At 33.4% G+C, this 144,179-nt stretch overlaps 3 protein-coding genes across 3 annotated transcripts; 2 read left to right on the top strand and 1 right to left on the bottom strand.

Annotated features, from left to right (window-relative positions):
* Nucleotides 1–6,095: 6,095 nt before the first annotated feature.
* LOC126880896 (uncharacterized) lies at nt 6,096–10,435 on the bottom strand. The gene is made up of 3 exons (XM_050644971.1): nt 10,330–10,435; nt 9,854–10,246; nt 6,096–6,376 (listed from the first exon to the last, which is right to left on the bottom strand). The coding sequence occupies exons 1-3, from the start codon at nt 10,433–10,435 to the stop codon at nt 6,096–6,098; spliced, it is 780 nt and encodes a 259-aa protein (XP_050500928.1).
* Nucleotides 10,436–41,036: 30,601 nt separating this feature from the next.
* LOC126880337 (uncharacterized) lies at nt 41,037–104,572 on the top strand. Its single transcript, XM_050644139.1, has 5 exons — nt 41,037–41,482; nt 70,602–70,698; nt 87,516–87,617; nt 92,939–93,094; nt 104,438–104,572. The coding sequence occupies exons 1-5, from the start codon at nt 41,088–41,090 to the stop codon at nt 104,492–104,494; spliced, it is 807 nt and encodes a 268-aa protein (XP_050500096.1). The 5' UTR covers nt 41,037–41,087; the 3' UTR covers nt 104,495–104,572.
* Nucleotides 104,573–129,484: 24,912 nt separating this feature from the next.
* On the top strand, nt 129,485–131,419 carry LOC126880895 (uncharacterized). Its single transcript, XM_050644969.1, has one exon. It carries the CDS (start codon nt 129,485–129,487, stop codon nt 131,417–131,419), a length of 1,935 nt encoding a protein of 644 aa, XP_050500926.1.
* Nucleotides 131,420–144,179: the final 12,760 nt, after the last annotated feature.

The following is a 144,179-nucleotide window of genomic DNA, read 5'->3' as shown; positions in this document are numbered from 1 at the left end:
TTTTTTGCACAGAGCTTTGATCCCAATAATTGTGGATCGCTCGTTATCAAATATATAGGGCTTTTCATCGATTGTCATTTGTTTCGAGCTTCTGTCATATGTTGTATAATCTGTGTATAATATTAATATACACGGATTATACGACTTATGACAGAAGCTCGAAACAAATGACTGTGAATGAAAAGTCCTATTGTATTGGTATTGGCAAATGGCAAGGTATTGTTTATCCTTGTTTAACTTATTGTGGTTTTTATGGACAAGTGGCTTAATTTTGCGATACCTACTAGTTTCTGTGAGTAACAAAGAGAACTAGTATAAAAAGTAATTAGGGAATAATTTCGTGCATGAGAAAAGATAGAGTAGAAGAACTATATCTGTTTGCTGTAAAAATTCGCACATGTAAATGTACAGAAGCACATTTTTTTTGTACATTTATGCATGGACGAACATACATCTCCTTCTGCTTTTTGTGTTATAAGTCTAGTACAAGCCTTTTCAAAGAATACCAGGTCAATATACAATTTAGTGGTCGTTTGCCAAAAGCAAATATGTCCATTTTTGGTACTTTTTAGGAGAGCAAATTCTAATTTCCACGACGGCCATAAAATTACAGTTTTTTCTTATATGTGAACTCATATAAATAGCTGTATAAACAGTAAACATAAAGCCAAATATGATAATTGTAAAACTGTGATTTTATGGACATCGTGTACATTTGAATTTGCTCTTCTGAAAAATATCGAAAGTGGACATATCAGCTTTTGGCAAACGGCCACTCAAATAAATACTTACCTTACGAATCCATATATTAAACTTAAAGTAGATTCACCCAGGACAAGATAACCAACGAGACCGTATTACGAAGAGTGCGGAAAGAAAGAGAGGTGATGTATACCATTAAAAGGAGAAAGTTAGAATATTTTGGACACATAAGGAGAAACGGAACTAAATACAGATTACTGAAGGTAATCCTTCAAGGTAGATTATTCGGAAAGCGAGGAATTGGGAGAAGAAGAATATCATGGTTAAAGAACCCGAGGAAATGGTTCTCCACAACAACAACTAATCTATTTAAAGCATCAGTTAATAAAATTATTATTATAGCCAGAATAATCGCCAATATTCGAAACGAATAGGCACTAAAAGAAGAAGAAGATTCACCTAAAAACTGTTTAGAAATTGTTAAACTTCTAATTGCTTGTCCGTATAAAAAAATCCAACCTCCCTCTAAAAAAATGAATATATAGAGACAGTAGTTTAGCTTACGTTAATCATACAAACATGAAGCTTGGCGTACAACTCCAGATCTAAACCGTAAAAATCTGCATCATATCAGCATCACATAACAATAAAAAAAACTAAGGTAGGTGAATATGAATGACATTGTTTAAAGTATCTCTCTTCAATCCTGACCCCCCGGGGGAGTGTAGTGGTCGGCGTGATTAGGGGTCGCCAAGACAAGAAGTAATTTTAGATTTCAAGACAAGACAAGAAATTTTATATCAATACCAAGATTTCTTGTCAAGAAAACAGGAAATCTTGAAATATCTTGACTACCTAATAATAAAAACTAGATTATATTTTAAATACCAAAGGACATCGCACACATCTTATGGAAAATATAGTGTCACTCAAATTCAATAAAATTTATACGATTAGATTCGTTTTAATATAACGGTCAATTCTTATCATTGCGCCAACTCTTAATTATGATTAATTACGGCGCAAATTGCAATTAAAGTTTATCGAAATCACATTTTTGGAGTCCATAAAATGTTAGTTTACAATCATTATTGCTCTGAGTGCTATTCATAACAGCTTAAATCCCGCTGGGCCTAAGCGGATTAGTGAAACTAATCCGCTGATTTATGGAGTACCGAAAATCTGGGTATTTTAAAATATTTTTTCTCTCTCTAACTTATGTACCTACCCATTTGATTTCAGATTTATTTATATCAATTTCTGCTCTTATTTTTGAAAATAGAGAGTTGGCGCAATGATAAGATTTGATCGTTAATATAAAACGAATCTATTGGTATAAATTTTATTGAATTTGAGTGACATTATATTTTCCATAAGATGTGTGCGATATCCTTTAGCACATTTTTAAATCGGAATTGATAAACCATGAATTAAGGCAGATAACACTTCTTATGGAGTCAACGCCTAGCTGATTTCTTGGCTTTGTTATTGTTAAAGTTGCTCTTGAAAATAGCATTTCCGCAGGTACAGATGTTGCTGGCGTTCCGAGAAAATCCGTAGCCATTTTCGATAATGACGGGTAGATATTTTCGTGTCTTCTCCACCAATCAAGTATGTATATTCTCAGAATCTTGTGACCTAAGCTCATTTAAGTATTTTTCAATTTAATACTTCTATTCCGGTAGGTGTGAGTTGACGAAATTAATTAAAAATAATAAAAATAATTTAACGACGAACAGTAAAATATTTATTTATTTTGGTAACAAAAAGGTGTTTTGCTTAGATCTCGGATTGTTAGCGAGAGGGTCGATTGTTAGCGAGAGTGCGGGCATGTCCGCGTGGTTCGCATGCTGTGAAGAGACTGTAAGAAAGCCACAGACGCTAATCTATTTGTGTTTCTACCCTCTGACCAGATGGGCAATAAATTATTTAGATCTGGCGTATAAAAACAGAAACACTTCTGCAGTTTTAAAACGAATGCATGTCCAAAGTGAGTTGTTGACATAATGGTCTGATATGGTAATTATTTTATGGGGAATTCAGTTTGTTAAACTGAACACACCAAAAACATATGGTTAGGGATGCATTTCGTTTCGTCAAACCGTGTCTTTCTTAGCATCTGGTTTGTATATTAACTGTGACTTTTATATGACCCATATTATTTCGTTTTGAGATAAATTATTAAACTTAAAATTAACAAAAATAGTAATTAAAGCGTATCGCTATATACCCCCCTCCGAGAGAATAAGACGATAGATAATAATAATATTATACATAGAATGAAAATTGAAAATAACAGGAAATAAAACAACGCAATGTTTATACGAGGAGAAAGAAAAATCACTGAATTCACTGTTAACCTACACTTTCTTGATAACTTCCGGTAAATCTTGCCTTTCTCTTAGGTCTGCTGTTTGTTTTGTTGGATACTGTAATTTTTTCTGGTTCGTGATGGGTACTTTCGTGAAGCTCGTACGCTGGCTTCAATCTGTCTATGGTAATTGTTGTTTCTTTTCGATTTACACGGACGACAAAAGTCTTGTCACCTCGTTTGACTACAGGAAAAGGACCGTGATATGGGTTTTCTAAGCTGCTTTTGATTGTATCACGGCAGATAAACACGTGAGAAGTGGTTTTCATGTCTTTGAGAATGAAGGTGCTTTTGGATCCATGATGCGACAGTTGCGTAGGACGGAGGTTATCGAAATGGTTTCGAAGCGTTTTTAGGTACATGTGAGCACTGTCGTCGGTGTTTCTTTGCGACGAAAATAATTGTTCACCTGGAAAACACAATGGATCTCCGTACACGAGTTCGGCGGCTGAAGTACCTAAATCTTCTCTCCACGCTGCTCGTACGCCCAGTAACACTGAAGGTAGGCTTTCGGTCCATCGGATGTTTTCATGACATCGAATTGCTGCTTTTAACTGTCGGTGAATGAAACCTTTCTACCATACCATTTGCTTGAGGATGATAGGCGGTTGTCCTTAAATGGGTAGTTCCTGTTAATTTGCAGATTGATTTGAAAAGATGCGATTCGAATTGTCGGCCTTGATCTGTTATGATGCGCTTGGGAGTGCCGAAACGAGCTATCCAACCAGAAAAAAATGTTCTGGCTACTGTGTCTGCTTCTTGATTAGGCATCGGGAAAGCTTCTGGCCAACGTGTGAAACGGTCGACACATGTTAGACAGTATCTGTTTCCTTCTGAAACCGGCATCACTATAATGTCTATGTGGACATGTTCGAATCGGCTGGAAGGTGGTCGAAAACTTCCAGTAGGTGAAACAATGTGGAGCGATATTTTCGATTTTTGGCACTGTATACATGCTCGAGTCCATTTCCTCACATCTGCTTTAATGGATGTCCAAACATATCGCTGTGTGATCATCTTCACAGAACTGTTGATTCCGGAATGTGCTAGGTTATGCATGGTGCGAAACATTGCCATTCGAAGTGGTTTCGGTACAAATGGTCTGGCTGTAGATGTTGATATGTCACAGTCCAAACTCACGTTTTGTTCGGAAAAGCATATTTTCTTCATTTGCAGTGATGTTTTCTCACTTAAAAAAGTTTGCAGTTTTGGATCAGTTTCTTATGCGAGAGCTAAGTCCATGATGTCGAAATCTTTCTTGATGCTATCAAATCGAGATAGTGCGTCTGCCACAACATTTGTTAATCCAGAAATGTGCTGAATGTTAGTGCAAAACTGTCCTATATAGTCTAAATATCTAAACTGTCTAGAACTACATTTATCTAGCTTCTGAGTAAAGGCGAAGGTGATTGGTATCTGGTCTGTGTATATCGTTATATCCTTCCCTTCGATCATATTATGTCTGAAGTGTTTTATGGCTAGATATATAGCTAATAGTTCTCTGTCGTATGCACTATATTTCTTTTGGCTAGGTGAGAATTTCTTAGAAAAGAAAGTTAAAGGTTTCATACCTGTATCCGGTTTTTGTTGTAGTACAGCTCCAGCACAAAAATCAGAAGCGTCACAAGTGATGGAGATATTAACATCGTTTACAGGGTGGCTCAGTACAGCAGCGTTAGCTAAACTGTTTTTGCAGTCGTCAAAGGCTTGGATTCGCTGTGGTGTCCATTCGATTGGTGCTTTTCCTTTGACATTACCTTTTAGGGCATCATGTAGTGGTGCTTGTAGCTCAGCTACATTGGGTATGAACCTTCGGTAGAAGTTTAACATACCTAGAAATCTGCGTAGGTTTTTCACTGTTTTTGGCTGAGTGAAATTTTGTACAGCTGCTACTTTTTCTTGTGGAGGTGTGAGTCCTCCATCTGATTGTGTATCACAAAAACGTAATCTCGTTATTGCCGAATTGACACTGCTGGGTTTATCACAACGCCGAACTGCTTGAGCTTTTTGAAAATTTTTTCCAAATGCGACATATGCTGCTCTTCGGATTCTGATGCAATGAGAATGTCGTCGATGTAGGCGTAGGCGAAGTCTAGACCACGTAAAATCTCATCTACGAATCGATGGAAGGTCTGTCCTGCGTTTCGTAAACCAAAAGGCATATATAAATACTCGTACAGTCCAAACGGTCTGGTAACGGCGGTCTTTGGTATGTCTTCGGTGGCTACTGGTATCTGGTTGTATGCTCTAACTAAATCTATTGTAGAGAAGATTGTCTTACCAGCTAGCGACTGACAGAAATCCTCGATGTGCGGAATTGGATATCGATCTGGAACTGTTCTTTGGTTAAGACGTCGATAATCTCCGCAGGGTCTCCATTCCTCACCTTTCTTCGGAATCATATGCAGTGGAGTAAACCAGTTACTTTTTGATGGTCTTATGATGCCTAGCCGTAGAAGATTTTCAAACTCCTTTTTAGCCCATTGCAGTTTGTCAGGTGCTAATCGTCAAGGCTTCGAAAAAACGGGTGGACCTGGTGTTGTATCGATGGGGTGCTTGGTTTGATGCTGAATGTCTTTCACGATACCGGCGGGTCGCGTGATTTCCGGAAATCGTAGCAACAGTTCATGGTAACGCGACACTTCCGCGATAGTCTTTATGCTGCCCTCGAAACCGTTCGAAGGGTCGTCGTACTGTCTACTAAGCACTGGTTGGCAATGTCCACTAGGAGAGCGAAATGGGAAAGAAAATCAGCTCCAATGATAGGCTTTGAAATGTCTGCCACTACGAATCGCCACGTAAAATAACGCCGTAGTCCGATGTTTAAAGTCAAATTCACATAACCGTATGTCGCGATTTTAGTGTCATTGGCCGCGTATAGTTCGGATGAAGTCTTTTCGCGTGCACCTTGTACATATTTCCGCGGAAAAACGCATAGGTCGGCACCGGTGTCGATTAAAAATTGTTTTTTAGTATCATAGTCTGTTACGGCGAGACTTTGGGCTTGGATCGGATGCCGCACTTACCGACTGCCCGCGATGTTTCCATGATGCTTGCACGGAGGAGAGCACTTTTGAGCCTGGTCACCAAAACGGTAGTGATACCAACAAATGTCACTATTACGTTCCCTGCTGTAGCTTCTGTCTCTAGGATAAGGTCTGCCTCTTGAGTTGCTGCGGTTACGACGGTATGTGTTAGTTTGTGCTTGAGCCTGCGACAAACTAGCTAGCTGAATTTTCATTTCAGCTAATTCGGCTGTCAATTTATCGATGGTACTTTCGCGCGATGGACGAGCCATACAGTCTGTAGTCGACACCCCGAAGTATGAGCGGGAATACAAGGTGTATCAATACTCATACGCTTATGAAACGCACCTGGCGGATCATAAGGGCCTTGACATTTTGCTCTTTTTCAACTTGTCTTGAGTGAAATGTCTTTAATCTTTCCTATCAGCTCTCTTGGCTAATTCTTGTTTCTTCCGACCCCGAATGGCGATTAGGTTTCCGAAGGCAGACAGGTTCACCGAAAGATTTCCGGTAGAAGCAATCCCCCAGTTACTGACCAACGGCTTCGGGCGGATGAGTTGGTAAGTGGTAGGGCACCCTTTTGTCCTGAGGTTGTGAAATCGGCCCGGAAGGCGGATGAACCAAATATTTGGTCAACGGTATAAGGATGGGGAAGCACAAGTAGGGCAAACACCCCATTAATGATCCAGAGCGATACGCCCTAGTCAATCAATCATGGTAATGCTCAACACTAAAATAAATTCCGGAGTAAGTCCCCGATAGGTTCTCCGAAGAGGACAGTTTTGAGTTCACCACAAGATAATAAATTGAAGTGCAGAAAGAATATCAAGATCTGTACATGGAATGTCCTTATATAAAGCAGGAAAAATCCATAATACTATACAGGAGATGAAGAGAATGCATATTGAAATCATGGAAATAGCAGAAATGAGATGGCCAGATTCTGGGGAAATACAAGTGGAAAATCACAAGGTATACTACTCGGGAAAAAGTGATGGATCACATGAATATGGAGTCGGATTTATCGTATCACCCAAAGTTGCCAAATGCGTTACTAACTTTACGCCAATATCAGAGAGAGTGATGTTACTACAAGTACAAGCCAACCCCGTCAATATAAATATTATCCAAGTTTATGCTCCCACTGCAGACAAAGAAGAGGAAGAAGCTATTGAGTTTTATGAGAATATCAACAGAATTATACAGAAAATTCCACGACAGGAAGTTCTTATCATTATGGGAGACTTTAATGCCAAGATTAGAGCTGGAGATTAGACGCAGTACATCGGCGCACATGGACTTGGAGTCAGAAAAGACAGAGGAGACCTCCTAGAAAAATTTGCAGAAGACTCAGAACTCGTTGACACTAACACATTCTTCCAATTACCACCTCGAAAGCTGTACACATGGAAATCCCCTCAAGACAAACCCGGGAGAATTATTTAAAATCAAATAGATTACATTTTAGCAAACAAAAGATTCCGAAGCAGCTTTACATCTGTCAAGACTTATCCTGGAGCAGACTTAGAGGCGGACCACGTTCCACTGGTGGGAATATTTCGCGTCAAACTCAAAATAGTGCAGAAAAAGAAATCACAATCCTACGACCTACGTATGCTAAAAGACCCTGACACAAAAATGAGGGTCCAAGCCACGTTAAACGAGCAAGTTACTGCAATTAGACACGCATCGAACGAAGAACAAATGATCAAACAGATGACCGAAATAGTTCAAAATGTAAAGGATAGACACTTAAAGGCAGATAAATTAACCAAGAAGAAATCATGGATGACAGATGAGATCCTGAAACTAATGGACGAAAGAAGAAATGCCAAAAATGACCCCGACACATACAAAACAATCAATATATCAATAAGAAGGAAAATTAGAGAAGCGAAAGCAAAAGAAGCAATGGAGAGATGCCAAGAAATTGAGATTCTACAATCAAAGTACGATAGTCACAATGTACATAGGAAAGTTAAAGAACTCACAGGTGGACTAAGACGGAAACAGAGAGGAAATCTATCTGATTCTGATGGAAATATCATATTAGATAAACAGAGTAAAATTAGAACGTGGAAAGAATATCTAGAAAAACTATTTGAAGACCAAAGAGATAACACCTTTGAGCTAGAAGAAGGGGTAAATGATGGGCCAAGAATATTACAGCAGGAAGTTTATTCTGCCATAACACAGCTAAAGGATGGCAAAGCAGCAGGTCCCGATAATTATACAAGCAGAAGTACTCAAACTGATGGACAACGAATCAATAGCAATAATCACAAAGATATTCAACAACATATACAACTCTGGACAAATACCAACAGAATGGCTGAAGTCTGAGTTTATTGCACTTCCAAAGAAACCAGGAGCCAAAAAGTGCGAAGAATACCGTACGGTAAGCCTGATGAGTCATCTCCTAAAATTGTTCCTAAAGGTAATCCATACGAGAATTTTCAAGCTATGTGAAAGTCAAATTTCGCCCAACCAGTTCGGGTTCATAAACGCTCTTGGTACGAGAGAGGCTTTGTTTTCAATACAAGTCTTATTCCAGAGATGAAGATACGTAAATTACGACGTATACGCATGTCTGGTAGATACGAGAAGGCGTTTGATCGAGTACAACACGCCAAGATGATGCAAATACTAAAAGAAGCAGGAATTAACAACCAAGATCTGAAAATAATTAGAAACCTTTACTGGAATCAGACTGCAAACCTCAGAGTTGACGGTGAACTCACCGAATATGTCAAAATCATGCGTGGAGTGAGGCAAGGCTGCATTTTGTCCCTCCTAATTTTCAATCTTAACTCTGAAAGAATATTTATCGAAGCTTTGCACGAAACTGAAAATGGTATTCTCCTAAACGGGTACCGGCTAAATAATATCAGGTATGCAGATGACACCATAGTATTTGCGGACAACCTAGAAGACCTACAAGTCCTCATGGACAAAATCACGTATTACAGTCAACAATATGGACTCAATATAAACGTAAAGAAAACAAAGCTTATGATCGTCAGCAAGAAAAAGATATACAAACTAAAAGGGAAGTTCACTAGGTTGGCTGTATACCATATAGTTAAAAAACTCTAACAAGAAGTAAAACCACTTCTATGTATTTAATATTCAAATATACCAATTTACATAGAAGTGGTTTTACTTCTTGTTAGAGTTTTTTAAAAAGATATACCTTGGCACCATAATAAATGAAGAATGGACCAACAACCAAGAAATAAGAGCGCGCATCGGAAAAGCTAGATCAATCTTCAACCGAATGGGGGCGTTTTTCAAGAGCCACAACCTTTCTCTTGGTATAAAAGTAAGAATGCTGAGATGTTACGTCTTCTCTGTCCTTTTTTATGGTGTTGAATCATGGACCTTGAACGAGAATATGTGCCGAAAATTGGAAGGATTTAAGATGTGGCTATACCGTAGAATTCTTAAAATCCCATGGGATGATCGGGTCACAAATGAGGAGGTTCTTAGAAGAATGGGGAAGAATCGAGAAGTACTGACCACCATCAAATCTAGAAAGTTGGAATACTTTGGACACATTATGCGGGGTGAATCCAGATATGCCCTCCTACAAGCCATCCTGCAAGGAAAAATATTTGGAAAGCGAGGTCCAGGAAGAAGAAGAACATCCTGGTTAAAGAACCTCAGAACCTGGTTCAACCCAACATCTGTGCAGCTTTTCCGCGTTGCTGCAGATAAAGTGAAGATTGCCATGATGATCGCCAACATTCGTCACGGATAGGCACATCAAGAAGACTTTCGCGCGCGTTGGAAGCTTCTGAAATATGGACGCTAGGAGTTATAGCTTCGGAGATTGTGTCAGCTAGCTCGGCAACTGCGTCCAAACTAGCTATAGCTTGAGTAGCTAGGATAGCCTGTGTAGACGATGGCAGTCTACCTAACCACAGAGATCTTACAATATTATCTGGTACTGTTGTGCCTGCTAAATACTGTAAATGTCGTAAGAATTGGGAAGGTCTTCGATCGCCTAATTCTTCGTGCTCAAGTAGTATCTTAATTTTTTGTTGCTGTGATGCACTAAGTCTCTTAATTAACTCTGACTTTAATTTTACATACCTCTCTGTAGCTGGTGGTGACACAATGATGTCCCTAACTTCTGATATGTAAGCTGTTTCGAGATTAGCAACTATGTAGTTAAATTTTGTGGCGTCACTTGTTATGTTTGCCAGTGTAAATTGATTTTCCACTTGCAGGAACCAAATTTCAGGATCGTTGGGTCAAAACGGTGGGATTTTAACTGAAATCCGATCAACTGAAGCACTGAAGCACTGTTGTTGGCACTGGTACTGTCCGTCATTTTCGATGCTCACTGTATTTAAAAACCGGCAAAAGTATATTATTAGCACTAATTTGTTAAATTTTCGCGGCGTTTTAAATGTTCTCGGGGTCACCAATATTTCGGTAGGTGTGAGTTGACGGAATTAATTAAAAATAATAAAAATAAGTTAACGACGAACAGTAAAATATTTATTTTTTTGGTAACAAAAAGGTGTTTTGCTTAGATCTCGGAAGAGGGTCGATTGTTAGCGAGAGAGCTGGCGTGTCCGCGTGGTTCGCATGCTGTGAAGAGACTGTAAGAAAGCCACAGACGCTAATCTGTTTGTGTTTCTACCCTCTGACCAGATGGGCAATAAATTATTTAGATCTGGCGTATAAAAACAGAAACACTTCTGCAGTTTTAAAACGAATGCATGTCCAAAATGAGTTGTTGACATAATGGTCTGATATAGTAATTAATTTATGGGGAATTCAGTTTGTTAAACTGAACACACCAAAAACATATGGTTAGGGATGCATTTCGTTTCGTAAAACCTTGTCTTTCTTAGCATTTGGTTTGTATATTAACTGTGACTTTTATATGACCCATATTATTTCGTTTTGAGAAAAATTATTAAAATTAAAATTAACAAAAATAGTAATTAAAGCATATCGCTATACTTTCAAGATTGTAAGTTATCATTATCAGCTTTCTTAAATAGGTAAGTAATATCTAAATCAAATTCGTTATCTTCTTTTTTCAGACTAAGTATTGGCTCTGGTATTGGATTCTATAGATCATTCTGGGATTTATTAAAGTAGTTAGCTTTAAATATTTGTTAGAATTTTTGTACTGCCTCTGATTATAGAAGCTTTTCCCAAGATGAAGATGAAAATGCCTCTACTTTATGGCGAGGATTTAAAATAACAACAATACAGTATATCCAATTAGTTTTGTTTTAGTGTTTCAGTATTTTATCCGTCGCAGTTTGAATGCAGTAAATTAATTGCTCATCGGTAGCGTCTCTATTAATTTTACTATATTTATATGACCCATATTATTTCGTTTTGAGAAAAATTATTAAAATTAAAATTAGCAAAAATAGTAATTAAAGCATATCGCTATACTTTCAAGATTGTAAGTTATCATTATCAGCTTTCTTAAATAGGTAAGTAATATCTAAATCAAATTCGTTATCTTCTTTTTTCAGACTAAGTAGTGGCTCTGGTATTGGATTCTATAGATCATTCTGGGATTTATTAAAGTAGTTAGCTTTAAATATTTGTTCAAATTTTTGTACTGCCTCTGATTATAGAAGCTTTTCCCAAGATGAAGATGAAAATGCCTCTACTTTATGGCGAGAATTTAAAATAGCAACAATATAGTATATCCAATTAGTTTTGTTTTAGTGTTTCAGTATTTTATCCCTCGCAGCTTGAATGCAGTATAGTTATTTTCCTAACAAATGCAGAAAGTCATTCTTTTCCGCACGCGACTGCAGTTTGCCGAACGACGCGAAGCGGGAGTTGCATAATTTTTAAGTTATGTATTCGCAGAAAACCGTCCGAAAAGGTGACATTTTGCAATAAAAATGGCAAATTTTGAACTACGAATAACTCCAAAGGTATTGAGTTGTCAACAAAAAATTATAGAAGAGTTTTTGCTTAGAATTAGTCCCTCTACCCACTTCAGTGGCTATTTTGACAAAAAAATTTTCCACCCCCTGAGAAAGATTGGGAACCATCCCCAATAAAAAAGCGCACATCGGCATAGGAGATAAGTAGAGTCTATTCCCAAAATTTCCTTAAAAATCCATGCAATAGGATAGATTTCGGAGGTAATATCGGAGGTTTTTGTTCTCATTGACTGGCGTATATTCACCATTCCAATATTTCCGTTTCCTAATGAAACATTCTATTATTGGAATGTTTTTACGCAAAGAAACAAAAATGGATTTTTTTTTAAATATAGACGGTAAAAGTCCGTAAAAACAGCAGTTAAAATTCGAATATCTATAGAAGTCGGCTAGTCATTATTTTTTTTTTTTGTTAAAATTGTTGTAATCATTTTTCATTTAAGACTCTCTAAAGCCGACCACTCACGGCATTGCGGCGTCGGCGTCGTTAAATTTTGTCGAATTCGACTAATTGGTAAAAGTTTTGATCGTCTGTGACCGTGCATCCAACAAAATCATTAAAATTTTACCACAGAGAGACTGGCCTGTCTGCTGCAGTACCGTGAGTGGCCGGCTTAAGTTAAAGGGCCTAGCCGGGTAAGATGAAGAAAAGTGCCCCCAATCCATATAGGTCACCGTTTAGCATATATAGTGAAACTCACTTTCTGAAATTTTTAGCCCCCTAGGTGGTCATGCAACCCACCTAGAGCCTAATTAGGGTTTTTAGGTTTTTATTTTTTATTTCAGCCGCATCGAGAACTAGCGAAAAACTTTAAATAAAAAATTTGTAAGTTTTAAGATCTGTCCGAAATTTTTTTTTAATTTTTGGCGGGAAATTTAAATTTTAGAACGATTTTAAAATTTTAAATGAGTATAAAAAATAACTAAGACATTCGTTTTACGAAAAAAATATATAACGTGTATTTTTGCATAATTTTTCACCCTGAATTTTTTCAAATTTTTAAAATTGGTAAAACGCACCTTTAAAAATAAGAAACCGCATTTTTTCGGTTCTTTTTTTCGTTTTTTGATACAATTTTATACATGTTTTTCAAAAAAGGTAACACCGTCACTAGAATAGGTAAAACACTGAAAAATAATTACAGTTTGTTTAATAAAAATTTTTTGTAACGTCATCCATTTTCAAGATACAGGGCGTTGAAGAAAACAAAATTTCACACATTTTTTACGATTTTGCCGAAACTACTGGCAATATTGTAATAAAACTTGGCGGGTTTTAAGAGGTAGTTGTTGTGCATGTTTTGACATACGATTAAGGATTTGATATTCATCATTGGCGCGCATGGGGGTAATGGTCTGAACTTTTCAAAAAAAGAAGATAGTACGCCACTGACATATTTCAAATCAACAATCATTTTTGAATTTCCCGTTCAATTTGCGATAAAAAAACTATCTTCTCATTTTTTCATACGACGCGCCGTTTTGCTGCAAAAAATAAAATATCTTAACGCTTCCAAAGTATTCGAATTAGTTTTTATAATGGATGTACGAGTTTATGTAGATGTAGAAACTAGGTACAGTGGAACCCCGATAAGTCGGCTCCCGATAACCCGGAAGTCCGGCTAACCCGGACCGTTTTTCATCAGATAAACATTTTAATTTTCAGTACATATTTTGTATTTTGACAACGACACCCGATCTGGGCGTCGAAATGTTAATAAAATTATTTTTTCAATTTAATTGTGGCGTATTTCCCATCAAAATAGTTAATTATCAGATAAACAATTCAACAATAAAAATGTATGTATGTAATATAATATTTGAGAGATAATGTGTATTTGTTTAATTTGAACTGTACGATAACAAAAATGACTCATGGCACACGCCGGCAGAAACAACAGGCCCCTGTCTGTAGTATTCCTTTATTTTTTATTTCAAACTGCGTTAGCATTGTTTAAGAAAGACCATTTAAAAAATTATTTTTTAATCAACGGTCTTGGTTTTCACTGTTCTTAATACATAATAACAAAACATCGTTCCGATTGTGACTGTATGAATACAGTATTGTATTGTTCGCTTCCGTTTGCTTAGGTTTGTGTTTGCGTGTTTTAAGTAATTTACATGTGTAGGTACTGTGCATATTTATATATATTTCATGTTATTTCAATTCTAACGGAGTTTATCAATTTTTACCATATTCTTCGGCTAACCCGGATTTTCGATATCCCGGATCGGCCGCGGTCCCGATTAATCCGAGTTATCGAGGTTCCACTGTACTACATAGAAGTTCGAATACTTTGTAAGGGTAAGATGTTTTATTTTTTGAATAAAAATGGCTCGTCGTATGAAAAAATAGGAAGATAGATTTTTTGTCACAAACTGAACAAGGAATTCAAAAACGATTTTTAATTTGAAATATGTCAGTGGCGTACTATCTTATTTCTTTAGAAAGTTCAGACCATTACCCCTATGCGCCCCAATGATAAATATAAAATTCTTAGTTGTATATCAAAAAATGCACAACATCTACCTCTTAAAACTCGCCAAATTGTATTACAATGGTGCTAGTAGTTTCGGCAAAATCATAAAAAATGTGTAAAATTTTGTTTTCTTCAACGCCCTGTATCTTGAAAATGGATGGCATTACAAAAAATTTTTATTAGACAAACCCCAATTATTTTTCAGTTTTTTACCTATTGTAGTGACGGTGTTACCTTTTTTGAAAAAATGTATAAAATTGTATCAAAAAACGAAAAAAAAAACCGAAAAAATGCGGTTTTTTATGTTTAAAGGTGCGTTTCACCAATTTTAAAAAAATTAAAAAAATTCAGGGTGAAACATTATGCAAAAATACATGTTATATATTTTTTTCGTGAAAACGAATGTCTTAGTTATTTTTTTATACTCATTAAAATTTTAAAATCGTTCTAAAATTTATATTTCCCGCCAAAAAAAAAATTTCGGACTGAACTTTTTAAAGCTTACAACTTTTTTATTTAGTTTTTCGCTAGTTCTCGATGCGGCTGAGATAAAAAATAAAAACCTAAAGACCCTAATTAGGCTCTAGGTGGGTAACATGACCAGTTAGGGGGCTAAAAATTTCAGAAAGTGAGTTTCACTATATATGCTAAACGGCGACCTATATGGAATTCGAATCGAGTTGGTGGCACTTTTCATCATCTTACCTCTCTAGGCCCTTTGATCCATCTGTTCGGACTTTTAACTTTGATTTAAAATGGCAACAGTGGCAACACCGCGCGTGCCTCAAAGACAAACTCGGAATCAGAATTCGGAAACGATGAGTCAGTAAGTAAGATACGAGTAGTCAAGTAAGAAGTAACATGTACGCGAACCCAGAGTGTATTTGTAACTATTTAATTCAATACAAGTAATTAATACAGTCCACAGTGTCTCTTTCAATATTTCCATTGTACCAGCGACGGGAAGCCAGTAGATTCCAAACACCTTCATCTATTTATATAATTTTCAATACAATTAAAATAAATATTTTTTGGAAGTTCACATTTATATACGACGTTATTTATTTATATAAATTTTTTCTACAACTGTGTTAAAAATGCAATTTGTAGCACTCCATACAAGCGTTAAAAATACTACTTTAAGGCATTAGTTCTTTAAAATTTTTATGGCACTGCAGTTCGTATTGACCGTACAGGCAATTTTGATGTAATGTCAAAAAAATATAAAAATAGAATGTCAATCAAGTTCAAGTAAAAGTTTTTGTAGATATTGTCCTGTAATTACGTTTGTAGAAAAAATATTGTATGATATGAGTGTTAAAAAGTACATTTTTAAGGCACTCATGTGAATTGCAGAACTCGCTTCGCTCATTCTGCAAACTTTCACGTGCGTGCCTTAAACGTGTACTTTTAACACTTATATCATAAATAACTATTACTTTACAAATTCTCGCTTATAACTAACTCAAATAAAAGAGCGCTTTGCTTAAATAGGGAATAGGTCCTGTAGGTACTAGAAATGTCTACCCACCTATAGGCCTGATGAACATTCTGGAGAGATCTTCGCTCATAGCGCGGTCGCTTCTCTGACGTCACGCCTACTGTTCCGGGCGCGAATTTACAAAACCTATACCATTTCAGTCATAGCAGCGACTGAATTCGAATAGGATTTGTATGCAGAATATTAGTTACATATCCTATACCATTTCAGTCATGACAGCGACTGAATTCGAATAGGGTTTGCATGCAGAATATTAGTTACATATCCTATACTGTTTCAGTCATGCAAGTAAAACTAATCAAATATTTACTTAGTGCATTTATTGTTATATCATAAAATTTAGATATGTTTTGAAAATTAAAATTAATAATATATATTTCGATAATATTAAAAATTAAAAACAAATGAGTAATTACTAATGTACGAATATATGTATACAGTATGTCCCTGTAAGTTGGAACGATATGGAAAACAGGTCGATTTTTATTTTTAAATTATAATTTTTTCGGCATATATTTCATAGGTACTAGTGACGTCGTCCATCTGAGCGTGATAACGTAATCGATGATTTTTTTTTAATAGGAATATGGGTCGTGTGGCACCTCATTTGAAAGTGTGTTTAATTCTCTATTCAGTAATATAAACACAAATATCATTATTTATACAGGGTGGCCAAAAAAACAATTTTTGAATTATATTGATTGACGAAAAAAGAAGAATGTATGCAATTTACTTCAATCAAAATACTTTCTATCGCTGTCAGAAAATAGAAAAAACTGTTTATTTGGCAAATAAACATTGGTTTTTTGCTTAAATTAAATGTTCAAACTGCCAAGAGTTACGTGGGAGGCTGTTTGTGATTTAATTTAAGCAAGGCGGAATGTTTATTTGTGAAATAAACATTTTTTTCTCTATTTATTGATAGCAGTAAAATGTATTTTGAGTTAAATAAATTACATACATTCTTCTTTTTTGCGTCAATTAATTTAATTAAAAAATATTTTTTTGGTCACCTTATATTGGTATACATAATGATATTATTGTTTATATTACTGAACAGAGAATTGAACACACTTTCAAATTAGTTGCCACACGATCCCTATTCCCATTTAACAAAATCATCTATTACGTTATAACGCTTAGATGAATGACGTCACTAGTATGAAATATATGCCAAAAAATTGTAATTTAAAAATAAAATCGACCTGTTTCGGGATTTTTTTCCCAAGTCGTCCATTTTAGATAAAATGAATTTATTCCATAACTTAGCCCCTCTCTGTATAAAGATACTTTACTCTTGACAGAAATTCATATTTTTTGACATCTCTCATATACTATTAATAAAACTTAATATCAGATGATTGCATCTTCGGTTTTAGACCATGCAGAACTTTTTATGAAGAATATCTTTTTTGCGTAAAATCGTTAATAAAAATTTTTTCCATATGGTTCCAACTTACAGGGACATACTGTATATATTCATACATTAGTAATTATTCATTTGTTTTTAATTTTTAATATTATCCAAATATATACTATTCATTTTAATTTTCAAAACATATCTAAATTTTATGATAAATAAATCCACTTAGTAAATATTTGATTAGTTTTACGTACATGACTGAAACAGTATAGATATTTGCTCAATAATAATCAAAAATTTCGTTTGCAAATCCTACACCACTACAGTTAATTTCTAGACCGAAATAGTATAGGATATGTAACTAATATTCTGCATACAAACCCTATTCGAATTCAGTCGCTGGCATGACTGAAATGGTATAGGTTTTGTAAATTCGCGTTCCGGACGGTTGGAATTCGCTAGCCGTGGGGACCGTTTATTGCGCCGCGCGCCGATTCGAAACTCTTTCGTTACAATAATTCAGTTCTAGAATTTGAAATAATTCAGTTTTACTTATTTGTACGATGAGTAACCTTCCACCTTAAAGTGTAGGAAGTGACTGATGCATTGCGAAATATAGGCCTGGATCCCGCGTACCAAAAAAAGTTTTTTATATAAAAGTAAGCTGAAAATTTGTTAATAGCTTAACGGTGTCTAGTCGGAGAAACTTTTATATACGGGAACACTGGAACAGGGGAAGTTTTAATTGTGGAACGTGATTTTAATTGTGGACAAATTACAAGTAGTCAATTTCTTACAATGTATTGTTATGTATAATTAGTATTTATTTGATTAATTATTTAATTAACGCAAATCATACATAAAAAATTAAGAAAAATCTCAGGGTGCCTTTTGTCATAAAAAATTTAATTAAATTCTCTTAGGTTATACTTATCCTTTCTCGTGGCTTCAGTATCTCTTAGTTGATCCTTATCGGGATAAAAATAGGAAAATGAAATAAATAGAAAAATCATAAATAAGCACATACAATTACCTTTATTATCAAAAGCAATGTTCTGTAAATTTATCAATTAAATTCTGTGGGCATAACTGTCCAAAAGAAACTTTTACCATATAAATTAATCTAATTCAAACAAATATTTATCGCTTTGTTCTTGATACCATTAATAAAACCAGCTAAACAAACAAATTTGGTCTTCGCAAAATTACTTATACTTCGTATTAAATTTTTGAAATGTTGGAATCTTAAATTCATATGCTTTTACGTAAAAAAATTAACTTCTGATTATAAAAAAATCTATCACATAGGTTATTGACTGACCTTTTTGATTCACACACAATGATGTCTCCTCTTGACCCAAACAGCTCCTCCTTTTTGATTATGTTAGGCTACCAATCAAAGCCCTCTCCGTTCTCAGCAAACAATCCAGCAGGATACCAGCAACTATTTCTCCAAAAACACAAACCAGGCCTCTTTTTTGCCAGTACTCGTTCAATAAACTCCAACACTCTCTCCTCTCTTTCTCTCAACAATAATCTCCTGAGACCCAGGTATCTTTTTTACTTGGTGTCACAAATAATTTTAATAATGATAATTCTTGTAACTTACTCTCTTGGACTTTACAGAATCAAAGAGGTATTTCTTCTCGATTTGATTTGTTTCTCGTTCCACTTTTCAGCTACTCTCACTATCAAAACAAAACACTAGTACTTGCTTCTGAACTACTCACGACAACTATTGACTGCTCCTTTCGGATGCCGGTAACACAATAATCCCTCTTTCCAAAACTATCTGAAAATTCAACCTTCTGTCCTTCCCATTTAAAATTGCCAAACCAATCAGAGACATTTCTTCTTCCCCATTCTTTTTTTCATTCGAAAAAACCACTCATACTTTCAAAAATATTCCTACCATCATAATAACTACTTTGATTGATAAATTGAAACACAATAGTATATATAACTTAAATATATTCTATTAAACACTCTAAAATTTAATGTCTTTCAAATATTTCAGCACTTGGTTGAATTGGCAGCTTAGTAGATCCTTCATGTTGGTAGAGAGGTTATTTTTTCTTCTTTCTTGGGTGTATGTTTTGCATTCTAACAGAACATGTTTCACAGTGATTTGAATCTTGCAGTTGTGGCAGAAAGGGATGGCTTCTTTATTTATTAAGTGAATATGGGTTGGTATAGTGTGTCCTAATCGCAGTCGAGTTATTATCACTTGTTCACAACGTTTGAGTGGGACTGGTAAGGTGGTGCCGACAGTTTCTATAACATCTTTTAATTTGTTGGATGTGGAATTCCAGTTACTCTGCCATAAGTTGGTAATATGTTTTTAATGGAGGTTTTATGGTCGTTTCTTGTTAGCATGTTTGACACAGGGATGCTTTCATCTAGTGCAGCTTCATTCGCAAGTTGGTCCACTGCTTCGTTTCCCTTGATTCCCACGTGTGATGGCACCCATAAAAAAGTTATTTTTTTTTGTGTTGATAGCAGTATGAGTTCATTTTTTATTAGCATTATAATTTCATTTGATGAATACAATTGCTGTAAAGCTTTTAGTGTACTTAATGAGTCAGATATTATAATGTAATGAGGTGCGGATTTTCTTCTGCAAACTTTCAGTGCCTCTAAAATAGCCAGTCCTTCTCCAGTAAATATGCTACAACTCAGAGGGAGTCGTATTTTAAAATGGTCTGCTCCATGTATGTAAGCCGCTGCTAGTCCTGATTGAGTTTTTGATGCATCAGTGTAGATATGTTGACCAAGAGGGAAAGTTTTGGATTGGATCTATGAAGGCATTAAACTGCTTACAGTCATAATCACTGAATTTTGATCTTTCATGAAAAGGGAGTGTATTCATAGGTTTATTTTTGTAAGGTTTTAAGATATTTGAATGCATGGGATTTTGATGATTTGATGATACACGAGTTGCATAATTTAGTGACAATTGTTGCCTTCGTAAGTGTAAAGGTAATTTGTTAGCTAATACTTGAAGGCTATCGGTTGGGCTAGTTCTAAATGCGCCCAGAGCAATTCTTAGTGACCTTGTTGGAATTGAGTTTAGTTTTTTTAATGTAGTTTTTTTGGCTGTATCATAACAAATTGAGCCGTAGTCTAATTTGATACGTATAAGTGATTGGTATAAGTTTAATAGGGTTCTTGTATCTGTTCCCCACGTACGGTTTGAGAGAATTTTCAGGAGATTAATTCTAGGTTGACATTGTTTTTGCAAGGTATGTATATGGATTTTCCAGTTTAGGGTGCAATCTAGAGTTAACCCCAGGCAATTTATTTCGTTTGTTTCTTTTAGAGTATGTCCATTTAAAGTTAGATTAACGTTCTTTATACTTTTCCGTTTGCTGAATATTATGTACTGTGTTTTTTCAGGAGAAAAGTTAAAACCAGTTTTAAGTGACCATTTTTCCAGCGTGTGTAAAAACTTCTGTATTACTTCAGCCGCTCATTCCACACTTTTGCATTTGTGGTAGATAATCAAGTCGTCTGCGTATAAATTGGCTTTAATCGGTAATCTCATTTCGTTCAAGATGTTATTTATTGCAATCAGAAACAATATTGGGCTTAAAATGGAGCCTTGCGGAATTCCATTTTCAAGAGAGCGTGGACTAGAGTTATAACCGTTAGCTCTTACTTCAATGTGTCTATGAGTTAAGAAATTTTGTATAAAATCTAGTGTGTGACTCTCAATTTCAAATTTTTGTAGTGTTTTTAAGATGTTATATTTCCATGCAGTGTCGAAAGCTTTATTGATATCAATAAAGACAGCTAGTAATTTTTGATTGTGTAGAAATGCTTCATGGATTTCAGACTCAAGCGATATTAAGTTATCGGTAGTGGATCTGCCTTTACGAAAACCACTTTGATAGAGGGATAATAACTTTGAGTTTTCTAGTTGCCATACTCATACTAGTCTGTTATTTATAATCTTTTCCATTAGTTTACACATACTACATGTCAAGAAGATTGGACGATATGACAGGGGATCGTCTTTAGGTTTGTTGGGTGTAAGAATTGGGATGATAATTGCATGGCACCATATCTTGGGAAATATATTATTGAAAAATATTGAGTTAAATAGGTCTAGTAGGATAAGTTTAGCTGATTCTGGAAGATTTTTCAAGAAAATAGGTGGAATATCATCTGGACCGGAAGTGGTATTTTTAAGGCAATTTAGAGAATAATCAAATTCTTGTTGAGTTATGCTTTCATTTAAGGGCGATTTGCTGTCATGGATTGAAATTTTAAAGGATTCTTCATGATTTTTGTATTTAATGAAATTTGAGTTTAGGTTGCTATCACTAAAATTTAGTTGATACACATCAGCTAATACGGTAGATATGTCTTTTTTGTCGGTGATAAGATTATTATTGTAAGAAAGAGTATTAATATTGATGTAGTTGTTTGATCCTTTAAGGTTTCGGATCTTTTTCCAGATCGTCTCGATAGGAGTTGAGGGGTTTATTGAGGCAACATAATTATGCCAAGACTCAGTTTTGCTTTTTTTAATTAAATATCGAGTTTTTGCTAGGGCTTACAATACCGAGCCAAAATCTCAATACCGGTATTTGGTATTTAAAATTTCAAATACCGGGATCCCGGTATTAAAACCGGTATTATGAATAAAAAATATACGCGTTATATTTATACTATCCTCAGTTGTTATATCGACTTGTTATTAAATATAATATGAAACCTATTAGTCCAAGTAATGAAGCTTGAAATGGGACAAAACCTCGCAATTTTTACAGAATGGATCGATTTGCTTGAAAATTTGAAAATAAGTAGTGGATAGTCCAAGGATCAAAATCTATATGATGCCGAAAGGCGCTTTTACCATGGGGGTGGTTGGCACCCCCTTATGAGGGTGGAAATTTTTTATTATATTTTGACCGCAAAAGTTGGTAAAAACGTTCATTCTAAGCAAAAAATATTCTATACATTTTTTTTGATAAAATTAATAGTTTTCGATTTATTCGCTATCGAAAGTGTTAATATTATATCGAAAAATCAATGATTTTAATCAGTTTTCTGCTAATAACTCCAAAAGTTTTCGTTTTATCAAAACAACTTTACTTAACAAAAATGTACTATTTGAAAAAATAAACAAAACCGTGTTTTTTAATTTTCTTTAAGATCAACAGTAATCAAGATATACTTTATTATATGTTAGCTCTCCTTTGTCAAATGTTAAATATTGTAGTTTCAAAGTCAAAAGACGGGAAAAATATGCATTTTTCGAGAATAACTTGTTAAAACTAATTTAAATAATTTAAAAATATCTATCTCTAGAAATAAAAAAGCAGTCTCTAGCTCAAAAATTAAGTGACTTATAATGAAAAGAATGTCAGTCCCTATTTTTTTCAGCGCAAAAGTGGTCGGAAGCAACCCCGTAATCACCACCCTAATTAAAACTAGTCATTGACCTTATTTGGTCTTATTTATTTATGTATTATTAATAGGTTCGAGAAGTTTGACCGACTTAGAATTATTCGTTTTTAAAAAAAAACGAAGTTAACAACGATTAACAAATTTTTGTAGTTTGGAAAAAATGGCCTTTTCTTCTAAATAGAAAGATTAGCATCAGAGATGTGAAAAAATGTTTAAATATTAAATTGTAGCCAATTCAATGCCCAAGAATTTGGTATGAAAAAAATGTTTCTATGACAAAAATTAAGTGAGCTATTGACAATTAAATCTTGTAAAAGCATGCAAAAACCACCTTTACCAACCATTTCAAAGGCACCTCTTTTTGTGACTAAGGATTTTAATAAGATTTATTATTAATAGGCTTGTAGATCTTATAAAAAGCTACAGAATTCTTTTATACAAAACTTTCTAAGATAAAAAGTAAAAAAGTTACGGTTAAAAAATCAACATATTTTTTTGAGAGAAAAAAAAAAGGAGAAATCCAATTGTAAGCATAATAATGTAAGTTAGCGGTGTTTTTAGTCATTTGCCTTATTTATTCTTCTTTATTTGTGTATTATTAATAGATTCTAGGAGTTTGACTGGCTTAAAATGATTAGTTTTTAAAAAACTGAAGTTAAAAGCGAATAAAGAATTGTAGTTTTGTAAAAATTGCCATTTTCTTCAGAATAGAAAGATTAACATCAAAGATAAGAAAAAATGTTTAAATATGAAATTGTAGGTTATTTAATTCTTAAGAACTTGATGTGAAAAATTTTTTTATACGACAAAAATTGAGTGAATATTAAATGAGTATACTATAGAAGAACGTTGATTTTTTTCCATATAAAACAAACACTTTCGATAGCGAATAAATCGAAAACTATTAGTTTTATCAAAAAAATGTATACAACATTTTTTACTTAGAATTAATGTTTTTATCAACTTTTGCTGTCAAAATATAATAAAAAATTTCTACCCCCGAGATGGGGTGGCAAACAACCCCATAATAAAAGCGCCTTTCAGCATCATATAGATTTTAATCCTTGGAACATCCACTACTTATTCTCAAATTTTCAAGCAAATCGATCCATTCTGTAAAAATTGAGGGGTGAAAAGCTTCAGTTCCTGGACTATATTAAATTTTGTTTTGAAATGAGTAGATGTTGTTTATAACATTCCTAGTGAGTAGGAATAGATAGATACAAAAAATGTGCAAATAGAAAAACTATATATTTGGTTCTAGGATAAATTTTGCATATAATAGGATAGTCTTTTTACTCATGAAATTTACTATTTGTAAATTAATTTAACTTTAAAATATATTAATATAAAGATTAACTTACTGTGACAAATATTTTATATGGATTACTCTGTATTTAGACCGCTATATATTTTCAATTATTATTAATGATTCAGAAAATAAGTGAGCCTAATTTATACACCACAATACACAAAAAAAATGAAAAATAGATCTGAAAATGTAAAAACAATTCTGATTAATAAATCTTTCGGCTTATTTATAAAATAAAGTAGTCTAATTTTAAATATTTAAGAATTTTTGAACTCAATTTTAAGAACTCATTTTATATATTTGTATAGGTACACGAGATTTAATAATTTGGTTTTAGAAGCTGATATGTATCACCGTTCGCCTTAAATTAACGACATTCACGCTTTTAGAAAGCGATATACTTGACTTGTATGTGTAATGAATGTGTTTAATAAATATTTTTTACAATGATATTTGATATTTGTAGTTTATCTTCAAAAATAATTTCTTGTAATAGCAAAAAATATCTTAGAAGAAAGTCCACGGACCTACCCAACATTTCTCATGAAAGAAGATTAAAAAGACCTGATCCTTTGGACCTCTAGTAAATCTGAACATCAGAGCAACAACAGAGTGCGTGTCATAGTGCAGTGAAATAATCTTGTTTTAGCTTCAGTGATTTTTTAAACTTCTTTCGTATTTTTTATTCATGTTTCTTAGACTTTTAATAATCATATTTGTTGTCTGAACTGTCCAATATACCAAATTTTATCTATGTATTATGTTCCAAGTAATTGTTATGTCTTATTTTAAAATTATAATCTTATATGTCTTACTGGGTGCTCCCCACTGGGCTGCCTCCATCTATGTTATTTTTCGATAACTATATGTATTGCTTATTGTTTGTAATGAGACAGATTGCAATTAACATTGGATGTTAAAAAAAAAAGAAAGTTTATTGTGCATCAATTCCATTTTTATAAATTAAGCTAATACCTAAATACCGGTATTTTTATTATAAATACCGGTATCGAATACCGGAAAATATCGTCCGGGATCCCGGTATTCGGGATCCCGGAATCCCGGTATTGTAAGCCCTAGTTTTTGCCCTAAGCTTTTTAAATTCCAGGAGATTAGCATCTGTTTTATGTTTTTTAAGAATATTCAGTGCGTGTTTGCTTGCAGATAATGATTTGACAATCTGATTATTCCACCAGGGGACCGGTGTCCTATTACAAGTTTTTGTTTTACCGATAGCTTTATGCGCTGCCGATATAATTATATTATTTAATGTACATAGTATGTTTTTGTCAATATTTCTATATAATGTGAAGTAGTGAAGTTGCATAGTTTTACATCAATAGACTGCTGAAAAAGGTCCCAATTAGCGGTTTTTATTTTCCACGACTGGTAAATTGGATGTGTTGTTTCTTGATTGTCATTTAGGATGTCAATTATGATTGGAAAGTGATCACTATCATATAAGTATTTTAGTGTCTTCCATTGTAATATAGTTGCCAGTGATGGACTGCATAGTGAGATATCAATAGATGAAAGATTCGCATTATAGGAATTAAACCGGGTGGGTTCCCCAGTTTTCATAAGTATTAGATTTGAATTATTGATTGTGTTTTGTAATAAGTTCCCGCATTTGTCTGTTTTTGAACTTCCCCAAGTGGTGTTATGGCAGTTTGTATCCCCTAATAAGATTAGTGGAGGCTGTATCTGATGAAGTAAATTAGTTACCTCTTGTATTTGTCTCTCATGTGGGTGTGGAATATACAGGGTGGTTCATCTTATTCGCCTCGGTCTCTGTACGGAAAACCACTTGATATTTAAAAAAAATTTCTTCACAGAAATATACAAGGCCTTTAATACTACAATCTAAAAATAATGTGAATTATACAGGGTGCTCCAAAAAAGAGTGGTATATCAAAGTTTTATTTTTTCTTATGGAATGCCCTATATCTGATGATATTACTGAATTGCCCTTCAAAAATAAGCTATACTTTCATAAGTGTTCCCTATACCTAAATACACGGTGTTTTGGTTTATTTCGATTTTTATGAAAATGTAAGGTTTTAGAAAAAAATAAATATCTACGAATCTAAGAATCAGTAACAAATTCTGTCTTGGATCTTAATAATAGACTATTTAGCATACTTAAACAGATGCTTACTGCAACAAAATTTCTTACAGGGTGGTCAAAATATGAGATTGTTCTATTAACAAATTCAAGCTGTAATAACTTACTTATTTTAAACGGAACACCCTGTATCTTACTAGTCTATTGCGTAGAAAATTTACTAAGCTTTCAATTCTTATTAGAGTTTCTTATATCTATCTCCCTTCATTTTTCAAATATTTAAAGATTTCCTAATTTGTAAGCTTTAAAAATTAGAATTAAGTACCTATGTCGTTGTTATGTACAACACATCACCAACACCGGCAATATACTTAAATATTATTATCTTAGTCAATATACTTTCGTTAATAAAATTCACATTTTTATCATTTAATCACACAGAGTGTTCTTATTTTAAATGACATACTCGATATTCTATCCTTTATAATGGAAGATATTTAAAATCTCTTCAATTCCATGTAAACATTCTCAATACACATGTTATTCTGTAAATATAAATTCCCATGTTATTCTGTAAATACCCATTTTTACAAATTTTTTTACAATAGGCTCAGTTTGGTTATAGTAGCCATTGCATTTAATTGTTTGTAATTGCGATTCAAAGATTCAAACAAAAAGTGGCGTTCTTAAATTTACTTAATAACCGTCGATTTATGATATGGAAAATACTTGTACGGAATGAAATATAACTTAAATATCTTCCACAATACGGCATCTAATATTCATGTAGTATGCAGTTTAATATAAACATATTTAGTGTCACATGTAGGCCAAATCAACTAAAATAATACAACACTCTGTGTGATTACATGATAAAAATGAAAATTTTATTAATGACAGTATTTTGTCTAAGTATATTGCCGGTGTTGGTGGTGTGTTGTACGTAACCACGACATAGGTACTTATTTCTAATTTTTAAAGCTTACAAATTAGGAAATTTTTATAGGTATAGAAAACCCTAATAAGAATTGAAAGCTAAATAAATTTTCTACGCGATAGACTAGTAAGATACAGGGTGTTCCATTTAAAATAAGTAAGTTATTACAGCTTGAATTTGTTAATAGAAAAATCTAATATTTTGACCACCCTGTAAAAAGATAGGTGTAGGAAACTCTAATACAAATTGAAAGCTAAGTAAATTTTCTACGCGATAGACTAGTAAGATACATGGTGTTCTATTTAAAATAAGTAAGTTATTACAGCTTGAATTTGTTAATAAAACAATCTCATATTTTAACCACCCTGTAAGAAACTTTGTTGCAATAAGCATCTGTTAAAGTATGCTAAATAGTCTATTATTAAGATCCAAGAAAGAATTTGTTACTGGTTCTTAGATTCGTAGATATTTATTTTTCTCTAAAACCTTACATTTTTATAAAAATCGAAATAAATCAACACACCCTGTATTTAGATATAAGGAACCCTTTTGAAAGTATAGTTTATTTTTTAAGGTCAATTCAATAATGTCATCAGATATAGGGCATTCCATAAGAAAAAATATAACTTTGATATACCACTCTTTTTTGGCGCACCCTGTATAATTCACATTATTTTTAGATTGTAGTATTAATGGCCCTGTATATTTCTGTGAAGAATTTTTTAAAAAATATTAAGTGGTTTTTCGTACAGACACCGAGGCGAATAAGATGAACCACCCTGTATATATATATATGTTTATTTTCATTTTGTATATGACCTGAACTGCAACGGCTTCGAGATTGGTATTTAGATTAATAGGCTTAGCTTCAATATCATGAAAAATGTTTGTCAGACATATATGTTGTGCATATTATTAAGTCCGACAGGTAGAACATTAAATGACAGGAACTATGTGGGTTATAAATAGCAGTCTGATTTTTGCATGAGAGTTTAATGAAAGGGTAACAAATCAATTGGAAGTTCTGTCCGACAAAATACATGGGACATTTTCGTAGTCTGACGTTCGAAACTTGTAACCTGTTCCACAATTAAATATTCCCCTGTTCCAGTGTTCCCGTACATCAAAGTTTGTCCGACTAGACACCGTTAAGCTATTCACAAATTTTCAGCTTGCTATTAATAAACTTTTTTGTGTACGAGAGAACCAGGCCTAATAGAGATGTCTTCTGTTAAACAAAGTGGTGACCAACATTACGCAAACTGACCCAACGCCGTTTGACGGACCTTTTTAATCAAATGATCAAATTTTCTGATCAACCACCTATGGGGGACAAAACTTGTTTTGTTCCGTTACCTATATTTCATATGTGAAAAAATACGACATTTGTTTTGATCAAACTTTTATCCACTAACATGTGGGGTTCAAAATAAGTTTCATAATGACACCAAAATCTCAACAGGTGAGTTATTGTGACAAATCCTTTTTTGGGTAACCGGTGAATTGCTAGAATGAAATTGCTCGAAAATCAATTGCTCGACATGAAAATTGCTCGAATAAAAAGAAAATTATATATCTAAAATATTTAATTATTTATATGGGAAATAAGCCACAATTAAAATTTTTTTTTTTTTTTTTTTTTATTTATTAAACACCAATAAGATGCTTAAGAACATTACAATCTGATCAAATAATGTGATCAATGAGCAACTTATTTCTAACCTAAATTACTACTAAAAAACTTCAGACTAAGGACAAACTCGATAGTACCCCCTAGGTTCTGTTAATATATTGCACAAATTTTAACTTGTACCATCACTTGCACCGTGCACTATTTTTCACTTAACTAACTCGAAGGGTTTCTTCCTCTTGAGTCTTCTAGCTAGATCCGTGTTGTCGAGGAGCTGGATGGCCTCAACATTGACGTGTTGAAGAAGTCGTTGTTCGTGACTCTTGGCAAATTTTTCTATGGTCTTGTTAACAGTATCCATGTCTAGGTCCCTATGGAGATCACTGTTCCTATAGTACCATGGAGCGTTGACAATGCTCCTTAGCACTTTGTTTTGGAATCGTTGAATGATAATTAAATTTGTATTACTAGCGCAGCCCCATAGTTGGATGCCATATGTCCATATAGGTTTTATAATCTGTTTATACAAAAGTATTTTATTGTAGATTGAGAGAGTGGATTGTCTTCCCAATAGCCAATACATTTTTTTATACTTCATGTTAAGCTGTTCTCGTTTCTTTTTAACATGGGCCTTCCAGCGTAGCCTAGCGTCTAGTGTAATACCCAAATACTTTGCGGTGTCGGCATATGGTATCTGAGTATTATTTAAGTTAACAGGAATGTATTGATTTTTCTTGTTTGTAAAATTTATATGCACTGACTTCATTTCGTTTAATTTAATTCGCCAGCGTTTAGTCCACTCGTTAAGTCTGTTAAGAGATATTTGTAATTTTCTTGCTGCTTCTTCATGGTCTTCACCTACGGCTAAGACGGCAGTGTCATCAGCAAAGGTAGCTATTGTATTATGTTGTACTTCAGGGATATCACTAGTGTATAATAGGTATAGGACCGGTCCTATCACACTACCTTGTGGTACTCCTGCATTGATTTCCTTTAGTTCCGAGTAGGCTTCTTCTTGCTTAACCCTAAAAACTCTCTCTGATATATAAGATTCCAATAATTCTCTGTATTGTCTTGGCAAAATCCTGCTTAATTTGTACTTAAGTCCTTCGTGCCATACCTTATCAAAAGCTTGCGCTACGTCGAGGAAGACAGCTGAGCAAACTTTCTTTCCTTCTAGCGACCTCTCTATTATATCCGTTATTCTATGGACTTGGTCGATAGTTGAATGACTTTCTCGAAACCCAAACTGGTGTGATGGAATTAGAGCCTTAGCATCTATGAGAGGTTTCAACCTTTTCAGCAAAAGCTTCTCGTACAGCTTTGAAATTACGGGTAGCAATGAAATCGGTCTGTACGATGATACTGTATTTGGTTGTTTTCCAGGTTTAAGGATCATTATGACCTCAGCCACTTTCCATATCTTGGGAATATATCTTAATCTGAACGAGGCATTTATGAGATATGTCAGTTTTACTATGGCTTTTCTAGGAAGTTGTTTTAAGATTTCCCCAGTAATTAAGTCAAACCCAGGTGCTTTCCTGGGATTGATGTTTGATTTAATTTCGTCGGCCACTTCTTTTGGGGTGACTAGTTTAATTTCACCTTCTTCCTGTGTGGCATTTTCCCATTGCAGTGTGTTATCACCTTCATTTGGCTGGAATGTTTCCTCGAGATATTCAGCAAATTTATTAGCCTTCTCTAAATTGCTTTTTGCCCAGCTTCCATCTGTATTTCTTAGTGGGGAATTTTGCATTATCGGTCGTTTTAATTTCTTAGTGGCTCTCCAGAGGGAATAATCAGTTGTGCTATCATTTGTCAATTCTCTTAGATAGTTACTAATTGATTCGTTTTTATTTTTTTTAATTTCTCTTTTAAGCTGTTGTGTAGCATTATTTAGTTTTGTTTTATCAGATGGAGCTCTAGAGCGTTGCCAGATCCTTCTGAGTTTTCTTTTTTCTTCGATTAGCTTTCTAATTTCTTTAGGGTAATTATTACCTTTAACTCTATGAATCAGTTCAGGTGAGTTATTCCAAGCGGCTTGTTGAACTTGTTTAACAAAACATTCCGTTTCTTCATCAAGTTCATATCTAGTTTTTAGTGAAACTTTGAGATTGATTGTTTCTTCTAAGTGAAGCTGAAAACTCCGCCAATCTGTTAGTCTATTAGTCAGTTTAGGAGGTGGCTGGCTTTGAATAACAGTATCGCTAACTGTGAGAAGGATGGGTGAATGATCGGAGTTCATGTCCCAAGCTTCTTCAATATGTAAATAATTAACAGAAATATTTCTAGTTATAAAAAAATCAATCAGGTCTGGAATTTTGTTGGAATCAGTAGGCCAATAAGTCGGTTTACCTGTTGAAAGTGTTTCACATTTTAATTGCTTAACTGCCTGCAAGAGTTCCTTCCCCTTTGTTGTAATTATCCTAGAACCCCAATGGGTGTGCTTGGCATTAAAATCACCACCAATTATAAATCTTTTGCCATGTCTATTCAAAAATTCTAGATATTGATCTTTTTTGAGGTTATGTTTTGGTGGAGAGTAGACAGCGGTAACGATAAGCTCAAAAGATTTTGTTTTAACACATACTGAAGTAGCTTGGAACATTTCTGTTTTGTAGCATATTTCTTGATGATGTCTAATTGTTTCTTTTATTATGATAGCACTACCACCTCTGGCTGTATTATCCGGATGTAAGGTATGGTATACTTTAAATCCTTTAAAATGAATGTAGGTTTCATTTGTAAAGTGTGTTTCAGAAATGAGACAAATGTCTATTTTTTCAATGTCTAGGACAGTCTGCAGTTCTTGTTGATGCTGCAGTAGTCCATTTGCATTCCATTCCATTATCCACAATTAAAATGAAAAAAATAATTTTATTAACGTTTCGACGCCCAAATCGGGTGCCGTTGTCAAAATACAAAATATTACTAAAATAAACTAAAGTGTTGTTGCTAAGCAAAAAAATTCTTCTAATAATTTATTTAATCTCACTCATTTATATTGGCAATTCAGACATATATTATACATTTTAAAGTAGAAGACTTTAAAATGATATTGCCAATATTTATGAGTTGCGTTCCTGGGACGACTTACTGAAAGATAGTTCATTCGATTACATGAAATTAACCCCAACTCAAGAATATCCGTCATAAAAAATTATAGCATGTGATATGTCTTTAAAAAGACAACCAAATGCAACGACAGTAAAATTCTCGCGTTAGAGACTTCATAGTAAATCACAAGGGAAAACCAGGAAAAACCCTGTGATACTATCCCGACATCGTAAGTATTTGGTCTTACATTAATTTACTCTCAAAAAATAATACCAAATTCTGACTTGTAACATGTTTAAATTATAAATAATATTAATAATACTAGATATATAAGTAATACTAAATATAAAATATGTACTAGCTCGATATTATTGACTTACTAATCTTGGTATTTTCTTTCTATTGACTTCCTCTTTCAGTATGGGTAACCACATCCTACTGCATTCTACCGAGGAATTTGCGACACAATTGGTTTCATTTAGCATAATTAGAGCCGCTTCTTTGATTTTTTTCTTTTTACTATCTGATTCTTTCAGGACTATACTTGAATCTCTCCACTGAACTCTATGTTCATTATCCCATGCGTGTTGACATATTTGAGATCTCTCAAATTCTCTATTTTTAATATAAGATTGATGTTCACTTATTCTAACGTCTAATGGTCTTGATGTCTCACCTTAATAAAATTGTTCGCATTCACAAGGTATTTTATAAATGCAATTCTTTGTTCTTTCTTGATCATTGTTAGGTTTAGTTTTAGATAGAATATATCTCAATGTGTTTGTTGTTTTGAATGTTGTTGAAATGTTGAATTTATTTCCTATTGTTTTAAGTTTCTCGGATAGTCCTTTTATATATGGTATTGATATTTTCCTCGTATTATTTCTGGTGAATGTTGTAGGATCCCGTTCTAAGTTGTTCTGTTCCATTCGATCCAATCTTGACAATTCCTTATTTATAAACGATAAATGATAATCATTTTTTAATAAAACAGATGTTAACAATTGTTTTTCTGCTAAAAAGGAATTTTCGTTAGAACAAGTAATTTTGGCTCTATCATATAAGGATTTAATGATTCCCTTTTTAACGTTGATGTTGTGATTTGACTTGTAATTGAGATATCTGTTGGTGTGTGTTGGTTTTCTATACACTTGAGTCTCATATCCAATATCCTTCTTTGAGATCAAAACATCGAGGAAAGGTAGGCTGTTATTGTATTCCTTTTCCATTGTAAATTTTATTGTCTCTTCTTGATCGTTTATAATATTCAGGAACGTATCCAACAATTCTGATCTATGAGGCCATATTGAAAACACATCATCTACATATCTCCACCATACTGTGGGTTTTAAATTTTGTTTAGAAATAATATTAGTTTCGAAATCCTCCATAAATATATTAGCCAATAATGGAGATAAAGAAGAGCCCATTGCTAGACCAAAATTTTGTTTATAGAATTCATTGTTTAGTTGAAAATAGGTATTATGGGTACATAATGTCAATAACTCCATTATAGCTGATACATTTACAGCCGGTTTCCGAAACGTTATTCAAATCTCCGATCATCTAATCGGCTGTCAGATTTGATCAACTGTTAACCTGTGATGGGTTTCTCAAACGCCAATTATTGTAAAATTGCATGATCATAGATCATGTAATCGATGATCTGACATACGATTTGGTAGCGATACTGTCACAATTGGCTGTTATCCTTCAAAATTTCAATTATATTAACCTCTAAATCCAAACTTGTATCTTTAGATTCTAAAGGTGCATTCTCTCTTATGTACTGTCACTTTTGTTTGGGGCAAGAATTGAACGAGAGCATTTTAAAAATGAGGCTAGGTAATGTGACGAGAGTTGGAGATATAAAACAGTTTATTTATGATCTATAATATTTTATAATCGTATTTTTATTTTTGGTCTATATATTTACTTTTTATATTTATTTTTAATTTATTTACCGGCTGTTTTATTGTCTTCAAAGTTAGCTGCTATAATTTCTCACACGTTTTCGCTCTTATTTACATAGCTATAATCATTTAGGTCCTGCTTTTTAGAGCTCTGGCCTCTCAAAAAATAGCTCTATGAGTCTAGCATCCTTGTTATCTTACATTTTTAAAAGAAAAAAAATATAAATTATATAATCAAATATAAAAAATGTCCGAGATATCCATGTTCTGCAAGTTAAATAAATATTTTAAGTTATTTCTTCCATAAAAAAATCTTATTTTTATTGAATAATATGATTTATATCATTTATATATGTGTTATTTGAAAATTTTTTCCCATTATTTGTTAATTACAGTAATTAAAAAACTAAAAACAAACTCTTAACAGTCCTTTAATCGACGGATAGTCGCAGATTAGGTAACAGTCCATTTTTGCCGCCGTTTGACAAGCGAAACTGGTTAATCGACGCTTCGGAGACTCAAAACACTCATGATCGGCTGTTAACTAACGAGCTAACGATTAATCTTATGTCAGGTGATCGACGGTTGTTAAAACTAGTTTGGTTGACGTTTCTGACGCATTTAATCTATTGTTAATCGTCGATTACATAATTTTTGAGATGATCGTCCTTTCGGAAACCGGGCGTTAGTCTTGTCCTAGTTGCCAATGTATTATCATTCTCTAATTTCGTTTTGATTATGTTTAAAGTTTTATCTAATGGTACATTTGTAAATAAACTGTTTATGTCAAAACTTACTAAAATATTATTTGGATTAAATTCAATAGTTGATAATTTGTTTAAAAAATGTTTTGTATTTTTTATAAAAGTGTCATCATTATTAGCAAATGGTTTTAGAATGTTTAATAAGAATTTTGATAGTTCACTACAAGGAGAATTGATGGTATTTACTACAAATGGGTCTAAGTGGTATGTTCGCTTTATGAATTTTCGGCACTCCATAAAAATGTGGTGTCTTACTGTAGTGAGGTGTCATTAATTTTCTTTGATAGTATGTTAGATCATTTTTAAATTTGAATAAAGTTCTATATATTTTGTTTTCCAGTGTCTTCGTTGGATCCTTCGTTAATTTGCTATAAGGTCCATTTGTAATTAGATCTGTAATTTAAAGTTAAGAAACTTATTAAAAACTTGTTAAACAACATTAAGAAACCGGTATGGGCCTATCGTGTGTCAAAATTTTAGGAAATTGGAAACCTTCTACGAGAAACTGGCACATTGTCAAAATTCAATAAAATTTTTAAGAAGATGTAGAAATAACAACATAATACCAAAGGGCTTGAGGTTACGGCCAGCATACTCAAGCAGAAGACTCCAAAATATTCTACATAGAGCCAGTTTGTCGATGATCCGGGAAAGGTTGCAATTTCACAGGTCAAATTTATTTTTTATCGAACAAGACATCGTAAGTATTGAAGATTTACTTTTCGGAATGATATCAAGTTCTGATTTTGATCGAATTATTTTTAGTTTACACATAATTTATGAAAATTCATATCAGAAACAAAGAAATATACATTTAAATAAATTTAATAATCTTTTAGAACAAAATAGTTTACATACTTTTGATAACCTAAATAGAAATAATGACATATTAGCGACAGTTGTCAATCTATCAAATAGACATTTAAATGCAACGGAAAATTTGGTATTGTCAAAAGGTTTAAACTATGCTGTTACACATCCATCTATTCCAAAATTAGACATAATCAGCTCAGTGGAGAAAATATCCCAGTGTCTACCAACTCATGAAAAAGAACAATATAGGGTACTATGTAAACTTGAATTGGAAAAGTCTAATCAAATTGAACAGAACATCAGCAAAGAGGAAATGAAAGCTTTAAAAACTTTAAGAAATGATGACTCCATAACAATCCTACCAGCGGATAAAGGCAATGCAACTGTAATAATGAATAAAATACAATATGAGGACAAAATTACAGATCTAATTACAAATGGACCTTATAGCAAATTAACGAAGGATCCAACGAAGACACTGGAAAACAAAATATATAGAACTTTATTCAAATTTAAAAATGATCTAACATACTATCAAAGAAAATTAATGACACCTCACTACAGTAAGACACCACATTTTTATGGAGTGCCGAAAATTCATAAAGCGAACATACCACTTAGACCCATTTGTAGTACCATCAATTCTCCTTGTAGTGAACTATCAAAATTCTTATTAAACATTCTAAAACCATTTGCTAATAATGATGACACTTTTATAAAAAATACAAAACATTTTTTAAACAAATTATCAACTATTGAATTTAATCCAAATAATATTTTAGTAAGTTTTGACATAAACAGTTTATTTACAAATGTACCATTAGATAAAACTTTAAACATAATCAAAACGAAATTAGAGAATGATAATACATTGGCAACTAGGACAAGACTAAATGTATCAGCTATAATGGAGTTATTGACATTATGTACCCATAATACCTATTTTCAACTAAACAATGAATTCTATAAACAAAATGTTGGTCTAGCAATGGGCTCTTCTTTATCTCCATTATTGGCTAATATATTTATGGAGGATTTCGAAACTAATATTATTTCTAAACAAAATTTAAAACCCACAGTATGGTGGAGATATGTAGATGATGTGTTTTCAATATGGCCTCATAGATCAGAATTGTTGGATACGTTCCTGAATATTATAAACGATCAAGAAGAGACAATAAAATTTACAATGGAAAAGGAATACAATAACAGCCTACCTTTCCTCGATGTTTTGATCTCAAAAAGGATATTGGATATGAGACTCAAGTGTATAGAAAACCAACACACACCAACAGATATCTCAATTACAAGTCAAATCACATCAACATTAAAAAGGGAATCATTAAATCCTTATATGATAGAGCCAAAATTACTTGTTCTAACGAAAATTCCTTTTTAGCGGAAAAACAATTGTTAACATCTGTTTTATTAAAAAATGATTATCCTTTATCGTTTATAAATAAGGAATTGTCAAGATTGGATCGAATGGAACAGAACAACTTAGAACGGGATCCTACAACATTCACCAGAAATAATACGAGGAAAATATCAATACCATATATAAAAGGACTATCCGAGAAACTTAAAACAATAGGAAATAAATTCAACATTTCAACAACATTCAAAACAACAAACACATTGAGATCTATTCTATCTAAGACTAAACCTAACAATGATCAAGAAAGAACAAAGAATTGCATTTATAAAATACCTTGTGAATGCGAACAATTTTATTTAGGTGAGACATCAAGACCATTAGACGTTAGAGTAAGTGAACATCAATCTTATATTAAAAATAGAGAATTTGAGAGATCTCAAATATGTCAACACGCATGGGATAATGAACATAGAGTTCAGTGGAGAGATTCAAGTATAGTCCTGAAAGAATCAGATAGTAAAAAGAGAAAAATCAAAGAAGCGGCTCTAATTATGCTAAATGAAACCAATTGTGTCGCAAATTCCTCGGTAGAATGCAGTAGGATGTGGTTACCCATACTGAAAGAGGAAGTCAATAGAAAGAAAATACCAAGATTAGTAAGTCAATAATATCGAGCTAGTACATATTTTATATTTAGCATTACTTATATATCTAGTATTATTAATATTATTTATAATTTAAACATGTTACAAGTCAGAATTTGGTATTATTTTTTGAGAGTAAATTAATGTAAGACCAAATACTTACGATGTCGGGATAGTATCACAGGGTTTTTCCTGGTTTTCCCTTGTGATTTACTATGAAGTCTCTAACGCGAGAATTTTACTGTCGTTGCATTTGGTTGTCTTTTTAAAGACATATCACATGCTATAATTTTTTATGACGGATATTCTTGAGTTGGGGTTAATTTCATGTAATCGAATGAACTATCTTTCAGTAAGTCGTCCCAGGAACGCAACTCATAAATATTGGCAATATCATTTTAAAGTCTTCTACTTTAAAATGTATAATATATGTCTGAATTGCCAATATAAATGAGTGAGATTAAATAAATTATTAGAAGAATTTTTTTGCTTAGCAACAACACTTTAGTTTATTTTAGTAATATTTTGTATTTTGACAACGGCACCCGATTTGGGCGTCGAAACGTTAATAAAATTATTTTTTTCATTTTAATTGTGGCTTATTTCCCATATAAATAATTAATCATAAAAATGCCACAAGGAAATAGCTTCAGAACAACATCTAAAATATTTATTCCCAATAATACAAAATATAGACCTAAGAAAGATTCTTGAAATAGGACAAATTATGTGATATTCCACGTATATAATCGTATATTAATTTATGCCGAAAAGTATTTATTACAAATCTAAAATATTTTTGAACTTTTAAAATAATAAGAAAAATAACGGTTTTGATTTTCTCTCATTATGGTATTCTCTCTCCCTAATTTCCAGGTATTAGGGAAAGATTAAAATCATTAAATACCCATTAACATGCTTACCCATTACCAATGTTTCTGTATTCTCTCTCTCTCTCCTGTCGTTTCCCCATTACTGAGGATCGTGATTTCTTTCAATATTCCTAAAAAAAGCTAAAAGCTTCGCAGAATGAGTTTCCAGCTGAATGCTTTATTTGGTCAGACCATCTAGTTGGTGATCGTCCTCTTGATCTTCTCCCCGGAACGTTTCCAGAAACAATTAATCTCTCCAAACTGTCGTCACCTCTGCGAACTACGTGACCAAAATATTGCAGAATTCGTTGCAGACATATTGTGGACAGCCTTTTTTTAATATTGAGTTGGTTTAGAATGGAAACGTTTGTCCTATGAGCTGTCCAAGGTATGCGCAGCATTCTTCTCCAGCACCACATCTCAAAGGCATCAATTTTTTGGCGCTCGCATGCTCGAAGAGTCCAAGTCTCTGCTCCGTATAGAAATATTGAGAATACAAGGGCATTCACCAGTCTCATCTTGATATTTTGAGAGATAGATCTTTCTTTCCAAACTTTAGTTAGGCGACTCATCGCATTTTTTGCCATACCAATACGTCTCCGAACTTCTGCTTCACAGTTACCATCGTTAGTTATACTAGACCCGAGATAGACAAAGGTGTTTACTATCTGGTATTCCTGTAATATGTTAGTCAGTTGAATAGTGTCAAATCTGTCGACCACCATTATTTTTGTCTTAGCTTTATTGATTTTCAGACCAACTCTATTGCTTTCGTACTCAACTCTTCGCAGAAGATCAAACATTTCTTGCTCATTTGCTGCTATAAGTGTAGTGTCATCAGCAAATCTTAAATTGGAGATTTTCTTACCAGCTACTGTTACTCCACCGGCCCATCCTTCTAAAACCATCCTCATGACATGTTCACCATAAATGTTAAATAAGTCAGGTGACAACACGCATCCTTGTTTAACACCTCTCTCGGTCTTGAATTGGTTTGAGAACTTCTGATCAAAAGTGTCACCAGGTGCATTGGTGCGCCCATTTCTATTAAAATTGACCACAGATTTATCCAGCTTACACAATCAAATGCCTTTTGGTAGTCAACGAAGCATATAATCATAGGTACTTGAAATTCTCTAGACTTTTCAATGAGTTGTCTCAGGTTCAGGATTTGTTCCCTTGTACATTTACCCTTTACAAACCCCGCTTGTTCCTGAGGTATTTGGTAATGTAGATAGGTTTTTAATCTGTTTTTGATGATATGCAACAAGATTTTACTATAGTATTTTTACTACAAAAACGTTATTACGTAGGTCAAAATTTTTGACGTAAGAGAACTGTCAAAACATTAGAATGTGACTTTTCATTATTGCTATGTTTATTATAAACACGGCAATAATGAAAAGTCACATTCTAATGTTTTGACAGTTCTCTTACGTCAAAAATTTTGACCTACGTAATAACGTTTTTGTAGTAAAAATACTATAGCATGTGTTATTAGTGACAGTGTGCGGTAATTTTCACATCTGGTAGTAGTTCCTTTTTTGTGCAGTGGGATATAAATTGAGGTACACCAATCAGATGGCCATTTTCCTGAATTCCAAACAGCGACACAGATAAAATGGATGATATGTAATCCTTTGTCACCTAGTAACTGTAGTATTTCACATGGTATTGAATCAATGCCTGGGGATTTATTTTTCTTTAGTGATTTAATTGCATCTTTGACTTCAGCGAGTAAGACAGTAGGTTCTCTAGGGTAGTCAGAAGGCCACTGATTTTCTGCTGATACCTCGTTATTTTTATATAGCTCGCCACAGTAGTTTCGCCATGTTTCCAATATTTCATCAGTGTCGGTCTTTAAATTACCTTCCTTATCTATTACAGACCACGTTTGAGGTTTAAATTCTCTGGTAAGGAGTTTGATTTTCTGGAATAAGTCTCTCGGTTCATTTCGACAGCCATGTTCCTCTATCTCTCTGCATATTTGAGAGATGTAATCAGCTTTATCTTTGCGGCACTGTTTTCTGATTTCTCTCGATAACGCTCTGTATTCATCGTTTGTTCCGTATATAGTTTTATGTTCTCTTCTGCGTTGAATCACAGTCCACGTATTATTGGATATCCATGGCTTACGGCCAGTGGAAACCGCTGCCTCACAGTCTTTTGCAGCCTCCATTACCTTATCTTTGAGATAGATCCAAGTGCTCTCAGGGTCACTATCTACTGGTCTAAAGAAAGAGCATCTTCTAGGTTTTGTTGGAAGTCATTGATTTTTGATGGACTTAGAAACATTGGTTTCTTTATTGGGTATGTATTATTATTATTATTTTGCATTATTATGAATAAATATTTTAGAAATATTCTATATAACTCTTTTTTATTCGAGCAATTTGTATTTCGAGCAATTTTCATGTCGAGCAACTGATTTTGAACCCCTTTTTTGAACGCCACTTCCTCAAGTAGTGTACCTATATAAAAATGTATTGTTCAGATTATTATAAATAATCTGGTTGTGACTAAATCTTTTCTGATCAACCACCTATGGTGGACAAAACTTGGTTACGCTACCTATATTTCATATGTGAAAAAAATACGAAAAAATTTGTTTTGATCAAACTTTCATCCACTAACATGTGGGGTTCAAAATAAGTATCAGAATGACACCAAAATCTCAACAGGTGATTTATTATGACAAATCCTTTTTTGAACGCCACTTCCTCAAGTAGAGTACCTATATAAGAATGTATTGTTCAGATTATTATAAATAATTAAATTTTATTTTTTTTAGATGCTCAATAATTATGGAAACATTATGGGAAATTTTGAATATTTTCAAAAAATTATATATTCTCTAAAGTTTACTCGCAAATTATTAAATATTTCAAAATACAGGTTATTAAGAAAAAAAATGAAGAAAATAAATACAGTATTCAAAATAATACACTTTGTATCAATTTGCTTTGGTACAGCTTCATTTATTTCATTATTGTCCAATGCAAATTGTTATGATCATCTCATACCCCTGCTTATAAAGGATCTATTCTTTAACTACAATTTTGTGAAAGTAGCAATTTATGGATTTCTCATTCCACACACATGTGTGTTTACTTTTGCCACAATGTTTATAGCAACTTATTTTGTTATGCATTTTAAATTTCTGATGCAATGTTTAAATGAAGATGTTAAACAGTTTATAGAAGAAGATACAGAAAATAGGCGTAGTGATATAAATGACCTACAATACCAGAATTATGTAAGACAACAGATAACTCATATTTGCATAAAATTTGTAAGAATTAAAGGGTAAGTATTATTTAACACTTAAGTGTTAGGTCACTTTAGTGCAACCATTCTATTTATACAATTTTATTTCTGTTTTAATCAATGAGTAGAATATTGAAATTTAAATTACTATAACTAGATATTATTAAACTAAAGAAATTTCCGTTATCATAAAATATATTAAAAAAAATTTAAGTTTGTATCTTCTGGACGTTTTGGAATGTGCTTAGTTCGTAGAACAATTTACATTTTTGCTTTTACTACAGATTTCAGTCTTCTACAAATAGACCGATCAAATAAAATTACAATATACAGGGTGAGTCATGAGGAACTGTACATACTCCTACCTCGTATAGAGGCTCCTATGAGGAATAACAAATGACCATTAAAAAGTGTCTGCTTCCATTGTTTAATAATATATTATTATTATTATTATTATTATTAAAGAAGGAAAAGGAGCCGAGGTCTAGGACCTATATAGCTCCATTTTACTAAAAAGAACTATGCAAAAAGAAACCTAAACTTAAGACTACATACGACTTATAAATTAATTTAATTTAAGAAAAGAAAAATTATTGTTCCCGTGGTACAGAACTAAAAGAGTCATATTTATTTTTGAAGCAATTTACAGATACAGCCCCGACGACGTCGTGTGGAAGTGAGTTCCAGGTATAAAATATTCTATTGGATATAGAGTTCTCACGACATTTACTGTGAAACTGTTGTCTGGCTAATTTGTATGGATGACCCCGCAATCTAAGGTCGTTACTCAAAGGGAAGAGATGTGATAGATCTATCCCAAACCTTCCCTGTAACGCTCTATAAGCAATTATTAAATCCCCACGAAGTCGTCGGTCCATAAATGTAGGATAATTTAAGTAGGTTAACCGTTCTTCGTAGGAAGGACGACGACGGCCATAAGGAATTCTTGTTGCCCATCTTTGCACAGATTCAAGTCGATCAGAATCCCTTTGCCAGTCGACATTCCACACGGGTCCGGCAAACTCTAAAATAGGTCTTACATATACACTAAAGAGAGCAACAAAATTTTTTGGCGATATCTTAGAGAAAGTCTTAGATAATAAGTAAACTGATGTTCTAGCTTTATTGCATACCGACTGGATATGTTCAGACCAAGATAATGTTTCCGTCACAAGTACACCCAAGTCTTTTTGCTGCGAAACAGTTTTTAGAGAAACATTTGAAAGTACATACCGATTCCTTGGATTGTTTTTACCTAAATGTAGAACTGCACACTTGGATGTGTTTAATTGCAAGCACCAATCGTCTACCCACTTAGCAACCTCTTGAAGGTCGGTCTGTAATTGATTGTAACCAGAAAAGGGATTTGCATATAACTTTGTGTCATCAGCGAAAAGCGACATGTTACTTTTAAGGTGAATTGGCAGATCAGCAACGTACACTAGGAACAAAATCGGCCCCAACACTGAACCCTGCGGAACGCCACTGTATACACTAAACATTGAGGAATAACAGTCACCAACGCGTACACAAAATTTACGGTTTATTAAAAATCCTTTAATCCACTCAAGTAAGTTTCCTCTAATACCGTTATGTTCAAGCTTAAATAGTAGTCTCTTATGAGGAACTCGATCAAAAGCCTTAGCAAAGTCTAAATATATAATATCGACAGGTTGATTACTGTCCAAACAAAGAGACCAGTCATTCACACATGTTAACATATTAGTAACAACCGATCTTCCAGGTACAAAACCGTGCTGGGAAATAGGAATTCTATTATTGTTTAAGAGAAAGTTCATAACCGATTCGCGAATAACTGATTCCATCAATTTAGCCGCAATGGATGTTAGACTAATTGGTCTATAATTGTCAGGATCTAACTTGTCACCTTTTTTATAAATTGGAGTAACACTAGAGATTTTCCAGCCATCAGGTAAAGTGTGTGACAAAAATGAGGTTTTCATTATAAAACTTAACGGATGGATAATCGAGTTTGCACACTTCTTAAATAAAATTGCGGCGAAACCGTCTAATCCGGGAGCGGAAAAGGATTTTAAACACAAAATTTTTTGTTTAAGAATCTCTGGATCAAAGTCTATGTCACTAATATCGTAGTTACTTCTTGTAGAAACAACACGTAAAGTATTCGGAAGAGCCTCCTCGATTGTAAACACTTCTTGAAATTTTTTGGCAAAAATAGTAGCAACTTCCATTTTCACTGAGGTTGGTTCGCCTGTTTCGGTTTTTAAAATAGGTAACGAAACTTTAGATAAAATAGAATTTCTGACATATTTATAAAGAGGTTTTTTGTTCTTATTTGAGGACAGTTGGTTTTCAAAATTTTGTTTAGATTTAAAAATAGTTGATGTTAAGTTATTAGAAAAAGTTCGATGATTGAGGTAGTCAGCATTCGTTTTACTTCGTAAATACTTTTTCCATAATGACTTTTTAAATTTTATCATTTCAAATATTTCTGCACTTATCCATGGCTTATTAGGATTACATCTACGTTGCACATAATGAGAGTTCGTGCGCATGGATTCATTCAGAAAATTTTCAAAAATTTCCCACTGTTTGTTAACATCCTTACCATTCAACATATCTGCCCAATCTGCAGTAGATACATCTAAGTTTACATGATGATAGTTTATTCTTTTATATGTCATTAGCATATTATTTTGTAATATTTCCGACTTGAGGATCTGTATGGAAGTTGAAATAACTGCGTGGTCCGACTTTCCAATTGGAGATGTAACCGAAATATTAGTTAAAAGATTAACATCAGAGGTTAAAGTAAGATCTGGCTGAGAAGGTTGTTGATTCAGACGAAAACGAGTCGGTTCATTGATTATTTGTTCTAATCCAGAATTTTCTAAGAAATTAATAAAAAGCTGAGATTGAGTATCATGAGGGTGATTGATCAGCGGCCAAGAAATGTTGCTTAGATTGAAATCACCAAAAACAATTAAGGTTTTATGTTTGGCTATGAGCGTTTCCAATTGACTGTATAATTCTTGATCACTTTGAACTGAACTGTAACCAGGTCTATATATACAAGCTATAGCAAAATTTATTTTTAACTTTTTAGAAGAAAAATTAAGCGTCAACCCTTCATAATGGTGATCAGAGAAGTTTTCACAAACAATGTTAAATTGGCAGAAGTCAGATTCCTTTGCATATATGCAACATCCGCCTCCTATTCTCCCTATGCGGTCTGCTCTAAAAATTTTGTACCCAGGTATATTTACCATAGAGTCCAAAATATTTTTGTGCAACCAAGATTCGGATACTAAGAACAGTGAAGGTTTTTCGCATTGCATAAAAGTAATGGTATCTAAAAATTTCGCTTGCAGAGAACAAAGATTAGTATACATAATACGCCATTGATGAAAGCTCGAACTCAGTTTTTTGGTGAAAGATCAATTATACAGGGAATACCTTTCTGATACTTGATTGTGACGTTTTTTTCTCCATTCTCGATGCGTTGATTTAATTTAAGACGCAGGTCTTTTAAGTATTGTTCTTGCATTGGAGTTTTATCGTCATCAATCTTTATGTTTTTGTATTGCGTGTTCAGTAGTTTCCTTTTGTTTTTTAAAATAATTTTAGCGACGTGTGCATTCGGAAAAATAACTTTGAATGGACGTGGAAATTTACGATTACTGTCTGGTTTACCTAATCTAAAGACAGATGTTGGTGCATTTGCGGAAAGATCTGTATTAATAGAATTCAAAATAGCGTTAACGGCATTAATATCGTTGTCAGAATCTGGAACATTTCTTATAATGATGTTACTAGACCGATGGATCCGATCCATTGTTTCAGAAATAACTGCCTCTGTATTTACCGACTCTGTCTCAAGAATATGTTGACCAGAGAGTTTTGATTCAAGCATGTCGATTTTATTTTGCAGAGACTGAATAACATCTCTCAAAGAACTAAGGTCGGCAAGGCGATCAACGCATGTATTGCAAAATATTTTAATATTCCTAGTTCGGCTACGCGTGATTTTGTCGTCGGATTTCAAACCGGCACACTTAAAGTGTATTCGGCCCTGGCAATGATCACACTGAACGGTTTCTGATAGTAAGCCTTTAACAATTTCAGTACTACAATTTAGACATGCGCTCATGTTTACAATTAGAATGGGACAGTTCACTGATAAATATAATTAGTATAAAAACCTGATTTTTAACCACAAAAGTTGCAACAGCGTCTTGTAGAAAAACTGCTATAAATTTCACTTTGCTTCTTTAGCACTGAAAAAGTCACACCACTAACTATCACCCAGTAACTTTTTTTCTAAATTTCGATCACTTATAACTACAAAATTCCGTATATAATCTAGACACGACGTACAAACGATGTTGACACAGCGGTTTCATTAATGTCAATACAGGGCGAGTTTCGCATTTTGACAGAAATTTGTATTCGTCTTAATTTTTGAACGGTCAGATCGATGTGTCTCTTATTTTGGTCAATCATTACACTATTACCACCCAATCAACTGATTTATTCAAACTAGAGAAAAATCAGGTCCGGCTTTAAAAAATTAGTTCGTTCGGGTCTTAGAAAAAATTTCACCCTGTACAAGCTTTTTGAAAACTCTAATATGAATTTTACAAATTAGACAAATAGGCAATTAAAATGGCATATTTATTTTTTGCCCCACACGATTACTTAATTTTTTATAAAAAAATCAAATTTGACTATGAATTAAAAGTTTGGTAAAGTGAACCACAGATTTAAAAAATTAATTTTATTACAAAAATTAATTTTTTTAAACAAATATTTAATTTATGTTACCACCCAATCAACTGATTTATTCAAACTAAAAAAAAAATCAGGTCCCGCTTTAAAAAATTAAATCGATGGAGTCTTAGAAAAAATTTCACCCAGTATACGCTTTTTGAAAACTCTAATATGAATTTTACAAATTAGACAAGTAGGCAATTAAAATTGCGTATTTATTATTTCCCCACACGATTACTTAATTTTTTATAAAAAAAAATAAATTTGACTATTAATAATTAAAAGTTTGGTATAAAGTGAACCATAGATTAAAAAAAAATAACTTTTATTACAAAAATCAATTTTTTTTGAACAAATATTTAATTTATGTTACCACCCAATCAACTGCTTTATTCAAACTAGAAAAAAATTAGGCCCGGATTTAAAAAATTAGTTCGTTTTGGTCTTAGAAAAAATTTTACCCTGTATACGCTTTTTGAAAACTCTAATATGAATTTTACAAATTAGACAAATAGGCAATTAAAATAACATATTTAAAAATGAAAAAAAAAAATTAAATCACGGTTTAGCTCGCTACAACTCTGTTTCATTTTAATATTTTTTTTTCTGAAATTTTTATAGCACATATCTCTGATCATTGTGAAGACTATGAAAATTGTTGTAGACTTTCAGTCTTCTTCTCGTAAAAGTTATGAATTTTAAAAAATAAAAGGTGCAGATTCGAGAATTGCAAAGTTAAATCGCAAAAATTAGGTGAAAAATTTTAAAATTTATCTATTTGATCACGTCCATGTTAAACTATAGAGTCCAAAGTGAAGAAAAAAAATGGTGAAACTTTTAATTTTAAGAAAAACGTTTAATTTTTTTTATTTTTATGGTAAAATTGCGATTTTGACAAATTTGATTTTTTAATAAAAAATTAAGTAATCGTGTGGGGAAAAAAATACATATTAGAGTTTTCAAAAAGCGTATACAGGGTGAAATTTTTTCTAAGACTCAAATGAACTAATTTTTTAAAGCCGGACCTGATTTTTTTCTAGTTTGAATAAATCAGTTGATTGGATGGTAACATAAATTAAATATTTATTTAAAAAGAATTAATTTTTGTAATAAAAGTTAATTTTTTTAAATTTATGGTTCACTTTACCAAACTCTTAACTCATAGTCAAATTTGATTTTTTTATAAAAAAATAAGTAATCGTGTGGGGAAAAAATAAATATGCCATTGTAATTGCCTATTTGTCTAATTTGTAAAATTCATATTAGAGTTTTCAAAAAGCTTATACAGGGTGAAATTTTTTCTAAGACTCAAACGAACTAATTTTTTAAAGCCGGACCTGATTTTTTTCTAGTTTGAATAAATCCGTTGATTAGGTGGTGATAGTGTAACGATTGACCAAAATAATAGACACATCGATCTGACCGTTCAAGAATTATGACGAATACAAATTTCTGTCAAAATTAGCAACTTGCCCCGTATATTATTAAACAATGGGAGCAGACACTTTTTAATGGTCATTTGTTATTCCCCATAGGGGCCTCTATATGAGGTAGGAGTATGTACAGTTCCTCATGATTCACCCTGTATATAAATCAAAATGGGCGGAGGTAAATTCCTCACCAACTAGTAGAACCATATAATCCGACAGGTATTTTCCTCACCAAGTTTAAGGGTTCGTATTAATCCGGTGGGTATTTTCCTCACCAACTCACTCAGGTAATAAAATAAAAAATATAGATGTAATTTAAGAATGATTATTATGAAAGCATCCGAAATCCGAAATAAAAGACATTCATTTCCTTACGTTGTAAGTTTACGTTGTAGTTTATAATACAGATTATTTCATTCGTAGGAGATTCTGACCAATAGGGCTTTTCATTCACAGTCATTTGTTTCGAGCTTCTGTCAAATGTCGTATAATCCGTGTATATTAATATTATACACAGATTATACAACATATGACAGAAGCTCGAAACAAATGACAATCGATGAAAAGCCCTATAGAAAGCTACAGAAATCTGAATTAAATCGATAATTTTTGATAATCTCCCGTCGTTAAGTATATTACGTCAGATGCCCTTCGTTGCTACGAAAAAATACATTCAGTGACATTAATGACAAATGTTTTAAAAATTATAAAAGTGATGGCTTTCAACCGTCAAATACATATTTATAACAACTGTGTGTTTAATTGCACTAATTGGTACTTACATATATAAATTGTAATAAAATTTTGGTTTTGAACAGTTTTATTCATGAAATAATCGCAACAAATTGCACTCGAACTCTAAAATTAATATAGAATTTTTGCCCTGGTGACACTTTGACATAATTTCACTCGCCTTCGGCTCGTGAAATTAAAACTGCCAAAGTGACACTCGGGAAAAATTCAGTAATTTTAGAGCTCTTGTGCAATTACTACTGATAATGTGCAAAACGTATAACTTATTATTTATTATTTACTATAATAAGAAACACACTTTACAAAATCCATTATAGTCATTTTGATAACTTATTATAGTTATTAAGGTACCAAGGGTATTATAAGGATAATAACGCTTGAGGTCAATAGTGTATAGACCGAGATGACCAAGATGATACACAATAGTGTATAGGTCCGAGGTATATACGTTGACCGAAAACGTTATTATTTTATTATTATAATACCCGTGATGCCTTCAACGTTTAATGTCCGACTAAATTATTCTTTATATGCAAAATATTTGAATAAATTTTGAATAAATTAGTTTTCGAATAAGTACATTTACCAGAAATAGTCGTAACGTAATTGTGGTAACCATAGTTTTACTTAGAGTTTTATTTGTCAACTTGACAGTATTTAACTCGTTATTTAAATTTAATAGGCCCTAGGGCGTTATTTTTCTATAACACCCCCTTTGGCGTTATATCGTACTTAATAGACTTCGAAATAATGTCATTATTTGTCAAATAATAGACCAGTCGTACGTAAATTTTCTACATTTTTCTCAGCTTACTTGCAGACTGCAGTAATAAAAAAAATTCATTTTTAGTATAGTAAAGCAGCTATTATTGCTGAGACTTTTTTTATATGTGCTTGTCATCTGTTATTACAGATGATAATGTCCCCCAGATATTTAAACTCTTATACTACTTCGAAGTTCTGGTCCTTAATAGGTATGTTCTGCCTAACTCTTGGTCTTGGATTTTTGGTTACTAGCATGTATTTCGTCTTCTCTTAATTTATTCGAAGGCTCAGACTACCTGTTTCTTCCTCGAGTTGTGAAAACACCTCTCTCACGTCTCTTGTAGAATAAGCAACTGCACCTATATCTTCAGCAAAGGCCAACAATTGTTTTTATCCTGGATTCGCAAATCCTTCTGTCAGCTCAGATGATATTTTACTTATTACATATTCTAAGGCCAAATTGAATAGCAACAATCATAAGGATTCTCCTTGTCCAAGTCCTGATCTTACACTTAGTATTTTATATTTGTGTTCAGTAATTTAAGACATTTTGCAACAAAAAAATTATTGCTACAAAAAAAATCATAAGGATTCTTTAAGTCCAAGTCCTGATCTTACACTTAGTATTTTATATTTGTTGTCAGTAATTTAAGACATTTTGCAACAAAAAAATTAAAAGTAAATCAGGTACATTTATTGCGAGCCACAAATAATCCTTCAAAGAGCCACATGTGGCTCGCGAGCCACAATTTGGCCAGCCCTGGATAGTTGATCCAAAAGATGGCATAACCCAGACATCCAAAGTGAAAGTTATCCTTCAACACCAAATTGTTCTATATGGTCCACACAATGTCCAGAAAAAAGTCACACCATTTTGAGCGTCGGGTTTGGGGGGGAGAGGGGGGAGAAATCGGTAAATTCCGTAGTTTTTTAAGTTTTTCGCCAATATTTCTAAAACTATGCGGTTTAGCATGAACAACCTTCTATACAAAATTGTTCTACATTAAATTTAAAATAAAAAATGTCCTATGCATAATCTTTCTAAAATGAATGGTTCCAAAGTTACGGAGGTAGTATAGTATAACTGGTCCAAAAAAGGCCTAACCAAAACATCCAAAGTAAAACTTTTCCTCCAACACCAAAATGTTCTATATGGTCCACATATTGTTCAGTAAAAAGTTACACCATTTTGAGCGTCCGGTTTGGGAGGGAGATGGGAGAGAAGCCGGTAAGTTAGTAGTTTTTTTAAGTTTTTCGTCAATATTTCTAAAACTATGCTTTAGCGTAAACAATGTTACATACAAAAATGTTCTACATGAAATTTAAAACAAAATATGTTCGATACATAATTGTTATAAAATCAACGGTTCCAGAGTTACAGAGGGTGAAATGTCGAAGTTTTCGATACTTTTTATATTTTTTGGGCAATATTTATGATATAACTATACCAAAAACCCAGATATCCAAAGTGAAAGTTATCCTCCAACACCAAATTGTTCTATATGGTCCACATAATGTTCAGAAAAAAGTCACACCATTTTGAGCGTCGGGTTTGGGGGGGAGAGGGGAGAGAAATCGGTAAATATAAAAAGTATCGAAAACCTCCACTTTTCACCCTCCGTAACTCTGGAACCGTTGATTTTATAACAATTATGTATCGAACCTTTTTTGTTTTAAATTTTATGTAGAATATTTTTCTATAGAACATTCCTTACGCTAAAGCATAGTTTTAGAAATATTGACGAAAAACGTAAAAAAAACTACTAATTTACCGACTTCTCCCCCATCTCCCCCCCAAACCGGACGCTCAAAATGGTGTAACTTTTTACTGAACAATATGTGGACCATATAGAACAATTTGTTGTTGAAGGAAAACTTTTACTTTGGATGTCTGGGTTAGGCCTTTTTTTTGGACCAATTATACTATACTACCTCCGTAACTTTGGAACCGTTCGTTTTGGAAGGGTTATGCATAGGGCCTTTTTTATTTCAAATTTAATGTAGAACAATTTTGTGTAGAAGGTTGTTCATGCTAAACCGCTTAGTTTTAGAAATATTGACGAAAAACGTAAAAAACTACGAATTTGCAGATTTCTCCCCCCCTCTCCCCCCCCCCCAAACCCGACGCTCAAAATGGTGTGACTTTTTTCTGAACGTGGACTATATAGAACAATTTGATGTTGGAGGATAACTTTCACTTTGGATGTCTGGGTTTGGGTCTAACTATACCATACTACATATTTATAGTTTGCATGACATTAAATCAAACACAAAACAATCTGATACGTCTTCCGGTTTTATATAATGTAAGGCCAAAAGTATGTTTGAGCCTACTTCAGAATCATTTGTACAGTTGAGTTCGCGAGTCTTTACCCGTGCGTCATTATTACCTGGCGAGATACAACACATACTTTTTATCTAGCATCATTCTCTTCCACGCATGAATCTAATGACAAACCAGCTGCCGCATGCTATTAAGTAAAAACACATGTTATTTTTATGAACGATTTAGACTCAGTGCATTGAAAAGAGACAGATACAAAGAAAGACGATTGGGAATGTTTTCACATATTATTTTAAGTACAATTTCTGACGTTTTGGTTTGTTTACTTTTGTGGCCGTCAGTTTGTTGAACTTGTTGGTGTTATTTTGTCGAATTTTTGCATTTTGAAGTTTTCTATAATATATCATGTTGTTTTCACAACTAATTTTATACTGGAATTAGAAATTTTATGATAAATAAGTTTATGTTATTCTACGATAAATTTTGATAACGTACAAGGTATGCTTGTGTTAAATGTTCCGTCAAAGTGAATAAAATAACAAAAAGAAAATATGTCATTGAATTTTTTTTACAAATTGTTTATTCATTTATTAATCAATGATAATAAAATAATTTATTAAGCTACTTCGAATGTAGCTGAAATTATGCACCAAAATTTTAAAGCAAAACTTAAATTTGACATTCTATTCATTTGATAACGTCAAATTCTATACTGTAACCCGTGATCGATATAATACCCACTTTATGTCACTTGCTATTGCGTTTAGTAAATTTCTGACTTATTTCGTATGCTTTAAATGATGACGCACGTGTAAAGACTCGCGGACTCAACTGTATATTCTGATGTTAAATCAAGAGACTGAATTTTCTATATCAAGTTTGGTGTACTTAGGTGAAATCTTCAATCATGTATTTAAGTGTTTGGACACATTTGAATGATTGCATTAGCCTTTTCAAAATCTACAAAAACTTTACTAGGATTAAACTCAATTTCGAGAGCTTTAAAAATTTCTGATTTTAACAAATAGAAAAGATTGTTTTAAGTTTCTGTTTTTTTTTTTGTTTGACAGTAAACAGTATAATAAAGAAATATAATGCCCATTAATTGGCCCATGAATAGTGAATAATTGCAAATAATATGTGGTACGGTAATTGTGCCATACATATAATATACGAGAGGGGCAAAATTATGGAATAAATTAATTTTCTCTAAAACGGACGATTTTGGAGAAAAACCCCGAAGCAGGTCGATTTTTATTTTTAAGTTACAATTTTTTGGCCTCTATTTTCATAGTAGTAACGTCATCTAACTGTGCGTGATCACGTAATCAATGATTTTTTTAAATAGGAATAGGGGTCATGTGGTAGCTTATTTGAAAGGGTGTTATATTCTCTATTCAGTAATATAAACATTAACGTAATTATTGATTGATTGATGACGTCACTAATATGAAATATAGATATGCCAAAAAATTGTGATTTAAAAATAAAAATCGACGTGGTTCGGGGTTTTTTGTCCAAAATCGTCCATTTTAGAGCTAATGAATATATTCCATAATTTTGCCCCTCTCTGTATAAAATTCAATGTTGCTAAAAATCTTATATTTGTTTCACATTCACAACTAAATACAGTTATCTTACTTTTGACACAGTTTATGAAGAGAAAATTTTCCTCCTTGGTTGTTTTTTGAGCACAGCTCTTCACAAATTCTTGAACCTCATCAATATTGGAAGGAACTCGACCAGGCATCATTTTCGTCGCTAATTATATATATTTTTTCTTATGTAACAGACATCAATCGTAGTAATTGTTTCACACAAATTAGCTGTAAGCTCTTGGCAAATGATTTTTGGCGGTTTTTCAGTATATTCTCTTCGGCTTTACGTTTACAAGAGTTAGAAACAATTTTTCGATCTATCTTCTGCAGATCTGGTTCATGATTATGTTGTAGGCTACTTCTAGTTATTGTAAAATTTGCCCCAATGGTATTCAATTTCGCACTAAAAGTTATTTTATTGCCTCCAGAACACTTCTTCACTTTCTAAAACTTTCACCTTATAAAAAATAAAATTTTCAAATACCGCGATTACTTTCTATTAAAAGTATTAAACATGCCATTTTTGTCAAAATTCCAATTATGACTAAAAATAAAATACTATAAAATTAATTAATTAATTATTATAGGTACCTACTGTAATTTTATAGTAGATAAATAATTTTAGTGGAGTCAATGAAGGTTTTCACCTCCGATTTCGTTGAACCTCAATCGATTTTCATGAAAATTGGTAAGTATGTAGAGGATACCTCAAGAAACAAAGGTGACATGGTGCCAACTTGCGCATTTACCCTGGGGGGGGGGGGGATGCCACCCCTTCTCGGGGGTGGAAATTATTTTATTAAAAATAATACCACTAATCGATAGAGGGACAAATTATAAGTAAAATTTGTTATATAAAGTTATTCCAGTAAATTAATAGTTTTTGAGTTATTAAAGATCAAAAGTTTTGATTTTTCCTGAAAAAAATCCATGTTTTAAAGCAGTTTTTCATAAATAACTCAAAAACCATAAGTTTCTTGAAAAAAGTTGTTATTAACAAAATCGAAGATAATATAAAAATAAATAAGCTCCTTATTCGAAAAACCCTTTATTACATATACAAAGTGAGTTATATGCAATTGAATGTATATTTTTTTTCGCGAGTACTCAAATCTTAGTATTCAAGCTTAAATAACAGGAAAACGATGCACTTTGTTAAATACAGATACTAAACATTTTAATAAAGTACTTAAAGGTAACTATCAAAAAGCTATATAAGAAGTCGATAGCATCAAAATTAAGCAAGTTATGATGGAAATATAAGGACCCTTTCAGATTTTTTAGGGAAGAATGAAAAATGAAACATACGTCATTTCCACAAAAATTAAAATTTATAGTAACCCATTTAAAACTTTATTTATTTTAACATGAGTAATAATTTCAACAATTTTGACCGGTTTAGAATGCATACTTTTGAAAAAAAAATACGATTAAAAAAAATTGGAATTTTTAAAATTTTCGTGAATTTCATATTCTTTTGATAATAACTCCAAAAATACTCGATATACTTAAAAAATAGTAGAGAACAAAATTTTAGTTTTAACTTTATTTAAGCTTTTTCTTTTTTTAATATATTTTTATGACAAAAAATAACCGAGATAGAAACATTTAAAACCTAAATTTTACTGCGAGAACCATGTAACCGGGGCCCTTTCCCCTTGTATTTAAAAAAAAATAAAAGATTTAGAAAATTATATTTAATACAGTGTTATAGACCTTTTACTTAGCTCTGTAATGGTTTTTGGATAAATCTCATATTTCAAAAATTAACTGAGTTATTTTAAAAAACCAATAACATTTTCTTTGAAAAAATTTTATAGCGGAGATTTTGTATGTATACAGGTTGTGGGAAGTCCAATTAGTCGTATGTTGTAGGACATACGAAAAAAGTTTATTTAGGTGAGATTGGGGCATAGATAATATCAGAATTTAAATACATTTCCAAATATACAGGGCCACCCATATTGACAGGGTGAAACAAAATTATCTTTTGTTTAATGGAACACCCTGTATATTTTTACATTTTTGGATTCTCCTCTATGTTTTATTTCTTAAAATATCAGGTTTTGTGATGTTATACGAAGTAGTTTAAAAGATAGTTACGTTTTTATTTTCAAATTTAATAGCCATATTCACCCCCTGTATAATTGTAGTGATTTGACATCAGAAAATCAATTTATGTTCAAGTGATTTTTAATATAATACATTTATATTGTAATATATTTATATTTATATATTTATAATTATATATTATATTTATATTTATATATTATAATATATTTATATATTTATAAGTGATTTTTAATTATTGTTAAAAATTATTAATCTAGCAAAACGTTTAATTTTAGCTAATACAGGGTTGGTCGAAACTGAATGAGTGTTTTCTCAAAGTTTGAGAGTATGAGTTTTCTCAAACGGAGCAGCCTGTAATGCCTGTAATGAGCATTGTAATGAAATGCTATTGTATGGCACTTTATTATTTCCCACCCTGCCAGTGAGAATTGAATTTATTTTTGAAATCCCTAACTTTATGTCTTTAATTATTTTAAATATTGTAAACGATTAAAAAACAATCGAATTAAATTGAAATGAATAACCAGTGTATATCTTCCACATTTACTTCATATTTAACGTAGCCTGTACCATAACATTGCACAGATTATTATCCCTGTATAGCAACGATATACCATGAATGTGAATTCATACTTGAGAAATGTCCTATATCCAGTCTCACAAAAAAAAGGGATTCCTCAGACATAATATATATGCAGACAAAATCAGCCAAAGTGATTTGCGATATCTAATTAAAGGCCCTACCAAGTTGGTTTTGTTGAATATAGCATGAAAGCACGACGATACTTTAGTGATAAGCGTATTTTTCGTAGTAGCTATAGTATGTTGTTTTATATTATGTATTACCTATATTAAATTAGTTTTAGTATGTTTCGTTTATCTAAAAAAATATAAAACAAACAAAAATTCTGTTTTTCTTGTAGTTGTTTTTTCGTATAGATATTTTTTTATATTGTAGTAAATTGAATTTAGTTTTAGTATGTTCCGTTTGTTTGTAGAATTATATTTAATTAGATTTGCTTTAATTACTAAAATAAATAAATTTTCAATTATATTTTATATATTTGTGGAAAAGGAAACCTAGCATCAGCGGCCACATTTCTATAACGGCCAATTGTTTTCTATTTTTAGTGGCCGTTATTATCAGGTTTTACTGTACCAATAATATTTTATTAAATTATGAAATATTATTTAAATAAAAAAATGTATAAACTTGATAAAAGAAAGTTTGCTTAGAATTTACTCCTCTATCTAATTATGGGGTTATTTTTATTAAAATAGTGTTCACCCATGAGAAGGGGTAACATCCACCCCCAGGATAAAAGCGCAAGTTGGTACCAAATCATTTTTGTTTCTTGAGGTATCCTCTAACTACTTACCAATTTTCATGAGAATTGATGGAGGTTCAACGAAATCAGGGGTGAAAACCTTCAGTGACTGCCTTTTTGGAAATATAAAAGAATAATTTTTTCCGCAAATCGCCAGAAAATTTTGACATTCCTGTCAAAATTTCTTGAAGAAAAAGTCAGGACTTCCTTACTGTAAGGAAATATCATTTCCTTACTGTAAGGAAATGATATTTCCGTACAGTTGTTAGTGTTCTACATAAATGATAGAAAACACATTGCTATTAAAATCTTGTAAATTACCTTAATCATTAAATTTTCTTTATCTGGAGCTTCCTGGATAAATTTTTCAATTTCTTCCTTCGTTAAAATCTTAGATTTCTTTGCCCTATAACCTTGAGCTTGCCGTTTCAATAAAGAACGAAGTTTTGAGTATGTAGATATATCTACATTGTGTTTAAGTGCAAGGGTTGACTTCAGCATTGAATAATTGGCCCATAATGTTGAAGATTTCATCTTTAAACAAAGGTCTAGGAAGTATGCCATTACAACATTTTCTGAGAAAGAACTCGTATTTTTACTCATGCGATAATCCATAAAACGTCTGTATGCATTTTCGTACTTTTCTCTTGATTTATTTGGCAATAATTCTAATGAAGCAGTATTCACTGCCTCAACCAGCTCTGGAGGAGTCCCAGGAATGGAAATTTCATCATCACTTATCATTTTACTTTCGAGAACACCAGCAATTAAATTTATAAGCGTCAACAATTCAACCTCAATACGTTTCCATAGTAACCCAAGTAATTTTATTAGGAATTTCAAAGCACCATTTATTTGGGAATAAAATTATCGCGTTTTTTTTTAAATCAATCAATATCTGTCGAATTTTAAACGATTTGCGGAAAAATAGTATGTTTACCTCGTAGGAAAAGCCACATTCCTGGACTCTGTGTTGCTAAGTCTCGGCTTGCGCCTCGACTTAGCAATCTTCACAGTCGTCCAGGAATGTTAAGCTTTTCCTACTCGGTAAACAATGTACTATTTTCGTGATTGTCGATTTGCTAATTTTCTGATTTTTGGTTGCTATAAGGTTTGAAAAATTAATAAAAATTATAAATCATGCACATAAATGTAAAAAAATATTTTTTCTACGAGCGTGCAAAAATGTCTACTTTCGCGCATGCATTTTAGTTTAGAAAGTTCCACTTTTCCGCACGCGTGTTACTTTTCCGCACGCGTGTTACTTTTCCGCACGCGTGTTACTTTTCCGCACGCGGTTTTTACTTTTCCGCACGCGTGTTAATTTAGATATGTTAATATGGCCTTAAAGTAATTATAATACATGCAATAAACTAATATTTAGATATTATTTACTAATTTATTTCAAATATATCTTTTTGTGTTCCTGTTTTAATGAAATTAACGCGACAATTCGATGAAATAAAATTATTTTGACATAATATTCGAAAGTCAAATCGGTAGACAATAACAGTCGTTTTGAATCATCGTCATGAAAACCAAGATCGTCGTCATGCTAACTAATTATATTGAAAGTTTGGTTTTGACAACCTTGTCAAAGAATTAATTTGTGTATGTATTTTCATATTTAATTAATTGATTAAGAATTGGTAGTTTTTTAAAGACTCTTAGAAAAATTATTGTTCCTAACTCTTGCAGAAAGTCTCTTTTCCGCACTCGACTGCTTGCCGAACTCCCGCTTCGCGTCGTTCGGCAAACTGCAGTCGCGTGCGGAAAATAATGACTTTCTGCACTTGTTAGGAAAATAACTATATTTTACTTAATTAAACGAGATTGCTTGAGCCAGAATGCTGAAATCTGCATTTTTATCATTAAAAAAAAGGTGGATTTCACCCCTAAAATGCAGAAAGCGCAACTTGGTGCCATATCACTTTTGTTTTTTGAGGTATCCTTTAACTAATCAACAATTTTCATGAAAATCGATGAAGGTTCAAAGAAATTGGGTGAAAACATTCAGTGACTACACTTTCAGAAATATAGAAGAATAAGGTTTTCGTGATTTTCCACTTGTTAATTTTCAGATTTTTCGTTACTATAAGGTTTTAACAATTAAAAAAAATGTAATTCATGCACATAAATATAAAACAAATATTTATTTTTCTTAATTAAAGATTACTTGCGCCATAATGCGGAAATCTGCATTTTTTACAATTTAAAAAGTAGGGGTGTATTGCACCCCTAAAATGCAAAAGCGCAAGTTGATGATATATATTTTTTATTGTTTGAGGTATCCTCTAACTACTTACCGATTTTCATGAAAATCGATGAAGGTTCAACGAAATAGGAAGTGAAAACTTACAGTGACTGCACTTTAAGAAACCTAAAAAATAATTTTTAAAACAGGGGTGTATTTCACCACTAAAATGCAAAAAGCGCAAGTTGGCACTATGTCACCTTTGTTCCTTGAGGTATCCTTTAACTACTCACCAATTTTTATGAAAATCGATGGAGGTTCAACGAAATCTGAGGTAATAACTCATATCCACCTTCATTGACTCCACTAAATGCCTTTTAGTAAAATCTACCTGAAACAACCATTTCAGTTTTGGTGAGGAAAATACCTGTCGGATTATGACATACCCTTCCAAACTCAGGTATAAGATTATTTTGGTGAGGAAATTACACCCGCCGATCAAAATGTAATTCCGTACAGGTTGAAATAAATTTTTTATCAGACTTTAGGTTAAAACAAAAAATATTTTCAAGTAAAAAATGGGTAATTTTTGCACAAAATTTCCTTTTTTAACTGCTGCGGTAATTCATGTTTTTATTAAGGTTTTCACAATTTTGTTCTGCAAAGCCGAAGAAACAATATTTTATATGTATAAGATTTACTAAATTAAATTTGACCATTCATTTATTTAAATAATTGTAAATCAAAAACAAGTTTCCATAAAATCATTATTTTCATTATTAATCAACACTATAAAACATTTTGTTTTGTAGAAAAAGTTGCACGGTAGTATCAGTATAAAGTATAAAAAAATTGGTTGATAAATATTGAGTAGTTTATGAAATATTTAATTTGTTTGTATTTTTGCTTTTATGTATATTTTCGATAAATGCATTGACAAATCAAAATTTTTATTAAACTCCCCTCCAAAATGGCGTTGTAAAATTGTTATAATTTATTTAAAATTTGTCTTTTTTTAATAACATCGCCGGGATTAAAATATATGAAGGGCACAGGCGAAAAACCCCGTTAGTCAATTTTTTCATGAAATGGGCTGATGACTCTATCGAGTGGCTTCAAACGAATAGTTCTTAAACATTTATTAGCTTTTGTACAAAACACCGTCAATCTACTAAAAATCCACGTTAGAAAATATGAGGTACTGGGGAAAAACCCCGTCAGTCATGGCGCGTGTATGGAAGAACCCCGTGAGTCAGAAAATGATGACGAATACGCTGACGACCCCCTAATTGATGATGACGAGAATTGACTTCAGACCGTTTTTTTAATAGTTTGTTAGGTTTTACTCTGGTTTTTTACTGCAAAAATATTAACAAAATTGTCAATAAATTAATTAAAATTTTTCTATACGTTTATTATTTATTTTTGACGAGAATTGACTTCAGACCGTTTTTTTAATAGTTTGTTAGGTTTTACTATGGTTTTTTACTGCAAAAATATTAACAAAATGGTCAATAAATTAATTACAATGTTTTCTATAAGTTTGTTGTTTATTTTTACTGCAACAATATTAACAAAATTGTCAATTAATTAATTAAAATTTTTTCTATACGTTTATTGTTTATTTTTGACGAGAATTGACTTCAGACCGTTTTTTAATAGTTTTAGGTTTTACTCTGGTTTTTTAATGCAAAAATATTAACAAAATTGTCAATAAATTAATTAAAATGTTTTCTATACGTTTATTGTTTATTTTTTAGCCTCCAGAATTGAAAAAACTTAAATGGCTGTTTTCTCGAAATTTACTTTTTTTGACTGACGGGGTTTTCCCCTGTGCCCTTCATATAAATTGGTTTTGCGATATTCGCGTTCCTGGTAATTTTTGACACATTTATAAAAGAAACAAATTTTTCTAGAACCGTTTTTTGCCGAGATAGCTTTTTTACGTTTAAAAAATCGTAATTTGTTTATTTATCAATATTAACATTTAAAAGTGCGTAAGTACATCTATCAACCCTACTACCCAACAATGCCATTTATACATAGAGTAAGAATTGTAGAATGTTATAAAAAATATTGATTTTAGTAGCGACCTTAAATGAAAACTTTTTGCCTGAAAATTGGCCGAGAAGTTGTTTGAAATATGTCCGTTAATAACGGGCCAAATTCAATGTTTTTTTTTTTTAATTTGGGGTAGCATATCAAAATCTACATGACCCTTTTTACAATAACTATTCATTAATTTGTTATATACAATTTTTTCTCGAATATTGTGATAAATAAAAGCTGGCACCAAAGATAACCATAAAAAAATATTCGAACAAACTTTTATTTTAAAAATTTAACAAAATTAATATTTTGTTAAAGAAACATAAAAACTTTATTTTTTGTACAAATCATTGGCAAAAACTCGCAAAGTTAATGTGAATACAAAAAAAAAATATATAAAAAATGGAGGACCACCTCTATATAAATATATATGTATATAATTGAATAAAAATTAAGAAATATATGTATAGGTATTACACAAATACGAGTGTATTACCTGTTATAAAGCTTATAAAATTAAATGTAAAACACATATACAGGGTGTCCAGAAACTCTACCCACAAACGAAGACAGGAGATTCCTCAGATAATTTTAAGACAATTTAACCCAATTCACCTAGTCCGAAAATGCTTCCTAAGGGAGCTAGAGCTCTTTGAAGATGGCGTCATGTAATTAGTTTTTCTTAAATACCTCCAGAACGCTTCTATTTAGAAAAACGAAAATTCGTATGCATATTTACTTTCCAGAAATGAATCGATTCAATCCATTGCGAATTTCTAGTACCGGTCATAGGTGTCCGTTTTGGGTAGGGCAACGGTTATTTTATCGCATAACTTTTTTGTCTTCAACTTTTAAGCATTTCTGATACTGGATTATTAAATTGTGAGGTATTCTAGTACTAAAAGGTACTCTTACTTTAAGTTACTATTTAGAAATATGAAAACTGGTACATTTATTTATATTCCAGAGAATAATCGATTTCATTAATGGCGAATTTCTTGAAACGGTCATAGGCGTCCGTTTTGGGTAGGTCAACAGTTATTTTATAGCATAACTTTATTGTCTTTAATTTTTTTAAGTATTTTTGACACTAGATTATTCAATTATGAGATATTCGAGTAGTATAAGTTACTCTTACTTTAAGTTGGTAAAATACATCGTTTTTTTTAAATTTTTTTCAATTTTTTTTTCAAATTCCCAAAACTAAAAACTTTCAAATCGATTTTTCTAGAAAACCTTGTGTCCTACCGACTTAAAGTAAGAGTACCTTTTAGTACTAGAATACCTCACAATTTATTAATCCAGTATCAAAAATGCTTAAAAGTTGAAGACAAAAAAGTTATGCGATAAAATAACCGTTGCCCTACCCAAAACGGACGCCTATGACCGGTACTAGAAATTTGCAATGGACGGAATCGATTCATTTTTGGAAAGTAAATATGTATACAAATTTTCGTTTTTCTAGATGGAAGCGTTCTGGAGGTACGTAAGAAAAACTAATTACATGGCGCCATCTTCAAAGAGCTCTAGCTCCCTTAGGAAGCATTTTCGGACTAGGTGAATTGGGTTATATTGTCCTAAAATTATCTGAGGAATCTCCTGTCTTTGTTTGTCGGTAGAGTTTCTGGACACCCTGTATATTTTATTATTATACAAAGAAACAAGTTATTATGTTTTTTTTTAACAAATTTTTAATGCTAATTTAGTAGATATTATTTTGTTAAATCTTTTAAATCTTTTAAATTTTTAATACTATTTTGAGGTTATCTTTTGTGACAATTTTTATTTAAGTATCACATCAAGAGATATTTTTTTTTAAATGGTTTATAACAAATTGATGAATATATATTGCAAAAAGATTCATTCAGATGCTATTATGTTTATATGCTACCCTAAACTAAAAAAAAAACATTGAAATTGGCCCATTATTAACGAAGATATTGCAAACAGCTTCTGCACCACTCTACATACAAAAAGTTTTCATTTAAGGTCGCTACGAAAATTATTATTTTTTAAAACATTCTACAATTTTTACTTTATGTATAAATGGCATTTTTGAGTAGTAGGGTTGATAGATGCACTTTTAAATGATTTTTTAATAATGATTGTGAATTGTGCCGCAAATTCCTCGGTAGAATGCAGTAGGATGTGGTTACCCATACTAAAGGAGAAAGTCAATAGAAAGAAAATATCACGATTAGTAAGTCAATAACATATCGAGTTAGAACATATTTTATATTTTAGTATTATTTATATATCTATGTATTATTATATTATTAATATTATTTATAATTTAACATAAGATATGTATATTAAGGTCAGAATTGGGTATTAGTTTTGAGAGTAAACTAAATGTAAGACCTAATACTTACGATGTCGGGAGAGTATCACTAGGTTTTTTCCTGGGTTTCCCTCCTGATTCACTATGGAATCTCTAACACGAGAATTTTACTGTCACCGTGGCATGTTGTTATCTTTTTAAAGACAGATCACATGCTATGATTTTTTTGTGACGGATATTCTTGAGTTGGGGTTGATTTCATGTAATCTAATGAACTATCTTTCAGTAAAGTCGTCCCAGGAACGCAACTTATAAATATTGGCAATATCATTTTAAAGTCTTCTACTTTACAATGTAAAATATATATCTGAATTGCCGATATAAATGAGTCAGATTAAATAAATTATTAGAAGAATTTTTTACTAAGCAACAACATTTTTGTTTGATTTATTAATATTTTGTATTTTGACAACGGCAACCGATTTGGACGTTGAAACGTTAATAAAATACTTTTTTTAGTAAAATTGTGGCTTATTTCCAATTTAAAATAGTTGATTAGAAAAATGCCACAATAGCTTCAGAACAACATTAAACAAGATATCAGCGACAGGCCAATTTGTTTATCCTTGTTTAACTTATTGTGATTTCTATGGAGATTGAGATGGAGTATAGGGAACAAGAAGAAGAAGAACAGGCTGGCTTCCGCGCTGGCAAGACTTGCACAGATAATGTGTTCTGCCTAAAACAATTAATTGAAAAAAAAATCAGCAACCAATCAAGAGACCCATCTCATGTTTGTTGACCTCCGTAAAGCATACGACAGCGTTCCTGTGACTAAATTGTGGAAATCACTACAAAAAACTAACATCAGCTACACTCTAGTCAAAGCCTTAAAAAATCTATATGAAAATTCTACATCACAAGTAAAAATTGGCGACACACTATCTAAAAAGTTCATAGTTAACAAGGGTCTGCGCCAGGGCTGCTGTATTTCACCAACTTTGTTCAAGATATATGTTGCAAAAGCACTAAACCAGTGGAAACGTAAATGCCACGGTATGGGTATAGACCTCGGAGAGGTTTGTTTATATACCTTACAATTTGCTGATAACCAAGTCATCATAGCTAATGATAAAGACGACCTACAGTATATGACAAGAAAATTAAAGGAGGAATATGAACAGTGGGGCTTGGAAATTAATGTGGAAAAAACTAAATACCTACCCATAGGAGCTGAACTATCCAATATCGAACTAGAGGATAATGAACAAATCACATCCTGTAGTGAATACACTTACCTGGGAGTAATCTTCGATAGAACGGGAAAAGACGATGAGGAAATAAAGAAAAGGGTAACACAAGCTAGAAGAACAATTGGCTGTCTAAATGGGATACTTTGGAGCTCCGAAATAGGAATACAGTGAAAATACAATATCTATGAAACACTTATTAAAAGCAGCCTACTTTACGGAGCAGAAACTTGGAGAATAACCGAGAACAACAGGAAAAAAGTAGAAGCTGTAGAAATGGATGTGTTTAAAAGATTGTTAGGTATATCCCGTAGGGAAAGAGTTCGAAATAAGGAAGTAAGACGACGAATTGGAATAGATGGTTACTTAACAACAGACATTGAGAGGAAACAGTTGATTTGGTATGGTCGTGTCCAAAGAATGGAAGACACAAGATTGCCCAAAAAGATCATGCAGTGGGTACCATCAAACCGCAAAAAACAAGGAAGAGCCAAAAAGACATGAAAAGAAGGGGTAACCAAAGCAATGAGTCGATTTTTGGACGACCAAGTGATTTTGCATTAGAAAGATATTAGAAACGAAAAAAATAGGTTTTACATTTTAGCAACAAAGTGCCCACCAAAATCTATTCTAGAAGTCCTTTTCCAATCTATTTACTCCACTATTAGAGACGGCCAATGGGATGATAGAAGGACGTGGAAGTTAGGCATCGGACAACGTCGAAAGGCGTTCTAAAACCGATATATACATACAATTTCTATGGACAAGCGGCTTAATTTTGCGACACTAGTTTCTGTGCATAAAAAAGAGACCTGGTATAAAAAGTAATTCGTGAATAATTTCATGCATGGGAAAAGTTAGAGTGGAAGTACTATATCACAAAACCCTATATTTTTTGAAAGAAGGCATCAAGAAGAATCCAAAAGTGTTGAAATATACAGGGTATTCCATTTAAAAAAAAAACGTAACTTTGTGTCACCCTGTCAATACGGGTGGCCCTCTATATTTGAAAATATTTTAAGTTATGGTACTGTTTATACCGTAACTTTACATAAATAACTTTTTTTCGTATCTCTTACGACAAACGAGTAATTGAACTTTGTCACACTAATGCCCCACCGTGTATGTCCGCAAATGCTTCGTTTCCGAGATACGGAATATTAAATTTTTTATTACAAACTGACGATTTGTTTATTGCTCTAAAACCGGTTGAGATATGCAAATGAAATTTGGTAGGTTTTAAGAGATAGTTATTGCGCACTTTTTGACATGCAATTAGAAATTTTATATTTTGCATTAGCGCGCATGCGGGTCATATTACCCGTCATATTACCCGTATGCACGCCAATGGTCAATATAAAATTATTAATTGTATGTCAAAAAATTCGCAATAACTATCTCCTTAAACCAACCAGATTTATTTGTGCATATCTCAACCGGTTTTAGAGCAATAAATAAATCGTCAGTTTGTAAGAAATAATTCAACATCCCGTATCACTGAAACGAAGCATTTGAGGACATTATGTTTATAAAGCAAACGGTCATTATTCTTTCATGCAGAATTACCCCTTAAAGTTTGTTGCACTTATTTAGAAACTACCACGTACTGAAACTTAGAACATAGCTAGTTGTTTAAGTAGGTACCTAACTTTTTTATTAGCTAACATAAGCGAATGAATCAAAAAACAGAATGTTAAGAAAATCTGAGGCTATAGTTGGGTTTTAATTTCAGCATTTTATAAATGCTAGAACATTCCACAGGGTGTTGCGAACTTTAAGAAAAAAACACAGTTTGATTGGTCCACCCGGTATACAATGAAAATTTACCTGTTTAGGAACAATATAACTACAGCGATATTGATAAAGAATAAGGCTATATCATATTAAACAAATCACTTAAATCGGCCAACAGATTTAAAACATTCAAGACATTAAAAATAACCAATTTTGTGGGCCGCCCTTTTCTCTGACGTGCAGTATAGTTTTAGCACGATCAAAGAACACTCTGACCCAAAAAGAAAATTTGGGATTGGTAGTTGAAATTGTCTATTATAATATAAGAAAAGTTTACAATTCTACATCCCCTCCATTTTAAAAAAATGGAGGGGAATTCCGCCTTCTCGGGGGTGAAAAACATACATTCAAAATAAGTCTGGAATTGGATAAAATGACTAATTCTAAGCAACTTTTGTTCTATAGAGTTTGTTCTTTAAGTCAAATCTTTTCGAGTTATTTGCGAGTGAACGTGTTTATTTTTAACAAAAAAAAAACATGATTTTGGACGGTTTTTGGCAAGTAACTCAAAAAGTAAGTATCTTATCGAAAAAAAAAAAATTCTTAGCAAAAATAAAGCTTATAAAAAGTGAAAAAATGGTGTAGAAGCAAAGTTGTAGCTTATGAAAAGTAGGTTCTTCTTCATCAAAATCCAAATCGAATATTTCAACGTGAAATAACCAAAAAATGGAGCACTTTTCGGAGAAAACTCGTTACAACTTTTTTAAAGTGTTTAAAAATGGTTTATTTTTATTTTTTAAAAAAACTTAACATTAAAATTAAGTGAGTTACGCTCAAAATATTGTTGGCCCCTTTTATTTTTTGGTAAAAAGAATCGCGAAATCACCCCCTAATTAGCATCCCAAATAAATTTAATCGTTACCGCTTCACAAGTTACTTTTCTTATGTATTCCTTTTATATGATCTGCAAGTTTCATCATATTCAAAGTGCTTATTTTTGAAAAGGATGTAGTTAAAATGGCTTGAACGAGTACCTAACTAATCACGAGTTTATGCCAATTTTGAACAGCCATAGCATAACCAATTTTTGTCTAACAAGCAAACAAAAAATCCAAAATATTCAGAAAAACAAAACGTACATTTTATTACTCTTTGAGATTTTTGGTATTAGTAATAATTTTTAAGTTATTTTGAAAAAAAGTTAATTTTTTCAAAATTAAAAAAAAGTGTTTATTTTAAAACCAATTTTTTTTTTCAAAAATGTGCACATTGAACCAATGAAACTTATACATCATATAAAAAATACATAAGTAAAGTATCTTGTAAAGCGGTAAGTAAGGATTAATTTTATTTGGGATGCTAATTGGGGGGTGATTTTCGCGATTTTTTTACCAAAAAATAAAAAAGACCAACAATATTTTGAGTGTAACTCACTTACTTTTAATGTTAAATGTTTTTTAGAAAAACAAAATTAAACCCTTTTTTAAACACTTTAAAAAAGTTATAATGAGTTTTCCCCGAAAAGTACTCCGTTTTTGGTTATTGCACGTTGAAATATTCGACTTGGAATTTGATGAATAAGGACCTATTTTTCATTAGCTACAACTCTGCTTCTAGTGGGTCTACAGACTTCATGCATACACCATTTTTTTCACTTTTTTATAAGCTATATTTTTGCTGAGAATATTTTTTTTCGATAAGATACTTACTTTTTGAGTTATTTTCGAAAAACCGTCCAAAAATATGTTTTTTTGTTGTTAAAAATGTACATACTCACTCGCAAATAACTCGAAAAGTATTGACTTAGTTAAAAAACTCTATGGAACAAAATTTGCGTAGAATATGCCATTTTATCCAATTCCGGACTTATTTTGAATGTATATTTTTTCACCCCGAGAAAATATTTTTCACCCCGTATTTCCCAATTTTTGGAAAATTGTAAACTTTTTCTTATATAATAATAGACACTTTCAACTACCTATTTCCAAATTTTCATTCTTCCTTTATTTTTTTTGAGGTTTCCGGAAAATTGTGTGTTCTTTGATCGGGCTATTTCTCATGTAGGGATGGCGGTTGTTGACAAAACACCGGTTTTCGGTTATACGGTCATTCGGTCAAAAAAACCGGTTATTCTAAAAACCGGAGTTCGGTTTTTTAAATCAATAGACAATACCAATTAAATTGCAATATTACTTTTATATGCACTTTAGTTTGCGATACTCCATTAGGATCGGTATCAATATTATCGATAAAGGATTATATGTATGAAAATGTATGAAAATATGTACATAACATGTAAAGATTTTTTAAAATATATGTAAGCATTCGTCGAAAATATGTAATAAATAAATTAAAGCAATAATTATACAAAATGAGTTTAACCTTTTGTACCAATGTCGCCTTTTACTTTTTGGCATTCCTTCTGAAAATTTTTAATTAGTTCCACAGAATCAACTAGAAGTTGCGACTCCTTTTCTAGTAACGTAATTGTTTCCGGAAAAAACTATAATTCGTTTTAATAAATATCAGACTTTTATGCACCTCTTTATTATCGAAAACAGCTTTTGATGATATGACAGCCTGTGAAGAGTCTGATATGTCGTTTAGTACGTCCTTTATTCTATCATAATTTTCAGTGCAAAATATAGCTGCACTTAGCCAAGTCCCCCATCGAGTTAATACAGGTTGGGGAGGTAGCGGTACATCGCGAAGCCTCTATTTGTATAATTTAACTTGCAAAGGAGCCTTAAGGAACACCTTCTTTACATTGCTAATTAATTCGTTCACAAGAAGAAATTGAGCTCTGATAATCTCTGCAACTCTGTTAATTCCATGAGCTAAACAAGTCATATGAAAAAGATTCTGATAAAATATTTTTAAATTTTGCCCAACCTTAACCATACATGGGGAGCATCCGAGAATAAAATCACTAATTTATTTAATGGAATGGCATCTGGCAAAAAGAAGTTTGTCAAAGTGTCTTGAATGCATCGTGTAACGCTCAAATTGTTGGCTTTTACAAGCTGTTTTGAAGGTATTAAAAATGAGTTTCCTGGACTATGTTCCTCTAGTGCGCCAATTAGCAAAAGACTTTCTCTTATCTTTATCTTGATAATTATCATGAGTTTTGTACTCTATATTTACAGTCATCTACAATTTTGCCCCACTTATAAAAACAGTCAATCTATACTAGTCAAATCCGTGTTTATAGTCCAGCCGATAATAGGTTTTTAAAGAATAATATAAGCTATATAAGCCTTATAGATGCTTTTATATCAGCTTATACAATTTCTCTGTCAATATATGAGGACCCCCATATAATATCATATTATATTATGGATCACATAATATATAAAACAACTTCCGCATTTTCCTTTGAATTCATTATTTTTTTCAGAGGTAACTTATCCGGTTTTTCACCGGTTATTACTTTAAAAGGAAAAACCGGTTAAAACCGAAACAAAAAAACAACCTGAAAAACCGATTATTGAGGAGTAAAAAAACCGGTTTTAGGTTATAACCGGTAGGTATTTCCCATCCCTATTCTCATGACTTTTGATGTAAAACAGGAAAGCGGGGATTTAACAGTTTAGGATTTCTTATTTAGTTTCCTAGGGCCCGTTTGACGATTCACCACTCAGTATAATAATATGTAGGTACTTATGGTAGGGGAGCAAAGTATGCTAAATGTGCAGTCACTCGAGCGCTTTGGGGGCCTATTGGGTTGTGATTATTAGGTCATAAAACCAAAAAAATTAAGTAATATTTTCCATTTTAGTGGGCGCTTTCCATTTTTTAATTTAATTTTCCATTTCCAACAATCGTTTTTTCCGATTATAGCGCCATCTATCCATAAATCTAAAAAATGTTTCGAAAAAAAGTTGCTTAATTTTACGCAAAGAATCCAAATCTGCAATAAAAATGGGGGCTCCCATTTAAGATTTTAAAGTAACCCCCCACCCCACCTCCGTGGGGGTCGTATTTGGTACCGTTCGATAGATTTTTCAAAAATATTGAATAAGTGTATTTTGCAGTTTTTCGATCTGATGTTTATTTTGCGAAATATCGCGGGCATTGTATTTAAAATTTTAAATTTACCCCCCACCTCTCTCCGTGGGGATCATGTTTGGTATCTTTCGATAGATTTTTGAAAAATATTGAACACCTACGTTTAAGTTTTTTGATCTGACGTTCATTTCGCGAAATATTCGCTTTTTTTTGTGAAACTTTTTGACTCACCCATTTCCGTACTCATATCGACAGATTTTTTAAATTTACACTCTTTTGCATGTACAGCTGGTTCCTAAAAAAACTGATACGACTCTTAGTAAGATTTGCTCATTTTGAGCAGTGTATGATTGGTCTAACATTATATTATATTTATTATGACAGACAAATAATAAAATAAACAAACAAACAGCCATTTTTGATGTTGTACTTAACTTACCTTATCTTAATCTGACAATTTCGAGTATTTTTAAGGATAGATTTTTTTTCGGGCCGCCCTGAACGAACTCCTCTGTGTTAAGAGCCAATATATGGTAGAGGTACGTGCAGGGTACCACGTTTCTCCCCATATGATAATCTGACGCGCTCGAGTAACTGCAAAAATCCCCGCTTGGGCTCGCCTACCATTATAACGATTTATATTTTTAATATACTTTTAGTGATGTAGATGCATTAAATTTGTTTATAAAATGGCGCTGTGTTTCATTCATATTTACTGGAGCTTTGGCCTGCGGGGGAGAAGTAATATGTGTTTTGGTAAGTACCTATATTACATATTTATTGGCATTAACGTTTGATAAATTTATTTTAAACATTAAAACGTTTATTGAGACATTACTTTATCATTTAAGACAGTAACCGTTTAAATTTCGTTTTAATATTTTAATTTATTTGCTTCTACTTATCCGTTACCGTATAGTCAAGCCTTGTTTTCATTAGTAGAGTTACCGGTCGACTAATCTATGCAAGTACGTACTAACTATCCCTCCATGTCTACCAATCAAAACGTAATCGGTCGAGTAGAGAGTCGACTGGTGTCAGTGCCGGCGCTAGTATTTTTGCCCGCCTGCAAAACTAGCACAGGCGCGCCCCCCACACACATACACACAGATATTCGTACAACCCCAGCCTCGAAGACATTATGTGTGTTCTAATGGAACAGTGAGACCCACATGTCCGAAGATTAAACCGGCCACACTACGTAACCTGGAGTGGTTCCTATTTGACCGCCCATAACCTGGAGTGGTATCTATCTGACCACCAAGCTATACCACCATCCCTCCCCATCGCAGTACATAACGAATGAGGAGGTACTTTGTAATGAACGTTACCTTGGATGCCCTGGGTAATGGGACATCCTCTGTATTACCACATGTTAAACCACCTGATTTTAGGGGTAGCTAGAAAAGCTTTTCTCCCTATTAATGACTTGATTTTGGACTTGTGTCCTAAAAATGTGAGTTCCGGGCAGCGAGGCACCGACTTAAGTCTGTGTCTCGTTATCCGCAAATGTCACCGGTAAATAAAGTTCGGTTACAGTTTTATTAGACCCCTCAGCTGACAAAACAACTTCATTTTAACTTTTTTAAGAAATTCGCTAAGAAAACTAAGATTTTTTTTATCATTTCTTCTTTTTCGGCTTTTCTTTTTCAATTTGTGCCCCAGATAATTTCTTGAATCCATTTTTATTTAACTAAATAAAAATAATAACTTTAAAACCTCAAGATTATGCTTCTGCAGTAATGTGAAACCGTAATTTAATATTAGTACTGAGTACTTAACAAATATAATTTTATATTAATTGAATGCAAAACTGGATTCTTTATCTGCAGGGTACAACTGACAAACTATTCTGTATCATAATCACATGAAATAATACTAAATCTAAAGAGCTCTAAACTAAATTTTATGTAAAATGTTTATTTTAAATATAATGTTTTATGGGATTAATACTTAACTTGATACCTATTAATAGGTACATAAACACTTAAATTAGACAGGCGGTCAGAAAACAGTATCACAGTCTTGTTTATTTTATTAGAAATCATTAATTTCCTTTCATAACTGCTGATACAAAACTAACAACTTGCAAGAAATTTGAAGAAAATAAGCAAAGTATTATCATTAAGCGCAAAGTTGTTTGGTATCTTTGACCAATAAATTATATTACCATTAATTAAATTACATTACCGAGTATAGGCGGTATAACCTTAACATCTCGCACGAAGTAAATGTTGCGTTGCCACCTCCAGGACCACTACCCCCTGAGGCTTGTCTTGCAGCTACAGTCGGCAGCCCCGGCACCAGACTCGGGTGCGGAATGCGGAAGGCCAATAACCTACCCATCTTAAATTTAATATTATTACTGAAACTTTGGTAGAAACAAACCGAACGGATCAAATGTTGACGACTTTGGCATCACCGAAAACACGGACACGATTTGGTTGCTGGAATGTTAAAAATCTGTATGAGATTTTTCAACTGGCTCAAGCAGTAAAAGAATTAAACAGATAATATAATTTAAGCTTTATTGGTCTATCGGAAGTAAGATGGTTGGGCAATGGTGAACACCATACCCAAACAGGAGAACTTCTATTATATAGTGGTAAAGAAAATAGAAGTCACGAGAGTGGAGTGGGTCTTCTACTCAGCAAACAAGCCAAAAAAAGCCACATTTCACGGAAACCCATTAATGACAGAATTATGACTGCCAGATTTTATACCAGATACCGTAAGATAACAGTTATTCAGTGCTATGCTCCTACGAACACATCTCTCCACGAAGATAAAAACATTTTCTACGAACAACTAGAACAAACAACCCAACAAGTAAACAAAGGCGACATCCTAATAGTGATGGGCGATATGAACGCTAAAGTTGGAGAACACAATATTAATTTAGAAACCGTAATGGGAAAACATGGCCTGTAAGTGATGATTGAAAATGGAGAGCGCTTTACAAATTTTTGCTCCAATCATCGTTTAGTAATTGGTGGAATCATCTTCCCAAATAAAAATATTCACAAGGTAACATGGACTGCACCTGGTCGTACAAGAGAAAATCAAATAGACCACATCGCCATATCAAAAAGATGGAGATCGTCTCTTCTTGATGTACGTAATAAAAGGGGAGAAGACATCGCAAGTGACCTTCTTCTTCTTATGGTGCCTATCCGTTACGGATGTTGGACACTAGCATGGCTATTGTGACTTTGTTGACTGCTGCCCTGAAATGTCCGGTAGTGGTTAAGTTAAACCATTTTCGCAGGTTATGCAGCCAGGATATTCTTCTTCGTCCTGGACCTCTTTTCCCATGCACTTTATCTTGAAGTATGGTCCGAAGTAGGTCATATCGTTGTTCATTGCGCATTATATGGCCCAGGTATTCCAGTTTGCGACGTTTTATGGTTACGACTAGTTCGCGCTCTTTACCCATTCTATGTAGAACTTCTTCGTTGGTAACTTTGTCTATCCAGGAAATCCTCAACATGCGTCTATAGCACCACCTCTCAAATGCTTCGAGTCTCTTCAGTGATGCTTCAGTTAAGGTCCATGACTCCACGTCATATAAAAGAACGGAGAATACGTAGCCTTTTAGTAAAGGAACTCTTATTTCCAATTTTATATCGTAGCTGTTAAAAATTTTTTTCATCTTGACGAAAGCTGATCTTTCCTTCTCGATCCTTATCTTAATTTCCGTCGATTGGTCCCACTGTTCATTTAAGTTTGCACCCAAATAACGCAAGTGACCACCATCTCTTAATTGGCACCATTAAAATCAAGATGACAAAAAACAAAATCACAAGAACCACCAACAGACCCACGTATAATCTAAACAAATTAAAAACGCTCCCAGGAAAATACAAGTTTAGAGAGGAGCTTTAAGTAAAAACAAGAGAACGTCAAGTAAATAGCTGGGAAGATTTGGCAGATGTTATGTCAGAAATAGCTGCAAGACAAACTGGGTAAAAAAGAGAAAGATAAAAAGGAATGGATATCAGATGAAACTTGGAATCTTATCGAGAAAAGAAAACAACGAAAAAAAGATATCTTGCAAGTAAGAACTGTAGAAGGAAGAACGATCCGACAACAAGAATATGAAACACTAAACAAAGCAGTTAAAAGGAATGCAAGAAGAGACAAAATAAGGTGGGCTGAATAACTAGCAAAACCAGCAGAAACAGATGCACAACACAACAGGACTAGAGAGCCGTACCAAATTACTAGACGATTAACAAAAATGGGCCCAACTGTTCGAACATTGTAAGATCCAAGACATTACTTACTACAACGGATGACCAAGTAGAGAGATGGAGAGAACACTTTCAGGAGATGCTAGGCACGCCCAGGGATAACGCAGATGAAATTGTCGAAAACCCGCAGAATATAGACTTGCATATATCTTGCGAGTCCACTTCCAAAACGGAGATAATAACAGAGATCAAATCTCTGAGAAATAACAGATCCCTGGTAATCCATAATACTGCTGCCGAATTACTTGAAACTGACCCGCATCTAACCGCTGAACTTTTGCGTCCCATACTCCGAGAGCTGTGGGAAACAAACCGCATTCCAGCGGGCTGGTAAAAAGGCAACATTATTAAGCTTCCAAAAAAAGGGCAACCTCACACTGTGCAAAAATTGGAGAGGAATAACCTTGCTTACCGTCATAAATAAAATTTTTACGATCATCATCTGATAAAAGATTAACAAACAGTGTTGAATTTCGAGATAATCAAGCAGGTTTTAGACCAGGATCTTCCTGCATAGACCACATTAATAATTTGAGGGTAATAATGGAACAATCGGTTGAATGAAACACCTCTATACATGGTTTTTGTTGATTTCGAATTCGAACGTGGCTTTGACAGCCCATCTCATGCTGCTAGATGGAAAATTTTAGAGCTAAGAAATATTCCTCATAAAATAATTTCCATTATAAAATCACTGTATACTAAGGCGACGTGCAGCGTGACGCACAATGGGATCCACAGTGACGAATTTGACGTACTTACTGGAGTCAGACAGGGAGGTCTGGGGAATATACTACAAGGACAAAGATCCGAATATTCCAGTCAAATGGTATGTCTGTTTAACACTATGGATGTGAAACCTGGAAAGTGACATAATCCCTTACAGACAAATGCAGGTCTTTGTTAACAAATGTCTACGAAGAATTGTCCGTATTTTCTGGCCAAACACCATCAGAAACGAAGATCTGCTACACCTGACCCAACAAAAGAGGGTAGAAAATGAAATAAAGTCCAGAAAGTGGGGGTGGCTAGGTCACACACTCCGAAAAGATAGTTCCAGTATTGCAAAAGCTGTCCTAGAGTGAAATCCTCAAGGAAAAAGAAAAAGTGGTCGCCCAGCACAAACTTGGAGAAGATCCATCATGGGCGAGATAAGAAGTCAACGAAAGTCTTGGAATGAGGTGAAGGTCCTAGCGCAAAATAGAACCCGATTTCGCATTTTCACTGAAGCTCGGAGTTCAAGAACATTATATATGTAGGATTGTAAATATTTTATCTTAATTTTTAAGATACCCTGTATATAATATTTCTTAATTATTAGTACGAGAACGCGATAGAGTCTCACACATATGTACCTACGTTGGCACAGATGGGTGGAACGAATTGGGGATTACGGCGACGGTAGCGGACTACTTTTAATTTTTGTATTATTGGGTTATTGGAAGATGTCGGTATATGCCTTGAACCAATTTTAATTGGGTTGTTTCACAGGAAAAAGGAGATTAGCCTAAGACGGTTTGTTTTAGCGTAGGGAAAGAGGACGAATACATTCAGTCGATTCTAACATCTTAAACGCGACAGATCTGTTCTTAGGTTAGGGATATTATATTGATTAGACGCAAATTATCTAAAAATACATTTCCCTTTTGTAAGAGTAAGACCACGTAAGAATTTTGGTCGCAAATTACACAAGCACTTATACATTTCGTTAATTTAATGGTATCAATAATTTAGTCATCTCTTTTATTAATTAAAACTATTAAACATCAAACGGACTTTTATTACGATCGTCTTTAAAGTAAACCTACATTTGGGGGCTCAAACCGCGGATCTAAGAAAGACAATTTCGTTATAAAGTTCGCGAAATACCGTAAAGTGACGTGTAATTAAAAAATCGGCTCAATTGACGTGACGTAATTTTTGGAAACTGTTTATGACTGTTCGGGAAACGTGGAAACTGTTGGTGATTTTCGGACTTTTTTAAACTATTGGTGACTTCCGGACTTTGTGAACTGTTGGTGAATGGTTGTGTTGGTGGAGTAGCAGGCTAGTACAGTGTAGACGACGCTTTTAGGCAAATACGACAGCTGTTTGGGCAGTGACGACGACGAGACGCAATCATAGCAAGCAGTATTACCAAGGAGAAATCAGGTGTGTTTGTTCCAATATTTTAAAAATAGTCAAGACACTTTGGTCTTGTGTCTGGAAATTAGAAATCTGACCAAAGGTTATTTTTTTCGAGAAGCTGTGAACTGGAAATTTGACGATAAACAGTGAATGTTGCGAAAGAACTATCATAAATTACTTAACGATTGACTTTTTTTTGTTTTTCTTTGTTTTTTTTTTGTTCATTTATTTTAATAAATCATAACTTTGTTAGTATTTGTAGTAAATATTGATAATTTTGAAGTAATAGCGACTACAATTCTACAGTTCACAAGTACAATTTGCACACGGGAAAAAATAATCTAACTTTTTAGTTAAAAGATAATCTATCTTTTTATTTTTGTTTTTTTTTATTTTTTATTCTAATTAAGTATATACCTTTTTAAAATGCAGTCTAAACAATCTCTTAACGATTTTCCAAAAATTAGTTTAAACCTTAAAAATTCGGCATTAAGTGCTGTTAAGGCGTTGCATGTTGTCGCGTACGGGGATAAAGGGTTGCCGCGACAAACTAGGAAGAATTTGCGGAATTTTACAAATTTTGCGTGGGATAAAGAATCCGAGGAATATTCCACAAAAATAGAAGACATTAAAAACAAACTAAGTATGCCGGACTTAGTAGCAGTTTGCAGTGTTTTAGATCTGAACTACACTGGTTCAAAAGACGACGTGATTGAACGTATTTGTTCATTTTTGAACGACTTCAATCTTGAAGACGAGAATGACGATGAAGACGAAGACGCTAGCGATGATGACGGTGATAAAGACGCTTATCACAAGGAAAACGGTAAAGACATTACCGAAGACGATCGCTATAATGAAGATAACGACGCAAATAGTGATAAAGACGCTTATCACGAGGAAGAAGGTAAAGACGTTACGACGATAATAATGATGACGATATGGATGATGAAAGGACGACGGATTTATTTACGAGGAATAGATCAAAATCAAACAAAATGACGAGAGGTAGATTGAATGATTCATTTGCCTTAAATTTTAGAGACGTAGAGGATAGTATAAGAAATTTCGACGGAAAAGACGATTATCCCATAAGAAAATAGATCGCTGATTTTGAAGAAATTTCCAATCTGATGGGATGGAATGATTTGCAAATGCTAATTTTTGCTAAACGATCTCTAAAAGGAATAGCTAAACTGTATATACAGTCAGAGAAAGGAGTTAATAGCTGGGAGCTCTTGAAGAAGAGACTGACAACAGAGTTTGAGAACAAAATGAGTAGTGCCGAAATACACAAAATGCTGATGAATAGAAAGAAGGAACAAGGTGAAAGCGTACAGGAGTATGTACTAAAAATGAGAGAAATCGGTAGCAGAGGAAACATCGAAAATGAAGTCATAATGCAGTATATAATTGAGGGAATTATGGACGACCCTGCTAATAAAGTAATACTTTATGGTGCCAAAAATTTCAATGATTTTAAAGAGAAGATTAAACTGTACGAATTGATTAAAAAACAGACGACGCAAAAATCAGTTAAAACCGAGACGCATAAAAATACGTGGACGAACGAGGAAGTAAGACGAGATGAAAGAAGAGCGTCTCAAAGTAGGAATAAAAAGGAAGAAAAATGTTTCAATTGTGGAATTGAGGGACACAGATCGACGGATTGTCCTGACAAAGCCAAGGGAGTAAAATGTTTTAGATGCAATCAGTTTGGACACAGGTCTTTTCGATGCAATGAGAAAGAAGAAGAACCATCAACTTCTAGACATGTAAATGTTGTTAACTTGGGGTATAAAAACTCGGTAACATTGAAGGTTGGAAATTATCACTACGTGCATTATTGGATACAGGAAGTGACATTAGTTCAGTACGAGAAGATATTTTTGAAAAATATTTTGATGACGTGATTCTTTCACAAAACATATTAGATTTAAGTGGATTGATTAGGAGGTACGAGAGTTAAAACTTTAGGTTCATTTAATAAAATGGTAGAAATTCAAGGAGAGAATTTTAATATTTTATTTCATGTTATTCCAAAAGGAGCACTAGACGTTGAAATTATTCTCGGAAACAATATACTGAGACAAGCAGAAGTTACAATAACCGAAGACGGAATAATTTTATCTAAAAAAGAGCAGATACTTTTATAAGGAGGATTACAGTAATTAGCGAGACGACAGTCAATAATGATTTTCAGCTGAACCATACAGAAGATAAAAAAATAAAGACGGATATGGAGGAAGTAGTCAAAAGTTACGAACCTAACAAGACAAAGACGACGGAAGCATACGAGGACTTTTTTATAAAAAATAATATTCTTTCTAAATACGAAGACAACAAGGAAGTGTTAGTCATTCCGAAAATAATGCAAACGGAAGTGATTAGAAGCTTACAGGAGGTAGAACATTTTGCTGTAACAAAAACACAAGATTTAATTCGAAGAGAATGCTACATTCCAAATCTTAGAGAAAAAATCGAGCACTGCATAGGGAATTGCATTAAATGTATACTTGAAAGCAAAAAAGAAGTTATAGAATGCGTGAAGAGACATCCAAAGGATTTCGGGAATCCGCTCCGTATAATATCTGACAGAGGTACCGCATTTACGGCGAAGGAATTCGAAGACTATTGCGAACAAAGAAGCATAAAGTCGACGCCGTTTGAAGTACTGTTCGGAACGAAGATGAAAAAGAACGAAGATCTGAGGATGAAGGAGATCATAGAACCGGAGATAATTAAACAATTTGATGAAGATAGAGAGATGCTGAGAAACGAGAGTCGACGTCAGTTAGTCAAAATTCAAGAGGAAAATAGACGCAGATATGATCTACGAAGAAAAAGGCCGAGGATGTATAAAAAGGGGGACTTAGTGGCAATCAAGAGAACACAGTTTGGTGGAGGACTCAAGCTGCTGAAGAAATATTTTGGACCGTACGTGGTAGTACAAGTGAATCCAAATGACAGGTACGAGGTAAAGAAATATGGATACCATGATGGAACTCAGAGCACTTCAACGTGTGCAGAGTACATGAAGCCGTGGATAGATAACTGCATGGAATCCGAGTCGGATTCCGAACAGGATGGCCGAATGTAGGATTGTAAATATTTTATCTTAATTTTTAAGATACCCTGTATATAATATTTCTTAATTATTAGTACGAGAACGGGATAGAGTCTCACACATATGTACCTACGTTGGCACAGATGGGTGGAACGAATTGGGGATTACGGCGACGGTAGCGGACTACTTTTAATTTTTGTATTATTGGGTTATTGGAAGATGTCGGTATATGCTTTGAACCAATTTTAATTGGGTTGTTTCACAGGAAAAAGGAGATTAGCCTAAGACGGTTTGTTTTAGCGTAGGGAAAGAGGACGAATACATTCAGTCGATTCTAACGGACTTTTATTACGATCGTCTTTAAAGTAAACCTACATATATACATAGAAAAGAAAAATCATTGGCAAATAACTCGCAATGTGAATACAAAATTAACAATATAAAAAGATCATTAGTCGTAAGAAACACGTGTCTGCAGTTGCATTCCATCTTTTTATATTGTTAATTTTGTATTCACATTCACATTGGGAGTTATTTGCCAATGATGTTTCTTTTCTATGTTAATAGTTGTACTCGCTTACTTAACATCCTTTATATATATATATATATATATATATATATATATATATATATATATATATATATATATATATATATATATATATATATATATATATATATATATATATATATATATATATATATATATATATATATATATATATATATATATAAGCAAGAGCAGTTTGATTGCCCTGATGAGAACAGAGCCTCCGATTTTTAGCGCGTCCGCCACTACTCCATCCTCTCCTGGTGCTTTGTTAATTTTTCATTTCTTTAAAGCATGATAGATTTCAGCCATTGATATATCGGGAATATCTTCTGAACTTTGATTCATAATAATTTGTTCTGTATTTTCTGCCAAGCTTAAGTCCAATTTATTTGTATATAGTGTTTTATATAAGTCTTCTACTATCTCTAGCATTTTCTCTCTGTTAAATGTTAGTTTGCCATTTTGTCCCTTGAAATAGCTGAAAATTTAAAGTCTGATAATTTATTTCCAGCTACTCGTCAATTTTCTTCTCAATATCTTCTTGTTGTGCTCAATTGTCTGCGAGATTTTCTTATTTTTATATTCCCTTATGGCCTTTCTAATTGCTTTAGAGATTTCTTTGTTTATCTTATTTATACTGTATTTTCTTCCATTTTAAGTTTGGTGTTGGCAGTGATTCTCTCTTCTCTCTTGTTACCTGTACAACATTTTCTTTGAGCTTCTACTATAGTATTAGTAATTAGGAAAGGAAATATATTGTTTAAACAAATTATGTTATATTCAAATAATAATTATTTTGTTTGTATTTATATCAGCAAAGCATAAGTTATTTAAGTTTGAGTTTGGCAGATCCGTCAATGTCAAAGTAAATTTTAAATTGGGTATTAATAAAATATAAATGACACTGATAATAATTTAATTATTATATAAAATAAATATGTTTTTAAATACAATTTGAGTATAGTTTGAAAGGAATACAACTTTAAAGAGGTTTCATACACTTTTGTATAACCCTTTTAACGGGAGTAATAATAAATGAACTCTTTCATGTATTGTTGACGATTCAAATTTACCCGAAATATTTATCATCACCGAAATCTTCATCAGTATTTCAATTTTTCGCAAAATTGAAGAATAAAATAGTGGTTACTTTATTAAGAACAATAAGTTAAAGCTTTAGGTATGTAACTTTATGTTACTTGGTTTAGATGTAAGAGGTTTATTATTTTAAAACTTTGAAATAAAAATTCTTTTGAAAGTTTGTTAATCTTAAAATTAACGGGTAAAATCACTAAAAGAGCGTTTCACCATTGATTAATAAATATAGGGGGGAAGATACGAAACTAAACGAGCGTTTATGTACGACACCAGTGGTTTTAGAAATAGATGGCGTTAGCAGCTTTCTAGGTGCGAGATTGAATTTACCTGAGACAACGATGAGACGTATTCAGGTAGCTTTGGTTATCGGAATTTGGGGTCGGCCGACTGGATTATAATAGAACGTATTTATTTCTTTTCATTCATTTATATTTGAGTTATCATTCAACTATTCAACGATAATAGTGGCATGAGCATGACAATCTTTAAAATAATTATTGAAGTTAGCACCTATTACTTTCTAAACTCGTTTTTAAATTAACAAGAATTGTAGTTGTAATTTGTCTTTTAATTTGAATTCTTGAAAGAAATCATTGAATATTCCAAATAAAAAAATTTAACGAGAAAAATACTCACTGGGTGATTTTAGATATTGTACATTTATCTTATTTGCCTCATAATCTTGATAAAAAATTAGGTAGGTATTTTCGTTAATTACAGTCTCTTCTGATGATTGTATATTTTGTTTGGAGATATTGCAACGGTATTTGCTTAATATAAAATTGACTAAGTAAACCGCTCGGCCACTTTAAACTCTTCGAAAAAATGGTAAGGACTACTTAAGTTGTTGCGATTTCCTACAATTTCTTACAAGTTTTTTCATGCGGTCGATATTTTCCGAGTTAGAGGGAAAATCGTGACTAAGTATACTTATTGAATTATTTATTATTAACTTTACTTCTTAAAGGTGCCTTGTATTTCTGCGTAGGCGTCCACCGTGGATTGTATCGTCAGGTGAGATATTAGATAGTCAGGATTACCTACATTATTCTATTAAGAGTAATTTCATTAATATCATTCGGCGAATATTACGCAGCCATGACATCTTTTCCTAGACCTCTCTTACCCTCTATCTTTCCTTTGATTACCAGTTGCCGTATATCGTTCTCCTCGTAATATGTCCCTAAATATGTCCATGATAAAAAAAAACTAAGTTTTCAATCTAATAGCACATAAACAACATCAAAAGATGTTACTCTATATCCTACCATTTTAAAAATAATGGGAACCTTCTCTGGTAACACCTCCGAGGCTTCTACAATTTGCAAGCCATAACGGATGCTGAGACTATGTCTCAGGTCATTCATGTCCATGATATTTTAAGCATTCGGTGCAGGCACCTCATTTCAAAGACTTCAAGTTTGTTTAATGGAGCCGGCCTTTAATATCCATGCTTTCATTCCATACAAGAGAAAAAGCCAAACGTAACACTTTATCATATTGTATCTCAGGTAGAAATCCAACTTTCAGTGAACAGTCATAAGAGTTAGGAAGTCGCCATCCCATTTTTTATGGGAGATATTTTTCATTAAGTTGAGGCCGTTTAAGCTGACAGTCGGAGTGAGTGTATATTGTCTTACGTCAAGAATGGAGAACCACTCAAATGATAGCGTTATTTAAGAACGGTGATAGGGCAGACCCCAGTAAATATAGAGGGATAAATTTACTGAGCACTTATTATACTGAAACTCACAACAAAAATACTGATGGAGAAAATAATGGTGCTTAAATATATCGGTTCAACAACAAGGATTTAGAAGTGGAAGATCATGTAACGATGCAGTTTTTGTGATAAGGCAAACAGCGGAGAAATCATTAGAATATAATAAGCCAGCCTTTTTCTGTTTCGTAGACCTAGAGAAAGCGTTTGATAGAATACAATTAAAAGATACGATACACCTACTATATAACAAAAATTTACCACTGGATATCATAAAACTGATAGAAAACATACATGTAAGAAATAAAATAGAAATGAAAGTCAATGAATAACAGAACCCATAGAAGCAAACACAGGAATCAGGCAAGGAGATTCACTAAACCCTCCATACTGTTTAAAATAAAGTTGGATGCAATAATAAAACAAGTGAAGAAAAAAGAGGGTACAAAATGGGCGATAAAGAGATAAAAAAAACTCTGTTGCGCTGATGACACCGTGTTAGTAGCAGAGTGCAAAGTCGACCTACAAAGAATATTGCACGAGTTCAACATTAACGTAAAAGAAATGAATATGAAAATATCAGCCTAAAAAACAAAAAACTTAGTAATATCCACAGAATCAATAAAATGCAAATTGGACAATCAAATTATACAACAAGTAATGACTTTCAAATACCTTGGATTAATAATAAATTGATCTATCACCCGACAACAATATCGAAGAAGAGGTTAAAGACCAAATAATTAAAGCCAGTAGAACGGCCGGATGCCTAAACGACACAATTTGGAAAAACAAACACCTAAGAGTGGAAACAAAGGCCAGAATATAATATGAGTCAGTTATTAGACCAGTTTATGACTTACATTGCAGAAACAAGACCAGATACAAGCAAAACACAAAGACATCTGGAGACCAACGAAATGAAGATCTTAAGAAGGATTGCTGGAAAAGGACTACGGGACAGGGTAATAAGTGAGGAAATCAAATGCATATGTGGGGTAGACAATATAAATGCCTGGGTAAAGAATAGAAAAGAAGAGTGGAATCAACGCTTAAGCAGGATGTCTGAATCAAAGGATAGTAAGAATAGCCAGAAGAAGTATAAGACGCCCAAGGAAAAGATGGAATGACAATTTAGGGACAGAATGAAAGGCACCGTTGAAGAAAAACAGGCAGTACTGCCTATATAAAAGAAAAAGAAGAAGAACAAATTCTTTAGGTAGATTTTCGGTAGTATAATGTGCTTCTTTGGAGTTTTACTGATGATTACTGTTTTTGTTTTAGTGATTTAGCAATGTGATTGATTGCAATAAGGAAAAGTGCAACACTAAGAGTAGACCATTGAGGAGTGCCGTTTAATTGGATTTTTGAGTCTAAAAGAACGTTATTTATTCGATTCGAAAGTTTCGTCTATATAGAAAATTATTAATAAATTTTATATTTCCTTGAATTGAACAACTTAATAGAATTGTTATATCTAATCCCCAAATGGTACGCGTTATATAATAAAAGATAGCCATAAGCCAAACATACATGATCACATCCAAATAACCCATGAATGACTCAATATCCACTAGGTTTTCTAATGTAGATGTGGACTTTCTAAAGTCACTTTGTATAGGGCTATGTAGCTAGCAATAAGTCTAATACTATCTAGTAGCTATCAAGTGGATAAACTGACTAATTCTAAGCAAGTTTTGTTCTAGAGTTTTTTCACTTTAAAAAATGGCGTTTGTATGAAATCTTTATACTCAGTATAAGCAGAGTTGTAGCTAATTAAAAGTAAGTTCTTATTCGTCAAATTCCAAATCGAATGTTTCAACGTGAAATAACAAAAAAAAGTAAAGTACATTTCGGGGAAAACTCATCGCAGCTTTTTTAAAGTGTTTAAAAAGCTTTATTTTTGTTTTTAAAAAAGTTTGTAGCATTAAAAGTAAGCAAGTTACGCTGAAAATAAAGTTGGTCCTTTTTTTGTAAAACCTAGTTTTAAAAAATCGTGAGAATCACCCGCTGAAGGGGAACTTGCGTAAAATTTTTAATTCGAAAGAGATGCTATAAATCACAACAAAACACAATTTAAAATGTATCAAAGAAAAAAGTCGTTTGTGTTTTTCGTTTGGCCCCTCAAGACGAATAAAATCAAATTATCGTTACCGCTTCACAAGTTACTTTACTTATGACAAGGCGAAAACGGCGGGTTCGTTGGGAAAAATATTCACATGAAATTTTTTTGTATAATTACATTCGTGAGACATCCCAGACTAAGGTTCAAGAAGTCGCCCACGTGAAAAGTGGGCCAAATTATTTTTAACAATAATTGTTTTTAATCAAATTGCAAAAATCTATATTTTTGGCCCGGACAATTTTTTTGTAGTTTTTCTGGACCATTCTGGATAAAAAAGGTCTCTTAAAATTTTTCTCTAAAGTTGATCGTTTTTGAGTTATAAACAATTTAAAATTGAAAAAAACGAAAAATGGCGATTTTCAAGGCTTAATAACTCGGTTAAAATTTATTATTATGAAAGTCAGAAAGTGACTAAATCAAAGTTTAATGCCCCCTACAAGATCCTGAAGAACATTTTGTCATTATTTTATTACTAAGCTGTTATTTTTAAGCAATAATAAAGAGCGTCATGAACGTGGTTGCCGGCCGTAAATGCTGAGTGCGAGAGAGATGCCACTCCGGCAGTCCAATTGTGCATCTTACTTGCACTCACATTTACGGCCGCCTACCTCGTGCATGGCGCTCATTATTATTACTTAAAAATAACAGCTTAGTAATAAAATAATGACAAAAATTTCTTCAGGATCTTGTAGGGGGGGCATTAAACTTTGATTTAGTCACTTTCTGACTTTTATAATATTAACTTTTAACCGAGTTATTAAGCCTTGAAAATCGCCATTTTTCGTTTTTTTTTTCAATTTTAAATTGCTTATAACTCAAAAACGATCAACTTTAGAGAAAAATAATAACAGACTTTTTTATCCAGAATGGTCCAAAAAACCTACAAAAAAAATGTCCGAGCCAAAAATATTGATTTTTACAATTTGATTAAAAAAAATTGTTAAAAAAATTGAACCACTTTTCACGTGGGCGACTTCTTGAACCTTATTCTGAGATGTCTCACGAATGTGATTGTGCAAAAAAATCTCATGGGAATATTTTTCCCAACGGACCCGCCGTTTTCGCCTTGTCATGATCTGTAAGTTTTATCGTAAATTTAGTTTTACAGTAATTTTTTTTGTTTATAAGAAAAATGCCTTTTTTTTTCAAAATAACTTTATAATATTATCAGTGATACGAAATATCCCAAAGTGTAAAGGTCATATTCATAGGTCTGATTAATTTCATCTGGGATGCTAATTAAGAGGTGATATTTAAGATTTTGGTTACAAAAAAAAGGGATCAACTTTATTTTGTGCGCAACTTGTTTACTTCTGATACTAGAAACTCAAAAAAAATAAAGCTGTTTTTAAACAATTTAAAAAAGTTATGATGAGTTTTCCCCGAAAAGTGCTTAATTTTTTGGTTATTTCACGTAGAAATATTCAATTTGGAATTTGACGAATAAGAACCTACTTTTTATTAGCTACAACTCTGCTCTTACTGAGTCTACGACTTCATATGTCATATATAAAACATTTTTTTCATTTTTTTATAAGCTATATTTTTGCTATGAATATTTTTTTTTTGGCGAAATACTTCCTTATTTCCTCATGAAATATACTTTTTTTGAAACATGAATATATTCAGGCGCAAATAACTCGAAAAGTATTTACTTGTGAGGTCAAGACTAGTGAAAAAACTCTATAGTCAATTTATATTTTCAACGTTTTTGCAGAAAGCAGGTATTAATACAGATTAATATGATAGCGACCGTGCGTTAAAATTTTGAATACGGACCACGTAGAATAAGTGCTTGTTCTTGGCTAGCTTCAACAAATTTACGCTAGGCGCGCCACTATACAGGCAGATTTTAAAGGGAACAAAATAATGCACATGGTTTCGTATCTTCCCCCTATATTTATCAATCAACGGTTTCACGTTAAGAATGGAATATTGCGGAGATAGCCGCATGTATTTCTTATGGACGATAGAAGCGCGCCGATGCCACGCCGTACTGATTAGAGTGAATCGTATATCGGCAGGACCGAGAGGTTTGGCAACACTGATCTCCATAAGCGTAACGGTATATTCTAAACGTGAAACAAAGTATAGTATATACTAAATTAGAGGCACAAAATATTATAAAATTAAATCTAATCTAATTAAATCGAACCGAATATAATTGAATCTATAAGAAGTGTTTACTTCTGTCGGACCACGCTATATTTTTTTTGCTTCCTAGTAGAAAGATCTTACTTTTTTTTTATTTTTTCTTCTATTTCTTTCAGTTTGTTCTCGTTGTATTTTCTTTTTTGCTTCTACATTTTTTCATGAGTTTTCTTAATTCTCTGTATTCTTGTCTATTGATTTCTTCGTTATTTGTAAGATTTTTAAGTCTTACCTTTCTTATCGCTTCTGATACGTCTTGACATTCTTCGTCATACTATTCTTTTGTTTTGTGTTTTTCAGATATATAATTAGAGTTAGAACTGGATTGCAGCTGTGCAGGACAGAGAAAGGTGGAGACATCGTGAGGAGGCCTACATCCGACAGTGGACAAATTTGGCTGTGTGATGATGATGATGATACAAATATTGTTATCAAAATAGGTCTCCTTAAATACTGTTTTTATTTTTTATAATTTTTAGATTACAAATGGAAATCAGGGGACATATTATATGGGAATGGCTTTTGGTTCCATTTTAATATTTTTTATTGGATCAGAGATTGGTCATCAACTGCAGATTGAGGTAAAATCTTTATTTTTTAAATATTTGATCAGTGCCGGATTAACCATTAGGCGGACTATGCGGCCGCCTAGGGCCCGGGCACTTGACGGGGCCCGCATCCCACACAAATGCATTAATTAATATTTAATTACTTAAGCAGTTATTTAAAAAAAAATTAAAATGTTAAAAAAATCAAATAGGGCTAACTGAGACAAAAAAAAAGAAAATGGTTAATTTACGATTTCCAATCAAACTCAGTTTTTTGCTTTGTCTTTTGTCAAATATCAGAAAAATTCAACCGACCTCAAGACAAATTAAGCAGTTATCTTCAAAGGCATTTTTATATTCCATGTTCTAATCATTCCCTCAATTTGGTAGCAAATTTTGATAAACGCTGGTAATTATTTTGGTATGGTACGTTTTTTTTCAATTTCTACCCACCGATGGGCCTTATAGTCCATTCACTCACGGTAAAATATTGCAAAACCTCAGGATTTTAAAGAACCTTTGGATTTGAAACAAGAGCTTGGATTTACATGAAATTTGGTATAAGCATAGCTAACATGTCAAATAAAAAAGTGATATTGTGCCAATGTGTGTTTTTGCTCTACGGTTGAGTCCACCTCTTCTCGGGGGTGAAAAAATATACCCTCAAAATACGTCCGGAAATAGATAAACTGACTAATTCTAAGTAACTTTTGTTCAATAGAGTTTTTTCATCAAGTCAATACATTTCGAATTATTTGCAAGTGAATATCTTCAGTTTTCAACAAAAAATAACACGTTTTTAGACGGTTTTTCTCAAATAACTCAAAAAGTAAGTATTTTATCGAAAAAATATTCTTAGCAAAAATATAGCTTTTAAAAAACTGAAAAAATGGTGTATGTGTAGTGTCACCAACTAGCCCGAAAAATCCGGGACATGGCTCGAATTACGAAGTCGTGTCCCGGCGTCCCAGACCAGGCTCCCGGGCCATCCAAATTTTCAATATTTTGGTAAAATTCTATTTTAAAATTTTGAATATTCTTCTAAGAATTTATATCAAGCTGAATTGGTAGGATGAAAAAAGTCGACAATTTCGAGAGCGTAATATTAAGATCAATGCTCGGGATGAGGCTTATAGATAAAAAAAAACAAATAAATGGATTAGAAACAAAACCAAAGTAAAAGACGCAGGAGAACATGCTGCCAAATTAAAATAGAGCTCCGCAGGACACAATGCCCGACTGAAGGATAAAACATGGAATCATGAAATACAACAATGGAGACTGTGGTTAGGAAGAAGAAGCAAAGGAAGGCCACAAATGAGATGGGCTGATGACATAAAGAACTTTGGAGGACACAACTGGAAACAGGTGGCGCAAAATAGACAACACCGGATTGAATTGGGGGAGGCCTATGTCCAAAGTTGGATTTCTGAAGGCTGAAGAAGAAGAAGAATATTAATACCACATCCAAAACGCTGCATACCGTGGTATTTGGTATTATAGTTCTTCTTCTTCTTCAGGTGCCGTCCTCGTTCCGAAGTTTGGCTATCATCAAGGCTATGCGTATTTTTGATACCGTAGATCTAAATAATTGGCAGCTGCTGCACTTGTACCAATCTCTTAAATTCTTCAACCATGAATGTTTTCTTCTGCCAATGGATCTTTTACCTATTATTTTTCCCTGAATAATTAATTGTAGTAGCTGGTACTTTTGTCCCCTCATTATATGTCCCAAGTATTGCAGTTTGCGCTTTTTAATAGTAAGCGCAAGTTCTTTTTCTTTGTGCATCCTTCGCAACACTTCCATGTTTGTCACTCTATCTGTCCACGATATTCTCAGTATCCTGCGGTACATCCACATCTCGAATGCTTCTATTTTCCTTGTATCGATCTTTTTCAGTGTCCAAGCTTCCATTCCATAGAAAAGAACTGACAGCACGTAACATCTCATCAGGCGAATTTTAAGATTTATACTTAGCTCTCTTCCGCATAAAACTGTTTTCATTTTGGTAAAAGTAGCTCTAGCTTTTCTGATCTTGATTTCTTCAGAGTTGTCGTTGTTTTCATTAATCACAGTTCCCAGGTAATTATATTTTCTAACACGCTCAATTCTTTGATCATGTACGGTTATGTCAGAAAAATTTTGTGGAGATTTCGACACCATCATTATTTTTGTTTTTTTGATGTTAAGTGATAAACCGAACTTTTCGCTGCACTCTACTATTCTGTTTATCAGTGTTTGGAGATCTTCCGGGGTTTCTGCTATTAATACTGTGTCATCAGCGTATCTCAAATTGTTTATTAAAGTGCCATTTATTTTAACTCCTATATCTTGGTCAGCAAGGGATCTGTTTATAATATCTTCTGAATATAAGTTAAACAAGGTTGGTGAAAGTATGCATCCCTGCCTTACGCCTTTTTTGATCTCGAGTTCCTCGGTTGTTTCCCGTTCTACTCTAATATTCGCCTTCTGGTTATAGTAAATATTGAAAATAATTCTGAGGTCCCTTTTATCCAAGTTTTTCTCTACCAACAGTCTCATCAGGTGTTCGTGGCGAACTTTATCGAACGCCTTGTTGTAGTCAATAAAGCACATATATATATATATATATATATATATATATATATATATATATATATATATATATATATATATATATATATATATATCCTGGTTAACATCCAGGCATCTTTGGCACATGATATTAAGTGCAAATAGTGCTTCCCTTGTTCCAAGCCCGTTTCGAAACCCGAACTGAGTATCACTGATGTCAGCGTCTAGTTTTTTGTGAATTCTTGTATGTATCACTTTAAGAAATACTTTTAGTGTGTGTCCCATTAAGCTTATTCTGCGATGGTCGGTGCACAGTTTTGCGTTTGTTTTCTTTGGAATAGTCACAAAAGTTGACAGAAGCCATTCCTTAGGTATTTCTCCCGTTTTATAAATGCAGTTAAAGAGGTCAGCCAAAACATTTACTGTTTCATCTTCCACAAGCTTAAGAAGTTCCGATGGAAGTCCATCTGGACCCGGTGATTTGCCATTTTTCATTGTTTTTATAGCATATAGTATTTCTTCTTTAGAGATTTTTGGTCCTTCCTCACCTTGTATGTTACCAATATCATGATCCTCTCTTTCATCGGCAAAGAGTTCTTCTATATAATTCTTCCAGGTCGTAAGCTTTTCTTGTAGGTCAGTTATTATTTGTCCATTTGCGTTGTATAGCACATTGGGATGCTTCCTTTTTTGTATACCTGCCAATTCTTTTACCTTTTTATGTAGGTTAAACGTATCATGTTTTAATTGCAGTTCTTCAATTTCTTCACATTTTCTTTTGTAAAAGTTTTCTTTCGCTGACCTTATTTCATCTCTAATTTGCTTGTGTATATCGTTGTATTTTTGTTTGCATTTTCCCTTAAACTGTCTTCGTTCCTCCATGAGACTTAAAATTTTCTCTGTCATCCATTCTTGTCTTTTTGTCGTATTTCCTCTGCTAAGGATATTCTGAGCGGGTTTTATTAGGGCTTCTTTTAAGTCTTGCCACTTGTTTTCCACGTGCGTGTTTGGTTCCTTTGTAGACAACATTCGTAGGTTACCATTTATCTGTTGCTTTAATTCTTCTTTGATTTTTGAGTTCTGTAAGCGACTGCTATCTATGTAATCTGGTTTTACCCTTTGTGAAGGTTTCTTAAGTTTAATGCTTACACGCGCTATCAAGGGATTGTGGTCCGAGGAAACATCTGCGCCTGGGTACGCCTTAACCGATTTTATGCCGTTTTTGTATCCTATTATAGTTCTACAAAAACTCAAACTGTGAACTTTTTTTCGTTTCTGTATTTTAATTATCGTCATTATCATTACAACCAATTATTGTGGCTTAACCCCATTAAAAATATCATTGTCAACATAAAAATGTTTAATAAATAAAATGATAATATTATGAAAGTTCTATATTAAAAAATGGCCCGATTTTCATTGAAAAGTCCCGGATTTCAGGTATTTTTTTCAGCCAAGTCCCGAATTGGACTAAATAGCAGTTGGTCACACCAGTATGTGTGCAGTCTGTAGACCCAGTAGAAGCAGAGTTGTAGCTAATGAAAAGTAGGTTCTTATTCGTCAAATTCCAAGTCGAATATTCCAACGTGAAATAATCAAAAAATTAAGCACTTTTCATGGAAAACTCATCATAACTTCTTTAAATGTTTTAGAAAAGCATTATTATTGTTTTTAAAAAAAAATTTATCATAGAAAGTAAGCAAGATATGCTCAGAATAAAGTTGATCCCATTTTTTGTGTGTGTGTTGAGTAAAATGTCTTGTTACTTAGCAAAGTCGTCATTGTTTTTGCAAAGAGGCGCTAATTGTATCCGCACGTCTGCAGTCCCTCCGGTGAGTACCGATTTTACAATGATAGAAACTATTTTCATTTATTAATTTTTAATAAATGAAAAATTCTCTACCCAGGGTATGCAAATTTTGAACAGTCATATATTATCCAATTTTTATCTTCCAAAAAAGGAAAAATCTGAAATATACAGAAAATCAAAACCTATATTTTTTACTCTTTAAGATTTTTGGTACTTCTGATAATTTTTAAGTTATTTTGAAAAAAAATCCTTTTTTTTTCAAAATAAAAAAAATATTTTACTTAAAGTCCCAATGTTTTGAAATATAAGCACAGTGAACCGGTGAAACTTACAGATCATATAAATAATATACTTATAAGTTTTTTCAAGATTTTCATAAATTTTCAAGATTTTTGTGCAAAAAAAAAGGAATCAACATTATTTTAAGCTTTACTTGCTTAATTTTGATACTTGAAACTTGTTAAAAAACAAAAATAAAACTTTAACACTTCAAAAAAGTTGTGATGATTTTTCACTGAAAAGTGCTTCATTTTTTGGTAATTTACGTTGAAATATTTGATTTGGAATTTGTCGAATTAGAATCTACTTTTCGTTAGCTCCAGTTCTGCTTATACTGTCAAAAAGTATTGATTTAGTGAAAAAACTCGATAGAAGAAAAGTTACTTTGAATTAATCATGTATCCATTATTTTGAATGTATGTTTTTTCACCCCCGAAGGAGTTGCACTCATACCCAGGGCAAAATCACATATCGACACAATATCCCTTTTTTTCTTTGGCATATTAGCTATGGAATATTAATGAGAAGTTGTTGCGAAATGTTAAAAAAAGAATCAACTCAACATAAATATTTGTAAATTTGTTTTAAGTAAATGGTCGATATAAAGGGGCCTACTTCTTATGGCCGCCTAGGGCCCCATGATGCCTTAAACCGTCACTGTATTTGATGCATTTTGTTTGTAAATACAATATAATCACAGTTATTTTTTAGAGCGAGAACTTGTTAACAAATATCTTACGGTTTAAATGGTACCAGTGGAATAAAGCAAATTGCGAAATGTTTATTATATTACTATTGCAAATTCAGAAACCAGTAGTAATTAAATGTTTTGCATTTCCTTATATAAATCGAGAATTATTACTCAGCGTAAGTTTTCGTTAATCCTTATTTTATTTCGTTCAATTATATCTGCTGGAGCTTTACACATGCGCCATCCTTCGTTCATATAAATTAAGGGGGTAGGCGCAACATCTTGGTCCAATGCTATTTAAACACATTGATTTTTTTTCCAATACTGAGAAAACTAATAACTATTTTTGAAAAATTTAAACGCAGAATGAAAGACTACATTATTACTGAGGGCCGAAAGTCCCTAAACATTTCTATAATTAATTATTTACATGGGAAATAAGCCACAATTAAAATGAAAAAAATAATTTTATTAACGTTTCGACGCCCAAATCGGGTGCCGTTTTTTTGAGAGTAAATTAATGTAAGACTAAATACTTACGATGTCGGGATAGTATCACAGGGTTTTTCCTGGTTTTCCCTTGTGATTTACTATGAAGTCTCTAACGCGAGAATTTTACTGTCGTTGCATTTGGTTGTCTTTTTAAAGACAGATCACATGCTATAATTTTTTATGACGGATATTCTTGAGTTGGGGTTGATTTCATGTAATCGAATGAACTATCTTTCAGTAAGTCGTCCCAGGAACGCAACTCATAAATATTGGCGATATCATTTTAAAGTCTTCTACTTTAAAATGTATAATATATGTCTGAATTGCCAATATAAAGGAGTGAGATTAAATAAATTATTAGAAGAATTTTTTTGCTTAGCAACAACTCTTTTGTTTATTTTAGTAATATTTTGTATTTTGACAACGGCACCCGATTTGGGCGTCGAAACGTTAATAAAATTATTTTTTTCATTTTAATTGTGGCTTATTTCCCATATAAATAATTACTCATAAAAATGCCACAAGGAAATAGCTTCAGAACAACATTTCTATAATGTTTATTTTAATAAGTTAAAGTGTTGCACACAAAAATAGAAAATTTAGTGTGATTTTTAATTTAAAATATTTCATTCAAAAGAAATTTTTTGTTCATTCTAAGGGACTTTCTACACTCGCTAATAATGTAATCTTTTATTCTGCGTGTAAATTTTTCAAAAATATTTATTAATTTTCTCAGGAATCGAAAAAAATGAATGCATTTAAATACCATTGGATGGGACCAAGATTTTTCACCTATTCCCTTAAAACAGTAATTCAAACGTATGTCCTCGATATAGAAATTAGGATATGTCAAATTTAATAGGGGTAATATTGTTAATCATTTATAAACTAGAAGGTTGTTATTTCTTTATTTTTAAGACTCGAAATTTCCGAAAATCACTTAACTTCTTCGTACTGCTGTCTTTATTTAATATACTTATTCCAGTGTACACGAACAATAGGCACTCTCATTATTTGTAGGAATATAGGTTTGATAGGCAACAAAAAATTTAATAAAAAGCGCGTATTTAGGCAAATATTTTTATTAAAAAATTCAGAAATCCTAACGTATAGGCAACATACAGTAAACGCCACCCTACTAGATACATAGGAACATTGAGCTATTACAGTACTGGACCCTTCACTTGTTGCAATGTTTATTTTTATGTCTAGTGACGTTTAGAACGCCAAAAAATGTAAAGAAACCACACCCTCCTACATTTACAAGCCATGAAGTAGAAATTTGGCAACGTCAAATGGTAGTCCTATTCGAATGTGGCCAGCTGATTGCAGTGCATTGTAAATGTGTCGCAGCTATGTGTAAATTATATTTTTGTACTTACTAATCTTACTATTAAGTGTTTTTATGTGTCTAGGAAGTTATTTAAGTTATCTTATTCGCGATGAAAAACAAAGTAGCTGACCTCTGGTGGAATAAATTTAAACTACTATAAGTGGTATAAACAAACCAGAAAATTGTTGATTTGAATGGAATTTGGTCACTATTCAGAAATTTTTAGTAAATTTCAGCATTATGAGTACATTAAAATATTTTAAATCAAATCGGTATTGTTCGATTCCTCAATTGAATGTTTGTTTATACCATTTATATCGGCCATTTTCTTGCATTCGACCTGCCCTCTATATTCCGTTTCAATCGAGAATTGGACTAATATTATTGATATTGTACTACAGGTTGAAATAAACTCAAAGTACCTAAGTAAAAACAAATGACATAGACATTGTTAAGGTAGACTTCCGCACCAAGCGACCGAGACAGGAGACCGCGACAGGCGACAGATAGGCGAGGTCTCCCCACGACTGCTCTCATGCAATTATATCAGGGTAGTTCTGCAGCCCGCGACCGAGACCAGCGACCAACTATCGTCTATTCGCGACCTATCTGTCGCCTGTCGCGGTCTCCTGTCTCGGTCGCTTGGTGCGGAAGTCTACCTTTACGTTGTGTGTCGAATTTTATTCTCAGTATTTACAAAGAATCTGTGGTATTTATTAACGCAATGTTTAATTATTTTTTATATTAATCCTTAAGGCAATGAAATCACAGTTTTTGCGACAACTGTGGGTTTATTCTGCGGTTAATATCGTAATAGTCGAAATGCCACGAAACTTTAAATGTTTTATTTTTTTCATTTATAGATGCCGAGACATTACCTCGATGCCAAAGTAATACACCAGCATTCTGAAATTGGAAGGGCCTGTAAGCACAAGTCAGATTAAAGAATATTGTAATTCATAATGCTTGATTTACGACTCCCTGTATGCATTTTTATGGCTTGTATACTGAGTACATACCCGTATTTTCTCTTAACCTTCGGAGTACGAAGACTGGGTCAAGCGTGACCCGAAATTCAGTTATTTCTTAATATTTTATGAAATAATTTTTTTACAAATCCGATTGATCGTAAGTTCTCCTTATTTGTTTCAATCTATTTTTTCGTATATAATTCGTAAACATGCAAATTACAGTTTTTCCTCTACGTAACATCTATGATGCCGGGTCAGTCCTGACCCGGTCTTCGGATTTCGAAGAATATTTTCAATATGTTTGTAGGTACACGTAAATCGCAGCCGTCTCTGTTTACGGGTATACGTACAGTGGAACCCCGATAAGTCGGCCTCCGATAACCGGAAGTCCGGCTAACCCGAACCGATTTTCATCAGACAAAACAAACATTTTTTCACTTTGACCAAGTTTTTTACCAAGAAATAAACAATACTGTATACAACTGTACTTAATTTAGATGTACATATTGTGCATATTTTATGTACTTCATGTTTTTGCAATTATAATGGAGTTTATCTGTAAGTATACCGTGTTTTATTAATTTTTACTATACTCTCCGGTTAACTCGGATTTTCGATAACTCGGATCGGCCGCAGTCTCGATTAATCCGACTTATCGAGGTTCCACTGTATTCAAATATATGGCCGGAGCAAATTTACCTATGCCCGTTTTCTGTAAGGTATTAAAATCTGGCCGCCGGAGCGAACTAGAATATGCCCATGAGTAACCATCTTAAAAAATTTAAATACAATAATTTAGGATTTTTTTTTGTTTTTTGTTGAATGAAAGATACTGTTTAATAATACTGACTATTTAAAACATCCTTATAAATAAAATGAGAATGGGTCACGCTTGACCCATCTTCGTAATCTAAGTAAGTCAAATAATCTCCGTATTCCGAAGGTTAATCTGCTAGGTACTACACAATATTAATTATGGTAGGGGAGCCCAAGCGGGGATTTTTGCAGTTACTCGAGCGCGCCAGATTAGCATATGGGGAGAAACCTGGTACCCTGTAGATGTACCTCTACCATATATTGGCTCTTAACACAGGGGAGTTCGTTAAGGGGGGCCCGAAAAACAAAATCTATCCTTAAAAAACTCGAAATTGTCAGATTAAGATAAGGTAAGTTAAGTACATGCAAAAGAGTGTATATTTCAAAAATCTGATGATTTGAGCCTTGCGTAAGGAAATGGGTGAGTCCCAAAGTGTCACAAGAAAAAAGCGAATATTTCTCGAAATGAATGACAGATCGAAAAACTAAAAAATACGTGCTCAATATTTTTTAAAAATCTATCGAATGATACCAAACAAGACTTCCCACGGAGAGGGGTGGGGGGTAAATTTAATATTTTAAATACGAATTCCGCGATATTTCGCGAAATGAACATCAGATCGAAAAACTGTAAAATACACTTATTCAATATTTTTGAAAAATCTATCGAATGGCATCAAACACGACCCCCACGGAGGTGGGGTGGGGGGTTACTTTAAAATCTTAAATAGGAGCTCCCATTTTTTAGTGTAGATTTGGATTCCTTATGCAAAAATAAGTAACTTTTATTCGAAACAGTTTTTCGAATTATGGATAGATGGCGTTATAATCGGAAAAAACCATTGTTGGAAATGAAAAATTAAATTAAAAAATGGCAAGCGCCCACTAAAATGGAAAACTTTACTTAAATTTTTTTGGTTTTAGGACCTACTCTTCACAACCCAATAGGTCCCCAAAGCGCTCGAGTGACTGCACATTTAGCATACTTCGCTCCCTACTATTATTAAAACACTAGATTCTAAAAATTAAAAATATTGACTATTCCTATTAGTCCTATTAGCATCTGTTTTGAGATGGACGTTGAGAGGTGACTCCATTTTTTTTGCAGAAATTGCTTGAAGATAACTCAAATAATAATATTTGAGTTATCCTCCCACTCAAAATTGTCCGGAACATTGTTTAAATAATCAAAATGTCAAAATATGAAGGAAAAATTCGATTTTTTTATTGGTTTTTTGATTATAACTTTAAAACTGTTCATTTCTGAGAAAAATCGTACTGACATAAAAGTTGCATAATTAAATTTCCTACAATATAGAATTGGTTAAAAATTTAAAAAATCGTCACCCTTGTTGAAAAATAGCAATAATTTCGAAAAAAGATACATACAAAAACAAGTATTCGTATAAACATTTATGCTACACTTAGGACCTTTATATTTTACCCAGAAAAACTTTATGATATAGTAAAACAACACTGTAAATTTCATTACGATCGGTTTAATAGAATTTGCAAAATAAATATTGCAATCCAGCTTTCGCAAAAAAACATCATTTTTTTTTAAATGTTGCAGGACTGAAAATAAAGCAGATAGCAAGTTGAATTCTTTTTTTGCCTATAGAAGTGTACTGTTTCTTTCATTTGCAATTTGCAAAATTAAAATCGACTAATTACCACGGCGTCAGTAAATTTTTTAAATAAACATTAATTTTTGGTGCTACGCGCAGGACAGCGGTGTTCGATTCACACAAGTTGACTTCCACCAAAATTTCTTTCAATCTTTATCTAATATATTATTTTCTTACTCTATATTTTGTTGTATTTTAATATTTTAATTCCACAAAAATCAAACTAATTTTATTATTGTTTGTGAAATATTGTTTAAACAATTGCATATTTTTAAAAATAATAAACTTTTTTTCTCTAAGTTAAAATATATGAACAAAGAAAGTTTTTGCTAAAAAAAGTGTTATTTCAAAGGATAGAGTATGTGTTTTTATTTTGCAATAAACAAATTTATTTATTTATATCGAAATATGATAAAAATTAAAATGTATCAAAGGTCATTGGAATGCCCAATCAGAGCAAACTATCCGCTGTCCTGCGCGTACCACCAATAATTAATGTTTATTTAAAAAAATTCCTGACGCCGTGGAAGTTAATTGATTTTAGTTTTGTAAATTTCAAAAGAAAGATACAGTACACTTCTATAAGCAAAACAAATTTCAACTTGCCATCTGCTTTATTTTCAGTCCTGTAATATTTTTAAAAAATGAATTTTTTTTGCGAAAGCTGGATTGCAAAATTTATTTTGCAAAATCTATTAAACCGATCTTAATGAAATTTACAGTATTGTTTTACTGTATCATAAAGTTTTTCTGGGTCAAATATGAAGGTCTTAAGTGTAGCATAAATGGTTGAAAAACGTAAAATACGATTACTTGTTTTCGTATGGTTTTTTCGCAATTATTGCTATATTGCAACAAGGGTGACAATATTTTTTCATTTTTAACCAATTATATATTGTACGAAATTTAATTACGCAACTTTTATGTCAGTACAACTTTTCTTGGAAATGAATACTTTTAAAGTTATGATCAAAAAACGAAGAAAAAAATCGAATTTTTCCTTCATTTTTTGACATTTTGATTATTTAAACAATGTTCCGGACCTTTTTGAGAGGGAGGATAACTCAAATATTATTATTTGAGCTATTTTCAAGCAATTTCTGCAAAAAAAATTTGAGTCACCTCTCAACGTCCAAATGTACTAATATTTTTACAGATGCTCCCTGATCTATAAGTATACATTTCTAACATTTGTATGAAAAATAAATATTAATACTAACAAGTTTAACTTATTTATTTCATAATTTCCTTTTTAAATTTCAATTTAATTAAAATTACTCTTATTTGTGCAATTTTAAAAAGAGATTCATGCATTTTATTTAAAATAGTCCGTTATGAAACGGACCACCAATTCTCCTTTGTAGGACTACCTAAATCACGTGTTGCGACGTTGCCTTTTTTACTTCATGGCTTGTAAATGTAGGAGGCTGTGATAGAAACTGAATATTAACATAGAAAATTGACAAATAATAGATCAGCTGTATAGGGCTTTTCATTCACAGTCATTTGTTTCGAGCTTCTGTCATGTGTCACATAATATTAATATATCTACGTCGTACGTTATTGATACATACCCATGATACAAACCAAAGACGCATGACGTAGATACATTAATATTATGTGACACATGACAGAAGCTCGAAACAAATGACAATCGATGAAAATCCCTATTAAATACAGCTGATCTAATTTGGACGTTTATAGTTGTCATTTTGTTAAAGTTGCAAAAGTTTTAAATTATTGTAATATTCTTGGTGTTTGAATAAATTTATTTTAAAGCAGTTTAATAATACTATTAATTAATGTATTTTTTATATGGAAAAACTCTTGACAGTAACATGAGAAGGATGAAAGTCACATGTGAGAACGGACTAGCACATAAGCATAGCAATTAGGTACCTACCCATGTATCTAGTATGGTGGCGGTTACTGTATAATCAGTATAGGTCAACGAACTGTCAACACTGATGGAATTGCTATGAAGCGAATTTAATGGCGCCAGGATGAGATAGAATATAATCAGGTAAAGGAGGGAAGATAATCGCCATCTTTCGTAAACAAGCTAGTCAGGTACGTTGTAGTTGTAGCAAATTTTACCTGACAAATTCTCTGTCTCTCTAGAACCTCTCTCTTGTATGTTGGCGCCAATCTCGCTTCAGTGTTGGAACGGGACGGGGCCATTCCATCAGTGTTGACAGTTCGTTGGTATAGGTACACAAATGCCTGTTTTTAAACCAAGAGGAGTAATTCAAATTTACCCCGCTGTAATGCTTTTTTGTAATTGGTCCAACCTCAGGCAAGTTTACTCCACGAGTTTACTCCACTGTTATGAAATTTTGACATTAATGACATTTATGAAATTTTGACACTTCTGACATTTCATAGGTTAGTGTGTTTTATGCGTTATTCCTTTAATTTTTAGATTTTTAGTCTACTTTTATATAAAAAGGAGTTGTTTTTAAAACTCTTTAGCGACGTATTAGTATAATATAATTCGTATGGATTACCGTCGAAGGCCGATATGGTCAACCAAAAAAGAAGATGTATTTAGTGATTTTTCTAGTGACTTTCTTGGGTGTGAATCTGTCTTTTTAGTTTACTCCTCTTGGTTTAAAAACAAACTATATACAAAGTGACCTAACTTAACCCTTAACTACTGACATGGATGATTCAGGACCATAGAGGTATATATTAACATATAGGGAGCCTACCTTCCGCGCTTCCTGACAACAAGATCTCATGGACTGGATTGCTGCATCTCTTTCTAACACATTGTATCGAAAATCTATGATGACATTCAGTGTGAATATAGGCACGGAAGAGGAGGACAAATGTAGCAGCTTTACTATGCGTAAGAGTGAAACAGCACTAATCCAAATAAAAAAGATGGTGTCGTCACTTCGCTCTGAATGACACTCTCTCTATGCTTATATATAACTCTATGTTCAGGACGTAGTCTTTGACATGCTGTATGTTATACCGTTGCCTATTCTCCTTTGTTTTTAATATGAATTCTTCTTATATCACTGTATTTGTTTTTTAACTGAACTACGGAATTATTCTTCGCCCTACTGTAGAATAAAATTCTGCTCCAAATAAACTAAACCTTGTTTTTCAAGAAAATTATGAACGCATGCATAATTTAAAAAATATTGGATGTTCTTACAAAATCGTTTATAAACTGAATTACAAAAAACTTGAGTATCTATTGGTAACTAAAAAATAGTAAAATAATGTAGAAAGAACTTGAAAATAGAAGACAACTGGATGAACTTGCTGCCATACTAATAGCGAAAGAATACAGTGGACTTCTTTTAACTATACATAGAAACCTAAACACTGACATGCGGCACGTGATACCACAAGAAAAGTTTACATCAACTTAGCTCAAAGACTAAACCATACTAAAACCTCAGCAGTTGGAAGCAGGTACAAGTACACACAACTTGAAGAAACACAGATGTTCCAGGATTTTTTATAAAACACGTTTTACAACAAAATATATTTTCGGTGCGGTATGACATACCGCATGTCAGTGGTTAAAGGTTATAGTCTAGGCGCCAGAGGGGTCACCGTGTCCTTTTCAATTCTGATAGACAAACTCAACGGTTTCTTATGGATTTTTGGCTGCTGATTACAAATTTCGAAGGTGGATTTCGATCCGAGTGGTCAAAAAATTGTTATAAACAATATAATTGTTTATAAATTGTTTATAGATTTTGGTTCATAAACTAAAAGAGATAAAAAAGAATGTTTTAAATAAAATTTCTTTGTTAATAAAAAACGAAGAAAAAAACGTTTACTAAACTTAAATCCAACAATTATAACTCAAGATATTGTAAAATTAGTGCACAATGCAAATTGCAAAATAAGTATTTTTCAAAGCTTTATCGATCGTAACTCGGCTTCTACGCATGTAAATGAGCCTTAGAAGGTCTCATTTTAAAGCTTCATTAATAGGCTTCCAAACAAAGTTTGTTAAATTACCTTATCTTCATTTGTTTTAAAGTTATACCCGTTTGAAGTTATAATTTTCTTAAACAAATTGTACATTAATTTGTTTATAAGGGTTTCAAGTAAATTTGAGCTATAAACATTTATACTTTAATTAACAATAATGATAGGAGAACTCAAAAGAAATAATTTGAGCTTAAGAAATTGTTCATAAGTTTATTTTTGGTCAAGATATCGATATTTTAATGGCGCGCTATGAGGCGCAACATCAGCTCACAGTCAAGTATTTTTCGACGCTTGATTGATCGTAACTCGGCTTCTACGCATGCAAATGAGCCAATATGTGATATCCATATAAAAATGGATTGAGTTTTTTTGCAGCATCATCATTGCATATAAAAAGAGCATTTATGTTGTGGCGGCATACACACAATTGACGTGCTTTGATGATGCTGTCAAAGAACTAGATCCACTTTATATGGGTACTATCCACTATCCACTGGATATCTATATGATATAGATTATATCTATATCATATAGATAATTAGACTCTGAAGCCCCAGATAGTTTTAGTTTTACTGCCTACAAGAACAGACTGAGTACCACAATGTAACTGTAAAAATTGCTCTAGGAACTTATGCAGATGTAAAAAAGCTGAGATTCTCTGTATATCTCGATTCAGATGCATCAAACAAAAAGTTTGTAAAAATAGTATTTATAAATAATATCAACTTACTTTTTAGTTCTATTTCTGAAATATTAGTTTTTAATGTTTTTTTCTCATTTAGTACAAAAAATAGAAGACAAAGTAAATAGAATGAAGGGTGATACGAGGTACAGTATGATGATTTAATTATAAGAATTATATGATAAAATTTGATTACGATCTTCTAAAATGAACAATGAAAACAACGTATATATACATAGAAATTATAATTTGCATCGAGAAGTTAGCGCGTGAACCTTTACGCGGTGAGCCGATCTTGCGCCTCAGAGCGGACTATTAAAATATCGATATCTTGGCCAAAAATAAACTTAAAAACATTTTCGTAAGCTCAAAATGTTCCTTTTGAGTCCTTCTATCATTATTCTCAATTAAAGTATAAATGTTTATAGCTTAAATTTGCTTGAAACTCTTATAAACAAATTAATGTACAATTTCTTTAAGAAAATTATTACTTCAAACGGGTATAACTTTAAAATAAATGAAAATAAGGTAATTTTACAAACTTTGTTTGAAAGACTATCAATGAAGCTTTAAAATAAGACCTTTTAAGACTCATTTGCATGCGTAGAAGCCGAGTTACGATCGATAAAGATTCGAAAAATACTTATTTTGCAATTTGCAATTTGCATTGTGCAATAATTTTACAATATCTTGAGTTCTAATTGTTGGACTTAAGTTTAGTAAACGTTTTTTTCTTCGTTTTTTATTAACGAACAAATTTTATTTGAAACAATATTTTTTATCTCTTTTAGTTTATGAGCCAGAGCCTTAGAAACAATTTATAAACAATTAAATTGTTTATAACAATTTTTTGACCACTCGTATCGAAATACACCCTCGAAATTCGTAATCAGCAGCCAAAAATCCATAAGAAACCGTTGAGTTTGTCCATCAGAAGTGAAAAGGACACGGTGACCTCTATTTGGCGCGTAGACTATTAATATTAACTTGACACAAACAATTTTACAAAACATAACATTAGTAACGTAATAAATTAATAACTGAATAATTGTTTTACATACCACATTTGTATTTTCACAAATTTATGATAAGTAATTTTCGTATTTATCCAAAATTGTTTAATTCACCATTATACTAGATAAATTTGTAATTGGATGGTCCAGTCTCTTTATAGATCTGTTGCTTTTAAAAACTAGATTAAATACTTCATATGTAGGCAAGTAAAACTTTTCCCATTTTAACATCAATTAAATGTTCATAGAGATGTCCAAGCTTCATTTGGCCATCTGGTCTAAACAATTTTCTTCTAAAGGCAAATATCTCTTGCAGATACTCGGATTGATGATGCTTTGAAACCTTAAAACGAAACGTTTCCGCTAATATATGAAATAGTATAACAACTTGGATTTTCTTTCTCCACATTTTTGACTCAGATTTCACCCCATTCCACTATCTGTTTTACTGCTTAATAATTTGAGAATATCGTACATGTGATAAAAAAACACCAGATGACTATATTACTAGAGGAAATAACAAATTTTCCAATATTTTATTTTACACAACGTATTATTTAAACTCTTTTAGTACTACACATCTAAACTTTCATTGAAAACTTTCTAATTGGTTATATTTTACAGGTTTTTAGAATAGTTCATGGTTATATAGCATGTTTTCAGTCAATGAAGAAAAACTAAAATCGATTTGTTAAAATATTATAATACCTTATGTATATCTTGTATTATGATGTACTAAAATAAAAAATAACTTGTATTTCACTGATTTTTTTTATTTCTGTTGTCCTTAATCTTACCGCCGCGCCGGCCAGAGGGGCGAAGCTCACTCACTTCACAAAGAGTGATATAGTGGACTAATGATTGAAACCCCAGTCCAGTCAGAAAACAAATAATTTAGAAAAGTTAGTAGTATAAAATCTAAATTAATCTTCAATTTACACCAGAATATGCTGGTGTATAAATAGTCTATCCATGAGCAGTACAACATGAGATGGCACCTTGCGTATGAGTGATACCTACTCATTTCATTGATTTTACTAGAGGAGGATGTGACAGAAGCAGAAATTAATAGATAAATAATATAAATAATAGATACAATATTTCATCTATTAAATAATAATAACAAGTAATTGGACTTCGTAAGTTCTAGGTTTTCACTTAAAATTATCGAACATAGACCCGGAAGTCGATATTTGAACTCTTCGTGTAACTTTGCGTTGATTTATGTACGATTTCATTAATTTTGAGTCATTTTTATTAAACTTTCGGTCATAATTGTTTAAACGGAAATGATTTCAAAACCGACATTAAAGAGTCAAACTCGACTTTTTAATACTCTTTGATTGATATGTTGTTACATGTACTATTTCTGCCACGATAATATGGTACTTTCAGTTAGAACTTTTTAACCGGAAATTATATAAATACCAAAAGTATAATATACATTTGGTCTTATCTTGCTAACGCACGTCGAATAATATATCGTTTATACTATTTCGGTGACTTCAAAACAGCAGTTCCGGTTGCAACTCTAAAACCAGAAGTCCGATGTCAAATTTTTCATCTCTATATACAAGGGGAAGTGTAATATTCTGGAGTTGAATTGTGATCCGTAAAAAAAATTGCTTTACTTTTCATCCAATCAACTCTAACTGCTCACAGGTATGTTGATAACCTGTAGTCAGGCTTTGGAGAGGTGCAACAGGAGAAAATTTAATTTTATTGCATGATAATGGACCTCTATATACCATTAGAGTGACTACAGACATCATTGAAGCAGAAGGTATCCCTTGTTTGGAGTGGCCTTCTTGCTCCCCCGAGCTTAATCCTATAGAGTATTTGTGGGATATGCTTAAAAGAAAAATTAGAGCTCGCCGGGATAATCCACAAAACACCGCACGGCTAGTAAAAGCTGCTCTTAGAGGATGGAGCAACCTACCACAACAAAATGTTGATAATTTGATTAGGAGCGTGCCCACGCAAACTGAAGCTTGCATAAGGACTAGAGGTGATAACATTGACTACCACAAAATACAAAAATAATAAATAAAAACAATTTAAACATTATTCGTTTTATATTGAAATTTTGTATGCTATTGACTTTAAAACAACTACTTTCAATTTGTTTGTTAAATACTTTGTTGTTTTATTTAATTGTTATGTAGTTGTTATTAAATTGATTTAAAATAAATATTGTTTGACTTCGTGTGTTTGTTTTTTAAATTCGCACGAAATAGTAAGAACTATCAGATGATTCCATATAAGTTAGGGTGTATGTATTCTTTAATTCCAATTTTGTAAAAGTAGTAATTTATGGATTTGCCATTCCAAATGCACTCGTGTTTAATTTTACCCCGTTGTACATACCAAGATTTTTTTCCTTTCCTGGAAGCCGCCCGTGTATGCACCCCGGTGGCACTGCAGCTTTTCAGCTTATTGTGCTTTCTTCCATTTGTTCTCATGACATTCAATCCAATATAGCAGTGCCCTTTACTAGCCTGTAAAGGTCCATTGGGTTAGTGCCATATACTGTCGGACTTGGTTTGCAGTCTCCATATATTGCTTGTCTCGAGACGGTCCAGCGCCTCGCAATCGCACAATAAATGTCTGACTGTCTAGGTATCTCTGTTGCATAGTCTGCAGCTTAGATCTGCGTTATATAGTCCTATCGTGTTTAGGTGTCCTTTTACTGAAAAGTGTCCAGTTAAGAAACCTGTAGTGATTTTGAGCTGATTCCTGTTCATTTTGAACAGTTCTTCAGCTCTTTTTAAGCATGTCTGAGGTATAAATCTCTTCGCATGCTTTTGCGTGGGAATTTCTGCCCAGTATTCTTTGTGCTGTCTTCGTATCCAGCCTCTTAATCGGTCTCTGATTGTGCTTTTCCTTTTGTGTTTCTCTGATTGTGCTGAAAGCCATGATAGATTATAATATAAGGCTTACATAAAAATTATAAATAAGCGACGACATAAATTAGATTTATTTTAACATTTAAGCATTAAAATTGTAGATAAAATTAATTTTCTTTCAAATTAATATTTTTCGGATTTAAATTTTTTTTATTTTTATTCTTTAATCGCCAAAAGTCAGAAATTTTAGCACGCGTGGGTTATTTAGACCTCTTTTTGTTAACATTATCAATAAAGTTGGGTGCGCAAGTGTTTTTCTACCTTGACAGTCCGAAATAACCAAGTACTTTTTATTATTTTATGGTTACAAATACGTATCTACCTATCATAGCACATGTAAAATTTGTTGACCTATATGGAGTATATGGGTTTAAAGAATCATTTAATATGGTAAATCGTCTTTAAAAGTCTCCATTTAAGAAACCTTTTTAAGTTTACTATAAAACTGTCTGCACTTAAAGTGTCTTTTAACATGGTTTTAAAAGCACCTTCACAGCAGCTTTAAACCAGTTGCTTAAGAAAACAAAGTTTTAAGAAGGTTTTTATTTTTGGTTTTATTGACCTCTTTCAGAGTGGGCCCTTTTATGCTGAAAGCGGTTTTATTGCAACCTTAAGGTTTACTTAAAAACCAACTGGTTTTAATTTTAGTTTTATTGTACTGTTTTAAAGCATCCTTAAAAGACTTAATAAACCCGTTCGGTGCTACTTGGGTACTCCTGATTCCGAACCATCTTCTGTCTTGGACTCATCTGTATACTAGGTGTGGCGCTCATACTTCAGATGTCTGCCAGGATCTTCCCATACCTCTTTGGAGTGTATTTCCACCTGGAAAGGTATTTCCATTTTATATTTGGTGATAGAATGATCTGTTATCATCTCCCATATCGGATCCCCGCATATATCTTTGATGCTGCAGTGTCCTTTGCCCACTGCAATTTTTCTTTGATTTCCCTGCAGTCTATGTAACCCCATCCTTGCCTCGCCCTTCACTGTAATGTGTAAGGGAGGAAGGTCTAGTAAGGCTTCCATTGCTGCAGTTGGTGTGCCTCTCATTGCTCCTGTTATGCTGAGACAGACAAGCCTTTGTATCTTGCCTAACTTCTCTATAGCATTTCTCTGCTGCACCTTTGGCCACCAGACCAATGCTGCATACGTTATTGTGGGCTTTACCATCCTGTTGTATATCCAATACATCATGTCCAGTGTAAGTCCCCTTGTTCTGCCATGTGTGCGTCTGGTCACCATTAAAGTGGACATCGCTCTTTTGGTTTTCCAGGTGTTGATTCCAGATAAGCCTTGAGTCTATTATGAGTCCGAGATATTTTACCTCCCTCTCCACCTTTAGGGAAATCCCCATGAGATTCACAGGCCCTCTTCCCTCTAATTTTGTCCTGATGAAGGCTACTATTTTGGATTTGTGAGCAAGTTACTTTGCTATGCATTTGAAATTTTTTATGTAATGTTTAAATGAAGATGTCAAACAGTTTACTGAAGAAGACAGGAAATAGGCGTAATGATATAAGTGACTTAGAATGCAAGAAATATGCAAGACAACAGATAACTCACATTTGTATGAAATTTATAAGAATTAAAGGATACGTATTATTTCTCCCTGTCTCCCTGTCTCTCTGTCTCTCTGCCTCTCTCTGTCTCTCTCTCTCTTTCTCATTCTCCCTCTCTCTCTCTCTCTCTTTCCCTCTCTCTCTTTCTCTCTCACTATCCTATGACGCTACAACCAAAGTAGGACCGTGGCCTCCCCCAGTATGCGCCTCCAAGTATCTCTGTTTCTGGCTGCTCTCCTCCAGTTATCAACGCTCAATATCTCTTCAGCATCGGTTCTTACTTCTTCTATTTCTTCTTGGTTCTCTTTCTTGGTCTTCCTACTGACCGACGTCCCACCATAGTTCGGCTAAGCGTTCTGCTAGGTGTTCTGTCGTTATCCATTCTTATTAAAATGATCTGCCCAGCGCAATCTTTGTATTTTTGCATAATTTTCTTTGTAATATTGATATAACTCGTGGTAAACCTAATTCTAAATATACCATTGTCGCAAATAGGTCCTACTATTCTCCTTAATATCTTTCTTTTAAAAGAGTTAATAAGGTTTATTGTCTTTTCCGCCATGATCCTTGTTTCTACGCCATATGTTGCTATTGGTCGTATGATGGTTTTATATATTTTAAACTTTATTTCCCTATGGGTGTCTTTCGATACAAACACCTGCGACAAAGGGAAGTATGCTGTTATCTTGTTGTTGCGTTGTTTAGGGCTGTAGCGCAATTAGGGTTTTAGTTTTATCTACATTGACGGCTAACCCTATTTCTTTCGAATTTTCATCAAGCTCCACATAAAGTTCGGTGATGTCTCTTGCGATTCTTCTCATCGATTTATTCAACTTCAACAATAATAAAATAATTTAATTTTTACAACATAATGACAACTTTAAACTTCAAATACCCAAATACTACTGTTTCATAGATAAATAATATAGTATTGCTACTGTTCTATAACTGTTAACACCATGGTTTTAAATACATTTTCTGACGTTCTAGACTCCTAGACGTCACTACACATTTCTGGGTTACTCTCGATATGATGCTGAGATATTCATGATATCTGCAATATTCTCGTATTTGACTACTTCTTTTTTGCCAAAGGACTTTATCTATGTAGGATCAATCTTATATTACAGTCATAACACTGCTCGCTCCTTTATAGTTGTTGGTCTTGAATTACTGGTCGATCAGGTACTGGTTGAACCCAACAGGGTAGATCAGTTCAATGGTATGGGGCTAATCTCTCGATATGCTTTTTCTCATGAGGATCTTTCAGTGTGTCACAGTTTTTCGATTTCTTTCTAAGGCATTAAATTGTATGTGACAGAAAAAAACGCACGTCTCTGATTACATTTCGCCGGTGACATTTATAACATTTATTCTAGTTGTCAATAGATGGCGCCATAATCGAAAATAAAATAATTTGCGAATTATACAATAAATATGTGAAATTTAATAAAAAATTTTCCTCTTAGTAAAAGGTATATTAGTTTAAAAAGCCCTAAAGGGCTACAAACATATAAACAAAACGTTTTCGCTCTGTAACAAGAGCGAAAATATTTTGTTTATATGTTTGTAGCCCTTTAGGGCTTTTTAAACTATTATACATTTTACCAAGAGGATTTTTTTTTAAATTTCACTTGTAATTAATGGTATACAGCCAACTACAGGAAATTCTCCCTTGTGGATTTATATAATATAGCTACGAATATCAGGCCTGGCCCTAGGAATTTTGCCGCCCTGGGCAAGGTCGGCGACCGCCGCTTCCTTGGTAGACCGAAAAACTCAAAAATTTCACCATGGCTCTTAATTTGCTGAAATCTATCACATAATGTATTAACGGTTGGGTCTATAGTTTTTAAAAAAAACGTCAACTTTATATCTTCAAACTTCAGCCTCATAGCCAAATTGTCTTTTCACTTTTCTCTTTTTTGCTATTATTGTGCCTCCGATTTTCGGGTTCTCAATTTCTAACTTGCGTCTGTCAAATAACCCTGGAATTTTAAATCACTTCCGAGAAACTTAATACTGAAAGCTTGATGTACTCCCATATCAATACATATCCCATACCAGTGATTTGCTGACTACGTTGATGTGAAGTAAAATGTCATGCCATATTACCACCGAGCAAAGAAAAGTCAAATCACGGATTTGATTTGCCAAACATGATTTGCCTCATGAGCAATCATTTTATCGTTGTTTTTATTGACAGTGATTTCTACAAGAGCATCGTAGATTTCTTCAATTTTATATCTCATGAGAGTAATTGCATCAATTCTACTTTCCCATCTAGTTTCGGACAAAGATTACAATGTTAGGCTAGAAATATGATTTTTTAGTAAAGCCCAACGATGAATAGATGCTGAGAAAAAGTTGTAAATTTTTGTCACTAAGGAAAAGAAAGAAAGTGCAAACTGTGAGGCTTTAGCAGCATCGTTCACGACTAAGTTAAGTGAATGGCTAGAACATGGGACAAAAAATGCTCTAGGATTCATTTTCAAAATTCTGTTTTGAACTCCCAAGTTCTCCTCTTTCATGTTTGCCCCATTATCATACTCTTGTCCTCTCAAATCTTCCAAAGGTATTCCCAGTTCATTCAGTTTTTGCAAAATAACTTCTGGAAGTCCCAAGCCAGTGGATTCCAGTACAAGCACAAATCCAAGGAAATGTTCTGCACTTTTAACACTTTGTGAACAGGAACCTAAATCGACAAAACGTGCAACAATAGTCATCTGTTCCACCCCAGAAATATAAGGTGTACAATCTAAAATAATTGAAGGGGTTAGAAGTAAAAGGGTTTAAGTTCACTTTTCTAAAAATATGCTCGAAGTACAGATTCGCTTACTTAAAAATTGATTTATAAATTAATGGTAAAAGGATTCAAGCATATTTCGCTTTACAGTCGTCAGCTATCGCCATTACATTTATTTTAATGAAAACAATTGCAATTTGCATTGGTAGTAAACGGGTTTAAGGGCACTTGAACCGTTTTACAACAAAACTATTTTTATAGTATTCTGTAAAAACAAGTAGTAGTAAACGTTTTTAAGCACCCTTGAATCATTTTACCACAAAACTATTTTTAGTATTCTGTAAAAACCTCATGTTAATGCAGGATTACTTTTGCTTTAGGAAGAATTTAAAAAGTTGTGACTGGCTGAATGACAAAAGCCTATGCCAAAAAAAACAAAAAATGCAGGATTAATTTCAAGTAAATAAATATTAAATTTGTACCGAATTTTGAAGACTAATTATGCAAAAATATTATGCAACGTGCCAGTTGTAACTACACTGTGGAAAACTGCTGTAATACAAGCTGGAATGAAAATGATTAGTACTTACCAATAGTTAAAATCAGCACTTGAACCGTTTTACCAGTAACATTTATCAATACCATGTACCAATTCAAGTACCTTTTCTTAATAATTGAAAATAAGAAAGGATATAATAGGAGTAAAAATACCCTTATATTTTTATCATTTTATAGAACATTGTACACTAGACATATTTTAGTTTAATGACTCCTAGAATTTATAAAACTCAACAACTTTTAAGCTGATTATCTAAGAGCTCTCAAAACTGCACTTAAACCCATTTACGTCTGACCCCCTCAATTAAGCTATAATACTTTGCCGATTGCAAAAATTTAAAATTTTATTTTTGATTTGGTCATGGAGGAGCTGAATAATTTCGTTTTGAATACCTTTTCCCAAGTAGTGATGCTGCTTGTTACTACCATTCGTTGTTCTGCTAATGTGCTCTTGTAAGACAGAATCAAATTTTCCAAAGAGATCAACAACAACAAGCTTTAAAAAATTACCATTGTTATGAAATTTTTTATCAGAATCGCCCCTCACTATTCTGATCCCACTATTCTTAAGCAATGAAGAAGAAGGCGATGTTGTCAATTTTAAGCTTGTAATTGTTATTGTTTCACTTAGGTATTTAATTCTCGTTGTTACAGTTGCATTTTTCCGCTCTTTCTCTTTCTGTTCCGTTGATAATATTAAAAACGAATTTATTATTTCTTCAATTTCAAGAATTGGCTGTCCTCTAAAATTTAGAGATAGTGTTGATAGGTTATTGCGTTTAATAAACAATTATTATGAACCACAAATTAATATCTGTGATTATATACGTGGAATATCACATAATTTGTCCTATTAAATTTACCTCTCTTATATACCTACAAATTTTGCATTATTGTGAATAAATATTTGGACATATAATTTTCTTTTTTATTCGAGCAATTTGTATTTCGATCAATTTTTATATCGAGCAATTCATTTTCGAGCAGTTGATTTTGAGTTATTGATCTCTAGCAATTGCGTTCAACCAATTGATCTAGAGTTAAAATTATGCCACATTGTCTAATTATGACACATTATCTAAGGTGCAACGAAGTTCACCGGGTCAGCTAGTTATAAATATAAATATTTGTTATTAGTAAGGTTGATTTTTATTTCAGTCTCTATGATCAGTATATAATATAGCAAGACAAGGTTAGTATTGAGTATCTTTGTATTTCAGGTTATTGTATCCAGCGTCATTTATTTCCTGTCGTTCGTTACTTCAAAATCTCGAGCTTTTCAAATTCCAAGCCCAGATAGTAGGTTTTTTTCGCTAAAGGTAAAGTAAAGTAAGCTTTTTCAAATTCTAGGCCCAGAAAGCCCGAGTTGGCGCCCATCTTCTTCTCTCCTTGTCGTACATTTCATATCACTCTATTTCCATCGTTTTTATCAAGTTGCCTTCCATTTTTGTATTAACAGGTCTCATTTTCTTCCTTGTTTTCATCATTTCATTATCTTATCTCTATATTTTTATATCTAAAAGCCAACATTCAGTGTATTGACGCTAGCCCGAATACTCACTCGAGATATAGTGTCTCTCTGCCCATTTGATTTGTTCTTCCGAGCTAAGCCACTCTTCATTAGTATCTTAAATCACTTCTCTTCCAGTTTTCCCCTATTTCGTTAGTTCTTCCTCTTTAAAATCTAAATACTCAGAATATAGAGGTTTTAGGAGTTCGTAGATGCTGCTTTTATTAGTTGGGCGACGACCCATTCGGTAAAACGGTCTTGCACGACTATCATGAAAATGTTCCCCTTTGTAGATCTTGGGAATGGTCCCATTAAATCAATTGAGACAGTATGGCCAAGGCTTTTCTACAGCGGAGGGTTGCATTTTCCCGGCTGGTTGCATTTGAGACGGTTTATACTGGAGGCATCTCGTACAGGTTCTAACTTAGTCTGCAATTTGTTTGAACATCTTAGGCCAATAGTATTTTTGAGCTATCCGGCAAATTGATTTTGCAATTCCTAAATGGCCTGCTGTGGTTGAGTCATGATTTTCTTCAAAAATCTCTTTCCTTTCATATCTTGGTACGCATAATTTCCATGGGTTGTTAAATTCTGGGTCGGCTAAATTGCGGCTGCTCCAGATGTGTTTATATAGTTTCTCGTTTGATATCTGTAAATCCGGGAAATTGTCTGGGTTTTGGAGTACATTCCTATATAAATTATCGTACCAAGTGCATGATTCTAGCTCTGATGCTAACAAATCCAGCTCTGTTTCTTGGTTATGGGTTTCTTGTGGCTGCCCTGATAAAGCGTCTGCTACTTTGTTGAGAACTCCCTCTCTGTATATGACCTCGAAGTCGTACTGTTGCAGTTCTAAACTCCATCTGGCTAATCGACCTGACGGGTTTTAAGGTTCTTCAGCTATTTGAGGGATTGGTGATCCGAAATGACCTTAAAATTGTATACTTCTGTGTATGGCTTCATTTGATTTATTCCGGACACGATGGATAGACATTATTTTTCCGTTGTGGAATATTTTGTCTCGGCTGGTGTGAGAGTTCGACTAGCATATGCGATTACTTTATCTTGGCCGTCATATTTCTGTGGTAGCGCAACTCCAAGTATGCAGTTTGACGCATCTGTCTGTAGGTAAAATGTTTTTGAAAAATCGGGGCACGCTAATACTGGGGCCGTCGTAAGTTTTGCTTTAAGTTCTTTAAACGCGTTGTCCTGCTTATAGGTCCATTTCCATTTTATCTTCTTTTTTAGAAGCATGTTTAGTGGTCCTGCTATTGTCGAATGGTTCTCTATGAATCGCCGATACCATGAGGTTATTCCTAGAAAGCGACGGAGCTGACGAACATTTCTAGATGCTGCAAGTTCGGTTATAGCGTTGGTTTTCTCCGGGTCAGTTTTTATTTCCTCTGCTCCCACAATGTGTCCTAAGTATCTGAGCTCTGGCTGGCAGAATGTGCATTTTTAGAAGTTAAGCTGTAATCTGGCCTCCTTCAGTCTTCGGAAGACCTCTTATGGGTGATTTAAATGCTCTTGGAATGTCTTCTATATTACCACAATATCATCCAAGTAGGCGAATGCGAATTCTATATCGGTCGGTATTATTTTGTTTAGTAATAGTTGGAAATGTTGTTCTGAAGCTATTTTCTTGTGGCATTTTTACAATTTTAACTATTTAATAATCTGAATTGCCGATATAAATGAGTCAAATTAAATAAATTATTAGAATTTTTTTACTAAGCAACAAAATTTTTGTTTATGTTAGTAGTATTTTGTATTTTGACAACGGCACCCGATTTGGGCGTCGAAACGTTAATAAAAATCATTTTTTAATAATATTGTGGCTTATTTCCCATTAAATAGTTAAAATAGTTGGAAAGTTGCTCCGGAGTTGCGGAGTGTAGTCCAAATGGGGTGGTTTTGAAATGAAAATGACCTCTTCCGGATACGCTAAATGCTATCACTGGGCGGCTTGTTTCTTTCAGGGGTATTTGAAAATATCCCTGTTTCAAATCGAGGGTTGAGATAAAACTTGCTTTCTTAAGTCTATCCAGAATTTTTGATATTCGAGGTAACGGATGTGCGTCCTTTTCTGATAGTTCGTTGACTTTTCTAAAATCAATGCAAAATCTGTATGAGTTCTCCTTTTTTCTAACTAGTACCATCGGTGAACTCCAACCACTTGCGGAGGGTTCGATGGTTCCTTCTTTCAACATCTTGTCCACTTCTTGGTTGATGATCTGCAGCATTGCGGGATTGTGCCGCCTATACGGTTGTTTGACGGGATCGCACCTTTTTTGAATTTTATTTCGAGTTTTATTAAATTGGTGGGTCCTGTTAACTTCTCGAATTCCCTAAGTTCTTTTCTTAGGAATCTTTCTAGCTCTGTATTTTGAGTGGAGTCTTTTAAAGTGTTACATGTTTCTTCTTGATATTGTTCGTACTTTTTGGACGTATCCCTATCGAACTTAAGTTCGATCGAATGTTTCCTGAGGAATCCCACTCCTAGTATTGCATCTTCCATTAACCCTGGTAATATTATGCATGTTTGTCGTGTTTGTAAGTTATAGATTTCGCAGTCAATTTTCAACTTCTGGTTAAGCTCCATTGAAGATACGTTTGCTAGTCTTGTTCTTCCGCTATAGCGATCTAGAGAGTGTTTGAATATCTGCGCTATTCTATTTCCGGCGTAATTTTTAATGGTGCCTGTGTCAACTAACGCTTTGTAGGATCTTTGCCTGATTTTCGACGATGCGAACAGTAGCATGTCGTTGCTTGCTTGTTGTGTAACGGTGAGAACGAACGGAGTCGAATCTTGCTCCACAGACTGGGACGACTCCATGTTTCTCCAGTCCGTTATTCGTTTCCCTGACGTCTGAAACAACAGTCATTGCTGTAGACCCCTTCTTTGCCGCAACGCGAACAAAACTTTTTCCATGAGTTTTTACAATTTTTACGGAAGTGACCTGGCATCTTGTATCTAAAGCATGTCCTTTTAACATAGTTTTCTGTAGAGTCTGTACGTCTCCAGTTTCCGCGAAAATTTTGATTTGCTCGGGTCTTTTCGTCTTCTAAAGTTTCGTATTCTTGGGCTAAATCTTGCAATTCCGATAAATTTTCGAAATCCCGGTGGCGAGAATGGAGCTTGTATTCTGGCAGCATATTTTTATATATCCTTTCGAGTTCTTGGTTTCTTGAAAAAGATCCTTCTCGTCTGATTAAAGTTTAAATATCCGTGATATATCTATCCACTGGTTCGTTTTTTATTTGGTTCTTGTTTCTGATTTGCTCCTCTAGTTGTAACGAATACTCTCTGGGATAGAAAGTTTTTTAAAATCTTCGTTGAAGTCCGTCCACGAATTCCACTTTCTGTTGTTTCGGTTCCATAACAATGTATGGTCTCCTAACAATTCTGGTAATGCTCTTAGCAGATTTTATTTATCGATCTCGTAGGCTAGGCTTAACTCGTCTATTCTCTCTATGAACTCTACTGCATCCGAATGTTTCTTGTCGAAGTGTGTATTCCACTTCCGTACTTGATTTATCAACTCTGATTACCTCATTTGTTTTGGCATTGTTAAGTCCTGTAATTGGCTAAAAGACATTGGCTTGGACGGCAGAGATGTTCGAATAATTGCAAATTTATATTGGAATCAAACAACATCAGTTTTAGTAGATGGTGTGGAACCACAGGCTCTTAATATTAAAAGAGGAGTACAGCAGGGATGCCTCTTGTCACCCCTGCTTTTCAACGTTTACTCCGAAAGAATTTTCAGAAAAGTACTTTCTGAAAAACAAGAAGGAATACTTGTGAACGGTGAAGTCATCAATAATTTGCGAATTGCGGACGATCCAGTACTTCTAGCGTCTACTCAAGAAGATCTACAAACACTACTTGATAGTGTCGTTGAGAGTTGTAGGGAGGCAGGTCTGGATCTGAACATACGGAAAACCAAAATACTCCAAATCCGTCTATATATTATGTAAATAATACCAAACTTGAGCAAGTTGATAAAATCGTTTACCTTGGACAGCAATTAAATTGTAACGCAGAAAGTCACGGCGAAATTAGATCTAGGATAGAGGAGGCTAGAGCCACTTTTAGAAAGATATCCACGATGTTATGTAACAGAGACCTAAAATTGGCATTGAGTATCTGCCTACTTCGCTGCTACGTTTTCTCGGTCTTACTGTACGGTGTCGAGTCCTGAACTGTAGATAAAATCGATCTAAATTGCCTTGAGGCTTTCGAAATGTGGTTCTGTAGAAGAATTTTAAAAGTTTCCTGGGTGGAGAAGATTCGAAACTCCACAATACTAGATCCTCTCAGCAAGACTACTGAGATCATAAAAAGCATCAAGTAGAGAAAGCTGGAGTATTTCGGATATGTAATGAAAAGTCCTAAATATAGGTTGGGACGAAGAAGAACCTCATGGTTGAAGAACTTGAGAGATTGTTATGGTTATGGTGTTGATACAAGCATGCTATTTAGGGTGGCAGTGAATAAAATTAAGATAGCTATGATGGTAACCAACGTTCTGAAAGGACATGGTACATGAAGAAGAAGAAATTGGCTTCTGATGATCGAAATTTCCTGGGTAAGTATGTCTGATTCAGTTTCCTTGGAAGTATTGATTTTTGGGATTGTTCCTGTCACTTCCCCGCGAACTTTAAAAAAGGTTCTGAGTCTTGATCTTTACTCCTCGACGGTTCCTTTGGAATCCAATTCGAATTTTTTGGCTTCGTGCTGTAATTCCTCTTTGGAAAGACGATTTATCCACGACGTACCTATCGTGGCCCTGTTACTGAGTATGTGTCTTTATCTTTCAACATTTTTGTTAATTATCGGGCGTCGAATTGCGACGTTTACTTGGGTATTTTCTAACTTCTGCTCGGGCGCCAATTTGTGATAGGTAGCGTTTTCAAGACGACAGACAAAGTAATTATATTTAAGGTAGGGGAGAGTTGGATAAAACGGGATAGTCGGATAAAACGGGATACCTAGCCTAGAGACCTAACTAGTGGTGCTATCAATCAGACAACGACGGAAACTTGTTATCAGTCGTCATTTTAACATTCTCAGTTCGTTTTACCTCGATGCCACTATTTGATGAAAAGTAGCTGTGTTTAGAATTGTTTGACTCTATTTTTTTGATACTTTGTACTTTTAAGTGCGTTGTTTTCTACATTATACTGCCTACATATATATAAAAATATAATTCCAGTGATTATTACATTTAATTAAGCAGTCATTAACGAATATTCTCATGTGTAGTCTACCTAATTTTATTTTCACATTTGGGCAGCAGCCATTTTTGTTTTGAAAAATGTCTGAGTTTGACAAAACGGGACACTTATAAGTTGGATAAAATGTGATACAGTTTCTTATGTCCCGTTTTATATACCTATTTATTTGTTGTCCTATTAATTTTTTAAATAGAGATATGAAGCGTTTTCTCATACCGCAGAGAAAAACAACATATTTTAATGTGACTTTTTTTCTGATATACGTACCTAGTCCTAAATAAAAGGTCTTATTTCCCACTTTGCCATAAAACATCAAAAACGCCTATTTTTAAGTTTCTGACTACTGAAGATATTATTATTTCAAGAGTAAATTTTACTATACAGTTTAATGGCTACTTAATTTAGACATAAAAATGAAATATTATAAACCTATCCCGTTTTATCCAACCGTGGTTGGATAAAACGGGATGTGTAGGACTTTAATAAATATATTTTTTTACTATTTTCCAGTTATTAAAAATAGCTAAAGATATGTGTTTTGTTTGCTGCAATAAATGTTATACCTATAAAAAATAATATTATGATAATTTCTTTAACATATTTTCCGTAGTAAAAATAAACAAGAACGGTATCCTGTTTTGTCCAACTCTCCCCTACTTATGTACAGAGCAAAATGAGTAAAATAAAATATAATTCTATATATTGCCCCGCACAGAGAAGTCTCCCTGGATAGATGTCTGCAAAAGAAAAACAGAATTAATAACAAAACGAAATATCCTTACACCTCACTCCAGTGTAAGGTACAAATGGTCACGCGATCAAAATATTAATAATTTATCGGGAGCACGTTCACTTCATGGCTACCGTTTACTTATGAGTCTGCGACTCACGTCAATACGGTCCACCTCGCTACTCAAGTCCGCCTGCCTCAGTTTGCGAATCATGCCAATACGGTGCATCTCGCTACTCAGGTCGGCCTGCCTCGCTCACTTCTCTTGGCTGGTTTCAGAGGCCAGAGCTGTCGCTTCAAAACTGGAGAATGTCCGTTCGGTGGCCCCCTTAAGTACTTCTCTGCCTGGGCTGTTTTGGAGAATTGGAAATAAGTGAGGCATCGTGTTGCGCGGATGGTGGAACTCTCACGGTTCTAGCTGTCGATGCGCTACTCGCGGCGTATTATTACAAGCTACAACTTTGTTTTTACTTAATTTATGGACTTTACTGATACACAATTTTTTCGGGTTTTTATAAGCTATAGTTTTTCTAAAGATATTTTTTTCGATAAAATATTTACTTTTTGAGTTATTTGCGCAAATCCTCCTGAAAACGTAGTTTTTTTGTCGAAAAATAACGATTTTCAATCGCAAATAACTCGAAAAGTATTGACTTACATAAAACTCTATGGAACGAAAGGTGCTTAAAATCAGTCAATATATCAATTTCCCCAGAGAAGGGGTGACTGTCACCCCGCAAGTAAAAGCAACCAACGGCACAATTTCAATTTTGAAGTGGAGGGTAAGTAGAACCTAACTCCAAATTTTCATGCAATTCGGAGGTGCCCCTGAAAATAACACGGTATCGCCGTATTTCCCGTTCATTTACTGGGCTATAGGTAAAATTTAAATTTTATGTAATAATAGTCCGGGAGCTAGGCGTTAAGTTTGACCGGAGCATTTTAGCATAGCTGTTTGTTTATTTATTTAGTTAGGTGTTCCAAAGCTTATCAACAAATAATGATGTGTCAGATGGCCCAAAATCAGGGCTTTTGGGCAAGAAAAGATAAAATATGAAAGTAGATGGAAAAACTCTACAACTTATATGTCAAATATTTATCTCCATGCCTTACATCCATAATGGCCCACTGGTTAGAATACCTGGCTCCTGGGTTTCACCCATGCGAGTCGCGTTCGATTCCCGGCGTCAGAAATCCTTTTTGTTTTTTAAAATTGACATTATTTATATAGTAAACTGTAATACTTTTTTTATATCGTATCGTATAAATAATAAAAACGTGGTATTATAAAAACAATTATTTTTCAAATCGAAATGTCAATTTTAAAAACAAAAAGGATTTCCTACGCTGGGAATCAAACCTGACTCGCCTGGGTGAAAGCCAGGAGCCAAATATTCTAATAACTAGGCCATTATGGATGTAAGGCACGGAAATAAATATTTGACATTAAAGTTGTAGGGGTTTTTCCAGATACTTTCATATTTTATCTTTTCTTGCCTAAAAGCACTTAAAGTCCCGCCAGCTGACAGATATTATTGTTATCAAAAAAGTACTATCTACCAAAATAAATTCATAGAATCCGTGTTAAAATCGCCGTAAAAATTTGACACTACCCCCCAGTCTATAGATTATTACAATGGTGACAATGTTCTTTTTCTATATGTTTGAACAAGGGATGGGAAAAGTTAATAAATTAGCTTATTATTTTTTTATCAAGTGATACAGTTTCAGAACAAAACTTATTATTGTTACTAAATAATAATTAGTGTTAATATCTTTATGTATAAACTTTACTATTTAGCCTATAAAGGTTAAATAACTACTAATGGGTGGTAATTTTACAAGACTAAGATCATTATTGTTACCATTAGGCATTAATATAGCTTTCGATGTAACTGAATATGTTTTTGTTGAATATACTTGTTGAAGTATGTCACACAAAATATATAATGCTTTGTTTGGGAAGTTAACAACTTTTGAAGGTAACTTTTTAAATAGGTAGTGTCATGTCTAAATATTTAAACTTCCTCCCTTGTTCTACTATCTGGTCCTACAGCTACAGATTAAATAATGTATTGTTAATAATAATTAATGAACTAGGTATAGCATAAGATCTCCAATATCACACTAGATATTGGAGTATTACAAGGAGCGAGACAAGAAGTTAACATACGCTATTATTGCGACGATAAATCAGTCCTGTGATGAATCACTCAAGTTAAATATAACGTAAAGTTATCCAGCAGTTAAGTTATAATCCTCGAATTGGTATGACATACCGTATTTAACTTAACTACCTACTTGCGTTATTTCTTGGCAGTTCTTGAGTTATCTGATGTATCAACTGTCACTTTATAACGTGCAGTTATGAGATAACTTTGTAGTTATGTAAGGATTGTAAGTGTAAGGTTAAGTTTTGATTAGTTTTTAGATAGAAATCAAGTGAATATTTAACGTAGAACCAACTATAACGCTGCTTCAGATTGTCTCAGCACAATATAAAGCAGCACAAAATTAAAAATATCAAAAACATAGACCTAAGATAACAATTAAAAACACGTAGGTAATAATAAAATTAAAACAATAATTATAAATGAAAAATTATGCTAATAATTTAAGAATAGAAGGGTAATACAATTAAAAAAATCGTACAAAAATCCAATCGAGATATAATTGTTAGATGTTTAATATATAAGTTCAAATTTATAAACATAGGGATTTTCAGTTTTGACAACAAAAATAAATTAACTAAATGTATGTCATCTTTTATAATCAATCTTTTAAGTAACGTTCGTACATTGGAAGACATAAAAACAATAGACGATAAAACAATAATTTCAGGTATAGAACAAGTATTGTATACAATAGATAATAGCAAATTTTAATGTCTCTTAAAAATACTTTTAAAATAAGTCAATGGAATGCTATATCTGCGGTTGAAAAATAAAGGTAGCTTAATGAATTATTTAAACAAAGAAAAAATAGACATTCTCCTCTTAAGTGAAACATGGCTTAAAAAAATTACAGTGTCGATTTATTGGTTACAATCTTATTAGAAATGACCAAGAAGATGGTTTTGGCGGTGTAGCTTTATTAATTCATAATTTAATTTCTTTTAGTGAATTAAACTTAAATTGTAATTTTAGTAAAGACATTCAAGTTTGCGGTACAAAGATTAAATATGAAAAAAGTGAATTAAGCATATTATCTATAAACAGAACACCTAAAAGTATAGTCCAAGTAATGAAGCTTAAAATAGGACAAAACCTCGCAATTTTTACAGAATGTATCGATTTGCTTAAAAATTTGAGAATAAGCAGTGTATAGTCCAAGGATCAAAATCTATATGATGCCGAAAGGCGCTTTTACCATGGGGGTGGTTGCCACCCCATCGCGGGGGTGGAAATTTTTTATTTTATTTTGACCGCAAAAGTTGGTAAACACATTCGTTCTAAGCAAAAAATGTTCTATACATTTTTTTGAGAAAAGTAATAGTTTTCGATTTATTCGCTATCGAAAGTGTTGGTTTAAATCGAAAAAATCATTGTTTTTTTCAGTTTTCTGCTAATAACTCAAAAAGTTTTCATCCTATCAAAACAAGTTTGCTTAACAAAAATGTACCTTCTGAAAAAATAAACAAAACCGTTTTTTATAATTTGCTTTAAGATCAATAGTAATCGAGCCATACTTTATTACATGTTAGCTCTTCTTGGTGAAATGCGAAATATTGTAGATTCAAAGTCAAAAGACGGGAAAACTATGCATTTTTCGAGGATAACTTGTTTAAGCTAATTTAAAGTATTTAAAAATATCTATCTCGAGAAATAAAAAATAGTCCCTAGCTCAAAAATTAAGTGACTTACAGTAAAAAGAATGTCAGTCCCTATTTTTTTCAGCGAAAAAGTGATCGAAAACTTCCCCTACTCTCCACCCTAATTAAAATTGGTCATTAACCTTATTTGGTCTTCTTAATTTATGAATTAATAATAAGTTCTAGAGGTTTGACCGGCTTAGAATGATTAGTTTTTAAAAAATTGAGTTAAAAGCGAATAACGAATTTTTCTAGTTTGGTAAAAAATGCCTTTTTCTTCAGAATAGAAAGATTAGTATCAAAGATACGAAAAAATATTTAAATATAAAATTGTAGTTTATTTAATTCCAAAGAACGTGGTTTGCAAAAATTTTTTCTACGGCAAAAATTCAGTGAGCTACTGAACATGAAAACTTGTAATAACATACAAAAACCACCTTTACCAACCCTTTCAAAGTCATCTCTTTTTGCGAATGAGGATTTTAAAAGGATTTAATAATAATAGCCTCATAGGTGCTGTAAAAACCTACAAAATTATTTTTTAACAAACTTTCTAGGATAAAAAATAAAAAAGTTACGGTTAAAAAATCAATATATTTTTTTGAAAAAAAAAAGGAGATATCCAATTTAAAGCACAATAATGTAAGTTAGCGGTATTCTTAGTCATCGGCCTTATTCATTCTTCTTTATTTGTGTATTATTAATAGATTCCAGAAGTTTGACTGGCTTAGAATGATTAGTTAAAAAAAAAGGAGTTAAAAGCGAATAACGAATTTTTGTAATGTGGTAAAAAATGCCCTTTTCTTCAGAATAGAAAGATTAGCATCAGTGATACGAAAAAATATTTACATATAAAATTGTAGCTTATTTAATTCCCAAGAACTTGGATTGCAAAATTGTTTTCTACGGCAAAAATTGAGTGAATAGTAAATGAGTATAATACCAAAAAAACATTGATTTTTTCGATATAAAACTAACACTTTCGATAGCGAATAAATCTAAAACAATTAATTTCAGTACCGGCGCTAGGGTATAAGGCGCCCGCCTGCAAAAGAGGCATAGGCGCCCTTCGGTATCTTTTAAATTAGTATTTTGTATAGCATTGGCAGAAAAAAAGCTCATTTTGGCGCCCCCCAAAGAGGGGCGCCCGCCTGCAGTGCATCCCTTGCAGGCCCGTTATCGCCGGCCCTGATTAATTTCATCAAAAAAATGTATAGAACATTTCTTGCTTACAATGACTGTTTTTGTCCACTTTTGCTGTCAAAATATAATAAAAAATTTCCACTCCCGAGATGGGGTGGCAACCACCCCCATGATAAAAACGCCTTTCGGCATTATATAGATTTTGATCCTTGGACTATCCACTACTTATTCTCAAATTTTCAAGCAAATCGATCCATTCTGTAAAAATTGCGAGGTGAAAAGCTTCGGTTCCTGGACTAGTAAGAGCACAGTAGATGATTGGACGAATATTTTCTCGGAAGTCAGTAAACTAGCAATTATAAGTGGAGACTTGAACGCTCATCATGCAATCTGGGGATCGACTTTTAATGACGTAATTGGAAAACAACTTATAACAGTTGCAGATGACTTGGATTATATATAGTAATGAATAATGGTCAACCAACTATTCTTACTCGACCTGACCAAAATATTTTTGTGTCGATGTAACTTTTGTCTCGCCTGAACTAACTAGTAAAATAATCTGATCCGTCTATCCTGATACTTTCGGTTTAAACCATTTTATCATCAACATGGAAATAAATTGCAAAAATAAAATTGAGGAGATTAATCCTGCAAGCAAGTGAAAAATAAAAAAAGGCCATTTGGTATTTATATGCATCTTCTGTAGAACAATTTTTTGATAAGCAGTACCAAATGGGAAATACTTATACCAGAAAAATACAATTTCTTAATAGATGGGATCAATCAGGCAGCAGATATTTCAATTCCACAGTATAAACCTTTTAAAAACAAAATTCGAACCCCTCCCAGTAGATAGGCAAAGCGGTTTCTGGCGCAACCCCTAAATCGCAACCCTTAAATAGCAGCCCCCGGTCGTAAATGCCAAACGGCTTAACGTAGGATGACGTGTGACGTATCGTTGGAAAGGGGATGAAAAAGGGGGTTGAATGCAGTATGTGGCGTGCGCATCAGAATATGCCAAAAGGGCATTACGTCATATCTTCGTTTCTATTGGTCCGATTGTGACGTAAGAGGGCTCGTTGGAACGGGGAGGGGATAACGAATAAGTTGAGACAAAAAACAAAGATGGCGGCAGTGTCAAAAGGGCATTACAGCATATCTTCGTTGCTATTGGTCCGATTTTGACGTATGGGGTGTCAAATGAAAGCGGCGGCGACACAGAAGCCAACTGTCAATTCTTCTTCTGTCAACGTTCAATATTAACTGTCAATTCTTCTTCTTTTCCGTATAGTGCCTAACAGAACGTGACATTTGACGTATGACGTGACAAACGAAATAAATAAGAAGAAGAATTGACAGCATCATGACAAACTAAAAGAAGAGGAAGAATTGACAGCAACATGACAAACTGAAAAGAAGAAGTTGACATGACAAACGAAAAGAAGAAGAATTGACAGCAACATGACAACTAACAGAAGAAGTGACAATGGCTTAACAAAATGAAGAAGAATTGACAAACCGGAAAGAAGAAGAAGAATTGACGGCTGCGGAAAAGAAAAAGAGTTGACATGACAAACGAAAAGAAGAAGAAGAATTGACAGCAACATGACAACTAAAAGAAGAAGTGACAATGTCTTAACAAAATGAAGAAGAATTGACAAACCGGAAAGAAGAAGAATTGACGGCTGCGGAAAAGAAGAAGAAGAAGAAGGTGACGTGACAAACGAAAAGAAGAAGTGACGATGGCTCGACCCAAAGTAGAATTAACAAACCGAAAAGAAGAAGAATTGATAGCAACAAGACAAACGAAAAGAAGAAGAAGAAGTAACAATGGCACAGCACAATGAAGAATTGACAAACCGGAAAACAGAAGAAGAAGTGACACACCGAAAAGAAGAAGAATTGACAGATGGCTTGACACAAAGAAGAAGAAGAAATTAAATACGAGTTTATTATTCATAAAATTCACATCTAATACTAAGTATTAAATAGAATTTCATTAGTCACACAAAACGAATGTGTCAGCGGAAGCAAGGCACATTCCCAATCTCATATTACACCTGTAACATGATATTGCAATAGTAAGAATGTAGGGCAATGACCGCAAAAAAGCAACGATTATATTTTTTGCAACATCGCCAGAAACACCTTGCAAATTTTACACGACTCGTTAAAACGGAAATTAAAACTGCAACTTATATAAATAATATTCACATGTCTAATATTGCATTTTAACCTGATATTGCAAAATAAATAAGAATGTATAATATGGCAATGACCGCAAAAAAAAAAAAAGCATCAATTATATTTTTTAGTATACGATTTCATTATTATGACACAGCACATTCTACCCGACGCGTTAATAACGGAAATCAAAACCGCAAACTCTAGCAATAATATGCACATGCCGTTTCAAAGAATCCTGCAAGTACATACATGTAAATTTTAATGCGTCATCAGATTAACCTACTATATAAATAGAAATCGGGGGATAGCCAGTTCATTGAGTTTCCGACAGGCATAAAGTACACCAATTGTGTCCGAACCACAGTTTCTGAACGTGTCGCTAGTTAGTTCGCAGTGCAGTGATAAATACTGAATCAAGGTAAGCTATCTTTGTTGTTCATATTAAATATTTTTTCTGTATGTATTTGTTGTGTACTTGTGTTTCATGTCTTAAATATTTTTTAAATAAGTTCTTGTGTTAGTATTATGTACTTGTGGTTCTTTTATCTATGTTTAAAATAATTACGTGCAAAAAAAAATTCACGTCTACTGTGCTTTAATAATTGTGGACTATTTCTATTACTCTCTCCCCAATTTTCTTTTGCCGGCCTTCTATATACTTGTGTTTCTTTTATCTATGTATTTTTAAAATACTTACGTGCAAAGAATTTCCCTTCTCCTCTTCTTTAATAATTTGTGGATTACTGTTTTCTATTTCTCTGTGTTCCCAATTTTTTGTCGGTCTTCACAATTCACAATTTCTTATTTTTACACGATCACATTATTTTGTTAATGTAAATTATCGATTTTTTGTTTTTAATGTCTCTGTTTTTGTTACGTACTTCTGTGGATTTTGTTTTCTCTAAACTATTATTTATAGGAAAATAGTAAGATTTGTGCACGTTTTCTAGCAATTGTTTCTTATTGTTTTAGATGGATTTAACAAAAATAAATGCCGTTTCTTTGGTTGCAGACCGTAAACCAATAATTAAATTAAACGAACTACCAATAAACGAGCCACAAAAAGTAATAGACGCCAAGCTGGTGAAAAATAAATTTGGCCAAGTAGTTTTGCTGGAACTGGAGGAGAACGTTGTGTTCCTGCCAAATAGAGTCACAAACGTATATACTCCATTCATCTCTGACTTTGCAACTAAGAAGTATTCCATTATATTTCGAGGACTGATCGATACCGGATACCACCGCCCATCAGCAAAATTTGAGATAATAGACAACTAGCTATTAGAATAAAGGAAAAAGGGTAAGTGATCTTGTTCTTTCTTGTATCTTTTGTGTTTGAGTAGCCATGCAACATAAACAAGTGATCAAACAGTCTGATGATTTGCTTCACATTATTAAAACGCTTCGTAAAATAATGTTTGACAAATTCACTGATAGGGACCGTAAAGTGTGGACAAGACGTGTAAATAGTCAAATTTGGAGATGCAATAAAGTTATTAAAAACAATAAGCTACCCATTGGAACAGTTAGAAAATTGCAAACTAACATAGGTCATTTTAAGCATTTTAGACAAATTATTTTAAATTTCAATAATAAACATGTTGGGATGGGGTTTAGTTCAAAATTACGCAATAGAGTTAAATGGGAAAATGTTATGTCGTGTTTTGCCAGTCGAATTAAAACCGGTGTAATAGTAAATTTAACTCATAAGGACATTGGCCAATTTTTAGAGGATGCTTATACTGTTTTTAGCAACAAAATTAAAATTATTTTGAAAACACATAGAATACTTAAAGTCAATACTGCATTTTGCGGGGAGTTCATTAAAAAATCAAGTGATAGTGAAAGTGTAGATTTAAAATATTTTAATACGAAAAATGCTATTATAGATACATCGACCGATTTACATCTTTGGTTTCGTGAAAATGTTAAAGATAAAATTTATACAAAGCTGTCCGAATTTGCAGAAAAAGATTCAGGAGCCGCGCTGTCTAAAGTAATTTCATTAGAGGTTAATATTAATAGAGTGGACATAGGAAACGGTTCGTCCTTCATTGACTTGCCAAAAGAGATTAGTAATAAAAAGGCTTGTATCAATGTTCGTAATTTTGATCAAGCATGCTTTTATTGGTCAATAGTTAGTGCTTTGTATCCTGCTAACAAAGATGCTCAAAGAGTATCCAAATATCCACATTATTCTACTATTTTTCAAACGGACAAATTAGAAAGCCCAATGCCATTAAATCAAATTTCAAAATTCGAAAAACTAAACGCCATATCAGTCAATGTTTTCGTATTAGAATTAAATATAGTTAAGGACAAACAATTTTACGAAGTAGTACCTGCCAGACTGACACCAACAAAGTTGGAAAAGCATGTTAATTTGCTTCTTGTGCAAGATAAATATTTTCCAAAATTAAATGATTACGATGCTCCTCCAGAAGATGACGATCAGACGGAAATACGTTTTCATTATTGTTGGATTAAAGATTTGGGAAAATTAGTACAGTCACAAGTGAATAAGAGCAAAAGTAAAAAATATATTTGCGATCGTTGTTTAAACCACTTTAGCAGTGAAATCAAACTAGCAGAGCATGAAGAAATGTGTTCGGATATGAATAAATGCAAAATGACTGTTCCTAAATATGATCATGTGGGTTTTCGCAATTTTACGTACAAACAAACAACTCCGTTTATAGTTTATGCCGATTTTGAATGCCAATTACATAATTTTACGGATTCCAATGTCAAATTGAGTAAAACAGCAAAATATCAGAAACATGTACCTTTTAGTGCAGGTTATTATTTTAAATGTGCTTACGATGACAGTTTATCTTATTTTAAGAGCTATAGAGGTGAAAATTGCATGGAGTGGTTTGCAAAAGAAATGGCTGAAATTTCCAAATTTGTAAATTCCAAGTTGAAAACAATTATACCTATAGCCGAAAAGACTAATACAAATGGAGCGACTGTTTGTCATATTTGTGAGAAACGCTTTTTGGCTACAGATACAATTGTAGTAGATCACAACCATTTTACCGGAGAGGTACGTGGATTTGCACACCAAGCATGTAATTTGAACTTTAAAAAATTATTTGTTGTTCCCGTGGTTTTTCACAATTTTAGTGGTTACGATTCGCATTTTATGATTATTGATTTATGCAAACATGGGCACTTGAGTCTACTTCCAATTAATAAAGAAAAATATATTTCATTTACATTACACTCTGACGAACATCAAATTAAATTACGATTTATTGATTCACTAAGATTTATGGGAGCTTCACTCGACGAATTAGCATCAATTTTAGACACATCGGAAAAGAAGATTTTAAAACGAGAATTTAGTAATTTAGATGATGATACATTCAATTTGTTAACTTGTAAAGGAGTATTTTGTTACGATTATATCGATAGCGTGGAAAAATTAGATGAAACTTCTTTACCCAACATTAGGCATTTTTATAATAAGCTAAATAATGAATATATTAGTGAAGAGAAGTATGCTCATGCGCAGAATGTTTGGAATAAATTTAATTGTAAAAATTTGGGTGAATACAGCGATTTGTATTTGAAAACAGATATTCTGCTGCTGACTGATGTGTTTGAGCAGTTTCGACAAAAATGTCGAGACACGTATAAACTAGATCCTGCTTGGTATTATACCATGCCAGGATACACGTGGGATTGTATGCTGAGATACACAAAATGTAAATTAGAATTGCTAAAAGATGTGGATATGATTTTGTTCATGGAAAAAGCCATAAGAGGCGGAATATCTGTTTGCAGCAACAGGTATTCGGAGGCCAACAACAAATACATGTCGACGTATGACCCCACACAACCCTCTAAATACATCATGTATTTAGACGTGAATAATCTGTATGGCTGGGCCATGAGTGAGGCTTTACCAATAGGAGGATTCAAATGGATTGAAGATGGTACCAAATTTGGTGTTGCATCAAAATCCACTAATCTTCCCGAAGGTCATATTGATATTATGTCAATACCAAATGATGCGAAAGAGGGCTATTTTTTCCAAGTTGACTTGGAGTATCCACGCGAATTGCATGATAAACACAAAGATTTTCCATTTGCTGCCGAACACCGCATTCCGCCCGGTTCAAAATTGCCAAAGTTAATACCAACCTTATATCACAAAACAAAATATATTATTCATTATAGAAATCTTAAACAGGCATTAGAGAACGGTTTAATTTTAACAAAGATACACAGAGTGTTGAAATTTAAACAATCTGCGTGGCTGCGACCATATATTGAGTTAAATACCAACTTACGAACAGCAGCCACAAGTAGCTTCGAAAAAAATCTCTTTAAATTAATGAATAATGCTGTGTTCGGTAAGACAATGGAGAACATAAGACGTCATCGTATCGTAAAATTATGTAAAAAATGGCATGGAAGGTACGGAGCTAAAAATTTGATTGCAAGTAGTCGATTTCATAGTCGAACGATCTTTCATGAGAATTTGGTGGCTATCGAACTGAAAAAATCAGAAGTATGCTTTAATAAACCCCTGTATATAGGCGCAGCAATCCTTGATATATCCAAATTATGTATGTACGATTTTCATTATAACTTTATGCTTCCAACGATGGGAGAAGAAAACTGTTCATTGCTGTACATGGACACAGACAGCTTTATTTATGAACTGCAATGTTCAGATGCATATAGAGAGGTTTTAAAAGCATATCCAAGCAAATTCGATACCTCCGACTACGCCGAAAATAACCCATATGACATAGAACGATTAAATAAAAAAATCCCTGGATTAATGAAGGATGAGGCAAATGGGAAAATAATTACACATTTTATTGGGCTAAGATCAAAAATGTACACATTTAAAATGCAAATAACAGACGTGGAGAGGGAAAAAGAAAGACAACGCCTGGAACGAAAACAACTAAACAAAGAGAGAATTGAAAGCGACGTAAGCAATTTGGGAATAACCAAAAAGGCAAAAGGAGTGAAATATAATGTCGTTCGAAATAAAATTACGTACGAAGACTATGAAAAATGTCTTAAAGAATTCAAAATTCAAAACGCAAGCCAAAGATGTATTCGGTCATATCAACATTCAGTATTTAGCATCGAACAATCCAAAACGGCTCTAAGTCCTTATGACGACAAGCGGTACTTAATACCAAAATCATTTAATACGCTTCCGTGGGGGCATTATAATACATAAAACGGCAGTGTCATCACTAAACATTTATTTGTTGTTGTTGTTGCAGAAATACAGCAAAAGAAAAGATGGTAACAACATTACGCACACAATCTATAAAAACTATTTGTGAAAATATCTTGAACATAACTGAATTTGTTGAGATGTCACCACTGCCGTGGAGCCTTACTGTAGAAATTTGTAATAATTATAGTATTTATCGCTTTCGAAAATTATATGAAACTGATTATTTGCATAAAATACAAATATGTGATCAAATAGATTTTGAACAAACAAAACGTGAAAACGAAGCAGAAAGAAATCATCTTTGTGAGTCAAATTATTATAAAGAGAAAGAACTTAATATGTATTGTGTTTGTTTTTCTGCATTTGTAGCAGATGCTATTGCTTTAAACTTTTGTTTTAGCTGTTTCAAACTTTTCCGAAACGTACTTAAATCAAAAAATAAATGTTATGGTTATGAACAGGTTCTTAATTGGAATGAATATCATGAATATGAAATAAAATATTTGTATGATTTAACAGATAATTGGTGTCAAAATTCGTTTGATCACGTCTTGTTTGATACAACTTGGTCCTTTCAATGTAGATGCTCAATGCATAAATAATTTTCTTCTTTTTGCGCAGTATATGGTTACTTAAAAAAAAAGAAAAGATCACTTATCGCAAAGTTTTTGTAAATTGTATATAAAAAATATTATCCATTGTATAATGTAATTTTTATTAATAAAATTGTTTAATCTTAATTTTTGTTTGTTTTATTTATATTAGGTAAAAATAAAAGACAACATATTTATTAATATTATTTATTCACAACTATCCAAATCATTTACAACTTTATTGCTATAATACCATACATATTCATTCAAAGCTTGACTTAACAAAGTATCTGGAGAAATTTCACAAAACGCAGTTAAAGCGTGAAGTCGACTATATAAACTGTTACTCTTATGACAATTTTGCTGAATAAAGTATACAACATTTCTATAATACGAAAAAAACTGTAAATTGTCCAATAACGACACTCGTTGAGACACTAAATCAATGTTTGCTCTCAGGATCTGGCTTACATCATCTTCACATAAATAATATTCGATTCCGTGTTTCTCGATAGTCAGGAACTTTACATTTTCCATTACCAATTGTCTTAGTTTGCAGAAATCACCACACTCAAATTCGATTGGATCATACTCATCGGCATAGGTCGGCAAAGGTGGTATGAAAAATTCTTCCATAATTTGTATAAACATCTCAATTAGGGTAGTCCACTCGAATGTGTTTAAACTGATTCTTGTAAATTTACCATGTTGGTACAGAATAATGGATGGAGAAAACTGTCGAGCTGGAGATAGGCCAATTTTTATGTGAAAACATCCTATTGGATAGGTAGTTTCCAATAAATAATATGGTTCATCTTTGGCAGCTTCTTCATATTTTTCCAGTACTCGATCTAATTCAGCGTCGTAGATAATTGTCTCTTCACTTTCGTATCCGCTATCTTGAGAAGTCATAGTACTGCTGTTGCAACTGAATACACAAGTCGGTTGGAGAAACTCAAACTGAATGTGACGGATGGTTGCTGAGAGAATTTATACTTTTTCAATCCCCCACTCTTTGCGTGTAATTGTCAGCATTTTCTAAAAAATGTATGTCTACGCGGCGTATCGAAATATAGATCCTTAAACTACATCTGAACTAGTAATCCAGCTGTTGTGTTTGCTATCCAATCCTAACCATTTAACATACATTTTATTGCCTTTTCGTCTAAGTACTTTTTCAACCAAGTAAATGTCGGGATTTTTTGTTTTCTGTAATTCTTCTTCGTAAAACCCGCCGCTAATCGGTGTACCTTGCATGTCTTCGAGCAAATACGTTATAGGATTCGTTATCTTAACTTGTACAATTCTAAATAATTCTGTAGTCCAATTGGGCGTGTAGGCCTTTTCAAAGAAATGTTTTGCCTTTGATATACGTACAATGTCGCCAACTTTAAATCTCCGTGGACCGGCAATCTTTAAATGACTATAATTTTTGTTTAAAATGGCTTTTTCATTGGATTTGTTGACATGAGATGGCTTGTATCCTGTTTTACTGTGCTTTGTATTGTTGTATTCCTCAGTGACTGTAGGTAGTGCATCTAGCCATTTGTATGATCCATGTAAACTAAAATACTTGTACAACTTTGCTTTCAACGTTCTAATAACTCTTTCACAAATGGCAGCCTTCTTAACCGTGTATGTGCTGTAATGATTAATTTCGTGTTTTTTCATTAAATTTTGAAATTTTCTGTTGTAAAATTCGGTTCCCTGATCAGATTGTAGGTTTTTCGGAACTCTTTGAGTACGGGCGAGAATATCCGAAAATGCGCGAGTAATTTCCTCACCTGTTTTGTTCTTTAGAGGACGTGTCCAAACAAATTTTGAAAAACAATCAATTACAACTAGTATTAGTTTGTAATTTTTATTTTGGTGCGCATAAGGACGCATTTCAGCCAAATCCATCTGCCACAAGTCATCGATTCCTTTGATTATTGTTCGTCGACGAGGATAGTTTTTTCGTGATGGTTTATGCAACTCATACACCACCTGTTCCTTTTCTTTAGACATTTTTATAAACGACTTTCAATTGCTGTTAGGCGGGTATCTATATTCATCGAATGAAGGTTGTCTACTACATCCTGTAATGCCGCGTTCATTTCTTTTATCTTCTTTTCCATCTTCATATCGTATATCGCATGATGTGCAATGGTTTCTGCAGCCGATTTTATATTCTTATCCGTATCCTTTTTTAGTGTATTCAAATCATCTTTGAATATTTTTTGCAACTTTTGCTCGAGAAGTGGAACTGTGGTTTTATGAAGCTCTTTTCTTACTTCGTTTAGTTCCATGGTTAAATTCTTTATATCATTAGTTTTTTGCTGCAACAACTTATTTACATTATTCTCCGTGTCCTTTTTTAGTGTATTCAAATCATTTTTCATTATTTTCTGCAACTTCTGCTCGAGAAGTGGAACTGTAGTTTTATGAAGCTCTTCTCTTACTTCATTTAGTCCGATGGCTAAACCTTCTATCTCCCCAGTTTTTTGCTGCAACAACTCACCATGTGTTTGAATTAATGGTGACTGTATGTTACGCAACTCATTTATTTGTGCATCGACGTATTTTTTCGTTGCAGCATCACCATTTTCTGATGGATCCTTGACATTGCAAATTTTCACATTTTCGGCATTAATATTTCCGTCAGAAGTATGTGGAAATGTAACTCGCGTCACCTTTTGAGCGCTACCACCACCACCACGAGAATGATGACCGAATTTGTCGACACTCATAATGGAAATGATATTGTCATTCCCAGTTACTCTATTATATTAGCTTCTTTTAGTTCATTGATGATGGCTACAATTTCGTTGTCGAGAGATGTGTTGCCGGCGTCTTTCGAAGCCACCAAGAGTTGAAGACGATCCACCAATTCATTTGGGTCGTCCCAGTAAATATATTCCCTAGGCAAATCATTGTATGTCAAATGCGTAGGTAATCCAGAACCGACATCTCCTCTACTAGTTTCTGTATGACGACGTTGAGGTATTAATGATGGAAGATTAGGTTTAATAATTTCCTTCCACTTGTAGCCGTGGGTTCCCTTTAGTGTACCATCCCGTCTTTTATGAGCGCCGGTTATATCCAACAATGAAATATAGTCTTTAACGTCTTCTTCTTTAAAATGATCAGGGTCTTTGTAAAATATTAACTCATATAGTCCACGTGTCCCTTTAACATATTTTCCTTTCGTTACAATCCTACCATCCCGAGTGAAATTAATATCAGTGGAACCAAGTGCCCATTTTGCCGTTTTGCTATCATAGGTTGGACCGTATACCTTATCTATTTGATCTGAAGATATCCCGTGATTTATCACGTAAGGTTGAATTAGAGAATGATATTGGTCTAGGTAATCTTGAAATACTTGTTCGGATACTTCATCTTGCGATTGGTTTGTTTCTATGTTATCTTCGTATTCTTCATCTTCTTTATCGTTGTTTTCAAACACATCTCCATCACTTATAAATGATAATGGTGGTGTAGGATTTTCCTCTCTATCTGGCTCTTTTTTTAGTCCTACTTGTTCCTTTTTCACCTCTTCTTCTTCTTTTTTAACTTGTCTAAACTTGTTATCGATAGCATGATGCAACGTTTTTGATGATTGCGCAATATTCTTGAGTGGTTTCGAGATTGGTTTAAAAAGTTTATTTAGTGACTCATCTTGTTCTGTCTTGCCTAATTTCAATGCCAAATATTTTTTGCGAATTGATCTAGCCAATTCGGCAACTTTCTTCTTGCGCATGGCAATGGCGACCGCATCATAAGACATTTTGTTGACAACTAAACAATACATCAACTTACAATTTTATATATTTATCAAATCCTTTGCGGTATCGGCCATTGTTAAGGGGAAAATCTTTCATAATGACCAAAGTACCATAGCGGTCTGTCGTCCAACATTCTGAACACATTTTTTTAAATTCATCAAACGACATGTCTGGCGATACGTGTTCATCAAATATATGCTTCAAATTTATCTCGTCCTGCTTGAATAATACAATCATGTTACAATTGTCTCTTATTAGCTGCTTCGGTATTTTTGAATATGTTTGACATAAATAAGCGGCATCGATATTTTTATGTCTGCACATGGAATAATACTCGCGAATCTTCTGTTGGCCATCACATGCAACATCGTCAAATAAAAAAATTGAGTTTGGTTGTGCTTCATCTGGACTGATAATTTCTTCATTGTCTTTGAATGGAAAGTACCCAACACCTTTGACTTGGGCTATTACATCTTGCAGTAGTTGGTATTTCGGTTGAAAAAGGGATTTCGAATAAACATAGACATTTTTGAATTTGGCGCCATTCGGATTAAATAATAGTGATAGCATGACATTCGTTTTTCCGCACCCACTTGGACCGCAAATAATGGCTCTAAATGAGTTTGGTAGCAATTTACCATGTTTACTGACTGTCACTTTCTGGACAATGTCCAGATTATCAATTGGCAACGTCTGCTCTTGTTGAACGATCTTCATCGTGTGGCAAGTGTAGTACATAAGTACGGCAATATATTATAGATGTCATCACTTGCATGGCATCAGTCCAATGTTGGTCGTCGAAGGAGGAGGTCTCGTGAACTCTTTAATTAATAAACTGCCATTTGAGCTACATATTCCTGGCGGTTATCAGTACTGTGGACGTAAGTAACTTTGCGACAATTTTGTTGTGTTTTATAAGTAAAAAAAAATACGTTCTTTATAGCTGGAACAAAACTACAAAAACGTCTTGCACGTGGAGATCCAGGTATTAATCCATTAGACGCAGCTTGTAAACAACACGATATCGCTTACTCGCAGCATTCATCTCTCGAAGAACGTCACAAGGCCGATAAAGAATTGGAAAATAGAGCCTGGGAGCGATTCAAGTCGAAAGACGCTAGCTTTGGTGAAAAAACTGCTGCCTTACTTGTAACCGGTGGAATGAAGACGAAAAGAAAATTGGGAATGGGATGTCAGTTACGTCGTGGAAGAAAGGGGCGTTACTCTTTCAATCGCGATGTTGTCTCAAAAATTGCAAAGTCCATGAAGAGAGGAGCATCGTTACACGATACTGCTTTGACTGCTGTACGAATTGCAAAATCCATAATCAAAAGACTTGGCGGCCGAAAAGAAATTGATGTTCCTCGCGTACTACCACTAAAATCTGGAGGTTTCCTACCCCTCATACCTCTCTTTGCTGGTCTTTCGGCACTGGGGGCTTTAGCAGGAGGTGCTGCGGGGGTGGCAAAAACTGTGGTCGACGCAAAAAATGCCCAAAAGAAATTGGAGGAGGATATACGTCATAGGATCCTGGACGCCCATATAAAAAGCATGGAAAACGGAAAGTTTACCTTGGACAGAGGAGTCCTGTGATGGACATTTAAGTCAACCTTGGACAAAAATTCAATACAAATTAAATGGGTCAATTCTCTATTAGACATGATACAGTCTAGCTTGGACTGAACTATTCTAAATAAAATTCCAAGAGTTATCGCATTCAAAAAGTGTTTTTTGTATTACGAAATAAAATACCAAGATGTTACATATTATTTATTAACAAATTATAATAATTCTAATAATTTTAAAATTGTTTCTCTTTGCAGTTCTGCCTTTTTATTTAAACCTAAATTCATTAGTTCACTAATAATTTTTCGTTTTTGATGCATTTTTTCTTTGTATGATTTTCGTATCGCCATCCCACGTTCAGTTTTGTAAAATGTTCTTCTCTTTTCATTTGCTTCATTTTTCCTTCTAATACCTTCCTCACCTCTTTCACACTTGCAGGTTGATTTGACATGTAGTTCATGCTCTGATGTATATTTTTCTAAATTGCTAACGCCTCTGCTCGCTAGGGTAGAAATTTCTTTGCGTATACCTGCACAGAACTTTCCTCTCGAATGTAACCATTCCGATTTAAATATTCTTCTCTCGTAATGGGAGTGAGGTTTACCTAAAAGTCCATCTCCATCTCGACGAAGGGGTTTTTGACCATCAGCACAGGCAATGTATCTCAAAACACCAACACAATGATCCAAACAAATAATTTTTCTAAATGTAGTTTTTGGATGTAGTCTTTTCCCTGCACGTTGTAGTTTCTTCTTGTAAGCCAACATTGTAGATCCATTCGTAAAATGAATTAATGAATGGAGATGTTCGTGTGCAGTACTTCCGTCGTCTGCTACTAAATGACAACGGCAAATGGAATACCATTTTACATTAGGAGCACATGCTAGAAGAGAAAAATCACTCTCATTTAAGAGTAAATGATACCATTCTCTTGGTGACTCTTCGTAATCCTTTGCCATATCCGCCGGAGAAAGAGCATTAATGTCGTTGACACTCAAAAGAGCCAGATAGTCACTTTTTGACAAAATAGACATATTTTAACTGGATACTTAAGAACAAAGAACTGAACTCTGAAAGCTGTCTCACTAGACTAAAAGAGTCCTTACAAAGTCGTTAAATTTATCTGCCAGTACAGCTTCCCCCACCCTAATTGATTAATTTACGCATGCGCCATTCACGCGGTCAAAGGTCAAAGTCTCGCTGTCTAGACCTGCAATAATTAACCAAGTTAATCCAACAATTTCGACCTGCTGTTCTGACACAGTACCTAAATCACAACCCCACGTTCGATGTAGAAATTATGAATTCAATTATTTAGATATCTCGATAGTCAGGAACTTTACATTTTCCATTACCAATTGTCTTAGTTTGCAGAAATCACCACACTCAAATTCGAGTGGACTACCCTAATTGAGCAAAGGATTACGAAGAGTCACCAAGAGAATGGTATCATTTACTCTTAAATGAGAGTGATTTTTCTCTTCTAGCATGTGCTCCTAATGTAAAATGGTATTCCATTTGCCGTTGTCATTTAGTAGCAGACGACGGAAGTACTGCACACGAACATCTCCATTCATTAATTCATTTTACGAATGGATCTACAATGTTGGCTTACAAGAAGAAACTACAACGTGCAGGGAAAAGACTACATCCAAAAACTACATTTAGAAAAATTATTTGTTTGGATCATTGTGTTGGTGTTTTGAGATACATTGCCTGTGCTGATGGTCAAAAACCCCTTCGTCGAGATGGAGATGGACTTTTAGGTAAACCTCACTCCCATTACGAGAGAAGAATATTTAAATCGGAATGGTTACATTCGAGAGGAAAGTTCTGTGCAGGTATACGCAAAGAAATTTCTACCCTAGCGAGCAGAGGCGTTAGCAATTTAGAAAAATATACATCAGAGCATGAACTACATGTCAAATCAACCTGCAAGTGTGAAAGAGGTGAGGAAGGTATTAGAAGGAAAAATGAAGCAAATGAAAAGAGAAGAACATTTTACAAAACTGAACGTGGGATGGCGATACGAAAATCATACAAAGAAAAAATGCATCAAAAACGAAAAATTATTAGTGAACTAATGAATTTAGGTTTAAATAAAAAGGCAGAACTGCAAAGAGAAACAATTTTAAAATTATTAGAATTATTATAATTTGTTAATAAATAATATGTAACATCTTGGTATTTTATTTCGTAATACAAAAAACACTTTTTGAATGCGATAACTCTTGGAATTTTATTTAGAATAGTTCAGTCCAAGCTAGACTGTATCATGTCTAATAGAGAATTGACCCATTTAATTTGTATTGAATTTTTGTCCAAGGTTGACTTAAATGTCCATCACAGGACTCCTCTGTCCAAGGTAAACTTTCCGTTTTCCATGCTTTTTATATGGGCGTCCAGGATCCTATTGGTCCGATTTTGACGTATGGGGTGTCAAATGAAAGCGGTGGCGACACAGAAGCCAACTGTCAATTCTTCTTCTTCTTTTCGTTTGTCAATTCTTCTTCTTCTTTTTTCGTCCGTTAAATCTTATGTCAACGATTGCGTGGAAAAGCCAACTGTCAATTCTTCTTCTGTCAACGTTCAATATTAACTGTCAGTTCTTCTTCTTTTCCGTATAGTGCCTAACAGAACGTGAGATTTGACGTATGACGTGACATTTATGTGTGACGTGGCAAAGCGCTGACATTCGACGCAGAACGTGACATTTGACGTAGATATGTGACATTGTTCAGTTTTCCGTCCGACATTTGACGCAGAACGTGGCATTTATGAGACATTGTGACACTGAGCATGTTCAGTACTGATATGAATCCCACCGAGTACATACATAGGGTTATGGAATTTCAAACTAAACTTAATCAGTTAAATAAAGATATTAAATCATATGAGGATATAAAACAAATTAAAAGACCTTGCTGCTGCTGCTGTAAATTCAACTCTTCAGGCTTCCACGTTTTGTCCTCAATATGCAAACTATCGAAATGTCTTTTAATTTGTTTTATATCCTCATATGATTTAATATCTTTATTTAACTGATTAAGTTTAGTTTGAAATTCCATAACCCTATGTATGTACTCGGTGGGATTCATATCAGTACTGAACATGCTCAGTGTCACAATGTCTCATAAATGCCACGTTCTGCGTCAAATGTCGGACGGAAAACTGAACAATGTCACATATCTACGTCAAATGTCACGTTCTGCGTCGAATGTCAGCGCTTTGCCACGTCACACATAAATGTCACGTCATACGTCAAATCTCACGTTCTGTTAGGCACTATACGGAAAAGAAGAAGAACTGACAGTTAATATTGAACGTTGACAGAAGAAGAATTGACAGTTGGCTTTTCCACGCAATCGTTGACATAGGATCCTGGACGCCCATATAAAAAGCATGGAAAACGGAAAGTTTACCTTGGACAGAGGAGTCCTGTGATGGACATTTAAGTCAACCTTGGACAAAAATTCAATACAAATTAAATGGGTCAATTCTCTATTAGACATGATACAGTCTAGCTTGGACTGAACTATTCTAAATAAAATTCCAAGAGTTATCGCATTCAAAAAGTGTTTTTTGTATTACGAAATAAAATACCAAGATGTTACATATTATTTATTAACAAATTATAATAATTCTAATAATTTTAAAATTGTTTCTCTTTGCAGTTCTGCCTTTTTATTTAAACCTAAATTCATTAGTTCACTAATAATTTTTCGTTTTTGATGCATTTTTTCTTTGTATGATTTTCGTATCGCCATCCCACGTTCAGTTTTGTAAAATGTTCTTCTCTTTTCATTTGCTTCATTTTTCCTTCTAATACCTTCCTCACCTCTTTCACACTTGCAGGTTGATTTGACATGTAGTTCATGCTCTGATGTATATTTTTCTAAATTGCTAACGCCTCTGCTCGCTAGGGTAGAAATTTCTTTGCGTATACCTGCACAGAACTTTCCTCTCGAATGTAACCATTCCGATTTAAATATTCTTCTCTCGTAATGGGAGTGAGGTTTACCTAAAAGTCCATCTCCATCTCGACGAAGGGGTTTTTGACCATCAGCACAGGCAATGTATCTCAAAACACCAACACAATGATCCAAACAAATAATTTTTCTAAATGTAGTTTTTGGATGTAGTCTTTTCCCTGCACGTTGTAGTTTCTTCTTGTAAGCCAACATTGTAGATCCATTCGTAAAATGAATTAATGAATGGAGATGTTCGTGTGCAGTACTTCCGTCGTCTGCTACTAAATGACAACGGCAAATGGAATACCATTTTACATTAGGAGCACATGCTAGAAGAGAAAAATCACTCTCATTTAAGAGTAAATGATACCATTCTCTTGGTGACTCTTCGTAATCCTTTGCTCAATTAGGGTAGTCCACTCGAATTTGAGTGTGGTGATTTCTGCAAACTAAGACAATTGGTAATGGAAAATGTAAAGTTCCTGACTATCGAGATATCTAAATAATTGAATTCATAATTTCTACATCGAACGTGGGGTTGTGATTTAGGTACTGTGTCAGAACAGCAGGTCGAAATTGTTGGATTAACTTGGTTAATTATTGCAGGTCTAGACAGCGAGACTTTGACCTTTGACCGCGTGAATGGCGCATGCGTAAATTAATCAATTAGGGTGGGGGAAGCTGTACTGGCAGATAAATTTAACGACTTTGTAAGGACTCTTTTAGTCTAGTGAGACAGCTTTCAGAGTTCAGTTCTTTGTTCTTAAGTATCCAGTTAAAATATGTCTATTTTGTCAAAAAGTGACTATCTGGCTCTTTTGAGTGTCAACGACATTAATGCTCTTTCTCCGGCGGATATGGCAAAGGATTACGAAGAGTCACCAAGAGAATGGTATCATTTACTCTTAAATGAGAGTGATTTTTCTCTTCTAGCATGTGCTCCTAATGTAAAATGGTATTCCATTTGCCGTTGTCATTTAGTAGCAGACGACGGAAGTACTGCACACGAACATCTCCATTCATTAATTCATTTTACGAATGGATCTACAATGTTGGCTTACAAGAAGAAACTACAACGTGCAGGGAAAAGACTACATCCAAAAACTACATTTAGAAAAATTATTTGTTTGGATCATTGTGTTGGTGTTTTGAGATACATTGCCTGTGCTGATGGTCAAAAACCCCTTCGTCGAGATGGAGATGGACTTTTAGGTAAACCTCACTCCCATTACGAGAGAAGAATATTTAAATCGGAATGGTTACATTCGAGAGGAAAGTTCTGTGCAGGTATACGCAAAGAAATTTCTACCCTAGCGAGCAGAGGCGTTAGCAATTTAGAAAAATATACATCAGAGCATGAACTACATGTCAAATCAACCTGCAAGTGTGAAAGAGGTGAGGAAGGTATTAGAAGGAAAAATGAAGCAAATGAAAAGAGAAGAACATTTTACAAAACTGAACGTGGGATGGCGATACGAAAATCATACAAAGAAAAAATGCATCAAAAACGAAAAATTATTAGTGAACTAATGAATTTAGGTTTAAATAAAAAGGCAGAACTGCAAAGAGAAACAATTTTAAAATTATTAGAATTATTATAATTTGTTAATAAATAATATGTAACATCTTGGTATTTTATTTCGTAATACAAAAAACACTTTTTGAATGCGATAACTCTTGGAATTTTATTTAGAATAGTTCAGTCCAAGCTAGACTGTATCATGTCTAATAGAGAATTGACCCATTTAATTTGTATTGAATTTTTGTCCAAGGTTGACTTAAATGTCCATCACAGGACTCCTCTGTCCAAGGTAAACTTTCCGTTTTCCATGCTTTTTATATGGGCGTCCAGGATCCTATGTGTTCGTTACCCCCTCCCCGTTCCGACGAGCCCTCTTACGTCAAAATCGGACCAATAGAAACGAAGATATGACGTAATGCCCTTTTGGCACTGCCGCCATCTTTTTTATGTGTTCGTTACCCCCTCCCCGTTCCGACGAGCCCTCTTACGTCAAAATCGGACCAATAGAAAAGAAGATATGACGTAATGCCCTTTTGGCATATTCCGATGCGCACGCCACATACTACGTTCAACCCCCTTTTTCATCCCCTTTCCAACGATACGTCACACGTCATCCTACGTTAAGCCGTTTGGCATTTATTAATATTTAAGGGTTGCGATTTAGGGGTTGCGCCAGAAACCGCTTTGCCTATCTACTCCTCCCCCTTGGTGGAATAGAGATTGTGACAAAATCATCAGTGATTGTCAAGAATCACTTTCAAATTATAAACACAATTCCAATTTTGAAAACTATTTAAAATGCCAAGAGACCATAGCAAACGGTAAGAAAAAACTGAAAGCAATCGCCAAACAAAGTTGGAAAAATTTTGTCTCCGCCCTAAACAAAAATACTCCATCATCATCCTTATGGACTCAAGCCAGAAAAACAAACAGAAAACCAATATCGAACAAAAAATGCTTTGAGAGTACATTAGAGGAAGAATTTTTTGATCAGATAGCAACTTCTTCAGGTTCCTTCCCCTATCGGAGGTTGGAAATCATCATCGCTATTTTAATTTTATTGGTCGCACTTCTGAATAATGCTAATGAGCTGCAACCGAACCACTCTCTCAAATTTCTTAGCCAGGATATTTTGCGTCAGCCTGGGTTTCTCTTCCCTTGTATCTTCGCTTGCATAATTAACCTAAGTAATACGTATTTCTCGCCCCTCATTATATGACCTAGATATTGAATATTTCTAATTTTAACAGTTTTTATGACTTCACATTCTTTTTTAATTCTTTGTAACACCTCTATATTAGTTATTTTTCAGTCCACGATATTCTGTGGATTCTCCTG

Source organism: Diabrotica virgifera, chromosome 2 (assembly GCF_917563875.1).
Source record: "Diabrotica virgifera virgifera chromosome 2, PGI_DIABVI_V3a".
NCBI classification, from domain to species: Eukaryota; Metazoa; Arthropoda; class Insecta; order Coleoptera; family Chrysomelidae; genus Diabrotica; species Diabrotica virgifera.
This window is presented reverse-complemented; position numbering and strand designations above follow the sequence as displayed.

Excerpts from the sequence above, each read along its gene's own strand:
- LOC126880896 (XM_050644971.1), bottom strand. The coding sequence starts at position 10,435 with ATGACGGACAGTACCAGTGCCAACAACAGTGCTTCAGTGCTTCAGTTG. Across the intron at positions 10,247-10,329 it reads GATCCTGAAATTTGGTTCCT|CTTACATATCAGAAGTTAGG; the intron begins GCAAGTGGAAAA and ends ATCTCGAAACAG. Across the intron at positions 6,377-9,853 it reads TCTTCTTGATGTGCCTATCC|ACTGTATGGCTCGTCCATCG; the intron begins GTGACGAATGTT and ends TGTCGACTACAG.
- LOC126880337 (XM_050644139.1), top strand. The coding sequence starts at position 41,088 with ATGAAGAAAATAAATACAGTATTCAAAATAATACACTTTGTATCAATT. Across the intron at positions 41,483-70,601 it reads AAATTTGTAAGAATTAAAGG|TGATGTAGATGCATTAAATT; the intron begins GTAAGTATTATT and ends ATATACTTTTAG. Across the intron at positions 87,618-92,938 it reads GTCATCAACTGCAGATTGAG|AGCGAGAACTTGTTAACAAA; the intron begins GTAAAATCTTTA and ends GTTATTTTTTAG.
- LOC126880895 (XM_050644969.1), top strand. The coding sequence starts at position 129,485 with ATGGGAGCTTCACTCGACGAATTAGCATCAATTTTAGACACATCGGAA.